Raw genomic sequence first — 142,401 nt, 5'->3', positions numbered from 1 at the left:
TCATATCTCATTTCTACGTCAATCATGTCACGTCCAGCCCCCACTATCCCCGTGGCAATGGCATGGCAGAGCGTGCCGTTCAAGAGGCAAAAAAAAAATGCTCGTTTGGCAAGTTTGAGTTTTGCAGCGCACTGCTAGAATGGAGAAATTCACCGAGAGACGACCTTCTGCAGTCCCCAGCCGAAAGACTGATGGGCCGCCGCACCAGAACGAGGCTGCCAGTGCTGGACTGTCATCTGGAGTCAAAGACTATTCCCACCGAAACAGTCCGAAGCCGTCCAGAAGACATTAGGAACCGACAACAGAAGTGCTACAACAAGTCGACCAGACACATCCCGGATCTAGACACAGGGTCTACAGTGTCCGTATATGATACTGTACAGAGAACCTGGGCCCCAGCAGTGGTTGTAGCTACTGCAAACACGCCGCGATCAAACATAATGGATGCTGGCAGCGGACATTTGCGTCGCACAAGAGAACATCTAAGAACTACGAAAGTAGAAATACAGGACCCTCCTTCAGAAACGGAACCGCCAGGCGATACTTCGATTCAGCCGGTAATGCCTGAAGACGTCCTTCGTAGAAGCACTCGACAACGTAGGGAGTCACAACGGTTTCCTTTGCCGGAACGCCGAACATAACCTTCTTTTTTTTTTCGGTTAAGAGAAGATGTAGCAGTGTGCACCGTCAGTTACACGCGCGCACAAGACGGCCACTGCGCATGTCTCAGCTCAAGAGCTGGTGGTATAAATACCGGCGCACTTCGTAATAAAATTAATTCCTCGTTCCCACATGCTTGCCTGCTACAGGCATGAAAACCCAGCGTCGCTGAAAACCTGGCGGCGTTACAAAACTTACGATTGGTCGAAACGGTGTGATGTCATCAAAATCGGGGAATATACGAAATATTAGCTAATAATAGTGCAGGTTCTTACAACAACAGCAACTACAAGAGAATAAATAGAATTATAATAGAACTGGAATAGACTGAAATATAACTGGAATAGAGTTAGAAGGAAAGTAGAACAGAATTTAAATAAAACAGCAATGCTTTCGCATTGCTCGCACTTAAGTCCCTTAAGTACTCCCGGTAATTTTTATCGGGTCAAACCTCAGTAGTTTCCTCGAGACTCCCCGTTAACAGGAATAATCCTAAAACATGCCTTGAAAAAGCACTGACATACAAGCGGGAATAGGTTCCATGGAACATGTTAACAAGGATCCAGACGCGTTACTTTTCTCCACCGCTGCAACAGAAGACGAGAGAACGCTTGCGCACTTTCGCACTGCTTTTGCAGCACTTGAGGCGACACACTCTTGCGCAGCGCATTGCCATCGACAAGGAAGCGCTCACACAAAGCTATTGAGTTCAGTGCCATATTTCTCATTCATCACTTTCCTTCGTGCGTGCAGCTCCAAGAAACTCGGAAACTCCACATATTGGAAGCGGCTGAAATGCGTTTGGAAGATACCAAATAGACAGCCAGTTTTTTTAAGCTGCAATTTTCAGGGCGGTATTTGACCTTTGTATGAATACAGGAACTGCAACGGCTAGTTGGTTCTCTTTTAAATGTTTTCTTCAAAGGTGCTGCGAAACAAACGGAAAGCTGACTACGTTTCATGCGCGGCGTCAGTCGGAACGGTTTTCACTTCGCTTGCTATCTGACCGCAAGGTGCGCTTCTTTCTATAGCAAAGGCATGTTCGGATGTTTACATTGCGAGCTCTGTACTGTTTGCGTGGAAGAACAGTGTCTTTGGAGGTGGTGTCCGGGCTGAGAGGGCCAGCTGCACTTCATAGCGGTTCTGGTAAAAGGATGATGATGAGCAAGGAAGGAGCGATCTTTGGCCGTTGAGTCTCGTTATTACGCGGAGTGTCATGATGCTCCTGCTAGGCGGCGGCTCCACTTTTTTCTCAACCGTGCACTTGAAAAATTGCCCAAGCCCAGCTCACCATTGCGTTCTGGCAGCGGAGCGCTGCTTCTGTATCTTTTTCACTCCAGCGGCTCCATGCCCTGCAGTGAAGAGTGATTATGCTTTTTCGTCCGAGTACGACGCTGGAGCTCAAATGAAAAAATTATTTTCTGACTTGAAACTAAAAAGGCTCCGATTAAAATTCCTGACATGAATGTTGTTTAATGTTGTGTGCAACCAACTACGTTTAATATTCCTACTTGGACAAACTCGTCATGCAGTCGACGGCTGGATGTTCCGCAAAAAGCGACTTTTTTTTCTTATTCGGCTGACGTTCCTTGCGCTTCGAAGCGATTTTATATGTCTCTTTGAGTCGTTCAGATTTTGCGAAAATAGTTCTAATAACTTTCGTGAGAACATAACAATTCATTTAAAAAAAAGAATTAACATTGTTTTCTACTTTCTCTAGCGTTTCGTTTTGGAAAAAATGAGACTTTCATTTCAAGTCGTAGTATACAATCAAAGAATGACTTAATCCCGCGAAAAAAAAAAGTTTATAGTCCTGCACGAGAAAGATAATTATTTCTATTTTTTTTTTGTTAGGCTGTGTTTTACTATCTGTCAGCGTAAGATGGCGGCAACGGCACAAAAAATCTTTTTCCGCAAAAACCCAGCTAGGATAATATTTACGATGGTAAAAACATGTGTCATGATTTTTTTCTTTTAGAAATCGAAGATGGCGTAGCGCTAAGGGCTCATTTGGCATTGAAGGAACCAATAGCGATCAGTTTATCTCATTTTCTTGCTTGTGTGGAAACATCATGGAGTGTGGGGAAAGGGGTGATGTGTAGCTATCGCTGTCACTCCTCCACTCAAGATAAAGACGGAAGATTTGGCAGCTTGCTTTCTTCGACATGTGCATATTTTTATGTCCGTCCTAATTTCTAGACATTAGCTGCATGGCACATACTTCTCTTTGCTTGAACAATGAGAGCATAATAGAATTCAGGGATCTCTGTCCTGGTCTTAGTTTTTCCTCGTTACTTTAGAAGCGATCTCTCGCTTCATTTCCTAGATCGCAAGATACGTGCTCCGGAGGAGGCGGTATCCCTCAACGCCTGGTTCACATTGCTTGAAAACTGTAAAGGTTGCTTTCTCGCAGCACTGCTTTGCCTTGCAAAAAATGCCAGCACAATGAAAGTGCACTCTTCCCACATAGATGTGGCTCAAGCCGTTGCCTAAGCTCTAGCTTATTTACTAATTACTTGTTTGTTCGTCTCCTCTGTACGCCAGAAAGCAAACCCAGACCAAAACGCATGTATTCTTGTCGAAGAGACGCAATAGCTATGGGAATTGTACTACATGACCGACAGCACATTAGTTCAAAATACGTTACGAAGCAAACTCCAGCAAGTGAAACAACTACTATACTGATGCGTGCATAGCAGCGTTTGATGCATAAAGATTATTGGAAGGCGAAAATTTATTTGTGATATCATGAGCGCTTTAGTTCAATTGGTTCGCTTTTAGTCTCGAACCAGGCACTTCTTCAATGCGTTAGTAGTTCGAAAATTTGTGAGCGATCAAACACAGTCGATAAAAGTATGGTTAATATGTTGTGCTTAAATATCCAGGCGCATTTAGTTTTGCTAGCCAAGAACTACTAAAGGATGTAACGGTACTGATCATAGAACGCTGTGGTCGAACAAGCATCAGCTCATATGCTGATTCCAGTTTTAGGGGGTCGCAGACGTTAAGTTGCAGATATAACACGAATAGTAAAGAGCTCCTTTCTTGACCGGCGTGCCGAAACAACCTCAAGAAGTATATCTGATTGTGATATTTAAAATTCTGTTACTTCAGGCTGCCCACGAGTTAATCTTTTCTGTTCAGACCACTCCAGATCATAGAGCATAGTCCAAAAGCATTTTTTGGCAATTTCTCATCATAAAAATGTCAAGCAGAATTTTTTGGTAGCGGTATGATCATGTCTAGTGCTCCCAGAATTATGTCCACCTTTGTGTTATCCTTAGCAGGGATGAAACTTCGCGACACATCCGTTCCATTGACGGCAAAGGCGGAAGTAACAGACATCTCTTCCTCGTTTCACCCGCCGCGGTGGCTCAGTGGTCAGGGCGCTCGACTACTGATCCGGAGTTCCCGGGTTCGAACCCGACCACGGCGGCTGCGTTTTTATGGAGGAAAAACGCTAAGGCGCCCGTGTGCTGTGCGATGTCAGTGCACGTTAAAGATCCCCAGATGGTCGAAATTATTCCGGAGCCCTCCACTACGGCACCTAATTCTTCCTTTCTTCTTTCACTCCCTCTCTTATCCCTTCCCTTACGGCGCGGTTCAGATGTCCAACGATATATGAGACAGATACTGCGCCATTTCCTATCCCCCCCCAAAAAAAACAATTATTATTATTATTATTCCTCGTTGCTTATAATGGTTTCACCCACTTGCACTTGTATACTGCGGGAAGGGCACTGCTCAGGAGAACTATCCCAAGGTCCTTACTCTTCATGCTACGTTCACCACACCCGGCCCGCTCATATGCAAGCGCATCGTTGTACTTCTCAGATGCTTTGGCCCTTTCCCTTGGGCAGTGCGAAGAAGGCGATCGATTTCTCCTCTTCATTTCGCGTTCCTGCTTGAACGTCCAACTTGTAGGTTAGACCACTGTTTTTTTTTTCTAATGCTCCTTTCTTTAACACCCCATGACTGCAAAGAGGCGACCAACTTGCGCAACTGCTGCAGCATTTCAGCTGTTGAGCCTCCCGCTAGGAAACGCACCCTTTATATCAACGGGGAGGCAACACTGCTGCTTATAAATTGCAAAATGTCTTGGATGTTTCTTTCTTCATGGTCATGGCTTAGTATCCTGCTTTGCATGCTGGATGTTAAAGCCGACCAATTAACCCCGTGATACAAGGCGAATCAATTCAGACACTTAAGCGGAAAAAATGTGATCACAACGAACGACTAAAACACTTTGCACGTATGACCGACATAAGAAGCCATGGCTACGTTTTTAGAGCCCAGTTTACGCTGGTTGTGCGCATGAAAAGTGATGGCTCTGAAAGGTATAAAGCAGGTTACGTTCCTAGTTTGTTTGTTTTCTTTTTTTTTTTTTGGGGGGGGGGGGGGGTCCATGCCACGTTTTGTACATATATCTTCGAACGTACGCAAGGCACTGCCCAACTGCGTCTCACCGACCCTGCCTCATCCAAATAATTCCATTTTAAACATCCCTGTATTAGAGGTACTCTTTGTAAAAGTTTTTCAGAGCCACTCCTACACACGCCTCAGAACTAGCGTAAACTGGTCTCTCAAGACGCGGGTGTAAGCTGTAGCCTCTGATGTTGGTCATGCGTGTGAAGTGTTCTAGTCGTTCGTTATGGTCATATTGTTACCGACACAATTGCAGGGCGGTGGACATCCGGGACAATAGCAAACACAGCACACCCCACTTCGTCTCCTGAATGTATCGACCATCATACAACTTACTTCCTCTAAGCAGTTACAGTTGCGGTAAGTTAACTTGAGAAGCTGGCATCTTTTTACGCCATTTTACGATCACAAAAGATTGCGCCAGCATAATAGCAGCAGTATTGAAGTGGAATCAGGCCGTGGTATTTGCTACGCAGACTTGAGTAGTCGCTATGAAATTATGGACACGAAAATAAAAAAACATATCCATAGCTGATGGGGAGGCTACCTTGCCCTCTTTATCGTGATCGCATGAGAAAGAAAACCAACCTGTGCCTGCTGCGTTCACTGAGAGAAACGAGCGCGACCACTGCAGTGGTAACTTTACTGCTCTAAAATTAGTATAAACGGCTCAGAAGTGGCAAGAAGTGCTTCTCAAAAGCTACGCTAGTGAATTCATGGAGCCACCGACTGGCATAAAGCCCGAGTTCACTTACGCCAGAGCAAGCATGACGCTCCAAGGCTGGACGGGACACAACCGCGTGAGGCGTTCTCCCGCACGTTGCGCGCCGCTGGCGCCGAGCGGAGTAAGGCCAGCTGTTAGCGCGGGCGGGATTTCTCAAGCCCAAGCCAAGCAAATCAGTGTTCCGCCCACTGGCACCACCCAGGTCGGTCGCAGCACCGACCCATTGTGGATAAGTTTGCCCTTTATTCAATATCACCTCTCCTCTGCCGGCGCCGGTGGACCTCTCACTTGTATAGCGACGTGTGCCCCACGGAAAACATTCCATTCGGCACGCAGTCGTAGCCAAGGAGCGGCAGAGTTAATACAGACTTTCAGCTGAGCGAATTTACATTCCGCTCCGCAGGAAGCCCCTCGGCGGAGCACCAGTGAAACGTAGCACGTGTAAAGAGTTTTTGGCGCATCTCAAACACCCGAATCAGCGTAGAAGTAGAGATATGAATCACGTTTTCTTTTATTATATTAAAGTTGCTAAATAAGGACATTATTTGGGTTTCTGTTACATGTTTTAATATTACTGATCCTTATAAGCTAATGGTATGTCATGTTAGAAGGGAAAAAAAAACGTCTGGCTCTGTGATGGTCAAGCCGAAGCCCCGTTCGCTCACTCGCTCGTTCGCAAGGCGCTCTTCATTGGGATGACCAGACAAGTGTTCCTGTATATGCTCCCGCAGGGAGCAGAGTTGCGCGAAGGTCCGCCATCATGTTCCAAGCTGTGCGGGAAAGCCACTGCTTGTGCGTGCAGGGGCTACGTTCATGGGCTCGCTGTGTAGAGCGCTTGGGCTTTTTCTTTTTTTCATTTGCGCACAAGTTGCACTCGATCGCAAGTTTTTCAATGTAACGCCGAAAACTACTATGTGATTTGCCGAGGGTGTGCATATAGCATGAAAAAAAATCGCCAGAGGTTAACAGCAAACCGTAGTCATGACAAGCTGACGGAAAAGTACTTGTAACGGCCTGTGAGTTTTTTTTTTCTGTCCTGAACACGTAACTTCAGATGACCAAGCAGTCCCGCTCTGGATGGGACAGCGTCTGTCCCGTCCTGTCTTCCTCCGTGAGCGTCTTAAGAAAAAAAAGTATAGCGATGAATTACTTTTCCCAACTAGCACCGCCGCGTGTTCTATGCGAGTTATGCGCTGAAAATGCCGAAACGCATCTCCCTACAAATACATTAAAATGATTCTGCAGCTTGTTGCAGGCAAGCAGACTAAAGCAACACCATTGCATTGAGCAGGCGAGTCTGACGTAACGAAAGAATTTTGAAACTCAATCGCTTGCCTAACAACATTTCACAAAATGTACCCCGTTGCTAAATGCAGTGAAATAACGAATCTTTAAAGGACCTTGAAATTACACTTTCTCGTTATTAATATTATTATCTTTCATAGTTTTTATTAACAAGCATTATCTTTTCATCTGAGCTATTAATTTATAATATTTTGGCGCGATTATCGCGGCCTATTCTCAAAAGCCACATCAGCCGCCGGCGCACTTCAGTCGCCGACCTTCCAAATGGCACTTCGGAAAGCTTTGCCGTTTGCAGTGCGGTTGTTGCAATTTGGCGCACTGCACGCTGTCATAGCCGATGACTGCGTGGCTCACTGCCACAGCAGAACACCAAACCTGACGCCACAGGTGTGCACGAAAAATGTGTGAAATGTGGCCGACAGCGTCGGCGCACGTGAGGCGTCGAGCTGACGAGCGGTCGCTCGGCACTGCGCCTGTGAAGTCAGCTTCCCCGTCGAGAGTTGGACACGACGTCACGAAAATCATGTGATCGCCTCTCGGCGAATGGCGTTCGGAGCGGCGAGGGAAAACAGACGCGCAACTAGCGGAACACTAGACCAGACGAGCGCGCAGCGCCGTAAACCCGCTGGCCACCTGAGCGTTCTGCGCATGCGTACCGGCGTCCCCTCTCGTCCGCTTCGGTGGCCGCTGGCCCGGTCTGCTAAAAGTCTTTCATGTGACTTGCGGGGCGTTATAGCTAGCGTAATGGAACACCTGAACTCAATCCGCTTCTAGCCATTCACAACTCCAGATCATTTCTCGCAACCCAGCGGCCAGTGCGCGGAACCGCCGATACAGATTTGTGCGCTGTAAAACGACAGCTCTGTTCTCGACCAGGCGTGGTGCCGTCGAGTGAAGGGCAAAAGAAACGAGAAAGTGAACATCGAAAGTCTTACTGCGTACTGCCTTATCGCTGGAAACTCCACAGTGCCATTTATTTAGTCGCTTTCCAAGGCAATAAAACCCGCGCTTCGGAGAGCGTCATGGATCAGAAACCTGATCACTGGAAAAATAAGTAACTGCGACAAGGTTGTTAAGTGAAATCACTTCACTCAAAATGACTTCTTCCTTCCCGATACCTTTCCCGACACCGGCGTACCTTTAATCAGTGATTTATTGTATCGTCGTGCTGTGATCGCGATTTCGTTTTGTAGGCTTACTATCATTGGCAGCTTAATTTGTCTTGGAGCTTTCGCTATAATGTCCTGTTCTTTTTACTTTTTCTCCAACTGATGTTTTCCCTCGACGAGTTAGCCCATTTCCCGCTTTTGCGGCGTCGTCGTCGATGTCGACCTAACACAAAGGAGCGCGAATTGGAAATAGAAAAAGGAGAGAGTTATAAAGCAAGTGTAACGCGCGAGGGGAATTGTTCTGAATTCAGTGACGTCAAACACGGCATCAAGAAAAGCTTCACCGAGCCTGTCACGCCTGTGCCTGTCATGCCAGACGCCCGCTTTATATCAGTGAATGGGCGACAGTGCATGGTACAGTGCGACGCACGGTCCCACTTAAACGCATGGCAATGTGCGAGACACGCCTACACTGCACCCACACGCTCCTACCACTTAACCTGACACCTCTACTCTACAGAACTCCATTCTTACACCGTGAGCCCTTCTCAGGATTTGTTAACACTCCGTCTGGCCCCTCCACCTGTCACTGAAATTCGCATTACCAGTACAGGGAGCTTTCTTTTAACTTTCGCATACTTTTTTTTTGAGCACTACTGATGACTAAATGAATTCTTTGTCTAGTTAGTAAACACAGACCATGATTCTAGTGCTCTCTAATATCTCTACAACCTTGCTGGCGTACCTGTACTTTTCCAACCGTGTGATGATGCTGAAGTACTTACCCATAGTTCGAAACATGACAAACAGCGAGAGTGAGTAGCTGCTTGGTGTCAGATTGGAGCCAGTTTGCATATGATAGATATTACATATTTTATCCCATATTTTCAACTTGTCTAACATAAGGTTCTTCAGGTATCAAAGAAGCTTAGGTGGTCCTCATAAATTAGGTTGGGGCCAAAATTTTCTCAGGAATTACCGACCCATATCCGCACCACCAATTTTCCATGAAGGTCGGGAAAAGTCGATATTTACGAGGTTTTCAAACTTTTTCGTTATGAAATTTAATGATACAACGAACAGTCAGCGCGGCTTTAAATAAAAATCGTCCACCGAAATGGTGTTATTAAAACAAAAAGAAATAATTATTGACTACATAGAGCACAAGAAGCTCGCGCTGAGAGTTTTTACGGAATTTTCTAAGGCCTTCGGCAGGAATAATCATGTTACCCTTAATGCTTACAGCATGCAGAATTCGCGGAAAGGCACTTGCATTATAAGAAGCTAATTACAAAACCGTGTTCAGTACGTTTCTAGTGATAAACATACTCGTAAATCAAAATAAAAGTCTGCCTGTCATGGAGTGCCTTACGGGAGCATATCGGAATCTTTTATTTACCATTTATATTAATGACCTGCTTGAATGGCCTGGCTGAATATATCGTAAGTGCAGACGACACCAGTATGTTTAAATCACAAACCGATACTTATGATCTAATGACTAAGGCTAACAAAATTTCAGCCATACTGCACTAATTATCAAAGAGGATCACATTGCTGTAAAATATGAATAAAATAAAGCCGATCAAACACTAGGCACTTACATCGACGAACATATACTCTGGTGCAATCACATAGATCGATTACAAATCAAGCTTGCCAGTGTACACAGTCGGTATACCTTGCGGAGGAGATGGAGGAGGAGGAAAGGCAGGGAGGTTAACCATGAAGAAGTGCGCTGCCGACTAAAACTAAGCCTTCAGTTTGTCATGCCTTTTCAACCCAATATTCGCTACTACCATCTAATATTGGGAATCCCTGCTCTAACGTCCACAAACTATTAGTGATACAGCAGAATGCATCACGAGGGAAAGCAATTTTTTTCATATTTATCGTTTTCCTTGATTCCGTGCTCAAAATTTTAGAAGGTTGTTTGGGTTATTGACAGTTAACAGGGCTCAAATCCGTCACAACGTTAGCTTTCTTACTGTCACATCTCACTTCAGAGAAAACCCAGCCCCTCACACAAGGCGCCATCGTGGGCATTAATGCTTATATACCACGACAACGGACGAAATATGGCATTTGGTTTTACTAAGGAATTCACTTCGTTATCCTCAAAAAGATCGCTCGACAAGCATCGGTATTGTGTTGTTAACTTGTGTTTTTAAGCTGTTTCATGTCCTTTCTTTATAACGTCAATGTTTCATTGACAATATTTCAGTGTCAATGTTCAATGGCCTCACCGTCGAAGCGGTGGAATCGCCATCTTTGTAAGTGATAAATTTGATGTTTCATCAATGAACGTGAACTTCGCGCAAGCGGAATGTTTAGCGTTCAAGATAACTTGCGGCGCCCGGTGTCTAAGTTTCTTGGCTTTATATCGGCCGCCGTGCTCTAGTATCACCCGATTTCTGTTAGAAAACTCGAGGAAATATTACACCTCTGGAATTCCGCCGAAGAAGTATGTTTGCTGGGCGACTTAAAAATAAACACGTCGTGCCCTATTATGGGCACCGTTTCCGATTACTTGTCTTTCCTGTTCTTATGTGGTTTAATAAATACGACAACAGTTCCCACTCGTGAAGAAACGGTTAACGACCATCTAGCCAGTTCATGCATAGACCCGATTGTCTTGCGTGTTCCTAACTACTCTTTTTGCCTCCTGTGTTATTTTACAGCGCTTCGCGGATGACTAACCCGTTGCTTGTCGTTCACCTTCATCTTTTCTTTTATAAAATGCTTCACGAAACGCTGTTCGAAATAACCTCATCTATATCACAACAGTACAACACAACAAGTCTTAGATAACTTAATTAGCAGTTTTAAGTGGTTAGCGATAACTGAGTGTAATTCAACGGACAAGGTCTATAGTATCTTCTGCGACCGAATAAAAAAGTTTGAGGGCAATTCTAAACGTGTCGTAAAAAAAGCACCGAAAAGAACATAACTAGTTGACCGCTGACGTAATGCGTGATATTTCATACAGAGACATACTTTGCAGACGGTGCAAATGTGTACCAAAAAATTAGGCCTCACGTCTGGAGTATAACACCGCAAGAAATAGAATGGTTGCTCTGCTAATGTCCACGAAGCGCCAGGAATTTTTTCAGGAATTTCGCCAGTTGTCAAGGGATGCTGCTAAAACGTGGTCACTGATAAACCATCTTCGTGGCAATTATTCTGCAAGTTCCTCCCCGCTTTCTTTCTTTCTTTCCGGGAGATTGCATCGAAGTCGCAGATAGTTTTAATTTTTTTTTTTTTTTGCACAGGCTTCAGAGAAAGCATCTTCCAGTCAGACATATACCAATGCACGTTCAAAGAATCAAACTCTGCGTCCACTTTTCTAGCCAGCATTACAAAACAAGAACTGCATGATATAATTTTAAGTTTCAAACAAAATAAACCTCCTTGTATTTGCTCCAAACGAAACTTCGAGGCAATGTGTGATGTTCTGACTTTCATGCTGAATGGTTTTCTGCAAAGTGCGTTTTTCCAGGATGAATTTAAAACTGCTATAGTTAAACCGCTATTTAAAGGAGGACAAAAAGACGACATGAAAAACTATCGACCCATCTCGATCTTGCCTATACTTTCCCACAAAACTGTAAAATTTGTTTTGAGATCCATGTCATCCTTTGTTGAAAAATTTTCCATTTTGTCAACCCGTCAGTTTGGTTTCGTTCCCGGTCTTGGTACTGTAGCTCTTCTGGAAGAGTTCTCCGATGAACTTTTTTCAGCTTTCGATAAACTTTGTTTAATGTTGCCTTATTTTTAGACATTTCTAAATCTTTTGAAACAGTTCATTGCGGTATTTTATTAGAAAAACTATACTCCGTAGGTTTCAGAGGTCCCTTTTAGGATGTGTTCAAGAATTATCTTTCCGGTCGATCACGAGTTGTTGTTTTAGACGGGATGACAAATGTAGGTAGTCAACTTCCATTGAAAGCCGGAGTTCCACAGGGCTCCACAGTATCGCCTCTTCTGTTAAATTTGTTTGTTAATGATTTATCTCGAGTAATTTCTAAAGGTCTGATATATCAGTACGACGACGGCACTGTTTTGCTTTCCAAGCACTTTTCTTACAACATGGCCGTTACTAATCTCCAGAATAATATACACAAAACAATGACTTGGTTCACCAGTAACTTTTTGGAGGTTAACCCGATTATAACAAAACTCGTTTGCTTCAGATCCCTATTATAACTAACAGCTATGGATGCACCCGTTTTTCTACATGTTCACAGCCGTTTTTCCTGTCGGCGCGTGCCGGTAACCTACGTCAATACGGTAAAATACTTGAGAGTCTTCTTCGACAGTGACATGTCTTGGAAAAGCCAGCTATCACACGCCTGAGATAAGCTTCGGAGCGCAGCCTGATTGTTTTTCCATGTAAAATAAATTGTTCCTTTTCAGATATAAGAAAACTATTGGGCATGCTTTCGTGTATAGCGTTCTCCGAAATGGGATTACTGTCTTTGCTTTTTGCTCAGCCAGATCGCAAAACAGAGTTGACAGTTTATTAAGAAACATACTAATAAATGTAGCATATAGCGCCCCCTTTTCTGTATCCGATAATATTTTCATTGCCCTTGGTCTTCCATGCTTTCGACCACTTTTTGTACAGACTGTAGTGGTACGACATCTCTGGGACAGTAATTTCAAAATACGTCATACAGCTTCCCGAAGCCTGCGTAGTACTATTCGTTTTGAGGTGCCGCGCTCCTCAACAAGCTATGGGGAAGCCAGGCGCTGTGGTTATGGTCCGCAAATTTTTAATGGTTTGCCAGAGGAAGTGTTTTCTGCAACATAAAAAAAGCGTTAAAAATCATGGTTCACTCATTGTAACACGGTTCTTATATGTCTGTAAATTTTCATGACCAGGCATGAAGTGTTAAATTACAGTTGTATTAACGTAGGTTCCTTGCTGTTTATTTCCATTTCTTGTTGATGTTTTCTTTTCCTAACCTGTTACACTTTGGTCACTATTCATTTCGTGTTAGTATTGTTTCGATATGTTGTGTTGATATTATGTTCATATTTTATGTTTATATTTTATGTTTATATTGCACGTCGGTCTGCCGACTTTGCCAGGCCAAGTCCCTCAAGCCACTAGAGGCTTCGATAGGCCCGTTTCATTGTACTGTACTTATTAGAGACCTTTAGAATAGCGTATGAGCGCTTACGTACGTTATACGCAAGCATTTAGTGGGGAGTTACTGTGGAAATCGCATAAGCACTTATAGTTTTTCGTGTGCCAACCTGAACGCAGCGATAGAGCAGGCCGCAGTGACGCCATCTGGTGTTAAAATGGGAAAACATTTTGTAACATTTTCCGCATTTAGCCAAGGTTATCCAAGTCGTATCGCGTAGATAGCCAGTTCCATGGCCACTTAAGTCGAGCCAGGGCCCAATTTCTTTTAGGTAACCGAACCGAGCAAGGTTTTTCATAACGTCATGTTGAGTTCTTTCGGGTCCTTCTGCATACCGCCGAAACGACTACATTTGGCAAGGTTACCTTGGCGTAAAAATCTAAATCAAGGCAATCCGCAGTCGACGGCGTCTTGTAAGGGTTAAGAACTGCGGAATCGTTACACAGAATCGAAAATGGGGCAAGTTATCCCTCATTCGTTATGCTGTTGGTGAGGGGAGGCAAAGCGAATATTACGCGAACCATTTAACGGCAATGAATATGCCTAAAAACCCAATAGCATTGACGAATTCTCTCCGAAACCTGTACACACTCCCCTCTGCGCCAGCGCCCCTATCATGTATCAGCTTCTGAGCGCAGAGTCATTTCTGCTCACGTGGAGGACATGCTTAGTCGGGGCATCATACACCCCTCCCATAGTCCCTGGGCGTCTCCGGTTGTGTTGGTCAAAGAGAAATATGGTTCCATCAGGTTCTGTGTTGATTACCGAAGGCTCAACGCCATCACGCGCAAGGACGTCTACCATCTGCCACGCATCGTTGACGCTTGGGATTGCTTGCAAGGGTCCGGGTATTTCTGCCTTCAAACGTCTGACGGCTTATACGAGTTCAACGTCATGCCGCTTGGCCATTGCAACGCCCCGGCAACTTTCGAACGCCCGATGGACACTATCCTCAGTGGACTAAAGTAGGAGACTTGTATTTGCTTCGTAGTCTTTTCTGCGGACTTTTTTTCTCATGTCCTCCAACTGAAGCACGTTCTCACTAGTCACACTGACGCTGAGCTTCAGATGAATTTGAAAAAGTGCCGTTCTGCTGCTCGACAACTCACCATTTTAGGACACGTCTTTTCTAAGGATGGTATTCTTTCGGAGCCCGCCAAACTTTGAGGAGTTGCCGAATTTCCTAAGCCAACCTCACTGAAGCAGCTCCGTAGCTTCGCTGGCCTCTGCTCGTACTTTCGCCGCTTCGTCTTGAATTTCGCCTCGATCATCGGCCAACTTACCAAGCTCCTCGCCAGCAGCTCCAACCTTTCCACTTGGACGCCTGCTTGCGATGATGCCGTCGACATTCTGCGCCACTTTGACCCTACTGCGCCAACTGAAATTCACACTGACGCCAGCGGTATTCAACTAGGTGCCGTTCTCACCCAACGCAAGCCCAGTTTCCCTGAGTATGTGGTTGTCTATGCCAGTCGGACCTTGAGCAAAACGGAGGCCAACTATTCTGTTACAGAATGTTTGGCTATTATTTGGCCCACTGGCAAAGTTTGTAACTATATCTACGGGCCGTCCGTTTTGTATCTTCACCGACCACCATGCACCATGTTGGCTGGCCTCTCTGAAAGACCCGTCAGGCCGCCTCAATCGCTGAGCACTGCAATTGCAGGAGTATGATATTCACCTCACTTATCCCTCTGTCCTCAAGCATAGTGACGCTGGCGCTCTTTCCCGCTCACCGCTACACAGTGCTTCATCGTCTGACCCGGTGTCTGCTTGCGACTTGTCCTCGCTTGCTAGTGCAGACATGTCCACAGAGCACCGGAAAGACTCTTGGATCGCCGCTCTTCTAGGCTTTCTTTCGAGTCCCGCTGCACATAATTCGTCCCGTGCACTCCTCCGTCAAACTCGTCACTTTTCTATTCGGGACGGCCTGCTCTATCGTTGCAATTGCCTGTTCTACGTACGCAAAGGGCTCCTAGTCACCCCCGCTAGCTACGCACCGAGATTTGCGCTGCTTTTCATGCGGGCCCCCGGTGTGAACACGGCGGCGTATTGAAAACTTACATGCGTCTGCGTCTGCGGTTCTACTAGCGTGGCATGTACCACTTTGTTCGCCACTTTGTGCGGTCTTGTTCGTCTTGTCAACGGTGTAAAACTCCTCTTCACCACCCGTCTGCTTCATTGCAGCCGTTACCCTGTTTTGCCCGCCCGTTTGATCGTGTTGCTATAGACCTCTATGGCCCCCTTCCTCCCACTCCTGCTGGTCACCATTGGATTATCGTGGCCGTCGATCATCTCACCCGTTATACGGAAACGTCAACATAGCCGTCTGCGTCCGCCCGTGACGTCACTTCCTTTCTTCTCAGAACCTGATTCTTCGCCATGGTGCTCCTGAAGAACTGCTCAGCGACCATGGACGTGTGTTCCTGTCTGACGCTCTTAAGGCCCTGCTCAAGGAATGCCGCATTATCCACCGAACCGCTTCATCTTACCGCCCTCAGACGAACTGCCTGACAGAGCGTTTTAACCAAACCCTCAGAAACATGCTGGCCATGAACGTCACCGTCAACCAATCCAACTGGGATCAGGTTCTTCCCTTAGTCACCTATGCGTATAACGCTGCAACGCAGACCGCCAATAGGTTATCTCCTTTCTGCTGTACGGAAGCGAGCCTCCTGCACAATGGATACTCTCCTTCGTTAGCTTCCCGACATTTCCCAGTCCACGCCCATCTCCGCCGCCGCCACGTACACCGAAAAATGCAGTAAGCTCACTGGCTCATTCACCACGCAGAGCCATGCAGCAAAAACATGGCCGCGACACTTCTGAGGCTTCTACATCCTATCCTGCCGACTCCCTTGTGTGGCTCTGGGTGCCTCCCACAACTCCCGGCCTTTCTTGGAAACTGCTTGCTCGATATCATGGTCCCTGCCGGGTTCTCGAGCAAACCTCGCCTGTCAACTACATCGCTGAGCCCGTTGCGCCCTCTGCGGACTCGCGTCGCCGTGGCCGTGAAACCGCCCACGTCAATCGACTGAAGCCGTATTACGACCCGTCTGTTCTTTCTTCCCCATAAGTCGCCAGGATGGCTCCTTTTTCACCGGGGCAAAGCGTAGTGTACCAACTGTCACCGGTTCCGTTACCGGCATGCGCCGACAGTATACGCTGCGTCTGAAGACAAAGTTGCCCCGCTCTCTTGGTGCTGGCTACGCCTGAAAATGCCACAGGATCCGACAGATCGTCTGCGAGGATACAAAATAAACGCACCGCTGCATGTGCAATAAAATATTTATTAATATTATTATTAATAATGTTATTACTATGATTAACACGCTGTAGGTGAAAGTGAACAAATATGCACATCTGTATGTTGTTTTCAATAAATGCGATTGCGACTGTTATTGCTGATATGGCTCGCTTCAAAAGGCTTCCTGCTAAGAAAGGGTCGTCTCTCTGTGTATCTGCCAGGCAACAATTTAAAGCACCCTCCGTCTGAGTGATGTTGGTCGTTTCTATATATATTTCGGCTTTGTTCTTCCCTGGGTGGTATCTGTGATCATCTGCCGGCTGCTGGACGGCTATCTTCGTGATGCGAAGCGATATAGTCTTATGGGGATTAATGAAGAAAACTTTTACTGTGCACTTTATTTAAGCATTCACTTTCCAACGTTACACTGACATATCTGAATGGTTTCTTCGCGAAAGAGAAAAACATCAAACGAACGAAAGCAGCGCAGTATACACTTCGAAAGGTCATTGTGAAGTAGAGATGCGTGGTTCGGTGGCTTACCCTGTGAGGTTAGCTGCAGTAATTGATAACAAGACATGCAACTTTCCCTGCATGCTGTTTACATCTCTTATGCTTATTTTACACTAACCTACTACTTCACGCTAAGCAATCTTTGAGACCACACGTTAAATATTATGTTTGTCGTCAAGTGTCAGCTCAAGTCAGGTGCTCGGTTCGAGGCGCCTATTCTCCCCTTTGTTCTCTCGTTTCTTGATATTTTTTATTACATGCTGTAGCGACCGATGACCCCATACCTACCTCTGTTTCAAGAGTTCCGTGCGAAAGAGCCAGTAGAGAAAGGCTGTTCTCTTTATAGAAGGCTGAAAAGTTCATTGTAAAGAATGCTCTTCCAATTAAGTCAGGGATGCTGTTGTTAAGTAAGTAGCCGCTAATGGTTTTTGACATTTAGTGCTCTTTCACGAGCAGAAAGAAAAATTTTCATCTCATTAACTTCATGGATTTCGAGAACAAATAATTTTTTTTATTATGGCGTGTAAGGTCTTCAAAAGTCATTGGACACTGCTGAAATGTCATCTCGCCAGCTTTCTGGGATATTCTAGTTCTTCGTAGTCGATGACATATGACGCCAAACAAAGGAAACAAAATGTCACCTGTCTTTCTGCGAAAAATTTTTGTTAGATCTCGCTTTTTTTCTTTTTGCGTTAGCTTTAGCTCTAAATTATGAAGTATTGCAGAGAGTTAAGCTTGCCAGTCGGCCTTACGTTTTAAGGGGTTGTACGGGTGTCGTATGTCTAGCTACCAGCACTTTGGAGGATCGATCGTGCTTTTTGTTCGTGCTTGCCGATAAGATGTGTCTAAAGTCTTTCACAAAAACAAAAGCTGTCAAAGGGCTCTTCGTGCCCTTTAGCGCACAGCTTCTGTTTTCACGAGAAAAATTTCTTCGCATTTGCGTCTCATTAGAGAAGCAAGCGTACCACTTAAAGTTTTTTCTTCTTTTTAAAAAGAAGTATATAAGCACGGCGCCCATAACAATACGCGTCACTATCATCGCGTAGAAGCACAAGTCGACACTGGACTGTATTGGCCACCGCATCCACCACATTCGGAGCACGGTGCAACATGATTCGCTCTTCGTGCTACGAACTCGCAATGAGGATACTGCTTTTATCAATACTTCTTATTGTTATAGCAGGTAAGCAGGTTCTTGTCTTTATTTCCTGTTTCAGAGCTCTGGTGCTGCTGCTGTCGTTACTTCCCATCTCCTTAGTTCGCAGCCCCGCACAACCCTTACATGTGCATAGCGCCAGTGCCCTTACAAAAGCAGACCTGTTTCTTGTAGCATGCGTCAAATAATATTGAGAATTTGTGTGAGCCGGCATCTCCTCCTGGTGTCGTGATACATGTGCTGTGAATGCTACACTGAAGAAAAATATTTTTGACTTATAACCATGCACCCGTCTCGGTGGCTTACCGGCTATGGCGTTCGGCTGCTCAGTCCAAGGTCCGGGATCGAGCCCTTGATGCGGCGGATGCAGTTCAATGCAGGCGACATGCAAAAACGTCCACATGCTGTGCGATGTCAGGGCTCGTAAACAAATTCCAGGTGATCCAAATTAATCCGAAGCATGCTGCTACAAGGCTGTCATGACCGGCATGGATATTTGGCACGTTAAACCCCACATACCAAGTATAGAGTTTTAATCGAGGCATGGCAACTAAACGGAGTTAAATGTAGTATGAGCAGTATTTCTTTGCGGTTAAAAACAAAGTGGTGAAACGATGCTTTCCAGAGATTTGTAAGCTCTAGGTTCGGATTTTATTCATCTACTTGGAGAAGGGACAGTATTGGTACATATAAATTTAGAAAATTTTGTAAGTGTATTTATAGGGTAATCGAGACAGGCGGAGGACTACTGCTTGAGAGTTCATGAGGGACGGGAGAGAGAGAAAGTAATTTAACTAAAGGGAAGGTGAAATGCTCGGCGTGTGGTAAGGTGACGCTGGCCTCCTACTCCACACTGGAGAAGGGGGAAAGGGAAAGTAAAAGAAGATTGAGGGTACGAATGGAGGGTGATGATGTCATAATACAATGAATTGTTTGGGGTAGCCTGGGTTAGAGGAGACTACGCACACACTGGGTGGCACTCATCTCGCGAGACGACATGTATCACATAGAGCGTATGTCTTCCTCGTGCAGCATATGTCTTGCACACACGCACACACATAGCGCGCACGGTTGCAGGTAAGGGCTCTGCGCACTCTCACATCCCGGCAGAAACGGGTGTGCACTCACAGCGCGCACTGTACACCGTGTAGACGCGCAAAGCACAGCACATGCAGGTGTCAGAGACGGGAATCTAGGCCTATATGAGAGAAAAACCTAGAGCAGCCTTAAGTGCACACCTGCCATCAGTTAGGTTCCCCCTGGCGCATTAGGATTGTTTCCTTAGAAAGAGGGCGTCCGTCCAACTGTCTGAGAGTATTTTCCAATTCCCTCCTCGCATCAGTGTAGTGAGGCCCCTCGCAGATAATGTGACAGATTGTCTCTGGGTAGCTGCAGTTGAACAGTTCAGGCTAGCTTCAACTCCAATCTTGTGTAGGTAGCTTTTAGTGTACGATACACAAAGCCGCAACCGATGGAACACAGTTCCTTGACGTCGCATAACATTTCATGGTAGGCGAAGTCGCGAACCATCACCAAGCCGAGAGATGCAGTCCTGGTGGCGGCTCAAATCGTTCCAGTGCATTTGCATGGCAGCCTGCGCTTAATGAGCCAGTAAGGCTTCTGCGTCAGTTCTTGAGAACGAGACTTGGAAGCCCGATCAGCACGAACCAGCTTAGCTTCCGCATCAGCGCTCTCATTTCCCGCTATACCGTAAATAGCTGGCATTCACTGAAGCCTGATGGTGTGCCCACGCTGGATCGCCTCAACTAGCAAAAGTACAATTTGTCGGATTAGCTGCTCGCATGTACGTGGTTTCACGTATGTTTTTATGATCTGCAATGCGGATCTTCAGTCGCATATAGTCCAGCGGTTTGCGGTCTGCTGAAAAATGTAGCGGATGGCCTCTCGTATGCTTGCCAATTCGGTGGCCGTGGATGCTGTTCTATGCATGAGCCTGAAGCGGTGGCTGAAGGCGCTCCGAGGCACAATAACCGCTGCTTCTGAAGAGCAAAGAGATGTGCTTCGTTCAGGACCAGTCACGGTCTACAGCGACACCTCAGAATCTATAATGTGTAACATATGGAATGGCTTGACCATCAATTGTGACAGGGTACCACGCCATAAACTTTCGTTTAAAAGCTAACATGACGCTTTTAGTTGGCGGTAGCTCAAGCCCCTGACGACGCGAGTACGCAGACCCAATGGACACTGAACGCTGCTATCTCGCTCGCACTTGGAGACGCGAGACAGTTGATGCGCATATGCAGATATCTGCGTACGCGGATACAAAAATTGTGTTTGGTAGTTCTTTGCTCCTTCACTGTGCCGCGTTCGCCGATGCTCGTCGCGATATGCTTGCGGCCTATAGGGCGCTGGGCATACTACCGGACTCCCTCAAGACGCTATTGGGGCCGCAGGGCAGTGCGCTCACTCGTGAGCGAACCTTGATGAGCCTCTGTGCATTCCTCGAACACACGGGCTTGACGTCCCGTCTGTTCTCCGCCAGGTAGTTACACGCAGTGACCGAACGCTCCGCGAGTTCTATCTTGAACGATTAATAACTGGACGCCCCACTCCAGTTATAGCCAACACAGTGCTGTGCGCGTGTGTTTTAATTCCTCTAAAGTGAATTAATCACGCGCACAACCTGGACACATTTCTTATTGTGTAAATAGTTTGTATATATTACTTCTCCCCTATCCTCTCTTCCTGTCTCCTCACCTCTTTCATTTAATTTCTCCATTCTGCCTGCTATCCTTTATTTCCGCTGCCCCAGCTCAGGTGCTTCAATATCGATGGCAGATGCCGGGGCTAGCAAAAATCTTTTCCTTCCTTTTTAATATTATTTTAATTAAAAACCACTACCACCACCACCAACAGTTCTTTGAATAGGTCGATTTGTACGAGATCAAATAATGTAAGACTAAGCACTCCCCCCGGAGGGACACCGCACGTGACAAGATGATCTGTCCTGTCACCTTCATCAGTGACCATGTAGACTGCGCGGTTCCTCATTTCACTTGCAAGCCATTTGTGTAGTTGCCCGCCAATTCCGCATTTCTCTAGAATGTCTAAGATTACATCGTACTGAACATTGTCGAACGCACCCTTGATATCAAGGGAGAGCAGCGGTCACCCTGTGGCAACTTTTCTCGTGTTCTACCGACGACACCAGGTCAATTGCACTGTCAATAGCTGAGCGACCTTTGCGGAATCCTGTCATTGCGTCTGGGGGCACTTTTCCAGAAACCGTTCGAGATGTGTTAATATTATGCGTTCTATTGTTTTTGTTTTGCCAATGCAACTTGCGAGAGCTACAGGTATGCAGGATGCCATGTCACGTGGCGGTTTCCCTGGTTTGAGTAGAGCTACACTGCGGCTTCCATTCTCTCCATTCTTCCATTCTCTCACATTCTGTAGTTAACACTTTTTTCTCGCGACCAATTTATTTCAGTTCTAAAATAAGTGGGAGAGAGTAGGTGTGTAAGATTTATGTTTTGGCCGATTTGTTTTGCATTCTTTACGCTTTTGTGTTTTTTTTTCCTGTCTTCAAAACTCTGAGTAATATGTATTTCATGCTTGCATGTTTTAATTCAGGCTGATTGTATTTCTTATTGTTGACTGCTTGAACCTTCGTCATGATGTGTTCCTGCGTGGTCTTTAAGTCTCGTTATATTACTACTGTATTTTGTTCTTTGTATTTCTTGCGTGATGTTCTTCCCTTATGTAATGCCCACATGGGTCTTTAGGGTAAACAAATAAAAAAATTGACAAGCTGAACGCTGCGTCGCAAAGCTGAAAAGATCACTCCAACATAACACAACTGGCGCTGTACAACTTCGAATCGATTTATTCCTGTTTCAGCCACACGTAGCAAATATAGTTCCACGGGGACACCACCCGCGAAGGTCATGTTTCAAGGGGTCAACAACCGCGAAGGATACTTTTGGACGGCAGTTACATTCTCCGTTAAATCTTCTGAAGATCGAGGCCGATACTCGAGGAGAGGAGTCTTGCAAGCTTAAATAAGGTGTCCTGTGAAGGGGAAGAGTGTAGTGACACTCCAGTTTACAGGAAAGCTTGAATGGACTGAAGGGGTTATTCAGCGCCGTCTCGGAACCCGTTCCTAGCTGGCTCGTTAAGCGCGAAAGGGCACTAGTCCCTCATCACAACGGCCACTTTCGCAGGACGACACAAAAAAAAAGGATAGCTAGACAAGCGCCAGATGGTTGTTGCCGGTTGGGATTTCCGTGCCAACCTCGAGTTTGGCAACTGCAAATAGGAACACGAGCCACGGCTTCCACTTTCTACTGCCACAACCAGACACATCCCAGAATTAGCGACAATTCTGCCTTTCTTAAGCAAGGCGTCCGCCAAACCGGCATGGAGCTTTCTCAGAGGCTGGAAGAACTATGGAATTCATAAGTAGGTGACGAAGCCCGCGGTGCACCCAAGCTCGTGTTGGCACGAGCGCCTGCCCTATTCAGCCCGTTCCAGAAGGATGGCTACTGTTGATGCTTGATCCTACATTAAAATCATGCGGTTAGACTACTACGGCTCAACCACACAGTAAGCAGAAAATAACATGCGGAATAAGCGATAATAGAATTTCTCCAAAGCGTCCCGTTGGCAAATAAAAGATAGAAACCGAATACATTGGCATAGCCAGATGCTATGGCCCGTTGTTACAAACGCAACCTGCATCTCTGCCAATGTAAGAACAACTCTTTGTGTGACACTGATTAGCAATAAGCGCCTTTGTTTTTGTTTTTTTTCCAAGCAGCTCGGGCAAGATGCACGAAACATAATAATTTTTCTGAGGCGCTTTGAGCCGCAACGAAGACGAAGCGTACATGGGCGAATGATGAGCATTCTGGTCGCTCTGCTGGCCATGGGCTACGATGAGTCACCGCCGGGTTCGCCTCCCGTATAGCAGCTTTTGCTGTAGAACATCATCGTCGCGCCAATGTGTCAGTATTAACGCGATCCGGTGTCGGCGTTTTCCGCGAAAAAGCACAAGCATGGCTCTGGCAGGTGGCCCCCAGAGGAGCAACCTATGAGGCAGGTGGGCCACCTAGGTAACGTGACCTTGCGGCGTCATCACAGCCTGATAGTGAGCAAACTGCCCGCCGCGGCAGGTGGCAGTTAAATTAATGACTGGTCGCTCGGGAAGAGAAACCTGGGCCGCACAGGGCCCATCGCAGGGCAGTGGCACATCACTTAACTGCTGCACCACTACGCCAGGAGAGGTATAAGGACTGCCAGAGATCTATTAATGTAAAGAGGAGAATGACCTTCTGCATATATGGGAATTTACCCATTACGCTATCGCGTCATACCCTTAAGGCGTGTCCCCTTCTTTATTTAAAAGCTGTTTCAGGTCTCTCAGAACATAAGATCGCAAAGTATCGCGGTATTTTTTCAAGACCACACTTAACCCTTTCAGGCCCCGTGATTCCACTTGGAATCACCAAATTTAGAGGCCACCAGCCTTGAGCTGTGAAAGAAAGTCCAGCTGTTTTTGCAGTAGTTCCGACATTTAGCAGTTCATCAACATATGTTAGCGGCCTTTTTCCTGACTAACGTATGTTAGTATGTATGAGAGGGACATATAAGTTGCATGCGCTCCGCTGTCGTCATCGCCTGGTGCAACGTCCTCCCTTGCACCGTGTAGAAGAAACAAAACCATTTTTGTTTTTCTCAAATCACATGGGAAGGTACAATTAAGTAAGCCTCACGTTATTCCTTCAAAATAAATTCTTTCGGCTAAACACATTTACAAGCGCTTAAACATTTCGCAAATAATATTGATTCCAAATAGAATGACTGCAACATGGAGGAGCTATTGTAGAATAAGCAGCGCAGTCGTATTTGAGATGCCTGTGAATGCTTGCGTAGTGTAAATGTTGCCTCTTTCGCAGTGTATGTGTTGCAATAAACTTTTTTTAAGTAGATGCATACATGTAAAGGAAGTAGTAGGACGTAGATCAGCAACAACAACTCAAAGGCAAAGCATAAGACAAAAGAATTGAACCTATATAGATCTCCATGCCAGCAAACTGAAAACTGCCGGACAATGTAGAACCGAGTGGTAGCGCAACCACGCCCAAGATTGAGAGCCATACAGCTTTCAACCTCCGAAAAGCTAACCAACTCGCCCAATAGTTCGCGTTGTGCGACCAAAAAAGTCATCACGGAAAAATCCTTATTGTAGATGCAGCACGATACTGCTGAACTAGGCTGAAATCATGAAGATGAAGACCTAAAGATGCTTAAAAATAAATGGAGTGATAAAGAAGCATGGCGCCCACACCAGCCGCTTTTTTTAAACGAAGGAATCACTGAAAACATGGCGGCTTTTGACTTCAAAAACTGTCAACGTTCCTCATTAAGCCAACCGCGCATAGAGTAAAGAAAAAAAATCACCACCCTTTCTGTTTTCTTCAAGGGAGTACAGGTGGCCCCAACAAGTGTGCAACCTGCTCGCCTCTGTCTTCCCACACAAAACGATGAGCCTTTTTCCCATGATCACAGATTAAGAAAAGCAAACTGATGAAAACATGGACGAACATATGAACGAACCAACACTATTTTCTCTAACGCGTTTCATTGCGCTTCTTCAAAAAAGTACAGCACAGTTTAGGCCCAGCGTCCTTCACAACGGAGACTGGCTAGTTATGTGCATTACTACGGTAAACAGTTTACAGATGTCAACTCTTCTGAGTGATCACAATCAGACTACGTGACGGCTTCATAGAGTGATTGAGGGAACAGAGGAGATAAGTGACAAAGTGAGAAGGCAACAAAGGGAGCGCGGTGTTAAATACTGGGAAGCATTTAACGCGAGAAAAGATGTTTAGAGAGGAAAGCGCGAGAGCGCGGAAGCTAGCGAAGGTGGCAAGATTGACCAGCGAGAATAGTGCTGCCGAGCCCGCCCGCGCATGACGTCTCCACACGTGTTATAAAGTCAAAATCGATAGTACATCGTTGAGCTGGTGACTGTGCTTGGCATGCTTGGCACACAATATTTTGTGATATGTGGACACGCAGCCAAAAAAAAAAGCATTTTTGCGCGGTTTGGCTAAACCAAACCACTTGACTGAAAAACCTGGAAATAAGAAAGGCATGCTCCTTTCCTGAACGCTGGAAATATGCTCGCTAGAACGAACACTAGATGACTGCAAAGCGAGGTAAGCACAGCAGAATTAATTTCTCGAGCGCCCGCATTCCAAATAATTTTATTCCAGACTGTGCACGCCGTCAGTTGAGCAGCTCTGATTACGTGCTAGCTATCAGTCGCTACCCTGTCCATGTTTCTAGAAAATAGCTGAAAGCGTGGCCACAGCTTATCTGGTATAGCGAATGTTAAAGACAACGTACAAGAAAAAAATGAGCATCAGAAATCTCTACGAAGTAACGAGAGCAACCCTCCTACACCTGCTCGAACAAAACAGCGGGACATACAGCTACGTTTTCACGCATTTTTAAAGCAGCTTTCAGTGAATATTCAAAACGAGGAGAAGTCATAGGCGCACATAACTACTAACGTTTAGAATATTATTGCGTCTACAGAGCTATTGTCATTCCATTCCGCAGGTTCTTTTCTTAGCTTTTCAATTCATCGCTTAAACTGCCACGAATATTTCTTCTTATCGCAGAATGCGTTTAAAAGGAACTCTTGGACTTCCCTGTGGTTCAGGTATTCTAGCAAAACTTTTACCAGAAATTTTCTCTTCCATCTTCATCTTTTTAGCCAGACTTGGCTGTCGTGCAGCAACTTCATCTCCTCGAAAATTAGTTTTGATGTCGACCATTTTCGTTATCTCAGTTCAGGTTATTTCCACTGGCAACACCGCTTTTATAGCTCACGAACATTGCCCACCCGTAGATACTTACTCCCGTTTCCTGAACGCAATATTATGGGTTTGAATTAGTTCATTTCAGCACTAACAGACATGTTAACCCTTTAAACTTTGATGCTGAAGATTTTTTAATTGGTGTTTGTGACGACACCACTGCTTCAATCTAAGCAGCCCTCTCTGCCAAGCTGCCAATTTTCGTTTCGGTTTACTTTTTCTGTCGTTTCAAAATTCGTTTCCTCGATGTTTTTGCAGACGGTTTGCTTTAACGAACAGAGGACTCTGTTAGGAATATAATGTCATCATCAACTCAAAATATTCAAAAAGAACACCGCAGTTCTCTTTAAAGGCTGCTGCCAAGGTTTGTTATCCTCAGGTGCAGATCAGAAAATTTTCAAAAATTATTTTTCAAAAATTATTATAATCCTCCTGAGGAATGGAAAGAATGCGCCCAGGAAGACGTAACCGGTACCACCTTAAAAGGGCCGACAATTGATTGTTGAGGGCCGCATACGATGACAACGTCGATAACGCAGCGCACCGCTCGTGCCCCCAAAAGCTGTCCTCGTTATTCAACGGTGGCTTGCAAATGCAATACTATATCTAAATCGTGCCAGAACAGCATCACCGCTGGTGGTGCAGGCTGTACCGAATAGTAATCGACTCCTGTGAAAGAGGAGATTCGGGATTTTCATTTCAATGTAACACTTCATACGTCCATTATGTATACAAAATATTACAGCCTTAAAAGCAAAACTTGAACTGCGCTCGCATAGCTAAAAAGCAGCTGAAAAGATAACAGTTCCGGTTCCTCTATGCTCCTTGTGCTTTTCAGAGCTCACAAATGGATGCGGAAACAATCACCAACAGGAAGATAGATGCATTCGTGTCCCACCAGAATGTCTGCAAGATCGCGAAGGACCTCATGAGAGCCGCTGGTTTCTGGAAGGAGACAATGCGTGCACACAATATACAATAACCAACTGCAGCGGCCGTGGATTTGCTTCACTGACAGAATGCTATACGCACTGCTTTGATTCCTGAAAGGCAGGTCAAAAGCCTTCCCTTGGTGAGCCATAATAAATGCCTGTGCAAATACTGCTCTCAGTTGATTTGCTACAGTGGACTGTAATACTCCGGACAGAGGACTGCGCATTTAGTTTCATCGGTTACGCACTCCAAACTAGCATCCGCAGCAATGCTTCTGTGTTAATTACGACTTGTTTGAGCGACGAAAGTTACATATCAGCGTCTCAAGCTTCACGTAAGCCGCATCACCTTTCGTATCGCAAACATAAATAGTACCATATTCTTCGCTCGTACAAGACACAACTGCATTAAACCTGGAATATTGCTGCCGTTAGTTTACATCAAAAATATCCTCGCAGCACACAGAATATAATATGCACCTCCAGGAGCACCAGCCAGAACACATTAGTATGAACAGAACGCCATACCTTCCCCGTTAATTACTTCCACGGTGTGCTCACTCATTACGGAAAAAGTACTTCCTGTCCGGCAGCCACCAGCGCTTGAAACGGGTTGCGAACATTACAGACGCATCAACAGCGCTTAAGATTGAGGTGAATTTTCTCTTTACTCTGGCATGTGAGCCAAGCGACCGGTTCAAAATTTAATTTTTGACTACTCGCTAATCTTTATGAGTAATTTAGCAACGAAAATGTCTGCAAAACATGGTAAAACATCGTGGTGTGCATTAAATGAACAAAATAAGCAGTTTGGAAGACTCAATTAAACAAAACGAATGCCTTCGTGTGAAAGTAGTATAGCTAAGACACAGCCAGACGCTAAAAGAAGTAGAAGTAGGGGCACTTTGTGGCCCCTTGTCGAATAAAAGAAAAGCACCACGCGAGGTCATCATGCAATTGCTCATAATTATCGGTAACCGGCGATCAGAAATAAAAATAGTTATGCTTTTCTCTAACTTGAGCAAACTCAGTCTGCGGATTTTCAAAATGTCCGGATGGGCAAAAAGTAGCAAAGGTATTTAGTATAACAATGTCTTCAAGTGAGAGCATCAAAACCTCCTCAATTTTATAAATCTTACAAAAAGCACGCCACTAAATCTGATGTTTCCCTACATGCAAAAAAAAATTCTATAAAGTTTTTCCAGCCTTCTCACTACTTTCGTGCACATTTGTAGCCGTCGACTAGCATCTTGTTTCAGAAAGTCAGCTTAAATTTATTTTTGACTGCGGATAAAGGTACGTCGGCGAGGCCCTCTACACTTTCTCCCAAGTACGGCAGACCGATCCGACTTCTGTGGCTAAAGGCACGTCGGATGGACCTGATGAAATTCTTTCCCGAGTACGCCGGGCGTATTTGATTAACGTGTTTTTCAAAGTCCGACCATTTGATGTTCGCTCAGCGGTTTGCTCAATTTTGTTCACGTTCCACTTCTTGGTTTATCATCTACTAGGACAGTTACATATTAAGTTAGTTCATGAATACGATCACTGCCCTGGATGGGTCGATTTGAGTACAATGCGCGTACTTCAAAAGCGCAACAATTTCTGAGCTACACGCATGACAAATAGCCTGGACTAATCCGGCGGCACCATTTGCCGCACTTCGTTTAGTTGCGATTTGCGAATAGGGAAGTTCTCCTACTATTTCTATGCCAACATATGGGGGCACATATAAGTGCTGTCCTGCCGTGTGTCAAAATCCGATTCAACTTGGAAGCTTGTTTCCTTGCGGCAAGCCGCTCTCCTTCAGTGGAAGTTGAATGCCACGCTGCATCGGTGCTTCAAATACACATTCGTGGATATAGGGCTAGATAAAGGGGCACTACAGCTCGCGCTAAGCATGAATCCGTAGGGGTTCAAACTCCATGTGCGGCGGCAAGCTGCGAGCAGGGCGCTTTTATCGCATTCGCCGCAAAAACTTCGGTGTTTGCCATGATGTGGTTCATACGTGCTTTCGGCCTTCCGGTTGCTCCTCCTGCGTGCATTGCGGCGAAGCACGCTTTCGCTTCGATGGGAACGTCGGCTTAGCCGTTGCCGTTGTGACAGTAATCTTTGGCCTCTAAAATCTGAAATACCATTGATTTTGCCATGACTGTGATGCAGATATTACTGATGCAGATACTTCAATTTTAAAAGATGAACACTCTGGCCAGGAATCGGGAGTCCACCACTGTGGCTACTCCGAGTATAATTTTCAGCTTCGGGAAAAGCAAGCTGCATCCGTTTGTTTTTGAGATAACCAGCGCTTGCGAGAATCCCTTGATCTACATCTCGGCTTCAGTTTTCCTTCTCTGCTTTAGAACTGGTCACTTCCCTGGTTCTCTTTATCGTAGTTTGCATGCTCTCGCGAATACGTAGTACATCCCAATGCCTAACGCGTCCGCAGTACTGCTCTGCGTTGGAAAAAAAAAAGAACATTCCACATGCGAAGTAAGCAGACATGGATGCGGATCACGCCGTTACCACTACTCCTTTGTTTGTTTGTTTGTTTGTTTGTTTGTTTGTTTGTTTGTTTGTTTGTTTGTTTGTTTGTCTGTCTGTCTGTCTGTCTGTCTGCTTCTTTGCTTCACTGATTCTTTATTAGTTTGCTTCTTCCTCTCTTTGCTTGTGCTTCTTTGCTTGCTTGTTTCTTTCTTCGCTTGTTCGTAAACCTGAAAGTAAACCAAGACCTCTGAGGCGCACACTTGTGACACTGCATGGCTCAGTGGCGTTCGCCAACCGATCTATAAGGCCTTAGAAGATCAGAAAGATTGGCAAGTCGTTTACCATCCATAATCAAGAGCGCTGAAGGCTGAAGACAACACAACGCTCAAGTTGTCTGGTTTTTCTGTTCGTCTTCGTCTTCCTCGTTGTTGTATTTTGAATCTCTAAGGTCGCTGATACGACCGCGGCCGCGGCGGCCGTATTTCGATGGAAGCGAAATGCAAATATCTGTGTGTTGTGCGGTGTAAGCACACGTTCAAGAAACCCAGGTTGTCTTAAATATCCTGGAGCCGTACACTACGGCGTCTCTTGTAGCAAAGGGTTAGACTTCTCTGTTGAAACGAAAAGAAAACAAACATATGCGAATTCAATTTTTACAATCCGATTTTAACTGAAAAAGGTCAGTGCCCTTGAAATGCACGCCGCCTTAGCTGGCTATCGTGTAGGAGTTACCGTCAGTCCAAGGAGGACATTAAGTGCGTTTTGTGCGTTTTGGGAATTGCTCTACCACCTCATACGTTTCTGTCTGCTAGGAGGCTCCACCTCGTCGCCAAACGCTGTATGCTAGCTCAGCGCTCTTTACTGTCATCCTCCCTTCAGGCAGTTAAAGGGGCTTTGTAACAACTTCTAAAGAGAGTACATAAACTCGCTCACTTACTACAGTGTGTTGTCATGAACACTTGAGCCCACTAATTTACTGGTCTACTAATATTATTGCAGACGTCGCGCAGCTAGCATGGCCGCGGCCAGTCAGCCGCGTCGCTCCGGAGGGTCAAAAACCCCCCACCCACCCCCCACCCCCCAACCAGAGAATTCCAGCACGCGCCAGTATCCGTTGGTGGGGCCAAGTGGATGCAGCCGGCGGAAAAGCGCCGACCTTAGTAAAAAAAGTGACAAGAGCAGAGGGAAAGGGGCGAAGACGCTGAAATTAAAATTCCGTCTCCAGATAAGTCAGATTCTAACAAACGCATAAAAAATTCTTGCTGTAGGATATTCGTGAAGCGGAGTCCTTCAGCATCCCAGGCATACCGAAAATTTATTGAAAGCCTTTTTCAGAGGCTCTTGAATTGCTTAAGATGGTTTCCCCATTGCAAGGATAACTTCCGCTATCTTTTCTATTCAGAGTAGAATTTCCTTCCGATAGCAGATATATATTGTTTACGATAAATTTTTATGGTGCAAGGGCATCAGAGGCCGAAGAGCGCCATTGCACAGAGTGTTTCGTCTACTCAAGGTGGCGTGAAATACATATTTTCCAAGCATTTCGCCCTAAGAAGCCGAGCACCAGGCCAGGTGAAAGCTTGTACCCATTGTACCACCGATGGGTGCCAGGCTGCCCTAGGGATCGAAGCCCGCACCTGTCGCATACGCAAGCACAGGTATAAATGTTTTACCTTTATTTAACGACTATTTGTTTTAATGACCGATTAATCAAATACTAAGGCTGACATAAAAGTAAAGACAAAAACTACGTGACTTGACAGCACAGGAGTACCTCATAATACCTCACCGAAAAAAACCTGTAAATCATCCTTAAGAAATATTATTCGCCCTAAAATCCGAAAAATCCGATAACCCCGCTCTGACATGAACACCGCAAAAATTCCGCCGAATTTTTATATACATGAAAGCCGAAAACAGCAGGTCGCCCTATCCCATGAAAGCAAGCGCATCAGGGATCAAGCAAGCCGCTTCGGAACATGTTCTTTAGAGAGTAAGGAGTACATCACGTGCAGAGACAAATGACATTTACTGCTAAAAAATAAGAGAGCCGACTAAGAACTTTTGCGAAGTACTTAGGCAAAACTCCGCTAAGGAATCCAAGGAATTATCGACAGGTATGAGACCGGTTGTTATATCGCGCACGCTCCGGTGCCTTACGGGGAGCACGCAGTCTAGTTAAAGCTTATAAAAGTGCTAGTTCCGTTTACGCAGAAACAATAATTATAGCAACGCAAGTAAGCATGCCACTAAGGTCTGCACGCTATGTCCCGCTGGCGTAGAACAAAGCCAAGGCGCGTGTTCGGGAGTACCACGTTTTTTAAGTGCTCATTATAGTACTCTGGAAACTGTAGAGTGCAGTACCTAAGCAAATGAACCAATGTCTAACCAACGCTAGCGCTCACATCAGTCGGCAGCGCTAGCGTTCACTCGTGCGGGTTAGAGTAACCAGCACTAAGTTTGCCAAAATGACTGCGCATTTGAAGGGCAACTGCACCACATTTTGAGAATTTCGCGATATTCAAGGTGTCAAATCTATATAGGCTGTAGGTACAGCATGTCACGTTCTTTTGTGCTAGCGTCTAAAGTAATCGACTACTGAATTTTGCGCTTTTTCTCAAAGCACCAAAGGAGTGCGGGGAAGTTTGGTGTGCCGTCAACAAAGGTAATAATAATAATTGGTTTTGGGGGGAAAGGAAATGGCGCAGTATCTGTCTCATATATCGTTGGACACCTGAACCGCGCCGTAAGGGAAGGGAGAAAGGAGGGAATGAAAGAAGAAAGGAAGTAATAGGCGCCGTAGTGGAGGGCTCCGGAATAATTTCGACCACCTGGGGATCTTTAACGTGCACTGACATCGCACAGCACACGGGCGCCTTAGCGTTTTTCCTCCATAAAAACGCAGCCGCCGCGGTCGGGTTCGAACCCGAGAACTCCGGATCAGTAGTCGAGCGCCCTAACCACTGAGCCACCGCGGCGGGTGACTAGACGTAAAGCCACCCGCGTTTTGTGAGTGTGCAAACCAGAGAGGAAATCGGGGACTACCTTTCCGATTTATTTGGCAACGCACTCGCCTTTTTGCGAAAATGAATATTGGTTTTTGAGGAAAGGAAATGGCGCAGTGACTGTCTTACAGATCTCTGTACACACCCGAACTGCGCCGTAAGGGAAGGGATAAAGGAGGGAGTGAAAGCAGAAAGGAATAAAGAGATGCCATAGTGGAGGACTCCGGAATAATTTCGACCACCTGGGTATCTTTAACGTGCACTGACATTAGCACAACACACGGGAGCCTTTTGCGTTTCGCCTCCATCGAAACGCGGCCGCCGCGGTCGGGTTCAAACCCGGACACTCCGGCTCAGTAGACGAGCGCCTTAACCACTGAGCCACCGTGGCGGGTCCGCCTTTATGTGCAGAAAAACGCCCTTGAAGGGTGATCCTGTTTTAGTTTGTACTTCCACTTATAGTCCTTTGAAATGTTATATTCGTCCCTCTTTTAATACAAGCTGCTGGATTCGTTGCATAGATCTTAAGTAGCACCCATTACAGGAGCAGGGAGAACGCTTCAAATATAAAGTTTCTTTGGAAGCTGTATAGCTTTCCTTTGTAGCCATATTGCTGCGCTTGGGAGGATAGTAATCTGTAATTACTCCCTTATTACAAACCTACTCAACCTTGGGGAATTCTCATAAAACACTGTACAAACTCCGCAGGAGCACGTGACGCTGCTACGCCATATTCCTAAGAGGTTTCTGCCAGCATACTGCGCCCCCTCCAACATCGCTTCCATAACAGATATGGTAGTAATTACAGAGGAAATAAAATAATTTTCTCGTTAACTTGTACATCAATCCGTTACCTTCTTGGGCTGCTAATACAAAAATGTAATGAATTGATTTGAAGAAGTAACCACACCACTGCCAAAGGTGATCAGTTAACTTCACTGAACAGTCCGCTTTAAATGTTTGTTGGTTTCCGTTCGTGTCCAAATACTCCCCGTACATGAGGATGAATTAAAAATATCTGCTATATTTGATTGTAAAACATTTTATTCGCCGGGAAGAGCTTGGCAAGAGGTCGCGTTAAGTGGTCGAGAGTGCATATACTACATATACGAGCCAAGAATTCAAAACAACGCGCCTTTAACAAATGTAACACTGGTGCAAGTCGTAAACAACAGAGGGCGGTAGCAGTTTTGAATGGTTCCTGAGGTCGGATTTTCAGCGCATATGCACCTCCGCGACACCACCGAGACAAGCACGCGGTGGCTACGGAATGCCTACGGTGCAGAAAGATACACAGGACATATTGCTGGTTCAACTACTGAACGTGGGCGGTGCAGAAACACAAGAAATACAAGCCGGTCCGAACACCTTTATCGAAATGAACTTGCGCAGACCTAAACCATTATTCAGGACAACCGTGCCTGTAATGGATCACCCTGGGTTTCGCATAACTGCCTCGCGAATGAAAATATCTCTTAATTTCTAAATTCTGCATCACACGTGTCAGTTCCTTGATTTACGAAAATAGCGGCGCCATTTCTTCTACATATGAGATCAACCACACTTTTCGTTATGAACACTTTTGTTGCGAAACTCCTGAATCGGATTGCGGCGCTAAACATGGCCACCACTTTGTCTCCTTCAGCTGCTCTTCTCACAAGTGCCCGTCCAAGCCTAGTCGAGTGTTCCTTCACAGGCCGTTTAGTATTGTGTTTTCATCCGAAGTTACCAAGCTCACAGCAAGCTACTTCTGTTCAGTCCTACGGTGCATCAGGACTTAAAGAAATATGACGCATGCCGCACCTAATAGCATCATTTTTCACATCGAATCACACTACTTCCAGTAATTTCTGTGTTAAAAAAGCGAAAGAAAGACTGCAAGTTATACACTCAAGTTATAAGTGCAACGATTCGTATTTAATTTGTACGCCATAGCCCTTTGAAGACTCGTTGAAGCCCAATCGGTCCACATTTTTCACATGTTGGATTTTCTACGGTGGGTTCTGTTAAGGCTTGCAGCACGCAGAGGCATACAGGGTACGATCTTGGAGCAAGAAAGCGGGAAGTGAGGCGCTTGCATGTCTCTTGTATAAGATCGCGCATAGGCGTCTTCAAATGTCCCACATACGTACAGGAAAGTTCTTTTTCCCTTCGTGCTAAAGGCCGCGCACGTACGTCGCACTAGTTCATCGCAGCACAATAAATAAAAGGTAAGGCTGTGAAGTTTATGGATACTGATGAAGAAAAGCTGGTCTTTTCTCGTGGAAAAACATTAACGGTTAATTTCGGAATGTACTTATAAGTTTTTTTGAGGAACATGAATCTACACCTAGCTGAATTCTGCACGCATTTTTCCCAAGGCAAGGTTCTTGCAGCTGGAAACAAGGAAGCCTCTCAAAAGCTCTCGCAGGCTCTTACATATGTCATACACAATCTCGCCAGAAAACGCTCTGTAATTTGTCATTAGGCGAAAATCAATTTATACATGCGGCACTTAGAATTTCAAGTAAGCCTCCGACCTTTCTATTCAAAGAGCAGGGCAGTTATTAGCTGAGTAGTTATTCTTCGACGCCACTGCTGAGAATCAAAGTACAGAAACGTCAAAACGAGAACATATATGCTGAATTGAGAGCAGGTGAACCTTCTGGCAGAGTGAACGATACAATTCCGAGGGGAAGGATGTTCTTGTACTTGCCAGTCAGACAGCTGACGGACTTATAACGAACTCTTCAGGGATAACAAAGTAGGTACCCATGTTGTCACAGGTAACCTTAGAGCTCATGTTCAATGTTGGCTAAGGAACAGGTTTTATAAAATTCTTGGGACACTGGGTTGCAGCAGCACCGCTAATAAAGTGGAAAAAGAATACTCCTCTTAGATCCTTCATGCGGAGTTCTTAAAGGGACCCCGAAACACATTTTCAGTGCATTGTTTTGCTTGTTGCTTGTATAGAATGAGTTATAGTGATGCTATTAGCATCGGTCGTACCGCGTGTACTGTGGTTAATATTTTAATTAGCTCGCAAAAACAAATTCGTGGCGCTGATGATGTCACCATACAGTGGCGGTTTTTAGCAGCGGATATGACATCACTTTGCGTGAGCTTGATGATTGGACAAAGCGTAAATATACTGCGAATTGGGTTAATAACTAAAGATACGTTTTGTCAAGTTTTTGTGTTTTATATTACATTAACAAAACCAGCTTGTTTGCCCTAGATAAAAGCACTGTAAATCAAGTAAAACAAAAACACGCCAACATAGGCACTGGCTACTTTTTGCATGGAAGGACTTTGCGCCTCTCTGTAAACATCCTACGACCTAGCACTAAACACTTATGGCTACTCTCTATATATCTGAGAGCGGCTTTGCGGAATCGATCCGATCGAGCCATTGCAATCTACAAGCGTTCGTTTCGGTCCCAAGGAATGATGCGTTCGTTTCACATTTAGCAGGCAGTGCGCATCGTCAGTTTGTGGAGAATCACCGGGCGGTGGCGCCAGATAACGCCACGTTCCCGTCAACAGCGCGCGCTCCTTGCTCGCCGTGGCCAGCCAGCGCGCTAGGAGCTACGGGCGATGGTTGGCGGCAAGCAGTAGCGGTACGCGCTATGCTAAATGTGTCTGATATCTTGCGCAGGCTGTCACACCGTCGCAGTACCTCGCGCTCGAGTTCGGATCCATAAGTAAGGGAACGCCACTGATCAGTGTTCCCTTCTGCGCCGTCGACGTGACGGTGAAGCATCGCTGGGTCAGCTGGGCGTTCACATGGTTGTTGTAACCACGCAAATGGCGCTGCCAGCCTTGGCATGAACGAGTTACAGAGAACAGGCAAACATGGAGTGCAAACTTCCGCCACGCGCTAAGATAGGCTGTTTTGATTGGTCGCACGCTGTGTAGTTATTGGGAGAGTGGAATGGGAATGGGAAGCTGCGCGAAAATCGAGTTGAGGACAGCATTTTGTTTGCTTGTATTTTGAATTTCTTCATTGAATAACTCCCGTTCCTATGCATCGATTCTCGTAATTCTTTTTGAGTCACCATCTGTGTGACATAAAGAATCCACCTGAAGCGTAACCGGCATCCGTTCAAGCGGTGTTTCGCAGCTCCTTTAACTCCGGTCTTTTTCAAAAAAAAAATTATGCCGAATATCAGCCAGCAGTGTCCGCAAGCTACACTGAATAATCCTGCACATAACATTTAACCTCACGTCCTTATAACCTTTCTAACCATAATTTTAGTGCGCAGTGAAATTCATTACGTGCTGGGCAAAGACAATATAGTGTTACGGGCCGGATAGCATTACCGGCTGTTCTGATGCAAGGTAGCGTTGTTTGGCCGGAGCAGGGATGAGGAAGGATAGAAGCTGACCTTTGGGACAACAAAAACACAAACAGGTTTTCTGACACTTGAGAAGAAACTGATTTACATATTTTAAGAAAGAAAGAGCAAAGAGTCAAGAATTAAGAGTTCATAGCGTCGAGCGATTGGATGAGCCTTGTAGCCAAGACCCAAAGCGATCATTCGTACTCAGGACGCCCGTTAAATACACTAAGGCTCCACCCCTTTCACCACACGAGACACAGATCGGAAGAGTCGCCGCACATAGCACGCGGAGCCCCTTGAGAATGGGCGAGGAGGATTCGGAGGTCTGCTGCTACCACGGTGTAAGGTCCACGCTGGGCGGCTCGGTCTGGCGTGGCGCGGCACTGCACACGTGTTTTTGGCACATTTCGGAGTGTGCGCGGCTGCGCTGCTGTGCTGTTTTTAACAAGTTCTTTTATTTTGCACCAAGACCTTGTGTTTGGCTATCGTCGGCAGAGTAGCCCACAGCAGGTGAGTGCTGCGCAATGGGAAGAAAGTGCTTCGTGCCGATCTGCAATTCGGGCTACCGGACATGTTCGGAGTGTGTGCCATTATTCAAAGCTCCGTCCGACAGTGTTTGTCTGGAGAAGTGGCGCCATGCGATTCCTAGGGCAGACCAGACGTTAATGCCCACTGACCATGTCTGCGCCAAGCATTTTGCAGAGAACGCGATATCCCGGGCATATTACGCGGAGCTCGACGGAAGAGTGCTACTTTACGCGGAAAAGAGGCCCGTGCATTCCAGAGATGCAGTTCCTACATTATTTCCGAACTGTCCCAGGTATCTCACGCGGCCAGAGAGACATAGAAAACCACCCCGGAAGAGGAAACCTCCTGCTCAAGCATCCAAGCTACGTAGGCAGAAAGTCGACGACAACGGTGCGATGCAGCTTCTCCAAGCTTCCTTGCCTGCTGTGATGCCTGCAGATCTGGAAACAGCCTTGGAGCCAGCGGTTAAGCGACAGCATCTTGACTCTGACTCTGCCACTCTGATGCCAGGCATGGCACTTGATGGTGCTTCAACAAATAAACTGCGTCGCCATTTGGCCTCCAGTGGAAAGGAGCTTATTGAAAATTATCATCATCATCATCATCAGCCTTACTACATCCACTGGAGGGCAAAGGCCTCTCCCATGTCTCTCCAATTAACCCTATCCTTTGCCAGCTGCATCCACCCTTTGCCTGTAAACTTTTTAATCTCATCCGCCCACCTAACCTTCTGCCACCCCCTGCTACGCTTACTTTCTCTTGGAATCCACTCCGTTACCCTTAAGGACCAGCGGTTATCTTGCCTTCGCATTACATGCCCTGCCCAAGCCCATTTCTTTCTCTTGATTTCGACTAATATGTCATTAACCCGTGTTTGTTCCCTCACCCACTCTGCCCGCTTCCGGTCTCTTAACGTTACACCTATCATTTTTCTTTCCATAGCTCGCTGCGTTGTCCTTAATTTAAGCTGAACTCTTTTCGTTAGCCTCCACCTTTCTGACCCGTAGGTGAGTACCTGTAAGATTAAGCTGTTGTACTTTCCTCTTGAGGGAAATTGGTAAACTGCCACTCATGATCTGCGAGAATTTGCCACATGCGCTCCACCCCATTCTTATCCTTCTAGTTATCTCCCTCTCATGGTCCGGATCAGCTGTCACTACCTGCCCTAAGTAGACGTATTCCGTCACAACTTCTAGGCTCTCGCTACCAATTGTGAACTGTTGTTCCCTTGCTAGGCTGTTGAACATTACCTTGGTTTTCTGCATGTTAATTTTTAGACCCATCGATCTGCTCTGCCTGTCTAACTCATTGATCATGATTTGCAGTTCACCTCCTGAGTGACTCAGCAAGGCAATGTCATCAGCAAATCGCAGATTATTTAGGTATTCTCCATTTATTCTTATTCCCAACTGTTCCCAATTCAAGCCTCGAAATACCTCCTGTAAACATGCGGTGAACAGCATTGGCGAGATCGTGTCTCCTTGCCTGACGCCCTTCCTTATTGGAATTTTATTGCTGACTTTATGGAGGAGTATAGTAGCTGTGCAGTTGCTATATATATCTTCCAGTATTTTGACATAAGGCTCTTCTACCCCCTGATTACGCAATGTTTGTATGACTGCTGAGGTTTCCACTGAGTCGAATGCTTTCTTGTAATCAATGAAAGCTTTATATAGAGGTTGGTTATATTCTGCGCATTTCTCTATCACCTGATTGATAGTGTGAATATGATCTATTGTGGAATATCCTTTACGAAAGCCTGTGTGATCATTTGGTTGATTAAAGTCTAACGTTGCCCTGACTCTATTAGCGATTACCTTAGTAAATACTTTGTAGGCAACGGATAGTAAGCTGATCGGCCTGTAATTTTTCAAGTCCTTGGAGTCTCCCTTTATATGAATTAAGATAATGTTTGCATTCTTCCAAGCTTCTGGTACAGTCAAGGTCATAAGGCATTGCGTATACAGGGTGGCTAGTTTTTCTAGCACGATGTCCCCTCCATCCTTCAACAGATCTGCTGTTACCTGATCTTCCCCAGCTGCTTTTCCCCTTTTCATTGCTACTAAGGCTTTCTTTACTTCATCTTTCGTTACTGTTGGATGTGAGTGCGAGTGGAAGGTTGAGTGAGCTGCCGAGGTATGCGTGCAGCTGAGTGGATGTGCCAAATACAGGCATTGCTACCTAACGCTTGATGCTCGTTTTATAATCAAAAAGCAAACTGTTTTTGTACCGAGCTAAATGTATAATGCACTCTGTATTGTTGTACAGTAGAACCGTGCTGTTGTGTTCTTGGGTGGTAGGTTTCCCCGGCTTCTACATTTTCCCGAGCCAGTCTTGCTCTAGCTTCCATAGAAACCATGCAGTACAAACTTACTGTGGCAACATCACCACATGGTACATTGTGAATGCCACCTTGCAATAATGCTTTACCCTGTGCTCACATTTTGACTGCTGACGTTTAGCGTGCACGAAATGCCGAAAGAATCCCAGCTAAAGGGAGACTTTACACTCGATTGGCACTTCTTTCCTATTGTACTATTTGGCGGCTTCCAGTGCACTGCACCCGCTGTGACGCCACACACACTTATGGCCAGCCTGAATATTGTTGCAGCTGTTGATGCAGTTGCTGCCGTGGTGTGAGCGTAAATGACTAAATCAGGAAAATGAAATTGTGCTGCAGCAGAGGGCCCATTGGCAGTGCTTGAATGGGCTGGGGTTGCATGGCTTCGTTCTTAGGCTCCTGTTTTTGTCATGCACTTCTTTTCTTGTCAACTGCAGCTTAAAAGATGAAATTTCTGGATGCTGATAGACGAGGATTGTGTAGGACTAAAGCGGCTGCAGTGAAAACAGTACAGAACTGCATGCATGCCCCAACTTCCCCCGCTTTGTGCGTGTGCTTCCTCGCTTCCTGTGACAGCTGCTGTGGCAGTCTGAGAGGCAGCACAGGGCATTGCAGATGTTCTGTGCATGCATAACGACTGCGAGAGCCACAGAGAACTTGCACTTGCACGGAAATTATGCCCGTTCTATGTTAATTTGCATCGGAATAAAAATGCCGTATTTTCAAGCTTTCGTGTTGGGTTATGATCCATGATCCGACGCGCCCTTTCATCCCGTCTGATACATTTCCGGTGCGAGAAAGTTTTTACCTAAAACTTTTGTTGTAAATAGCCGCGCTGTACTAGTGCTCTGCATCTTGAAAGTTAGCCCACTCAACGAAACAATGCTTGAACGGTCTTCATATAGAGTGAAAAGGCAACGATAAGCGTGGAGAAAAAACTTTCCGCTGCCATAATTTTCTGCCCTTGTGAGCGGAAAAGGGCACGAGGACCCCCAATTATGTTTACTATGCTTATATCTATGATTAGATCTAATGAAACATGAATTGGGCGAAGAAGCGAAACGTCAATGAGCGAGTGCTGCTCGACCGAGTCCATATCATTAACTGCTTTGCACAAGATAATTTCATGCAAACAAAATTTTAAGACTGCCACACTACTGATTTTAATTTCAAGCAACGAATTTCTTTTGCGTTTTGAATTCAATTTACGCCACCAAAGCGAAAATCGAGCATGGGCAGCTGAATCTCAAGGCGCCAGAACCGCTCAACTGGGCCCGCTGACATCGGCGCCATCTGTCGGCTTGCAGCCGAACTGCAAGGCGCGCTCCGCCGCGGCCGAACATAATCGGGACGCTCCAGCGGGCGCAGTGTCAACACCTCAATATTCTTGCACCGTGGCTGCCACTTCGCCCGGAGCTGTCAGTCACGACTAATTTCGGGAAGCGCCGCTGCCCTCTTCCCCTGTCGTCTGACCACCGTCGGTCGCGTCTAGCCAGGAAACAGACAAAGGGAAGGGCATCTTCCCCTTTCCTAAGAGCCTGGGAAAGATTCCGCAGGCGGGTCCCCAGCAAATCTTTTTTTTCGGGGGGTCTTCGTGGGGTCACCGATCTGACGAAATTGCCGCTACCACGTGGTCATCCGGGTCGATGAATCTTCGCTTTATTCGCCGGTGTGGATCCCGTTCATAACAGCATTCCCGCCACCAGACAATAGACAGTTTTAGCTGTGCGTACGCAACGTCTTAGCGTACGCAAGGAGTTTGCGGGGACGGTAGTGCGCATGCGCAGAATGCAAGCGCAAGCCTTGCGTCTTGCGTGCGTACGCTAGCCAGCGGACTTTGCGTTGCGGCGCTTGCGTACGCAAACGTTGACAAGATGGCGGCGCCCTGCTCGCCCGCTTCGGAATAAATACATGTCGCCGCTGGATTCTCCGACGCAATAGCTCGCTCAAATAGTAGCGGTTCGCTTTTATTTCGCCTACTCTTGCCTACACGTAGCAGTATAAGCGATAACTAGCCCCTGTTTTTCAGATAATTTGGCGATTTTCAAGCTCCTAGGCCTAACTAAATTCAGTGTGTTTTCCTCGTAGCAACGACACCTGGCGAAGCAGTTTTCTAGCTTTTAGCCAGTTCTTACATTTTCTTTGGTTTGCATAGTTTCTCTTCTTGGATCAAAAAAGGCTCCCAATGCACTCACCCTAGTTATCAGCAATCACGGATGAAATTTTCTTCAACCGAGCGTTGATGTGCTTTGACGTCTTGTCACTAGATGGCGCTACGTGCACCTGAGGGACGCTACGGCACGGCCAGCTAAAACTATACTTCGGAGCGGACAGCGTAACGCACGCAGCGCAGTAGCGCTTTGCGTACGCAAGCACTTGCGTACGCACAGCTAAAACTGTCTAATACGTACGTCCGGAAGATGAGGTGCTCCTACGCAGCTCTGCTGACTGGACGTGCGGGAATGAGCTCTCGTTCCGCAGTCCTCCAGGCCTCTTCTCATTCTGGTGTCTGAAGTCCCTCCTCATCGGGGTGTCCGGCTCTGGGAATTTCTCTGCGAGACGAGGCAAACGGAACCACAAACGCCAAGCCAAACACAACAAGAGCAAGCGCCGTCTGTAGCCCACTCGTCCCGCCAGACCTTCACCAAATCAAAACTGATTGCGCTGCAGATATCCCGCTAAAGCCCTTATGAAATTAAACCAAATTTTCCCCGAACGAACACGAAGTGTGAACCGGATGCAAGGTTCAGGGGTCCGGACCTCTCCAAAGGGGTATCATCATGCGTCACACTTCAAGACAAACGGGAAATTCAAAATTGGTTTGAAATTGGTCGGCAAGAAACCGAGAAGTCATATCGAGACTTCCAATTTTGCCCCAACCTTTTCTCTATTTGTAACCAGCACAATTGCGGTCTTCCTTTCAGTTCTTAATGACAGCAAACACTACGACACCTGCCGTAAGTGTGCAAAACATACGCAACGACACCTACCGTATATGCGCAAAACTTATATATACTTGACATATCTTAAAACTTATTACAGCTTAAAACATTCTGCAAAACTTAAATACTGCAGGTCACCTTAACTGCAGAACCACTTAATAAAGCAGTCAAAATTACAGCTCAGAAGGCACTGTAGCTTCAGAGCTCGTTTCCCTTACACAAAACACACAACAATTAGCTCAAACAATCCTCAAAAAACTTTCTACAGGAGTATAAATACCAAAAGAATTTATTCCACAAATCTGTCGGAAAACCATGTTGACTAAAGGAAGGTACTTTCTATTCTTCAGCCGCGCCTTGCGCGGTTGCAGTCCGACAATGGCTTTAGCAGCCGCGACACGACAAATACCGAAGGTCTCGGCCGCGCGTCTCCAACACCTGAGCAGCACATCCCCAGGTGGTCGAAATTACTCCGGAGCCCTCCACTACGGCACCTATTCCTTTCTTCTTTCACTCCCTCCTTTATTCCTTCCCTTACGGCGCGATTCAGGTGTCCAACAATATATGAGACAGATACTGCGCCATTTCCTTTCCCCAAAACACCAATTATTATTATTCATCCAAAGTTGAATACGATGGGGGAGGAGGGGGGGGGGGGGGGGCGAACGGGTATGAAAGCTGCGTGCCTTCCTCCCTCGGTTCGGGAATGCCCTTTGTTTCCCTTTTTTCAGGCGCGCGTTCTGCTGCATTATTTCATGCCGCAGCAGAGCGTGCTTCTTTGTGGCCCACTGTGAGTTTCCCTCCTCATGCACAAACTTCTGCAGTGTCAACACAATGGGGCAGGTGGCTTTCGCTTTGTCCGAACCCGTCTAGTCACTCTGGCCTTCGTGCGGTGCCGATCGCATCTGGAGTGCCGCGGTGGCAGTCTCGGACGATTACATTGTTAACCGGTCTTCACCATGTTTTCGGCCCGTACTTCTTTTCTCTGGAGACTACCCTTTGGCTTGGCCAGCTTGGCTCTCTTTGCGCGCTGCCGCTTTCCAGAAACTGCCTTTGTTCTACCTTGCGCACCTCCCTTTCTGGCGGTGCCCTCACCCTTCACGTCTGTTCTTTGACTCAGCGCTGAGCCGCATTTCACACTTGATTTCGAACTATCCGCTCGCGCTTTCGATCAGTCACCGCACTTCGTAGCCCCAAGTTGACTCGACTGCACTTTACTTTCCGCTGAGCCCAGCACCTTGCTCTACTGAGGCCCGCTATCCGAGCCTTCAACCCTGTCTGGCCCGCAACTCTACCTGAACCACAGTTTGGTTAACGTTGCGTTATGGCCTGGGGTTTCATCGGCGCACTGAGGTGACTCGCGGTCACTCTCTCTAGAGTAAAGCATCTCCAATACTGGGCTACTATTACTCGCCAGCCGCGTCGAAGTATTGTCTCCCTTGATTCCTTCACTGCGCTGGCCTACGAGCTCAAAAGGTAAATTTTCAAAATCTGAAAAATAGGTTTTTTAGGTAAAAATATGGCTTTTCAGCGCAGTATTACCAGTGTTGGAGGACATCAGAAAACTGGTGAATCGTGTTAAGTAGTAAGCTAGTTATCTAATTTTATTATTTAACTTTTTAATCATTAGGGTTAAGCGTCTAGTTGCAATTAAAGATTTGTAGCCGGTCGTTAGCAATCGCCTTATCCGTTTTTAGAATTTAGAAAACGCGATTACTCTTGGCGCTGTGGCGTAACAAAATTTGGCGTTTTTGACTAGTTACGTTCACTGGAAAGGTTGTTTTGCTTGCATGCTTTTCGAGAGCGCTCGCATTTAGGCACCATGCAGCCAAATTTTGTCGAGCCACAGCGGCGAGGATAAGAATAATCAGGTTTTAGAAATTCTACAAAATGATATGGCTATTACTAACGATCGGCTACAAATCTCTAATTGCAACTACGCGCCTTACTCTAATACTTCAAAAGTTAATTATTAAAAATGAGTTAACCAGCTTACTACCTAAGACGATTAACCGGTTTTCTGGTGTCCATCAACACTGGCAATACTATGCCGCTAAAGCCCTATATTTACCAACCACACCAAGCAGCAGGCGCCCTAATGGGGATCTCGTGGCCGCCCCTGAACCGGGCGTTGGGCTGCGAGGTCAAGGGGTTCGGTTGCCTGTCGCCGCTTTCCAGGAACTCTCGCTGTACGAGGTGGGGAGAAGGCGGGAACCGCGGCGGAAAGGAAAGGAGGACTCGGCCCGGCATCGAAGGACAGTGGTTGTGCGAGACGCTCAACGGAAAGGCCGTGCTTCCAATCTCTCTGCAGTTTTCTTCTTTTACCATTCGGCCAATTAAACAAGTTAACCCGAGTGTCTTCTTTGTGACCGAAAGTAACGAACGCGTACGTTAAACACGTACTCTATCACATAAAAAAAATATACATGTGCTTTCACGCGGCATTTTCCAGCACGCTCCCATTGGTGCCGCCAGTTCCACTCGAGGTATTCGAGCGATGGCATGTGTTTATTCCGCAATTTTCACGTTCGGGTGGAGTGATAGCGTGATGCAGATGTGAGATAAGGTAAGGTAAGCAAACTTTTTGGATCTTTTAAGAAATTCGCGGCTGCAGGACCCGCGTCATCCTCGTCTCAGGCGGTCCCGGGTCCTGTCCTCGCAAGGTCGGGCCCCTATTCCAGGACTCCGCTGAGCCGCGCTGCCTCACAAGCGTGCTGCGCCAGGGTCCTTTGGACTGTGAGCTCGCTGCTGACGAGCCGGCTCTCCCATTGCTCCGCACTCGGGTGTTAGTGTTGGTGGAATGTTCTGTTTCGCTCACACTCCCACGTGATGTGGTAGAGTGTCGGCACCGCCCCGCACCAAGGGCATGTGGCTCTGTACAGTGTTGGAAACATCTTATTCAGTAGGTGTAGGTTGGAAAAAACACCCGTCTGCAGCCTGCGCCACCCGATCGCCTCCTCCTTTGTTAGCGCCCTGTGTGGTGGTGGGTACCTATATCTCATGCCCCTGTATAGGCACCCTGCGCATCTAACTCCCGCGCGACGCGCGCGCCACTGGCGGCGGCGCGCGCGTCCCTGTCAGGAAGGCAGGGGCAGTCTGACAGCTCGCGCTGTGTTGCGCGCGCCGTCGCGAAGCAGTTGTGCGCCTCCTTTCCGAGCACAAAATGGCTAATAACAACAGCAGGACACATTGCTGTGTAGTAGGATGCAGTAATACGTATCTGAATTCGCCTGGGACAAGGTTTTATGGATTCCCGACGCGACACTGGGAGACGGAACGGCGTGAGCGCTGGATTCGGCTTATTCGTCGCCAAAAGTAAGTTTGAGCTCCTTTTCTTGTTCTCATACCATGCTGTAGACATAGGGACTCGTTGCAGTTTTACAGTGCAGGAAAAATCTAGTTTTTTGGCACTGTCTTGATGCACTTTCGTGAACTTATATGACGATAGATAAAAAGCGCCGCAGCATCGTTCCTTGCAAACGTGTAGCGGAGTATCATGTATATTTGTTGTTATTTTTGAACTATGCAGCGAAGATGGTACGGATTGGATGCCTTCGAGGAAATCAAAAATATGCAGCAGGCATTTTGTAAGCAATGCTAAATCGAATGAAGAAGGGCACCCATCCTACTACCCAAGCATCTTTCCATCAGCGTACAAAAAAGCAAGCACAAGTGGTTCGTCCGGGCGTCATGACAGGTATGCTGACAAATGTATCAACTTCGGGTTCATTAATGTGTACTTGTTGTGTTTTCGGGGCTAGATATTTTCTCCAAGAACGCGTAATTGGCCTGAAAAACGACAGCAGGCACATGGGTGCATGCAGGTGCGCTTGTAAAACTATCATACGTGTTCGCCACAATCTCGAACGTCTCCATTCCTGTCGTCTTGCTGCACATCTCTTAGACCATTTTAAATGTACTACGCTGCTGTATTTATTCCCCGTTCAGAGCGGCTTGTCACAATACTTTTTTTTTTTGCTCCGCCTGGTCGAGAGCTTAGTTGTTTTAATACATTGTGCTGGCGGCGGTGAGCGAAACGTCTGTTCGTTTGACGACTGACCTTGATTTCTTTTCTTTTTGCACTTCCGCTTAGTTTTGTTGCATAATATTTGCAGGCGAAAGGAAAGAGAGAGCAGAAAGCATGATCAGCAGATCGACGATGATCCTCGCCCACTGAATGCAGTTTCACCTGACGCCAACTCTCCACTGAGTGGCGGTGACGAAACTACGTCACAAAAGAAGTTTGCCGATGTACGTAGGTTTTCCTTCAAAGCAGCATTGAGCGTTTGCAAAACTGTGAGAGGTAGCTTATTTGCGCAGCGAAAACCACTTCACCATGGCAGCCAAGCCGGTTCCGGGGACAGAAAATAGGGTGCAGTGCTGTAGACACACATAATTCCTGCACATTTCTGCAATTTGTTGCTTTCGCGATAAAGGTAGTTAAGTGCAGCTCTACCAAGCCATTCCTTAGCAGGTACAACTCACTCTCCCCGCGCTGCAATCGCGAAGGAAGGGTGCGCCAAGGCAATTCATGTCAATGCATACACAGCGTACGGCTTAGACAGATGTCTTAGCGCTGCACCCAACTTCTCTTTCTAGGATAGGCAGCGTCTTCATGGTAGAGTTTTTGCTACGCAGGGAAGTTGACTCACGGAATCTTGAAAAGGATCAGTATGCAAGCAATCCGGAAAATGTTAACAGCAGCCGCTGACCTGCTACTTTTTTTTTTGTATTTCGTGCATTGCAGGCATGCACGATGACCGACATGGAGCCCGAATGCCTTTCCGGGGAATTTACGTTCATCTCGACAACATCAAATTGCAACGCAAGTTGCTATGTGCACCACAGGACTTCCACCACCGCTGAACGCGGAACCTCATGTGATTCAGCTCAATTGTGCGACAAAAACGTGGGCCCTGTGCGGAAACAGCCGTACTTTGGAGGTTTTAGGGCACTCCATGGTAATGAGGCTGCGCTGCAATCCTTCACTGCGGTGTCATTTCAGCTTTTTTCGTTGCTCCTAAGTGTTCTTCCGCCAGGAACGCAAAGGTTAAGGGAGCTTTCCGTTGAGGACAAGCTTCTTTTGCTTTTGATGAAGCTGAAACATAGCTTGCCGTTTTCGTTTCTCGCTTCACTGTTTTGCGTGCACAGCACAACGGCGTCCAGGGTATTCAAGTCTGTTCTTGTGAACATAAAAGTAGCAACGAAAGACTGGATCTATTGGCCGTCACGACTAGCAGTGCAGCGCACAATGCCGCCGAGCTTCAAAAGGCACTACGATACGTGCAGGGCTATTATAGATTGCACTGAAATAGAAACCGAAATGCCGCCAGATGTGGAGACACGCAACCTGTGGTTTTCCCACTACAAGGGCAGGTACACCCTGAAGTATTTAATCTGCATCGCGCCGAATGGTGCAATAACTTTCGTATCAGAAGGGTACGGCGGAAGGACTTCGGACGCGACCATCACAGTGGACGGCAAGCTGTTATCCCTTCTAGAGCCTGGCGATGTCATTCTAGCGGACAAAGGCTTTCCGGGAATTCGCACTGACGTTGGGGTGCAACAGGCGACACTTGTGATGCCACCATTTGCGACGAATGCCCAGTTTACGGAGTCAGAAGTCGATGCGACGTATGAGACAGCGTCTGTCCGCATTCATGTGGAAAGAGTTATCCAAAGGCTGAAAACGTTCAATATACTTTCCCAAAGAATTCCTCATGAACTGACTGGGTATGTCGATGATATTGTTCATGTGGTCGCTGTGATAACAAACCTAAAGCCAGGAATTTTTGCAAGGAACGAATGCAATGTCTCATAAGACACTCTGTTTATTACACTTTTCGGTATGTACATATTGCACAGCTCTGTTTTTGACTCTTTGGTAAATAAACAAATCATGAAAAAACTGAGTATATTTCATGAAAGGATTACTGCACCATTACGTGTTGTAGTATTCTTTCAAGCATGTCAGGTACTTTGCGAAGTAAAACTCCCGGAGCACCGGAATTGCTTCGGCGAGGTATTCTTCATCCCGGGAAATTTTAATCGTCAGGGAATCAGCTTCCGTGTAGACGTAAAACCAGCACTGTTGAAGCTCCAGGGCGTACAGGGAGATCTGTATTTGAGCGTAGTAAGTGTGCTTTTTTCGCAGCTCCAGAGCATCGTTCTTTTGCAAATATGGCAAAAGTGGATCTGTTGTCAGCGTCTGACCTCTGCGACTGAAGGGGCACTTTATCTCCAAAAGCACAGCCTCGTTCTCGTGCGTCCTGCATTTCAGAACAGAATAATCAAGTGCAGCAATGGAAGTTATTGATGTTCTGGCAAAATAGCAAAAAGGTGATATATTGTACAAAAATTATTATATACTTACAGAAAGATTCCGTCCGGAGAGCACGCTAACCACGACTCCTTGCGTGAAACAACCAGGCCGAACAATGAAACTTCAACGCCGTGTTCATTCTCAAATGCTCGGCGGGCTTTGGGCTCCATCGCGATGCCGTATCGCACGGTTGGCCCTCCGAAGTCTTGCTCGAAAATGAGGGACCTCGCTCTTCTGTCAATATTTTCTGGCCGACAGCAAAGTACTCTGTAGGCCTGAAAGGAAAGCAAATAGCGCACTTCATAAATTTTGCAGGGTTCATTAAATGTAGACGTTTTTACACGGAGTTGTATGATACGCTCGGTAAAGAGGAATAATTCATCCCAATTGTCTGGCTTGAAACAGCAAAAGAAAATTAGAGCTTAGAATAAATATTTTGCAGCCAAAACGATATTTCTGCGCCAAGGGCAAGTTTACTCACATTATCACAATTTTGTTTGCTCACAGCGAACTGCTATTTCCAACCTTTTACTCTGGTATGCGAAAGTTCTTTTATTTCGTAGTGAGTCCTCCGAATCCCCTTTTTTTTGGTGTTTTTTTTTCCACCATTGGTGGCCGGCGGGTTTTACTTGGAATTTAAGGCCCTCGGCGGAGCTGGTTCGGCTCCGCAGCTGCCATTCCAAGGACTGTGCCACTGCGGGGCCCACCCTTCACGACGGCCAACACGTGCGCGTGGTTTCTGGTCTAACAATGGTCAAACCCGTGCGGAAGGCGTTTGCTTGACTCTTGCATTACCTCCTAGACAGGTTTTTAACTCATGGCACATTCAACAGACGCCGAGGAATGCTAATGGATCTCTGGGAACCCTTCCCTCTTCTTGCACCTGCGATTTCCGGTCATTGACTTCGCAACTCGTCCGAGCTCACACCTGAGGAAGCCCAAATTTTGCGCAGCAAAGAATCGCTTACCTTTGTTCCAGTTATGCGCGGAATCCTAGCTCGCTTCCACTGCGCCTTGTCGTCCAGCGTCTTTTTGGACAGTGAAGGCACGTTTTCAGGGGCAACAGCAACATGTTCCTCATAAATCTTTGCCTCCACATCTGAAAGACTGGGTGATAATTTAGTACAGTAATCACATATCCTAATGTCGAAGAATCAGGGCACTTGTCCTAACTGTGTAAAAATTAAACAAACCTTGCAGTGAAATTCCGCTTTTTTAGCACAAGCTTTCCGCAAGAATCGTGCATGAAGAAGCTGGGGTACTCCTTTTCTGAACAATCCCAGTCAAAAAGTTTTACGTTGCCGACAGGAGTTTCAGTGCGCACAGGCGCTTCACCACAGCTTTCATCCTCTTCTGCTTGTAAAAGCTCGTTTATTGGACATTTGATATCCCCAAAATATTGACGCACGTGTTGCAGCGATAACGACCTAGCAGTTGCTGAAAAAATGAAAAAAATATGAGCGGCAGATTACACAGCGGGTACATCATTTCAAGGGATAGTTTCAACAGGGAATTTCATATCGAAAACCGAAGGTGCTGCAAACGAGAATGTTATCAAGTCAGGTTAGCGCCGTTCGCTCAAAAACTGGAGTTTTCTAGTTACCTTCAATGTTATGCCGCTTGGCCGTCTTCGAAAGTTTAGGGTAAACCTTCTTAAATGTAGGAACACCCCAGGCTTGCGGTTGGCTCGTTTTAGAGAGCGTTTCACACTGCTCCAAATACACGGCAACGGCAGCAGCGTGTTTGCATTTGCCTGCGACGCCTGCCTTGCAACTGCAGCTCGCGGCAACAAGCTGTCTACTGGAAGATAGCTGCATAAAAAAAAATAAAGTAAGATCGCAGTGCTAACAGACATTAGACAGAAATATTTCTTACCGTTAATTTGATGGTTTTCGGTGGCGCAGTGATGCTCGTCTGCGCAATGCACCGGGCTGATACTTCGCTCCCGTCGCACGACACCACCTCTTTCACGTTGTGTACGTGTCCTGCTTCAAAAAGCTTCGTGCCTTTCTTGATGTTTGCTCCTCTAAAGAATTTTTCCGCATCGTGAATAGCGCGAAATCCCGCCTCTACAATAAGCGGCACGCCGCTGGCAGACGCCATCCCTTCGAAGTCGCGAGGCGAGCCTTCCTGACAGGGACGAGGAACTGGCTGCGAGGGGCGCTGAACGCAGCGTCGACGGTGGCGGTGCCTGGCGGGTGCAGGGTGCAAACAGGCCCAGGTGCTCCGCGTACCCCCCGTCGCAGGCCTGGGTGTAGAAGTCGTCCGGTTGCCCCGCTCGGAAACTCAACTCGCGAGCGAGGCCGTCTGCCTTCTCATTCCCCTCAATGCCTGCGTGCCCGGGTATCCATATCAGGTTGTGTGTGTGTGTTTTCTATCCAAGCATTTTACCTTTCTGAGTATGTTTAGGGCCACGCTACCTATTCTCCCTCTAATGTAGTTTCTGCATGCCTCCTTCGAGTCAGTAAGTATATTTAGGGATTTGTTTTCCCTGGAACCATTAGCTACCGCCAAGGCTATGGCGATCTCCTCAGCCTCTGTTGCGTCCGCAACCTCGGCTGCTGCGCATGTAACCAGGTCTCCCTTGTGATTGACCACCACCGCTGCGGCCGTGCGTTTCCTCCCGGTTAGGTACAGTGACGCATCCGTATAGAGTGTGCTTTCCAGTTGGGCCAGTCCCCGTTCCACATACTCGGCTCTCGCTTTCCGTCTGCCCTCGTGCAGGTTCGGATCCATATTCCTAGGCAGGGGGGCTACCCTAAGTATTCCCCTGATTCCGTCTGGAACGTCCTGGTACCTGTCCATGTGACCTTGTGTATCCACCCTTATCCTTTTCAGTAGTGCCCGGCCTGTTGGCGTGCCTCGGAGTCTCATAGTTTGCGCTCTGAGCAGGGCTTCTCCCAGTTCGTAAAAGGTGTTGCTGATTCCTAGTTGGAGCAATTTTTCGTTTGATGTATTCCTGGGTAGATGGAGAGCGATCTTGTATGCCTTCCTCAGGATTACATCTATCTGCTCCCTGTCTGTCTTCGTTGTCACTTGGTAGGGCAAGGAGTATGTGACACGGCTGACTATCAGGCTGTTAACGAGTCTGAGTGCGTCCTCTTCTTTCATGTCATATCTCCTGCGTGAGACCCTGCTGATCATTCGACCTACCTGCTCTGCTGCTTTACTTATTAGGCTAATGGTGTGGCTGCACTTCCCACTCCTTTGCAGCCACATACCCAGCACCCTTATCATGTCCTTTTCTGGGATTTTCTGCCCCTTTAGACGGACTTCTAGGTCTGCCTTGGTGGGGTGCCTTCCGACCCTCAGAAGCTCTGACTTCTCGGTCGAGCATTTGAGACCCCTTTCCCTGGTGTAGTCCTCCACACAGGAGGCCACTTCCTGTAGCCTGTCCTGTTTCTCCTCGAGCGAGCCTTGGGTAACCCATACCGTGACGTCGTCCACGTACATCGCGTGTTGAATTCCCGGTATTCTTTCCAGTTGCCTTGCTAGCCCGATCATCGCCACGTTAAATAGGATTGGTGAGATAACTGATCGTTGGGGTGTGCCTTTGCATGGTGTGGAGAAAGGATCGCTTCTTAGCTCTCCCAGACCGACCGTTGCAGTTCTGTCGCTTATGAAGGCCCTGATGTAGTTATGAACCCTTCTTCCGCAATTGGTATTGATGCCTTTCATAATGGCCGCGTTGCTGACGTTGTCAAAGGCTCCTTGATGTCTAGGGCCATGACCACGTTTTCTTCAGCCCTGGGCATTGTGGTAAGGACCTCCTCTCTGAGTTGTAGCAGTATGTCCTGAGTGGATAGATTAGCTCTAAAGCCGAACATGCTGTCTGGGTATAGCCTTTCTCTCTCTATACTCCGTTTCATACATAGCTGTCTACACAGCCAAAGGTACGGAAGTAGTCCGTCAAAAAAAACTAACAAAATGTGTCACTCCGCCTCGCGTCGTGGCTGAGTGGTACGAAGCGCGGGCATGTTTGTTCATTTTGTGAGGGGGCCCAGGTTCGATCCTCAGCGTAGGTTTGTTATTTTTTTTTATCTTTTTTCGGCGAATCTCTAGATAGAAAGTCTAAATGCGAGCCATATATAAGTGGCCTTTTTTGTTATCAAAATGAAATGACTTCTTTAATAAGAAGCGTGCTGTTAACTTTTTCCGCAGGGAAACGAAAGTGAAGTGAGATTTTTGTGAGGGGGCCCAGGTTCGATCCTCAGCGTAGGTTTGTTATTTTTTTTATCTTTTTTCGGCGAATCTCTAGATAGAAAGTCTAAATGCGAGCCATATATAAGTGGCCTTTTTTGTTATCAATATGAAATGACTTCTTTAATAAGAAGCGTGCTGTTAACTTTTTCCGCAGGGAAACGAAAGTGAAGTGAGAGTTGGCAACGGACGTGCTGAGAGGCGCTGTTTTTCGGTGTTCACGGATTTTTTCGCATGCTGCACACAATGAATCATTAATTGTGGGGTGATAGAATTCAGTGTGGCTTCAATTATTTTACTCCGCCAGAAAGACCTTCTTTCTTAAACCTCACAACTGTCCGAGGGCTCACACCGGTCATCTCGCCCACAATTGCGAGAACGTCACGCACAGTCTTCTCGGGGTGGAGCTTCCTTATGCTTGCGTAGACATTAACTATCACCGCCTTGCAGTGTTTAGAAAACTTTGGAGACTTCGCCTTGGAAAAGAGGCGAACAGGAGATGTTTTCGAAGTCGAAGCGGGGGAAGAAAACAAGCGAGCAGGTGACAGCGACGCCATTTTCACAAACAGACCTGCCGGCTCAGCTGCGAAAACCTGATACAGCCGGCGCCTGAGAAAAAACGAAAAATCTGCGTCACTCGGTTCTGGAAAACATAAAAGAAAAATCAATCTATTTGCAAAATAAAACACTTCCATCGGTCTACTATAATATCAACTACTGTTCACTTTGCTTGTCAATTCATTTCTATTTTTATTTTTGACGCACTATATTATGATGCGGACGAGGATTGCAAACAGGCACCGTAGCCTTGGCTGCGTAGACAGCTAAGTATGAAACGGAGTATAGGTGTGTTTGGATTCTTTTGGTGTTTATCCTTTCGTAAAGCTTGCCTAGACACGGTGTTAGGGAGATCGGCCTTAGGTTCTCGATCGACAGCTTTTTGCCTGGTTTCGTTATCATGACCACCACTGCGTGCTTCCACTCTGCTGGTACAACGCCCTCCTGCCAAAGCTTGTTGAGGTACACGACTAGTTGGTCTATGGCTTTGTCGCTGAGGTTTCTGATTAGCGGGTTGCTGATCTTATTTGCCCCTGCTGCCGTGTTCTTGGTGGCGGACCTCATCGCCTCAATCACTTCCTCCCTGGTGATAGGCCTATCCATTTTCGCATTCTCTTCGCCTCTGTATTCCTCCTTGTAGCTTTCTACCTGTTCTAGCTGTGCGCAGTGCGCCCTAAAGGCATCCCAGTCCGTTATTCGTGCCGTGCCGATTTTCCTTTTGACGCCCTTGGCTACCATGCTTGTCCTGATTATGAAGTGGTCGCTTTCTAGATTTTTGTGTAGATTTTCCCACTCCACTTGACTGTTTCCTCTCACGAAGGTTAGATCCGGGCTCGTATCTGGACTCACGCTGTTGCCTTGCCTGGTTGGCTGACTTTCGTCAGTCAGAAGCTCGCATCTCGTGTTCTCTGCCGCCGTGCATATGCCGCGTCCCTTCTTGTCATCTCTAGGGTATCCCCATCTTGGACTTTTTGCGCTGAAGTCGCCTGCTATGACCAGGTTGTTATGGCCTGCGATCTTCACTTCCGCAAAGAGCCTAACGAAATCGCAATTTGTTTGCCTTGGCAGGCTATACAGGTTAACTACGAAGGTGCTTTTGGCTTTCGTTTTCTTCTTGGGAATTATCTCGGTTATTACATGATCTATTTATGTGTATTATATCTGTTTGTGTTCTATTGCCACCACCCTCTTGCTGATTAGCGTGGCGGTGCGACTGCCCTCCTGACTTGTGTAACCCCTGAGTGTCGGGGTGTTGTTTGTTTCCTGTAGTAAGACTAAATATGGTGGGGTTCCTCTAGAATATATGTATTGCTGCAGGAGACCTTGCTTGCGTGCATATCCTCTGCAGTTCCATTGCCATATCTCCAGTTGCTGGCGTCGTTCTGCCATATTTGGTTAGCATTGCTCGTACTGGGGGTTTCGGTGCTGAACCTGCGCTCGTTGAAGAGCCTGTCCCTGGCATCATTAACTGTTCTTTGTGTAGTTTGACACTTTATGTAATTTCTAAAGCTTTGCTCTTGCATAGCCACTTTCTGCTGTGTTTGTTGCATTTCGTTGCGCATTCCCTACATAAGTTTCATTATCGGGTTATCTGTTTCTGTGTTTTGCTGTGTTTTCTTCCACCTGGGTTGCTGGTGTGGGGGTTCTTATTGGCACGAAACCTGCCCTGTTCTCTTGTTTTTCCCTAATTATTTCGTTTAGTTGCTTTCTTAGCTGCCTCATCTCGCGACACTGTTCCAGCTCGCGTTTAAGGCTGGCGTTCTCATCCAATAATCTTTGGTTTTGTGTGTTTTGTGTATTGTTTATGTTGGAGTGCGGAGCAAAGAGCGATTTGGGAGGACCGTCTCGCCAGCTCACCTGTGTGCTCACCCTGGTTTTGGTTCCAGTTTCTGCCGCGGCTGCGGCTCCGTGACTTGCTTCGGTCCGGATCTCTGCTCTCGTCTCCGAACCATCTTGGTCTTCTTCCCCGGCTGCGGCTTCGACTACGTCGATTCTGTTGTTGGGGTCCCCATCGCAGCTCACTCGCTGGTTTCAGGCGCTGCTTATACAGTCCTTTGTGCCCGCCGCGTGGTCGCCTCCACACAACATCCATTTAGGCGTGCACTGGTGTGCTTCCGCTGGGTTTTGGCACCCGCACTGTCTGCAGGTCCTGGCTTCTGGGTTCGGGCAAACGTCCATCCGGTGTCCTTGTTGGCCACAGGTGTAACACACTTGCCTCGTTGGCCGGTATGGGTAGCACTTGTTTCGGGAGGGTAGTGCCGTCGAAGGTGATGATGGCTGTGCTTGAGCCGCCTAGCATTCTGGCCGCCAGGATCTTCACCCCTTGCTTGCGTAGTCTAAGGTTGGCTTTAAGTTCTTGTGGAGTTGTTCCAGGGTCCACTCCGTGGATGACACCGCGTATTGTGTCCTCTGGTGCTGCTACGTGGGCATTGACCGCGTAGCTCCTGTCTCCGAACTTTAGCTGCGTGATGTTGCTGATCTTCCGGGCCACCTCTTCGTTATCAGTGCTGACGATTATAATATTGGATCCATTGCGTAGCCGCACGATGAAGTCCCCGGTCTTGCAACCGTGCCCGGTGGCTTCCGCCGCGGCTCGTGCTACTTGGTGTGGCTGCAGATCTTTAACTGCGAGTCCCCTCGGTCGGAGAACTACCTTTAGGTCGTCATTGGGGAGTGGCGGTAGCCTCCTCCTCGGCGCTCCTCCTTTCTTATTCTTCCACGGCGCAGCTGGCGTCCCATCTGTTGTTGCCGCCTTGTCTAGGGAAGTTTCGTTCCCTAGGTTCGTGTTCCCTAGAGCCTGTTGTTTATCCTTTCTGTGTTGCTGTCTTCTCTGCATCTTTGGTCCAACGACCACCCAATCTAGTTCGGTTTCGCCGTTGCCGACTACCTGTGCGCCTTGCATCGTTGGGTTGCTGCTGCCTTGAGTTAGACCGACCGCCTTTACGGGTCCGCCTCGGGTTTGCCGCCCGGGGTTCGCTTCGGTTATGTCATGGATATCCTCTTCCATATTTTCTGGTGTTTCAGCCGAAAATCTGTTCGGGCCGACCGTTATGGGTTGGTTGTAGCAGGGGATGTTCGCTCGGGACATTGTTCCGTTTTCTCTACCTCGGGCCGAGGCCGGGGTGGCCGCGGTGCCCCGTGCTCTTGCTAAGCCTAACTAGGCTTATGGTAGGGTCGGCCACGTGGGAAGTTCGAGGACCGATAAAAGCCAAAACATTGGACCCACCAGCTTGAAATTTGGGTCCTCGTGGTCCTTTTCTCATTCGGCGTCGATTCCAACCAAAAATGAGGTGGTCCGAGTGGGTTAGAAGGGTCAAAAAGTCCCAAAACTGCGGAGCGCATGTGACGTGCGTCCGCCCGTCTCGAGTGCTTTTGGGGGCTGCAGATGTGAGAAAAAAAAATTGAAAATTGCCCTTTGGGGAAAGGAAATGGCGCAGTGATTGCTTCACATCTTGGTGGACCGCCGAACCGTGCCGTAAGGGAAGGGATTAGGGAGCAAGTGAAAGTAGAAAGGAAGAAAAAGGTGCTGTAGCGGATGGCTCCGGAATAACTTCGACCACCTGCGGGGATCTTTAGCGTGCGCTGACGTCGCACAGCACACGGGCGCCTTTCGCATTTCACCTCCGATAGGGGGGAGGAGAAAACTTTATTCTACTTTGTGGTTTGGGGGCATCTTCAGAGGTGTTCCCTCCTTGGTTGCATCCCCAGGAGTCTTCTCTGTCGAGCTCGTCCACTTTCAATCAACGGTCGGTTGCCCTCAGCACAGGGCTCCGCTGGCCACCGCCGTCCGTTTAGCTCGCTGCACCAGACCTTGTTGGTCTTCACAGCGGTCGCTGGACAATAGAGTCTGCCATTGCTTCCCACTCGGGTTCTGTATTTTGGGGACCACGTATACTGATCACGCACGCAACCTGTACACATTTTTTTATAGCGTTGTTTATTGCCTCTGGGCATAAGGGGGTTAGGAAGAAAAGAGAAAAGAAAGTAAAGAAAAAAGTGGGTGGGTGTTAAATAAAGCAGGAAAGATGTGCCGATCTAATGAAGGCGAGGAGGGAGCGATGATGTGGCCCCTGCGTCCAATCAATGTATGAGGACGGGTTGTCTGGGTGGACACCCGCTGCTGCCAGGTGGCGAATTCTAGTTGGCTTCAGTGCCGGGCAATCCCACAACAAGTGGTGAATGTCAGCCTCAGTGTCTTGTGAGTTGCAGACTGGACATCCTGGGCGAACACATTTCTTATTGTGTAAATAGTTTGTGTATATTACCTCTCTTCCTATCCTGTCCCCTCACCTCTTTCATTTCATTTCTCCCTTCTGCCTGCTATCCTTTATTTCCGCTGCCCCAGCTCAGGTGCTTCAGTATCGATGACAGATGCCGGGGCTAGCAAAAAATTTTTCCTTCGTTTTTATTATTATTCAAATAAACTACCAATACTATTACCGCGTATATGTTCTGACACGTCCATGTGATGTGATATAGTGAGGCGACACGCAAAGGACGCCGTGTGCTGTGATGTCAGTGCACGTTAAAGAACCCAGGTGATCGAAATTATTCCGGAGCAATCCATTACGCCACCTTTCTTCTCTCAGACCCTCTTTTTTTCCTTGCCGAAGCGCCATTTTAAGGCCCGCCGCGGTGGCTCAGTGGTTAGGGCGCTCGGCTACTGATCCGGAGTTCCCGGGTTCGAACCCGACCGCGGCGGCTGCGTTTCGATGGAGGCGAAACGCTAAGGCGCCCGTTTGCTGTGCGATGTCAGTGCACGTTAAAGATCCCCAGGAGGTCGAAATTATTCCGGAGCCCTCCACTACGGCGTTTCTCGCTTCTTTCTTTCACTCCCTCCTTTATCTCTTTCCTTACGGCGCGGTTCAGGTGTCCGCCGATATATGAGGAAGATGCTGCGCCGTTTCCTTTCCACAAAAACCAATTAATTATTTTTAGGAAGGGAAATGGCACAGTAATTGGCTCACATATCTCGGTGGACACCCAAAACCGAGCCGTAAGAAAAGGGAGGAAGGTGGAAGTGAAAGATGTGCCATAGTGGGGGACTCCGGAATCATTTCGACCCCCTGGGGATCTTTAACGTGCACTGACATCGCACAGCACACAGGCGCCTTTGCGTTTCGCCTCCATCGAAACACTTCCGTCACGTCCGGGATCGAACCCGGGTACTCCGGCTCAGTAGCCGAGCGCCCTAGCCACTGAGCCACCCGGCGGGTCAGTCAAAGTACCACAGGACTTTTCACATCTTCGCTTATTACTCAAGCACTTGTGGAGGCCTTCCTCGCGTAAAGCCATAATGAATGCGGCGGTCTGCAGGTACCATAGACATAAAGGCTACAATTTTTATTTCAAGCGAATTGAACAAGTCTCTTTTAAGAGTCGAACAGCTCTAATGTAATTCGAGAGCCATAATATAATAACCGGCTGCTATATGTTGGAAGTCAGGGTCAGACGCTGTCTTTGCAGTCGTACCTGTGGAGGTACAAATCAGCACGTAGGGCAGTGCCTAAACGCAGCAATCCATGGCAAGTATGTACTCCTGCCGGGCCCCCCATATTCCAGTGAGTTTTTCAGGCAATTATAGCCCTCACACTAAAAATTTCTGGTCGTGCTGAACATGTAGTTCCAAGGCCAAGTTAGGTCAAAAGCAATGATATTCCGTCATTTCATTGCTCCTGCACACCACAAGAGGCAGAAGTTTTAATAGAAGGCTGAATGTAGACAACGTGACTCCACGTGCCGTCCACACTTTCAGTTCCTTGCGGATAGTCAGATCCTTGGAATCCGTAGATGCTTTCCCAGTTTTCATTCGTCATAGTGTCCTTGTGAAGAGACGTATAAATAATAACACATTGAATTGAATACAGCAGCCTATCAATAATCAAATGCCACAAAACTTCAGTTGAATTACCGAGACAGCACGTCTATCGTAGAAATGTTCTTTTTTGCGACACGCATGTTTGAGCAAGTAAGTGACAACCACAAATTTTTAAACATGCTCTGAATGAAAATAGTTGATCAAAAACACAAACGCTACAGCTGGCGCACCTGATTGCTTTGGTCTGCGTGAGAAACCTGAGTGGTCGCTTCCGCCCAGTTTGTTGCTGAGAAAAACACAGCAAGATCCCCTGAAGGCAAAGACTCTGTCTGGCATGCCTGAAATTGTATAAACACGCGTATAAGTTAGCATGTGCGCAGTAACTACTAATAAGCAACGCAAAACCGCTGCATATGAGGGTACTCGCAATGCCCGGAATAGTAATATTTGTGTGCAAGACAAAAATAGCAAAAAATAAGCCTGGAGAAATCACTAGTGGATCCAAAGATGTGTTATACTAAGCTGATATCCAACGCTCAATTTCATTGCGCAACGAGTTAACATTCCCATGTCGCTGCCAATAAGGCTATCATTACTACGAACAGCCCCAACGCGTGCTTCGGTAACTATTTTTGTCCATAGTTAAGCGCTGATTGAATCAAGTACACCTGCAAACCTATGTCGCTTCCCATAACGGCACAAGTGCATTCAAATAAGCCTTCTCGAACACATATCCATCCATTCTGCATTAACTGCGCTCACATCCTTACCCATTTATTCCACTCCTCTCTCTCTAATGCCATGCGCCTTAAGAGCGGAAAAGAATTTGATGGAAATAGATACTTTTCTGCTAAAGCGGGCTTGACATCAATATGTCCCCTTATCTAAACATTTCCTCGCGTTTTAGCTCAGCCTCCAGGTATGAAAAAAAAAAATTCACAGTTGCCTCATATGGAAGATATGGAAATGTGCTATTTCTGTGGACCAGATGAAATACCTCATCTAAGTGGCTAGCAGCAGTCGGTGGCACTTGAAGTTTCCTTTGTTTTTTGGGTAGCTCTGCAGCAGCAGCAGCAGCAGCAGCATATCTCAGCAGCTGCATTGCATCGCCTATTTGGAACGCTTCATTTGCGCAATCTGCAGCCTGTATAGCTTTCCCAGTCAAGCCTGTTGTCCTCCTGAATTAAAAAAAGCAAAGCAGCAGCTGATTTACACTGGACAAGTGTGTTCAAAAGTTCGAACGCGATTTCGCATGTGCATGTAAGAGCAACAAAGAACATCGTGCGGACAGTAGGGAGAGTCTTTCGGATATATGCTATCCCATATCCACCCGGGAGCCTATAGCCCCACCTGTTCCTTCTGCACCCACCAACTCGCCACCCTCACCCACCCCCTCGACCAGTGCCCGGCTGATCCTCCCCCGCGGTGCCTAGAACACCTAACCTGCTTGGAGGAATGGGAGACCTTGTCACGCTTCGCTGACCCGGACACGCAGAAGATCGCGAAAGACCGGGCCGCCGACGTCTTGGACCATCATGCACTCATGAACGTCTGAGTGCAGTGGGGTCGTGCAGGGGTCCAAGGGCTTACGTGCCCTAAGCACATTCGGTGTAATAAAGTTTTTCCTCCCTCCCTTCGCCAAAAGGTGCGCTTGCATGCAGTTTAGGAGTGTACACATGTATGCTGCTGCTATCATTTGGTATGCCTCGCTAGCAGTTTTCTCCACTAGTACTATGTTCGCGCCAAGTGATGTGAACAGCAATGCTTACCTTCCTTCCCTGTTTTGATTAGCTGCCTTTTTCCTGTACACAGGCGGAAAAATGGTTGGAATGTACGATGGATGAGAGCTTATTTCGCTTCGGCAGTTTCCTACAAAATGATCGCTGCAGATTCGAGTTGCTGTCGTAGGTAACCATTCAGAACCGTCAGGACTGCAAAAAAAAAGGTAAAATGGATGTTATCAGCACGTCAACCACACGAATTACGCGGGAGGCCTACAAGAACCTGCACTTTCATAATGCAAGCATGAAGTTTCGCAAAATAACACTTCACTGACGCTCCAAGTCCACCTGAAAAAGACATGTCGGTGCCACCTAAACTAACCAATGAATGCTGCAATGCCAACGCTTACTAAAATGCGCAAGGCTCGGCAAAATTAAATCGGTAACAGGTTATTCACACGGAGGAGACTTCGTTTGCCGGTAACGGCCAGCGTATCCCTTACAAAAATGGTCTGTAGACTTCTTATAGACTCTATTGTCTTCCTATAGATATTTATTTTTGTCTATTCATATTCGATAGACTGTCTATTGATATCAGTCTAGTAAAATTGTATGGCGAGAAATCTATAGATTATCTATAGACTGTCTATAGGATTTGTATTGTCTATAGACAGTTATCTAGAGTTTGTATATAAAGTCTTTAGACTTTATAGACATAAGTCTACTGACAGTCTATAGACTCAAAAAAATTTCATAAGGGATATCACGTGACGAAAACGCTACGCCAGGGGCCGGCAAAACGGTGACGTCAGTCTCCCCAGTGGAGTAGAAAGGTTTCCCTGGCGGATTTGCCAGCGTTGTTTGGGGGGGTAACTTCGACTTAGCGGCCATTCCTTCGTGCACCTGACAACTTCGTATGCTGTGTCCTGCGGCATGATTCATGTGTCTAGTTGGTGTTGGCCGTGTGCGCCGTCGAGGTGGCACTGATAGCTAATAATGATGAAGCAGCCACCTTTCAAAGCGAAAGCTTTACTACTCTCCTCGTTCGCCGAATGCGCGAGTATGACCTTGAACCGAGGAGAAACCACGTGAAAGCTATGACGTCCCTCAGCCGCCGCCGAAACCGAGCGCTTGCCTCTGTTTCCATAAGCAGTCGGCGTTCATTGTGTTCATTGACGCTCACAAACGTTCTAGACGGCATGATTTTGTGGAAAGGAAGTGCGCATAACTGGCTCCCTGGGAGAGTGGACGCCTCAATCGCGCTTTGAGGTACGTGACGGTGGTGAGAGAGAGAGATGTGGGCTGCATGCATTATAGCGCTGACAACGTTGTGACAGACACGCGGCACCGCAGCAATAGACCGCAGCGTTCATAGGGTGACAACCTCCCGCGATCAACCATTAACTGCCACCTGCCAGGGTGGGCGCGCTGCCTATCCAGTGTGGGGAACGCACTCAACGTTACAGACGCCGAGCCGCGTCCACTTGCCCGATACACCACAGCTTTCGCTGCCTAACCAGGTTCAGCAGTAGTCAACCGCAGCCATTTTTTCCCTTACACTACCAGAGCAGTATCTGCTACTGGGAAAAGCCAAATTCGCACCCTGTCCATTAGCAAAAAACGTTGACTGCGGCGCGTCGCCTTTGCGAGCGCCCAAGATAAACTACCCTCGGATACAACTCAAGAACGCAGCGGTAAATGCCCCCCCCCCCCCCCCACAAAAAGCCATGATGTCACGATTACTCCTCCTGCACCTGCTAGCGTGACACCGCAGGAGGTATAGCTAGTGCAAAGCGATTAACCGCGGACTAAGCTGATTTACTGCGACGTCGTGAGAGTCGCTAGATGCTAATGCCTGGAGCGCCTCTTCTGAGTGAGATTTGCCACTGCATTCTAGAGTTGTCCTAGTGCCCTAGTGGCTAGAACAAGGGAGAGAGCCTGCTGATCGGCGACGACACCCACATCCCTCCGCGACGGGCAGCCCCGAGTTATTACCGCTTAAACAGCGTGCCGCAGTCAATTATCACTTGGTCAAACACAATTGCGCTTCTATACTGACGTGGGAAAGCCCAGGGACGACACAAACACTGGTGCGCAAACTATCAACTGGGGTTTATTGCGGTGTGCACACATATATAAGCTTAACATGTCGAAACATAAATAACACATTTGAACCAGCAACTTTGCTATCATATCGTCAAGCATCAGAAAGACTTTGTCCCAGCAGATCGCTTTATGCTTGGTATCTCTTGTCCGAGAATTGCTTTTCCTGTTCGGTAAGCAAAACTGAAGGGTCACTAACACGTCCCTTCTTTTCCTGATTCCAAGCAGTAGGCTTCCCACAGCTCCCTGGTTGTCTTATCTCTGGATTTCAGCAGAACCGTAGTCTGCTGGAAGTGGGGTTTGCAGCTATCGCATCTGGCGCATTGTGCCGCCAGATTTCCAGGTGAGTTAATCTGCCGGCAGTTGCGGTTATGCTCTCTGAGTCTTTCATTTAAACATATGCCCGTCTGGCCCACATATGCTCGGCCGCAAGATAGCGGTATCTTGTAAACCACTCCTTCACAGCACTCGACGAACCTGTTTGTGTGCCTGACGCCACAAGACTCCTCTTCTCCAGGACTGGTTTCTTCATTAACCTTCGCGCACATTCCTTTTAGTTTTCTTGGTGCGGAAAAAACTTCTTGCACTTCATGCCTTTCGGCAACTTTTTTCAAATTGTGAGAAAGTGCATGAATGTACGGTAGAACCACAGGCCTTTTGATTTCTTGCTTTTTGCCTCGGTCCGTTGCTTTCAGAAATCTTTTACGCACTTTTTCTGCTACTGATGCAAGCAGAGCTAGTGCTTTCGGGTAACCGGCTTTTTCCAGTCTTGCTGCCTGGTTGTTCAGACTACTTCGCATCTTGTGGCTGCAGGACATTTTTATGGCCTGCTCGAAACAAGACATGGTCATGTTTCGCTTGATCACCTTTTGAGTGGGCCGAGTCATATGGCAGTAGGCATTTTTCGCTGCCTGATGCGTACTTTTGTGATCGGAGGCCCCGACAGCGGGAACAGACGAGCCCGGCAGGCGCCATCGATTTATGTTTGACCAAAGGTGCTGTCGTCCTGAGAAGAGGATTAGGAACGGCTCCTGACGACGGTGAGCTGTGACGAAAGGCCTCTCATCCCTTCGTCCGGAGTATGGGATGCGGCATTTCTCCCGAACTGCACCCTCACGTGGACCGGCAGAAAGACCCGAACAAAGGCGCCGGACCCGACTCGCTCGCTTGCACCTGCGCGGCCAGACAAAGCGGGGGCGGACAAGGCTGATTCATCTTACCCTCTGGAATCACGGGGCCGTCAGGACGCATCTTTCCCACGGAGGGGATCACCGCCTGCAAAGCCAACGACCTTATGCACCTGGTCAACCCGTCGGAAACAGCATTCCAGGACCTCAAGGCGCCAGGATTCCTTATCGCCTGTGCACGTGTTTGTGAGGGCGGAGCGGTCACGGGGTTAGGGAAGAGACTATGAAGAGTGTGTCTGCCCATTGGACGCTTGATCCGCCACCGGTTTCCCTAGCTAGGTGCCTAGGGAATATCCACTGTATTTAAGCCGCGATTTGGCTGGTTTCACGGCACTTCATCTCTCACTTTTGGTGTCCCTGCTTCTCTTGTAAATATGTAAATAAACCTTCAAGTTTACCAACCCTCCTGAAGGCTTCCCTCCGTCGTCTGCAGAGTTCATCGTCATGCGGTGAAGACCTCGGTCCCGATACCCAAGCATATCAACTGGTTGGCAGCGGTGGGATGGTCTGCGCCTGGTCCTGACTCTGGTATGGTAAGTGCGCGGTCTTTCTCTTGGAGCATTGCCAGGTTTTACAACTTTGGAAAATTGTTAGCCTAGGTAATCGAAGGTTGGTATAAGAGGCAGCCGGGGCTCCTCTGACCACGTGAGTAGAGACTTGCCGTTGCTTAAATTGTCATGGACTGGAAGAAGCTGCGCAAACCAGACCTAGTTCTCGTATGCGGAGAATTGGGCATTGATTGTGGGTCGATCCGTAGAAAACCTGGATTGATTAGGGCAATTGAGGATTTCGGTGCGGACGAGGAGGAGATAGTAGAATAATGGGAGCTAATTAAGGAGAAGTTGGAGAAGGAAAGGGAACAAAAGAAGCGACAGGATGAACAAAGGAAGCGAGAGGATGAACAAAAGAAGCGAGAGGATGAAGAAAAAAGGAAGCGCGAAGAGCAGGAAAGGGAGCACGAAAGGAAGCGCGAAGATCAGGAAAGGGAGCACGAAAGAAAGCGCGAAGAGCAGGAAAGAGAGCACGAAAGGAAGCGCGAAGAGCATGAAAGAGAGATCGAGAAAAAACGGCTCGATCTACAGATAGCTCAGGCTGCACTGGCAGAACGCACTAGGCTAGAGGTGCCGAACACAGTGGCAAGCCAGGCAGCATCAAAAATAAAAATAAAGGACCTCTTGCAACCGTACAAACTTGGAGAGGACATAGGGCTCTTTCTCGTGAACTTTGAGCGGGCATGTGAAAGTTGCGAGTTCCCGACAGAGTTTTGGCCGCAGAAACTTCTGACCATTCTTCCATGTGAGGCGGCCCAAGTATTCGCTCGTCTGGCAAAAGAAGAGGCAGCAGACTATACTAAAGTAAAGGCAGCACTCCTTAAAAAGTATCGCCTGTCCGCAGAGGCCTTTCGGCGCCGCTTCAGGGAAGCCAGAAAACAGCCTAACCAGTCATTTCCGGATTTTGCGTATAACCTTAAGGCAGACCTGAAGGAATGGCTAAAGGGAGAACAGGCTTACGGAACTCACGATAAAGTAATAGAGGTGATCTGCCTGGACCAGTTTTTCGGCTCTTTGAGGGAAGAAATGCGCGTGTGGGTGCAGGACAGGCCGGGAAATAAAACCCTAGAAAGTGCAGCAGAGCTGGCCGAAGAGTTCCATGCCAAGCGCGTAGCAGAGGGTGCGCGTGCCCCCGTGAGCCCCAAAGTAGAAAAAAAAAATTCCCACGGATCCAGACAGGAGGGGCAGCAAGCCGCAACTGGGAGTGGAACGAGGGCCACAAAGCAGAATCAAGCAACCACACAAAGGGGGCGACCGAAAAAGAGAGGGATAAGGCTTTTGAAGCCAGAAAGAAACCAGTGTGTTTCCGTTGTCACGAGCCCGGTCACTTCGCCCACGCTTGCAGGAAGCAGGAAATCGTTCTCTCCTTGGTGGATGCGGGCGATGAGAACATGCGCCTGCTAGAGCCATACCTGAAAGACATGCAGGTTAATGGAAAACCGTGCCGGGTTCTGTGGGACTCCGCGGCCACCATGGACGTAATCCGCCCCACGTACGTGAACGCAGCTGATTTTACTGGGGAATGTGCAGGGATTAGGCAGGTGGCCGAAGAGAATAGCGCATGCTTGCCGATCGCACGAGTTAGAATTGAGGGCCCGTTTGGCGTTCTGGAAACGGAGGCAGCGGTATCACGGAATCTGCCGGAAAAATTTCCGTACCTCTTTTCAAATCCGTCGGAGCAGATGCTCCAGGAAGAGGGTCGTAGTTTCGGCGATCGAACCGTCCAGGCGCTCACTCGTGCAAAGGCTCGCGAGATTGCAGCGGAAGTAAATCGTAGAAAGAACGAAGGCTTTCCCACGACGGGTCGGGCAGGGGCAAACCCATGAGGCGATGGTTCTGAGACGGGCGGAGAGGCTCGCGACAGGAACAGATGCGACGCCGAGTGCAAGGAACCAGTCTCTGAGCCACAGGGCGACTCAGTGGGGGTCGGGTCAAATGTTGTGCAGCCACGCCTGGAACCCTTTTTGGATCTGGCCAAAGTCGATAGAGACATGATTGCAGCCGAGCAGGCGGCGGACGTTACACTTCGAGATTTATCCAGTCGGACAAGCGAAGAAAGTGTAGCAACGAAAAACATTACGATCCGTAACCGTTTCGGAGTGTTGTATCGATATTACAAGGACTCAAAGGGGGTGCAGTTTGATCAGCTCGTGGTGCCGCAGAAATACCGCGCAGGCATCCTTAAATTGTGTCATGGGGGGGGTTGGTCTTGCCACCTTGGAGTGAAGAAAACTAAAGCTAGGCTTCTACAGGAGTTTTATTGGCCTGGCTGCTTCAGGGATGTCGAGCAGTTTGTAAAGTCCTGCGACACCTGTCAGCGTGTCGGAAAGCCAGGGGATTTCAGGAAGGCTCCGATGAAGCTAGTGCCCGTGATTAGCGAACCCTTCCGTCGTTTGGTGGTGGACGTAGTCGGTCCTCTACCAGTGACTCAGTCGGGCTACCGCTACACACTAACTATGATCTGTCCGGCGACCAAGTTCCCCGAGGCAGTTCCGCTCAAGGAGGTGAACTCGGTGGGCATTGTTGACAGGTTGTTGTCGACATTTTCCCGCGTTGGCTTTCCGGCTGAGTTACAAAGCGATCAGGGAAGCGTCTTCACGAGCGCACTGACTACTACCTTCCTGGAAAAATGTGGAATACGCATAGTTCATAGCTCGGTCAGACACCCTCAGAGTAGCAGCGTCGAAGCGTGGCATTCGGTTTTGAAGCGCGTGCTAAGAGCTATGTGCTATGAGCATCATAAGGACTGGGAAGCTTGCCTGCCAGCAACGATGTTCGCGCTCCGCTCGGTGCCGCATGAGGCCACGGGCTTCAGTCCGGCGGAGCTGGTGTACGGGCGATCGCTGAGATCCCCCCTTCGGATGTTAAGAGAGGCCTGGGAGGGAACCAGCGACGACCCTACCGTGGTGGAGATGTGCTGAGCTTACTTGATCGGCTTCACTCGTGTCAAGAGATTGTAGCGAATAACATAAAGTCCGCTCAGCAAATAGCAAAGCGGCACTATGACGGAAATGCGCGCCAGCGTACGTTTGCGATAGGTGACAAAGTGTTGATTTTAGCTACTTCACGGGCAAACAAACTCGCTGTTCATTGGGAAGGGCCTGCCGAAGTAGTTGAAAAGCTATCCGACGTTAACTATGTGGTTAGGATGGCAGGCCGGAGGAAGGAAACGAGGGTTTATCACTCGAATCTCATGAAACCTTACAGGGAAAGCGAAGCCCTTGTCCACCTTGCACTAAATGTACCAGAGGAAGTGGAAACAGAATTTGTGTTTCCAGGGGGCGAGACCGAATCACAACCCTTCAAAAACGTGCTCGAGAGGATTCGGGCGGAGGAGAGCGTGAGTGCAGAGAAACGTGGGGGACCTGCAGCGACTGCTGGGCGAGTTCCAGGCTGTTTTTTCGGACCAGCCAGGGAGAACGGATCTCATAGAACACGACATTGAGCTGACATCGGACGAAGCGATTCGCTCTAGGCCCTACCGAGTCTCTCCGCGGCAGAAGGAAATTTTAGCTTCTGAAATAGAACGGATGCTAGAGATAGGGATTATAGTTCCGTCAGACAGTGAATATACCTCTCCCCTCATGCTGGTGCAGGTGCCTGGCAAGGACCCGGGACCTTGCATTGATTACCGCCGGCTAAATGCTATAGCACGCGACCACCTGTACCCAATTCCTAATTTGGAGGAAAGAGTCGAGACGGTTGGCCGGGCTACCTATGTGTCAACCCTTGACTTAACGCGGGGATACTGGCAAGTGCCCCTGACAGAAAGAGCGAGCCGTTACGCGGCGTTTATCTCACCTATGGGTACCTTCCGACCGCTCGTGATGAGCTTTGGGCTAAAAAACGCCCCCTTTTGCTTTTCCCGCTTAATGGATCGTGTTCTCAGGGGGACGGGAGACTTTGCGCTTCCTTACCTCGACGACATAGCGGTTTTCTCGCACAGCTGGGAGGAACATTTGCGTCATTTGCGGGAAGTATTGACCCGGGTGCAGAACTCCGGCCTCACGATCAGGGCTGAGAAGTGCCAGATTGGAAAAGCTGAGGTAGAATACTTAGGGCATGCTATCGGAGGGGGAGCCCGAAGGCCGCTGGACGCAAAGGTGCAAGCCATTCAGGAGTAATCCCCAGCTACTCGGAAATCGCTAGTCCGCTGACGGACAGTCTAAGAAAGGCAGAGCCAGTTCGGGTGAGGAGAGGTCGTTTAGGGCCTTAAAGGCGGCATTAATGGGGCAGCCTGTGCTAAGAGCCCCCGCGTATGACCGCCCCTTCATCCTTCAGTGCGATGCTAGCGACAGGGGCATGGGAGCAGAGTTAAGCTTGCACGACGATCTCGGAGCAGAGCATCCGGTTTTGTTTGTGAGCCGAAAATTGACCGCAAGGGAGCAGGCTTACAGCGCGTCTGAGAAAGAATGTGCTTGTTTGGTCTGGGCCACCCAGAGACTGAGGTGCTACCTGGCAGGTTCGAGATTCACCATAGAAACTGATCACTGCCCCTTATCCTGGCTTAGAAATATGTCGCCAAAGAATGGGAGACTTTTGCGCTGGAGTCTAGCGCTTCAAGAGCACAATTTTGAGATCAGCTACCGAAAAGGGCGGGGAAAACGGGAATGCCGACGGTCTCAGTCGTAGCTTTCCTGCATAATCTGGCATAAAATGCCCTAATGCTCGAGAAAGGCTACCGTCTATCATTTTTTTGTTTTTGTTTTGTATTTTTTCTCTTGCTTCTCCGTACCTACCTCATTGCCGAAAAAAAAAAGTTTCTTACCAAATTTCAGACGCATGTCTATTGCGAAAAAAGGAAAAACAAAGAGGAACTAGTTTTGGTTCAGCAGACTTCCGGGCGTGAGCTGTTGGCGAGGGTTAAGTCATCCAAAATTTGCAGCCATATTGCTCTGTATTAAAGACCTGGCAATGTTCTGAGCCTGGCCGCGTGCTGCCTAGCCGGAGGTAGGGGCTGAGCTCAGATCTGATCGCTAATGCTCCGTTGAGGACCCTTGCCAGCTGTGCAGGTCAAGTGGACTGACTACCACGAGGCCGACTGGGACTCTGACGCCCATTCGTGGTGCACCGACCAGCTGCAACCACTTCGTGGCGTCTTCTTGGCGGCGGACGGATTGTTGTGATCGGAGGCCCCGACAGCGGGAACAGACGAGCCCGGCAGGCGCCATCGAACTATGTTTGACCAAAGGTGATGTCGTCCTGAGAAGAGGATTAGGAACGGCTCCTGACGACGGTGAGCTGTGACGAAAGGCCTCTCATCCCTTCGTCCGGAGTATGGAATGCGGCATTTCTCCCGAACTGCGCCCTCACGTGGACCGGCAGAAAGACCCGAACAAAGGCGCCGGACCCGTCTCGCTCGCTTGCACCTGCGCGGCTAGACAAAGCGGGGGCGGACACGGCTGATTCATCTTACCCTCTGGAATCCCGGGGCCGTCAGGACGCATCTTTCCCACGGAGGGGATCACCGCCTGCAAAGCCAACGACCTTATGCACCTGGTCAACCCATCGGAAACAGCATTCCAAGACCACAAGGCGCCAGGATTCCTTATCGCCTGTGCACGTGTTTGTGAGGGCGGAGCGGTCACGGGGTTAGGGAAGAGACTATGAAGAGTGTGTCTGCCCATTGGACGCTTAATCCGCCACCGGTTTCCCTAGCTAGGTGCCTAGGGAATATCCACTGTATTTAAGCCGCGATTTGGCTGGTTTCACGGCACTTCATCTCTGACTTTTGGTGTCCCTGCTTCTCTTGTAAATATGTAAATAAACCTTCAAGTTTACCAACCCTCCTGAAGGCTTCCCTCCGTCTTCTGCAGAGTTCATCGTCATGCGGTGAAGACCTCGGTCCCGATACCCAAGCATATCAACTGGTTGGCAGCGGTGGGATGGTCTGCGCCTGGTCCTGACTCTGGTATGGTAAGTGCGCGGTCTTTCTCTTGGAGCGTTGCCAGGTTTTACAACTTTGGAAAATTGTTAGCCTAGGTAATCGAAGGTTGGTATAAGACGCAGCCGGGGCTCCTCTGACCACGTGAGTAGAGACTTGCCGTTGCTTAAATTGTCATGGACTGGAAGAAGCTGCGCAAACCAGACCTAGTTCTCGTATGCGGAGAATTGGGCATTGATTGTGGGTCGATCCGTAGAAAACCTGAATTGATTAGGGCAATTGAGGATTTCGGTGCGGACGAGGAGGAGATAGTAGAATAATGGGAGCTAATTAAGGAGGAGTTGGAGAAGGAAAGGGAACAAAAGAAGCGACAGGATGAACAAAGGAAGCGAGAGGATGAACAAAAGAAGCGAGAGGATGAAGAAAAAAGGAAGCGCGAAGAGCAGGAAAGGGAGCACGAAAGGAAGCGCGAAGATCAAGAAAGGGAGCACGAAAGAAAGCGCGAAAAGCAGGAAAGGGAGCACGAAAGGAAGCGCGAAGAGCATGAAAGAGAGATCGAGAAAAAACGGCTCGATCTACAGATAGCTCAGGCTGCACAGGCAGAACGCACTAGGCTAGAGGTGCCGAACACAGTGGCAAGCCAGGCAGCATCAAAAATAAAAATAAAGGACCTCCTGCAACCGTACAAACTTGGAGAGGACATAGGGCTCTTTCTCGTGAGCTTTGAGCGGGCATGTGAAAGTTGCGAGTTCCCGACCGAGTTTTGGCCGCTGATACTTCTGACCATTCTTCCATGTGAGCCGGCCCACGTACTCGCTCGTCTGGCGAAAGAAGAGGCGGCAGACTATACTAAAGTAAAGGCAGCACTCCTAAAAAAGTATCGCCTGTCCGCGGAGGCCTTTCGGCGCCGCTTCAGGGAAGCCACAAAACAGCCTAACCAGTCATTTCCGGATTTTGCGTATAACCTTAAGGCAGACCTGAAGGAATGGCTAAAGGGAGAACAGGCTTACGGAACTCACGATAAAGTAATAGAGGTGATCTGCCTGGACCAGTTTTTTGGCTCTTTGAGGGAAGAAATGCGCGTGTGGGTGCAGGACAGGCCGGGAAATAAAACCCTAGAAAGTGCAGCAGAGCCGGCCGAAGAGTTCCATGCCAAGCGCGTAGCAGAGGGTGCGCCTGCCCCCGTGAGCCCCAAAGTAGAAAAAAAAATTTCCACGGATCCAGACAGGAGGGGCAGCAAGCCGCAACTGGCAGTGGAGCGAGGGCCACAAAGCAGAATCAAGCAACCTCACAAAGGGGGCGACCGAAAAAGAGAGGGATAAGGCTTTTGAAGCCAGAAAGAAACCAGTGTGTTTCCGTTGTCACGAGCCCGGTCACTTCGCCCACGCTTGCAGGAAGCAGGAAATCGTTCTCTCCTTGGTGGAGGCGGGCGATGAGAACATGCGCCTGCTAGAGCCATACCTGAAAGACATGCAGGTTAATAGAAAACCGTGCCGGGTTCTGTGGGACTCCGCGGCCACCATGGACGTAATCCACCCCACGTACGTGAACGCAGCTGATTTTACTGGGGAATGTGCAGGGATTAGGCAGGTGGCCGAAGAGAATAGCGCATGCTTGCCGATCGCACGAGTTAGAATTGAGGGCCCGTTTGGCGTTCTGGAAACGGAGGCAGCGGTATCACGGAATCTGCCGGAAAAATTTCCGTACCTCTTTTCAAATCGGTCGGAGCAGATGCTCCAGGAAGAGGGTCGTAGTTTCGGCGATCGAACCGTCCAGGCGCTCACTCGTGCAAAGGCTCGCGAGATTGCAGCGGAAGTAAATCGTAGGAAGAACGAAGGCTTTCCCACGACGGGTCAGGCAGGGGCAAACCCAAGAGGCGATGCTTCTGAGACGAGCGGAGAGGCTCGCGACAGGAACAGATGCGACGCCGAGTGCAAGGAACCAGTCTCTGAGCCACAGGGCGACTCAGTGGGGGTCGGGTCAAATGTTGTGCAGCCACGCCTGGAACCCTTTTTGGATCTGGCCAAAGTCGATAGAGACATGATTGCAGCCGAGCAGGCGGCGGACGTTACACTTCGAGATTTATCCAGCCGGACAAGCGAAGAAAGTGTAGCAACGAAAAACATTACGATCCGTAACCGTTTCGGAGTGTTGTATCGATATTACAAGGACTCAAAGGGGGTGCAGTTTGATCAGCTCGTGGTGCCGCAGAAATACCGCGCAGGCATCCTTAAATTGTGCCATGGTGGGGGTTGGTCTTGCCACCTTGGAGTGAAGAAAACTAAAGCTAGGCTTCTACAGGAGTTTTATTGGCCTGGCTGCTTCAGGGATGTCGAGCAGTTTGTAAAGTCCTGCGACACCTGTCAGCGTGTCGGAAAGCCAGGGGATTTGAGGAAGGCTCCGATGAAGCTAGTGCCCGTGATTAGCGAACCCTTCCGTCGTTTGGTGGTGGACGTAGTCGGTCCTCTACCAGTGACTCAGTCGGGCTACCGCTACATACTAACTATGATCTGTCCGGCGACCAAGTTCCCCGAGGCAGTTCCGCTCAAGGAGGTGAACTCGGTGGGCATTGTTGACGGGTTGTTGTCGACATTTTCCCGCGTTGGCTTTACGGCTGAGTTACAAAGCGATCAGGGAAGCGTCTTCACGAGCGCACTGACTACTACCTTCCTGGAAAAATGTGGAATACGCATAGTTCATAGCTCGGTCAGACACCCTCAGAGTAGCAGCGTCGAAGCGTGGCATTCGGTTTTGAAGCGCGTGCTAAGAGCTATGTGCTATGAGCATCATAAGGACTGGGAAGCTTGCCTGCCAGCAACGATGTTCGCGCTCCGCTCGGTACCGCATGAGGCCACGGGCTTCAGTCCGGCGGAGCTGGTGTACGCGCGATCGCTGAGATCCCCCCTTCGGATGTTAAGAGAGGCCTGGGAGGGAACCAGCGACGACCCTACCGTGGTGGAGATGTGCTGAGCTTACTTGATCGGCTTCACTCGTGTCAGGAGATGGTAGCGAATAACATAAAGTCCGCTCAGCAAATAGCAAAGCGGTACTATGACCGAAATGCGCGCCAGCGTACGTTTGCTGTAGGTGACAAAGTGTTGATTTTAGCTACTTCACGGGCAAACAAACTCGCTGTTCATTGGGAAGGGCCTGCCGAAGTAGTTGAAAAGCTATCCGACGTTAACTATGTGGTTAGGATGGCAGGCCGGAGGAAGGAAACGAGGGTTTATCACTCGAATCTCATGAAACCTTACAGGGAACGCGAAGCCCTTGTCCACCTTGCACTAAATGTACCAGAGGAAGTGGAAACAGAATTTGTGTTTCCAGGGGGCGAGACCGAATCACAACCCTTCAATAACCTGCTCGAGAGGATTGGGGCGGAGGAGAGCGTGAGTGCAGAGAAACGGGGGGACCTGCAGCGACTGCTGGGCGAGTTCCAGGCTGTTTTTTCGGACCAGCCAGGGAGAACGGATCTCATAGAACACGACATTGAGCTGACATCGGACGAAGCGATTCGCTCTAGGCCCTACCGAGTCTCTCCGCGGCAGAAGGAAATTTTAGCTTCTGAAATAGAACGGATGCTAGAGATGGGGATTATAGTTCCGTCAGACAGTGAATATACCTCTCCCCTCTTGCTGGTGCAGGTGCCTGGCAAGGACCCGAGACCTTGCATTGATTACCGCCGGCTAAATGCTATAGCACGCGACCAGCTGTACCCAATTCCTAATTTGGAGGAAAGAGTCGAGACGGTTGGCCGGGCTACCTATGTGTCAACCCTTGACTTAACGCGGGGATACTGGCAAGTGCCCCTGACAGAAAGAGCGAGCCGTTACGCGGCGTTTATCTCACCTATGGGTACCTTCCGACCGCTCGTGATGAGCTTTGGGCTAAAAAACGCCCCCTTTTTGCTTTTCCCGCTTAATGGATCGTTTTCTCAGGGGGACGGGAGACTTTGCGCTTCCTTACCTCGACGACATAGCGGTTTTCTCGCACAGCTGGAAGGAACATTTGCGTCATTTGCGGGAAGTATTGACCCGGGTGCAGAACTCCGGCCTCACGATCAGGGCTGAGAAGTGCCAGATAGGAAAACCTGAGGTAGAATACTTAGGGCATGCTATCGGAGGGGGAGCCCGAAGGCCGCTGGACGCAAAAGTGCAAGCCATTCAGGAGCACCGCCGACCTGTGACTAAGACCGATATACGAGCATTCCTAGGTCTAACCGGATATTATCAGAACTATATCGCCAGCTACTCGGAAATCGCTAGTCCGCTGACGGACAGTCTAAGAAAGGCAGAGCCAGTTCGGGTGAGGAGAGGTCGTTTAGGGCCTTAAAGGCGGCATTAATGGGGCAGCCTGTGCTAAGAGCCCCCGCGTATGACCGCCCCTTCATCCTTCAGTGCGATGCTAGCGACAGGGGCATGGGAGCAGTGTTAAGCTTGCACGACGATCTCGGAGCAGAGCATCTGGTTTTGTTTGTGAGCCGAAAATTGACCGCAAGGGAGCAGGCTTACAGCGCGTCTGAGAAAGAATGTGCTTGTTTGGTCTGGGCCACCCAGAGACTGAGGTGCTACCTGGCAGGTTCGAGATTCACCATAGAAACTGATCACTGCCCCTTATCCTGGCTTAGAAATATGTCGCCAAAGAATGGGAGACTTTTGCGCTGGAGTCTAGCGCTTCAAGAGCACAATTTTGAGACCAGCGACCGAAAAGGGCGGGAAAACGGGAATGCCGACGGTCTCAGTCGTAGCTTTCCTGCATAATCTGGCGTAAAATGCCCCAATGCTCGAGAAAGGCTACCGTCTATCATTTTTGGTTTTTGTTTTGTATTTTTTTCTCTTGCTTCTCCGTACCTACCTCATTGCCGAAAAAAAAAGTTTCTTACCAAATTTCAGACGCGTCTTTTGCGAGAAAAGGAAAAACAAAGAGGAACTAGTTTTGGTTCAGCAGACTTCCGGGCGTGAGCTGTTGGCGAGGGTTAAGTCATCCAAAATTTGCAGCCATATTGCTCTGTATTAAAGACCTGGCAATGTTCTGAGGCTGGCCGCGTGCTGCCTAGCCGGAGGTAGGGGCTGAGCTCAGATCTGATCGCTAATGCTCCGTTGAGGACCCTTGCCAGCTGTGCACGTCAAGTGGACTGACTACTACGAGGCCGACTGGGACTCTGACGGTTGCACCGACCAGCTGCAACCACTTCGTGGCGTCTTCTTGGCGGCGGACGGATTGTTGTGATCGGAGGCCCCGACAGCGGGAACAGACGAGCCTGGCAGGCGCCATCGAACTATGTTTGACCAAAGGTGCTGTCGTCCTGAGAAGAGGATTAGGAACGGCTCCTGGCGACGGTGAGCTGTGACGAAAGGCCTCTCATCCCTTCGTCCGGAGTATGGAATGCGGCATTGCTCCCGAACTGCGCCCTCACGTGGACCGGCAGAAAGACCCGAACAAAGGCGCCGGACCCACCTCGCTCGCTTGCACCTGCGCGGCTAGACAAAGCGGGGGCGGACACGGCTGATTCATCTTACCCTCTGGAATCCCGGGGCCGTCAGGACGCATCTTTCCCATGGAGGGGATCACCGCCTGCAAAGCCAACGACCTTATGCACCTGGTCAACCCATCGGAAACAGCATTCCAGGACCTAAAGGCGCCAGGATTCCTTATCGCCTGTGCACGTGTTTGTGAGGGCGGAGCGGTCACGGGGTTAGGGAAGAGACTATGAAGAGTGTGTCTGCCCATTGGACGCTTAATCCGCCACCGGTTTCCCTAGCTAGGCTCCTAGGGAATATCCACTGTATTTAAGCCGCGATTTGGCTGGTTTCACGGCACTTCATCTCTTGACTTTTGGTGTCCCTGCTTCTCTTGTAGATATGTAAATAAACATTCAAGTTTACCAACCCTCCTGAAGGCTTCCCTCCGTCGTCTGCAGAGTTCATCGTCATGCGGTGAAGACCTCGGTCCCGATACCCAAGCATATCAGTACTCCCAGCACAGGTGGGTTTCCAGAGACAAAGCCAGATCAAGGAACTGCACATTGCCGTTTGTGGGGACTTCATGAGTGAAGGTTAGCCCTGAGTGGGCTAACTAGAATTGTTCCAGAGTTTTTCTTACAAGGTTCGGTATGGCCAGAGTGTTGTCAGCGCAGATAAAGAGTCATTGACGTAGCGAAAGCACTTTGTAACACCAAGCGGAGCCAAGGCTTCTTCAAGTGTCTTGTCCCCTCTGGCAAGGAAGAGGTCGCATAGAACGGGGGCTATGGTGGATCCAATACATATCCCGTCATTTTGCGAGAAGACCTCTCCTCTCAGCTCTGCACACAATGACGTGAGATATGGGTTCAAAAGGGCGAGGAAATCTGTAGTCCTAATGCCACACTCGTTCATAAACTTGACAGAATCAAATTCTTCTACACATTTCAACGCATTCTAGCGCCTGGTCTTGGGGAACGCAGTAGAATAGGTCTGTGACGTCAGTGGAGAAGCATGTCACACTAGGCTCTGTCTTGAGGTATTCGATGACCTCATTCGAGTTTCTGATTAGGAAGGGATCTCTCACAAGAAGCTTGTTCAGATGGATCTGCAGGTATCCAGCTATTTTCCTTTGCCAGGTTCCCTTATCTTCTACTATCGTTCGAAACGGGGGCGCCTGGTTTGTTTTTATCGTGAAGAATGGTCTAAGAGTTAGCTTCTTGCTTTTCTTCGCTTCCTTTGCAAGTTTTTCTAGCCCAGATTTTTCGCAAAGCTTTGCGGCATGGTTCCGGTACTCCTTAAGTCTTCTTTCAGCGAGGTTTGCTTGTCTCGTGAAATTTTTAGAGACCGCTTCTTGTGCTTTTGCCTCATAGTCGCCTGCTTCTATTATGGCGAACAAGCCTATGTTTTCAGAGACCAGAAGCTTCAATCCATTCTTACGCAAGAAATCAACTGTTTTCTTCGGAACCAATCTACGTCGATGACTTTTAGTCTGCGCTGACAACACTCTGGCCATACCAAACCTTGTAGGAAAAACTATGGAACAATTCTAGTTAGCCCACTCAGGGCTAACCTTCACTCATGAAGTCCCCACAAACGGCAACGTGCAGTTCCTTGATGTGACTTTGTCTCTGGAAACCCCACTTGTGCTGGTAGTACGCAACACGCAGCGAAAAAGGCCTACTGCCATAGGATTCGGCCCACTCAAAGCTGATCAAGCGAAACATGACCATGTCTTGTTTCGAGCAGGCCATGAAAAAGTCCTGCAGCCACAAGATGCGAAGTAGTCTGAACAACCAGGCAGCAAGACTGGAAAAAGCCGGTTACCCGAAACCACTGCTTGCATCAGTAGCAGAAAAAGTGCTTGAAAGATTTCTGAAAGCAACGGACCGAGGCAAAAAGCAAGAAAACAAAAGGCCTTTGGTTCTACCGTACATTCATGCACTTTCTCACAATTTGAACAAAGTTGCCGAAAGGCATGAAGTGCAAGTAGTTTTTTCCGCACCAAGAAAACTAAAAGGAATGTGCGCGAAGGTAAATGAAGAAACCGGTCCTGGAGAAGAGGAGTCTTGTGGCGCCAGGCACACAAGCAGGTTTGTCGAGTGCTGTGAAGGAGTGGTTTACAAGATACCGCTACCTTGCGGCCGAGCATATGTGGGCCAGACGGACAGATGTTTAAATGAAAGACTCAGAGAGCATAACTGCAACGACCGACAGATTAACTCACCTGGAAATCTGGCGGCACAATGCGCTAGATGCGATAGCTCGATAGGTGCAAACCCCCCTTCCAAAAGACTACAGTTCTGCTGATATCCAGAGATAAGACAACCGGGGAGCTGTGGGAAGCCTACTGCCTGGAATCAGGAAAAGAAGGGACGTGTTTGTGACCCTTCAGTTTTGCTTACCGAACAGGAAAAGCAATTATTGGACAAGAGATACCAAACATAAACCTATCTGCTGGGACAATGTCTTTCTGGTGCTTGACGATATGATAGGAAAGTTGCTGGTTCAAATGCGTTTTTTATGTTTTCACATGTTAAGCTGATATATGTGAGCGCACCGCAATAAACCTCAGATGATAGTTTGCGCACCAGTATTTGTGTCGTCCCTGTGTTCTGCCACGTCAGTCTAAAAGCGCAATTATGTTTGACCATGCTAACTATCAACTAGCCCAATTTGAAGCACTCTTAATGTTCAATTATCACTGCACATACTGCTGCCAGGGTCTACCTCTTTTACCAGAAAACTTTCGGCGTTTCTGTACAAGCAAAATCGTATTAAATGGGGAAACCCAATAGACTTTTGCACTTACTTTACACGGCGAACCGCAGCAGTCCAGGCCTGTCGCCGCTCCTTCTCATACCACCTACCCGGGAACCGGTAGAACTTCACAGGCGGTTCTCGGTCCTTGGTGTTTGCTTTGCTGTTGTGGCAGTCCACAACGCAGCAGTACCGATCTCCGCGGCGTTTCAAAGCTCGCGGTTGCGCTTCAGACATCGCAAAACAAAATGGAAGGCCCAGCGTTCGTCCTGCGCTTGATACCACAGCCCCACGTGCGCGTCCCTAGAAGTGCGCATTGTCTCCGCGCTGCCCGTAGCTTCCGCATCTGCCCACTAGGAGCAGGGAGCGGCGCTTGTGTCGCACGGAAAATTTTTCCTCGCGCTTCCTATTCGCCCCGGGATCGACTAATGAAACGCGAACTGAGGCCTGCCGCGCGATGCAAGCGCCGCTCCCTGCTCCTAGTGGGCAGATGCGGAAGCTGCGGGCAGCGCGGGCGCCGTCGCCGCTACCGCGCGCGTGCTTTCCAGGAAAGCGTTGCGCTTGTGGTGTTCGGAGACGGCACCGACGGCACCTGATGATGCCGCCAGTGTCAGTCACGGAGGCGTGGTGCGCTTTGCTGTGGTGGTCCATTGATTTTTAGGGGCCATAGGTTCGCTGTCAGCTGCTTCAGCAGGGAAACACGCCACACCAGACTTCGAAAGCCATATGTACCGGGTCGGTCAAAAGTTTCCAGGCCACACGGTCTGCTTTGAGCAGTATAGTCAGGCAGTTACGACACGCCCCAGCTCAAAATGTCTGTAGAGGGTAGAAGAAGTATCGTTCTAACGTCTGAGAACGTTGATAGCCTTATCGGCATTTTTAATTGCCAGGATATAGCGATGAAAAGCAGACCCTGTGCCTGGGAACTTTTGACCGACCCTGTACATGGAGACATTTATTTAGCTCGGCGGGTTTACGTCTCGCTGCACTCGCAGTCCCCAGCGGAATGCCGCGGGAGGAAAGGGTTTTATCACTTCGTCTCCTTCACCCTCTCGAGTGGAGATAGAGCCTGGTGGTGTTTCTGTATGTGCCAGAGCTGAGTAAAGCCCCAGCATGTTGCTTATTGCCGACTGTAGCTTGAGCGCGTGAGACCATCATTCGCGAGCGGCGACAGCCAGCTGCTAATGCCGCCGCTTATTGCTATATGCCACCATGATGCCGAAACGCATACTGGTGAGAAAAGGCTTATGTGACGTGATCCACTTTCCGTACGTGGACGTGATGACAGGTACTGCATGCGTTCAGGACGTACTTTCGATTTGAAAAGGTAGACGTGCTCAGGCTAATCCCTCCTATAAAGGGCCTTGCTCAAGCGTGATGCGGTGATGGAGGTCATCTTGAACGGCAAACCACTTGCGCCGCTGTTTCGCGGTGATTGTAGCCGAAGATCCGGACACGCCAGAAGATCCGGACACGTTCGGCCCCGCAAAAATGGTGGCGCGCTACGCTGGCGCACTTGCTGGTGTGAGCAGGCGAGAGAGAGTGTGCACCGCCTCAAGCTTCAGTGTTTTGCGCATGCGCACTGCAGTCCCCACTCGTCCGCTCAGCGGAGCGGGAAGTACAGTGGTGAGCAGCCTTGTCTAGAGCGCGCCGACGGCGCATGCTCTGCGGAGTAAGTCAGCGCCATGTAACGTTACGCTCTGGGTTTGAGTTATGCGTCCCGTGCGCATGCGCGGCCAAAATAAAGCAGCGCCTGCTCGTGGGTTCTCGGCCTCATTTCACGCCGCCAGGGCCGCGCTGAATATTATGTAACAGCGGCCGGAAAACCAACGGGTTTCGCGCGAATCACGAGTCGGCTAGGCAAGCAAGTGCAAGTGATATCGGGTGGTCGCGGGTTTCAAAAGCTTGTGGAAATGATAACGTTTGATAGCGCGTTTCAAACAAACACCAGGCTAAGAGTGTGGGAATTTGGCCTCATTGGTTGATTGGTGTATTTTATTCTTGTCCGTATAAGGTTAGCGCGTTGTCTCCATGCGCTGCAGGCGTATTGTTTAATGGCGTGTCTTTGCGCAGTGTTATCAGCTTCAAGGGACACGGCATTTGGCATGCGTACAGGTCTAGGAACTCGGATGCAGAAACGCGCGATCATCCGCTATCACTCGCGCCTGCTTGCCTGGCCGTCTCATTACACTCGTGAGACACGGCGGCATGACGACGCCCTGGCCACCGTCACAGCGTCACAACTGCAGGCAGCGCGACCCTGGCGGCACGAAACGAACTTGCAAGGTAGGGGCTGGACAAGGAAGCGGTGAGCAGGCATCCCTCTGTTTTTGCCGCGCATGCGCACGGGACGCATAACTCAAACCCAGAGCCTAACGTTAGATGGCGCTGACTTGCTCCGCAGAGCACCGTCGGCGCGCTCTAGATAGGGCTGCTCACCACTGTACACGCGCCAGCTAAATGTGTCTAATTTGTCCCTGTCTCGTGGGAGAACGAGCGAATGGGAGCGCAGGTTGGGAAGGCGCCAACCCTCTTCACCCTTTCTTTGACCATCTTGGCTGTTTTCAAGGGAATATTTTTATTTACTAGCCTTCGTGAAGACAGCCAAGTTAATCTCTTCTGTTTCGGACATCAGCAGGCATAGACACCAACAATGATTCAGCGATATAGAGATGGAAGGCGACAGACAAGATGCATGACGTTTTTCTGCTCGGGTGGGGGGAGGGGGTGAACTGTGGTGGAGCTTCAGTGCACCTCTGGTATGAGAAGCACGAAGCAGGCGAGGCTGTGGGTTTAACAGAACTAACCCATGTGGTAATAACAAGGAACATTTGATAATGCTTTTACACAGCCAGCCACTTCTTTCATGAAAACAAAAAAGCATCCGGTGCAGCCACTGCTCAGAACTTTTAAACAGCACAGAATGCATACGGTACGCAATGGTAACGTGTGTGGATACATGGGCATCAGCCAATAGTAGAGACTTTAGAGCGGGGGACCCTAACGGTTAGAGAAATTGGGAATAGCGGGGCGCCAGTGAGCACGCGCAGGATAATAACCCGAGATCACCAGTGAGCAGGACAGTTACCCGAGAGATATTATTGTCCTGCGCAATGGCGTCAAGCTATTCCGCTCTCCCTCTAACCGATACGTTCCCCTATTCTAAAGAGTATGATGTAATGGCCGCAAGAAAGACGAGGGCGCACTTTACCGCTGCATAGTTACCACAGCAAGCATACGCAATATATGTTTCAACGCCTTTGAAGCTGCAAAGGCGACGAACAGGGCACCTGTCAGGGTTAAGACAAGTGGCCAAGTTAGGTTGCTATACAAGCTTCAGAACACCGAAGCTACCATTCAGTTTACCCGCAACAAAGTAACTCCAATGAGTGCACGCGAGAAAGGTGTGCGCTGCTGCTGCCACCGTGGTTGGAAAATGAGAATCTCCGGCTTGAGCTTAAGCTCGCGGGCGCTTCGTTTCCAATCATCCCAGTAAAGTACGCCGCGCCTTTTTACTCAATTTGCGCCTGTCGAGAATGCAGTTCGAATATCTTCCGATTTGTGTCGAAGAAGTATCGCGCAGACTGAGCTTCATGGACTGCCGCGATGAAGCACAAGAACCGTCATGCCACACTGCGGAAACAGAGCCCTCACTTGACCAATGAGGTGCCACGCAGCGCACGAACGACACGTTCTTTGGCTGCGCGTAGTTGAGCGATTAGCCAGAGAGGACAGCACATGCACAAGCATGGACAAAAGTTAACGGGACGCGGAATCGCAGGAAATATTTCTTCATGACATCGCTTCCCAGTCATCGATATCACAGATAGATAAAGCATTCACTGTCATGCTTCTGTGGTTTTAATTGACGTGGTTTGCCTGGCCAAGAAGAAATAATTATTTTTCGTTGAACTCGCATCGCACAAATTTTTGTCCATGGCTGCACGTAGGTTGTATTCAACAAAGAGTTTGTCGGTAAATTTCACCGCTTTTACAATAAACAGCCTGCACAGTCATATACAGGGTGTTTCACCTACGACTTTACACAATTTATAAAAATAGAATTTTTGGGTTAGAAGAGCGCTTTTTTCGGCAAAGCATTGTTAGAGGTGAAGTACATTAGAATGCAGCTAAAACATGCTAACTATCAGGTTACCTAATATTGTGTAGATAATTTTTTAACCATTGCCGTTAGGCCCCTTGTTTATTGAGAGGCGTGCAGTCCAACGTGAGTAATATCATTATCAGTTTTAGAATTTCGAAAACGCGATTACCGTCAGCGCTGTGTCGCAACAAATTTTGGCTACTTCGACTGGAGAGGTTACTTTGCCTGAGAGTTTCTCGAAAGCGCAGAAAATTTGTTGGGTTACAAAGCTGAGGGTAACCCAGATTTCAAAATTCTAAAAACTGATATGGATATTAGTTGCGGTGGGTGTCACGCCTCTCAGTAATTAAGGAGCCTAAGAGTAGTAGCTAAAACGCTAACGATTCAACATATGTTAACCAGCCTGCTAGTTAGCACGTCAGAGCTATATGCTGATGTACTTCACCCCTGACAATGCTATGCCGAAAAAAGTGCTCTTCTAACTCAGAGACCTATTTGTAAAGATTGTGTAAAGTATTAGGTGAAACACCGTGCATGTGCTCGGAACCCGGCAGCACCATCATAGCATGCACTTCTTGAAGACCGGCGAAATGCTTACTTGTGCGTCATTGAGAACGCGCATCCTATTCACGTGAATTTTAACGCCGACATTGATAATCAAGCTGACTCTTCGCATGCGCTCGCTCAAGGAACAAGGTTTCAGACATCACGTTTGCCCGCGGCGAATTTGCACATCGCGAACGTTGAAAACCAAAAATCTCACAACAATCCATCCACATTGTGCCGTCATTAACTATACACCGAGATGACGTACGCGCCGGCCTTTTTTTTTTTATCGACCGATTAAGGAAGGCCTCTCTGAAAATGCGGACCTCTTGGTCGTGAGTACTGAAGTTGAGTATCATTCTTGATGCAACCTTCTTAAAAATCCCCCCTCCCCCTCCTCGCGATCGGCTTGACGGATGGTCGAAGCGTTGGCGTGCTGTCCACGCCACGCAATATGTATATTATTATTTATGCTGTGCTCAGATATGACCGTTGACCATTCCGGTTCAGAACAATGCGTACGAAAGTCGTCGTCCCTAATTACTGCCTTTACCAGGAGGTTAAGTCATCATTAAAGGAGCGAAAAGGCTTCACAAGTACTGCGCAAAGCTGCACAATGCGCACCCAAGCGGGCAGCGGCTCTGTTCTCCAACCAGGCCACGGGTTCTTGATACACCCGATAGATAGCGCCAGTTATTTTGCAAGCTGTTTGGAACATATATTATACACAGGCTGGCAATGCAGGCGCTGAAATAAAAAGGCAGACATATGTAGAAAGTAATAAGGTACTTCGGAGACCTTCAAACCGATTTTATAAAATGTAGGCGCTTAGATGATAGCCTGTTCGTGATTATAGCCAATACATGAAAGTAGCTAAAGGCGGAAAGCAGACCTCTGTATTTAGCCTTTCTGGGCATAAGCTGTGCATACAATAACGTGAAAAGAGAACTCCTGCAGAACATACTAAATGTTGAAAGTATCGGTCATGAGATAATTAATCTCCAACAAGGATTATACCGAGATAATAAAGTTTAAATTACATGGGAAGGAATAAGAAGTACGACAACTGTCGTGGTACGTAATGGATTACGGCAAGGTTGCCCTTTATCACCGCTGCTGTTCATGCTTTATATGATAAGCGCCGGAATAAGGCTACAAGAAAGTATTCTAGGTTATAATCTGTCGTACAGATTAGGCGGAAAGGTCACTGAGCAACGGATTGTGCTGCTAGCAGATAGCCAGGAAGATTTGCAAGCTCTGGTTAATTGTTGTGGAGACGAAGGAGACGCTACGGGTTTAAGTTTTAGCGCAGTTAAGTCAAGTGTGATGATTTTCAACGATACAGTTGAACAAGTACTTAATAATACAAGACCATGAAATACACAGAGTAGCTGTATACAAATATCTCGGGGTATGGGTAAACAAAGGACATATCTACCCGGAAAAGCATGAACAGTCTGTTAGGGCAAAAGGACGAAGAGACGCCGGCCTAATAGAACACAGGGCATTATGTGGGCACAACAAATATGAGGTACTGAGAGGTATTTGTAAAGAAAGACTGGTGCCAGGGCTTACTTTCATGAATGCGATTGCGCGCCTAAAGGCAGGCGTTCAGTCAATATCAGAAATAAATCAGAGAGGTGTTGGAAGATTCGCACTAGGTGCCCACGGGAAAACCACAAACGTGGCAGTACAGGGGGATATGGGCTGGGCATCGTTCGAAGCATCGGAAGCTCAGAAAAAAATATATGAAGAACGCTCGAAGAAATTGGGCGCTAACAGGTGGGCAGCTAAGGTATTTAAATACCTATACAGAGAGAGTGTTGAATCACAGTGGCGGAAAAGGACTAGGAAACTAACCAATAAGTATATAGGACACAAGGAAGGAGAACTAAATAACCTTAAAATCAAGCAAAAAACGCCGAAGGTAAAAATTGGATAAATTCAATGGAAAAGAAGCAGAGTATATAAATATACCGAAATTGGGAAAGGCAGATCAGGAAGGAAGCGTTTTATGATAACTGAAGAGACAGTGACCTACACTTGGAAGTTAGATCAGGCTGTCTTAGAACGTGCAGCTACAAAACGAAATGATGACAAACATGCGGTGTGTGGTAAATCTATACAAACAAATAAACACCTTTTTCTCAAATGTGGTGGTACCCACTTGGATGTGGATGCAGGCACAGTCTTTCCCTGAGGCCCTAGCTGTTTTAGAGATAACAAATGGTCATGTGAATGTATCTGCGGTGGAAGTTAGCAAAAAGCGATTAGAATTTTTTGTGACTCAAAAGCAGAGAGGTGAAATAATGTTAGAAGTGTTGGAGTAAGAATGTATTGAAAGAAAATTGCGCCTCTATAGACCGATTTATTACACGGTTAAAGAAACATAAATAAATAAAAATGAAAGGGGAAAAAAGACGAGCATGGTGGCAACTGCCACCACCCCGTTTCAAAGGGGACGCACTTATCTTCCATCAATCTATCCGTTGTCACTTTGACACTTCGTTCTGAGATATGTGCGGTAAAACCCGCGGGACGCTGGAAGTTAGACAGACACCTTCAACGTCCCCACCGTTACCGATGTAGCACAGTAGTAACCCTCCACGGGTGAAAGCTTGGCGCTCTCAATGCTTTTCCCAATTTCTGGGCCACATGCAAGCAGTCTTTGACGCCTTCTCAGGCGAGACGACGACATGCTTAAATGCTGCCCAGAATGGTTACCGATACTGGAGACGGATGGATGCAGGTTTAGCCGTGCGCAAGTAAATGCTGTAGCTACGTTTAAAGTGAATTTCGTGGATCACTTGAATCACCTCTCTGATAGGCCTAGTCCCGGGGCCCCCGGCTCAGAGGCCTGCTGCTGTGAGAGGAGGACCAGATAGGGTTTAGTGTAGAGGACTGCTCAGAAAGGGCTTATCTTGCACATATGCAGCAACAAAACAGAAGGACGGCAACACACATCGTCCGGTCTCCTTAAGCAAACCACAATCTGTGGTTGTCGTAGTGATGATCCTTGGTGTTTCTTACTTGCGTTTTTGCAGACGAACGACAGACAGGAACCGAAGGCGGAAGGGATACCTTTCATTTTCGGTTCCTTTCTGCATTCCTTTCTTGCATTTTTGTGCCAGCAATTTAGGAACAGCTTGTAGCATGGCACAGACTTCAGCTGAAAAAAAAAAAGTTGTGGTGGAGACTACACTGCGCCTGGAACCGTTGGAATCAAGAAGTTATTTGGGTATATAGTATTTTATTTTAGGGAGTTATTTAATGGATTGTACGCAAGGACGGAAAAAATCTCTCGGCTACGGTGAGGCAGAAATGAAAACGCTAAATGCATTCCTGCATTAAAAATACTTTGTGGAAGACTTAGGTTAATTCAAAGGCTTTCATGCTGAATTTTTCGTTTGCAATTTCATAACCGACGCTGAGCTTGTCATTTATGTTAAAAAAATAACGAATACACTCTCGACTACGGTTGCTCTGTGACAGCAGTACTAGAATTCACAGTGTTTCGCCCGCAGTCGCTCTTTCAGCAATTTTTAATGCAACGTTTAAGTGCTTTCAAAGTTTCACGTATCAAGCTAAAACATCATTATTAGGCTGATATTAACATTTTTTTCCACGTGTTTTTTCTTTCATGCACATCCCTCAATAATCTGCCAGTTAACACATGCTTTTACGCGAAGATACTACCTCCTTGCGGCTCTTCTTTGTCAGTAATAATTAGAGGCTGAATTTTCGGGACACGTCTCGATTTTGAGACGTTTCGCGATCGTAATTCTAGGTTCCATCGCACACCTACCAAACTTTATGCGCTTAATTCTGCTTAACTTTCGTGTCCCGAATTTCCTCGGCTCTACACTGCGCGGGTCCCAAAAATTTACAGATTGTCCCGGTTGTACAGATTTTATCTGAAATGAGTCGTTATTTCACAGGCACTCTTCTACCAAACCACTTTTAAGCCATGGGTAATATATCTGTATCAGAAGAAAGTAAGAGGCTCATGCATTTGACCAATGCTGGACATTATTGAAAACGCGCGAGCCATGCGTAATTTCTGACGCGAAAACCCGGGTCATGAGGCAACCTGCCTCAGGAAAGCAGTGGAAGGAGAAAATGATTATATTTTCCTCGTCACCCATTTGTCGTCGCTGAGCGCCTCCAACGGCTTCAATCTAGAAGATGGCGTTGAACTGGTCGAAGTGACCTAGAAGACGGTTTACAGCATCGGGCAGAGTTTTTACGGCGGGCTGATGAAGTTTTACAATTTCACCTGTTCGCCTGCTCTCAGAAGTCTTGTTTTTCCTTCGTGTTCCCTTTAGTGGCAACGATGACTTGCGGCGAGCGGTGCACTATACACAGACGCAGTCACTGCCATAATCAGTGCGAAATATGCTCTGGAAGCTCTGAAAGTGAAGCATGTTGATGCCTTCGCCTTCGCCTTCTGCTGTCTTTTTGTTTGAACGAGGGCTTTATTTTGAAAGTATTTGCATTCGTACTTGCATGTGTACCGTTGAAAGACAGCGGTTAACATGGAAACTCTGCAAGCACGATTGAAATACCGGGAAAACGAAGGTGTTGAAACAAGAGACAGACGCACGGTGAGATGTGGATTTCGCATGAAGTATTTAAATCACCTCTACGATGGACGGTATCATGATCGAGAAAAGGCAGAATTAACATGTGGGAACCCTACACCACTAGAAGAAGAGACAAGAAGCCAGTGTTTTGTGGCAAAAAAGAGAACACATTCAATTTTTTTTCTCCGTTAGGAGCAAAGCCTCTGCGATCGCCAGCGTTCAATCAACGACCACCTCGCGACAACATTAGTGAATAAGATTTCCTTTCAAAAGCTGGATCACCCAGCGGTAAAGAAATTCATTTCTAAGTGGACTGGACAGAACTGCCCTGACAGAACAACTCTGATGGTGTTGCGCCTGTTAGTAGACACTCATTGTATATTAGAAAACTGATTTATTGAGGTCGCTTTAAGAAAATTTAGAAAGATCTTAGTCTTTCGATGAAGATCGCTCCTGTGCGAACTGAGCTGCTGCCGGTACGGCCACTCGGTGTCCACTCGTCCCTCTGTTTCCCTTCCTTCTTTCCCTTTTTTTTCCGGTCGCGTGAGTTTCCCCCTCTTCCCTTCGAGGTGGGCAGGCGTCCGTGGGGTCTCCTCCTTTTTTGTGAACAATCGGTGTCTCTGGCATGTCCGGGTGCCTCAACTGGTTTCTCTTTTTTTTTGCAAGCCCTGTGCGTTCTCGTCGGAGACTGCGTTCCTCCGGCCACAAATTCGGAGAAAGTGCGTTTTGTCCGAGGGTCAAAGTGATCAGCGCAACGAATCGAAGAAATGTTTTTCCTTCGGCTGGGCGAGGAATATGTTCGTCGGCAGCATGCTGACACGCTTCAAGACAAGTTAGAGGGGGAAATGTTGAAAGCGTTCCAGCGAATGTGGCTGTCTCAGCCGATCACTTTCAATTTGACGAAACAATTGATCCTTGCACCATTTCGTTGTTAATGCAATTGAGCCTCCACCGAACGGATAGTTTTGTCGGCCTGTGGTGAGACGACTCAGTGTCAATTCGTGAATGCTTGCCACAGATTTTGGCCCGACTGCACTCAATATGAAAGAATGCTTGTGATACCTGACCAAGCTTATATATGAAAGCCGCGTTCCAGAATCCCAAGTCTATGCTTCCACACCTACAACATGTCAGCTGCGTTGCACACGCTCTGCACCGATTTATATAAGAGATTCGAGTCATACACCCTAGGGTAAATACGTTCTTGTGTGAAATGTAGGCAGTGCTGTGTAGGCCTAAATCTTCGAAGTGAGGTTCCATTTTCGTATCAACTACAAATCTTCCCTTGCCCCCTGAACCAGTCGTGACTCGATGAGGCACATTCCTAAGAGCAACGATGTGTTAAGCAGAAAACTGTGTCTGGGTATAAGACTATGTAAAAAATTTAAAGGTATCTGCTGCAAAAAAGTTGCTGCAAGAAAGCACGACTCGCGATGCACTTCTTAGTGAGTTGTATGCAGCATGTAGCAGCACGGATTTATTCCGAGCGCCATTTCAAAAACTGAAAACGGCGGCACTGGAGCTTGAGGCCCAGTTTGAGAAGCTGGACGGCATGCCAAAAGAGAAGCTTGGCAGCTCGCTTGCCAAAAATCAAGGCTGGGGGTGCATTCACTAAGAAACCGAAACGTATAGCTTATGACAACAAGCACTGTAATATATGTACCTTTAGCCACCGTAGAGTCAAGCGATCGTTCCCTGACTTCAAGAATATCTAAACCGAGAAAAGAGACAGCTTAAGCAAGGATACCCTGGGAATGTTTCTGACTATTTCATTCTACTCACGAAACTAAAATATGCGTTTCGTGCTAAAACATCACTGAGACACTGTGTTGTTGGAGCTACTTTAAAGCACTCACGTTGTCCTGAAAAATGTCCTCATGTCATGGCGTTTTCTCTCCCTATTATGTTCGGCTTCCAATAAAATATTTGTCCCTGCAATCCAAGCACTGGTCAAAAGTGCTAAACAGTGAGGTACTGTTCCTTGAGGATGATTGCTTCCCACGACGTGCTAGCCACGCCTTTGAAGAGTGTATTTTAATTCAATACACATTTAAAATTTAAGGACACGGATTATTGCGAGTTTATATTAACCTTAAAAAAACTGCCCTGCTTGGTCATGGGTAATTCTAGATTACAAGATTTATATTTCATGGCAATAACCAAGTAGAACTAGTGGGCAATATAAGGTGAAGGTGTGGAAGCAGCTGCCGTTATCAGTCAAAGCGAGAGAAGTCTCATCAAGAACGAATGTTGGTGCTGTTACGATTATCGCTTTTTTATTACCAAATGATAAAGGCCTCCATCATTCCTTTGAAAGGGGAACGAAAAACAATAGAAGTTGAAACGGATGAGTGATACATGGAACCAAACATACAAAATTTACTTCTTATTATCGTCGATAAGTACTTGATTGGATTCCATCAATGTCAATTCACAGTATCTGGGCTCCAATTATGTTCGTGACAACCAATGATTGCTGATAAGTACGTCGCGCACAAGATTATGATGGCAGTCGCAGGAACCGTGTTAGAGAAAGGTATGGTGGTTGCGTGCCGAGTTCAACGTTCCAAAGTGCAGTTGGTTTATGTAAGCTACAATGTCAGAGGGCTCTGGGTTGATTTCATCCGCTCAAGATAAGTGTGCTGGGGAGGAGGGTAGAGGTTGGCGGCAACGCCACTAGTGAGCAAGACGTTCGCTATTGGTCAACTTCTTTTTCCCGCGCATTGTGCATGCGGGGCATTTTGCCTCCTGCTCAAGAGCCAGAAGGGCAGAGGTGTACTCGACAGTTCAGACGTCGCCAGACAGTTCTAGTCTTCATGGGCCTTCTAATGTTATCGCATTGAGACATCAAACTAATCATCGAGGAAATAAAAATGGGTGCGATCAATAGTATTGATGCGGAGGAAATGCGATAGCATTCTTCTTTCAGTGCCCAATCTATTCCAGTTCTGATTGAAATTGAAAATTGGTTTTGGGGGTAAGGAAATGGCGCAGTATCTCTGTCACATCGGCGGACACCTGAACCGCGCCGTAAGGGAAGGGGTAAAGGAGGGAGTGAGAGAAGAAAGGAAGAAAGAGGTGCCGTAGTGGAGGGCTCCGGAATAATTTCGACCACCTGGGGATCATTAACGTGCGCTGACATCGCACAGCACACGGGCGCCTTCTACTCAATTCTGAGTCGATTGTCTCTCATTCTCCAATATATTCAATTGGGATCCTGTTCCAATTCCGACTACGCAACTACGCAAAATGAGTCATATTGACAAATCGCGATGAGTCCAGGTGGCTACTTTAAATACAGCCACTGGTGTTTCTTGTAAGATCCAGGTTGCTCTAACCCGAGCAATGTGAGAAAGAATACCTTCCGCAAGTCTCATATTGCACAAATTGCTTTTCGGGAGGCTGTATATTTTGCACCGTCCTAAAGGTGTTGTGACTGATTGTGGTAGCTGTGCAAGCGTGTTCCTTAGCTTCTATTTACGTCCAACGCTAGCTTTTAGCATTCTTCGTATGGTGGTTGGTAAGTTGTTCTTGACGTCATTGAATGCAAAATCAGCGATAGAGGCTATCAAACCGATGGAGGTCTTGACTGGCGGTGCCTGACATAGAGCCAGGAAAAAAAATGTAACGAGCTGACACATGTAATGCAGCGAAAAGCTCTCCAACTTTTCGCCCATCCTCGAAAACATGCACCCTGCTCTCAACCACATTAGTGCACACAGCTCATTGTCCAAAGCGAGCACTTCCGAGCACACATATCCGTTATACTCCATGAAGGCTTAGCAAGGCACGTTTACAGCGATAGCTGTTAAACACCCGTCCCCTGGGTCGAGCATCAGCGTTGCCAGCAGTCGGCGTAACCGAAGGATGGCAACCACGATAAAAACCCTTCAAACGGTTACCCTGAAAGGAGGCGGGTTGCAATGATATAACTCATTAAGTCGCTGGAACGCGCAACGGCAACGCACCATGCTTAGTGGTTCGAACTGTTACGTTTCGCCTACGACGCGCGGTATAGCCGGCGCGGATGCAACGGACGCCGGGGCTTCGTTCAAAGTGGCGGTCATTTTGGGCCCGTTCAGTGCTGCCGTAATGCCTCCCGCCAAGCGCGTCCAGGCAGGCTTCAATGCCACGTGTCGTCGTGTGTGTGTGCATGTTGGTGCCCACGCTTGTCAAAGCGCGGCAGCCGGGGACAGGAGCTCCCCAACTGCGAGGCGAGGAGGTCTGACCGGCGCCGGCCCGGCGGACGCGCACGTCACGTCTGAACATGTCTGAGCGTCGCCGTATCGGGCGCCTCATCCCAAGCCGTTCCTTCTTGCCCTCGACTCCGAGGGTATAAAAAAAACCGCTGCCCCGGACGCCGGAGGGACTTCGATTTCTTCCGTCGAGTAACGTGGTCGCCCTGACCGGCTGCTCTTTTGCGATGCCAGAATAAACAAGTTGTTCTGTTGCCAGTCGACTCATCCTTTGCCGGGACCTTCGGATGTTTCCAGTTTTGCCCCAGGCCGCCAGGCCAACGCTACCCTTGGGGCTTGCAACCCATTTGCAACAACTGGTTGCGAGCGGTGAGATCCCGACAACGGAGGCCAGCAGCGAAGATATGCGGTCAACTGTATGCTGAGCAGCACAACGACCATCCGGGAGCAGTGCAACGAGCCCTGTGTGATGACTGGTTGCCTGCAGCGGAACGACTGCGCTGAATTCTTGGCTGCGAGGTTTGGTGAGTGCGGGACTTACTTCTTCTGAGTTTTGCCAGGCTTTTGTTAGTGTCAGAAACAGAGCTGGTAATTGTGTTGTCGTTGCTGCCGGGTTAGTTTGCGGCAAGACAATAGTAGGCAGTAGAGAAAGCAGCATTCGGAGCAGCCATGGATTTGAAGTCGTTGCGCAAACCGAAATTGCTGGAGCTTGCAAGAGAGTTGGGTCTGAATGTCTCAGACAAACTCAGAAAACCAGAACTGCTAAGGGCTATTCTTGAGTTGGAGGCTGAGGATGACGAGCTGTCGGAATGCCTTGAGACCATTGAGGAGAGGGAGCAAAAAGAGAAAGAGGAGCGCGAACGTAAAGAGCAAAAAGAGAAAGACGAGCGCGAACGTAAAGAGCAAAAAGAGAAAGACGAGCGCGAACGTAAAGAGCAAAAAGAGAAAGACGAGCGCGAACGTAAAGAACAAAAAGAGAAAGACGAGCGCGAACGTAAAGAACAAAAAGAGAAAGAGGAGCGCGAACGTAAAGAGCAAAAAGAGAAAGAAGAGCGCGACCGTCAACACGCTTTGGAAATGAAGCGTCTCGAGGTAGAGATGGAACGCGCTCGTAATGGAAGTCAGGCACACGGTGCAGGAGAACGGGTATCGTTCAAAATGACTGACCTGATGCGGCCGTTTAAGCTTGGAGAGGACATTGGTTTGTTCCTGGTTAACTTTGAGCGAACGTGCGAGAAGCAGGGGTTCTCTCGGGAAACGTGGCCACAGCGCTTGCTCACTTTGTTACCCGGCGAGGCGGCCGACGTAATCGCTCGCTTGAAGAGAGAGGAGGCAGAGGATTTCGACCAAGTGAAATCGAGTCTGCTAAAAAAGTACAGGCTGTCAGCGGAGGCGTTCCGTCGGAAGTTTCGGGAAAATGAAAAAGGCAGAAGTGAGTCATATACAGAGTTTGTCTACAGGCTTATGTCAAACATGCGGGAGTGGCTCAAAGAAGAGAAAGCGTTTGGTGACCACGAGAAAATTCTGCAGTGTTTCGGGCTGGAACAGTTTTACAGTCGGTTACCTGAGAACGTGCGGTACTGGGTCTTGGATAGGCCAGACGTTAGTACAGTGGCTAAAGCCGCCGAGCTAGCCGAGGAGTTTGTGACGCGTCGGGCTCGCGGAGCTAAGGACGGTCAAAAGGGTGAATTTGGCTCCAAGTCTGAGAGGCCGAAGTTCACACCCATGAGAGCAAGGGGGGACACACGTAGTGCGGATGCGAGTGAAAGCAGTCCGACCGAACGTAAGGAGACGGCGGCAGCCGAAGCCGAACGCAGAAAGCGGTTCGAGAGGAGGCAAGCGCGCGTGTGTTATACGTGCCAGAAGCCGGGTCACTTTTCGGCGCAGTGTCCAGAAACAAAAAGAAAAGTCGTGTGTTTGTCATTATGTAGCACTGACGAGAACATGAAGCTTCTCGAGCCTTACATGCGAGACTTCCTCGTGAACGGGAAAGAGTGCCGAGTGCTTCGTGATTCTGCAGCTACAATAGATGTAGTTCACCCCTCTTACGTAGAACCCGATATGTTCACGGGCGAGTGCGCATGGATCAAGCAAGCCGTGGAAGCTCACAGCGTGTGTCTGCCCGTAGCAAAAGTGCTTATTGAAGGACCTTTCGGAGCAATTGAGACGGAGGCCGTAGTGTCATCTATGCTGCCCCCCCAGTACCCGTACCTATTTTCGAACAGGTCCGATCACCTCCTGCGCGAGAAGGGGCTTTTGTTTGGTGAGGCTAGCGTTCAGGCCTTAACCAGAATGAGAGTTCGGGAGCTCGCTGCAAAGGCGGTAGTTGCGGGGCCGACGTTGTCGAACAATGAAAAAGGGTCGGAGGCGCAGCAAGCTGATATTCCGAGCACGTCAGAACTGGATAAAATTGAGCCTGTAGCGTTGAAGGCACCAGGTACTGGAGAGGAAATGCCCGACAAGGGAAAGTTAGAAGAGCTTCCGGTCGAGCTTCCGGGACTAGGCTCAGTGACGAACAGGGAAGACACTGATCAGGTCATTAGTGACTTAATCATTAATGCACCGCTGTCGGCTGAGCAGAAAACCGAACTACACCAACTCTTACAAGAGTTTCAAGGTCAGTTCTCTGAGAGGCCTGGTAGGACTTCTGTCCTTACTCATGATATAGAACTTACCTCCCCAGAGCCAATACGATCCAAGGCGTACCGGGTGTCACCCCGCCAGCGCGATATTATGGAGGCTGAGGTAAAGAAAATGCTACAGCTCGGTGTTATTGAGGCGGGTGAGAGTGATTATACCTCCCCTTTGATTTTAGTTGAGGTACCGGGCAAGGAACCTCGTCCTTGCGTCGACTACCGCAGGCTTAATTCCATCACTAAGGATCAAATTTATCCGATCCCTAACATCGAGGAGCGCCTTGAGAAAGTTAGTAGCGCTCAGTTTATTTCCACCCTAGACCTTGTCAGGGGTTATTGGCAGGTTCCACTTACAGAAGAGGCTAGTAGGTATGCGTCGTTCATTTCACCAATGGGAACATTCCGTCCTAAAGTTTTGAGTTTTGGTTTGAAGAACGCGCCATACTGCTTTTCAAGCCTCATGGACAAAGTGTTGCGGGGACAGGAAGAATTCGCTTTACCGTATTTAGACGACGTAGCGATATTCTCCGCATCCTGGTCTGAGCATATGGCACACTTGCGGGCAGTGCTAACCCGCCTGCGCGAAGCGGGCTTGACAGTCAAGGCTCCCAAGTGCCAATTAGCACAGGCCGAGGTTGTCTACCTCGGTCACGTGATTGGACAGGGTCGTCGCCGCCCCTCTGAAATAAAGGTGGCCGCTGTGCGAGACTTCCCGCAACCGCGCACGAAGACCGATATTCGGTCGTTCTTAAGTGTCGCCGGCTACTATCAGAGGTACATCCCCAGGTACTCCGATATCGCGGCTCCCCTGACGGATGCTCTAAGAAAAACAGAGCCCCAAACAGTCGTCTGGAGCGAGACAAAGGAAAGAGCTTTTAGCGCCCTAAAGAGCGCCCTAAAGAGCGCCCTAACAAGCCAGCCTGTGCTACGATCGCCAGACTACACAAAAGGGTTCGTTGTTCAGTGCGATGCTAGTGAGCGAGGCATGGGCGTTGTACTGTGCCAAAGGGACAATGGAGAAGTGGAACACCCCGTCCTGTATGCTAGTCGTAAGCTGACCTGTCGTGAGCAGGCGTACAGCGCCACCGAGAAAGAGTGTGCGTGTCTCGTGTGGGCCGTTCAGAAATTGTCATGCTACCTAGCCGGCTCGAGGTTTATCATTGAGACGGATCACTGCCCTCTCCAATGGCTGCAGACCATCTCTCCCAAAAATGGCCGCCTCCTGCGCTGGAGCCTCGCTTTGCAACAATATTCCTTTGAGGTGCGTTACAAAAAGGGGAGTCTCAACGGTAACGCCGATGGCTTAAGTCGAAGCCCCTAACGTAGGAATCCGCCTCAAAGTTGTTTGTTACTGATGTTTTCTTCCTGAGGCAGGATTTTTAACATATTGCTTTTGTTTAGTGTTTCAAAGTGATTATGTGCTTTCTAGTGCAATTTTCCAATTTGTGGACGCGTTCTGAGTGCTGCTTGACTACTGTAAGGAACTAGGCAGTAGTATAAAAGGGGAAAGAGCCTGGCATAGCTTAGTGAGGGTTGTCTCGTGCTTGCTGACTGAGCGGTTGCGTTTCGGCGTAGTTCTAACGCTTGCTGGGAACGAGCACAAATATGGCAACTCTCCCGAAGTCACTTTGCAGTGCCCTGTGTGAACCTGAACCTGAGAACGAGGCCTTCTCTGTGCGCTGCGCTCATGCAACGCCGAGGGACGACCGATTTCGATTACGAGCATCATCGAGCGACATCCCTCTGGACAGCGGATGCAGTCCCCTGACCATCGGGATCTCCTTCTCCCGGCGGGGCGGTCTGTTACGTTTCGCCTACGACGCGCGGTATAGCCGGCGCGGATGCAACGGACGCCGGGGCTTCGTTCAAAGTGGCGGTCATTTTGGGCCCGTTCAGTGCTGCCGTAACGCCTCCCGCCAAGCGCGTCCAGGCAGGCTTCAATGCCACGTGTCGTCGTGTGTGTGTGCATGTTGGTGCCCACGCTTGTCAAAGCGCGGCAGCCGGGGAGAGGAGCTCCCCAACTGGGAGGCGAGGAGGTCTGACCGGCGCCGGCCCGGCGGACGCGCACGTCACGTCTGAACATGTCTGAGCGTCGCCGTATCGGGCGCCTCATCCCAAGCCGTTCCTTCTTGCCCTCGACTCCGAGGGTCTTCCTTCGAGTAACGTGGTCGCCCTGACCGGCTGCTCTTTTGCGATGCCAGAATAAACAAGTTGTTCTGTTGCCAGTCGACTCATTCTTTGCCGGGACCTTCGGATGTTTCCAGCTTTGCCCCAGGCCGCCAGGCCAACGCTACCCTTGGGGCTTGCAACCCATTTGCAACAGAACGCAGTGACGTCATGAATGACAGCGTAGTTCATCTCCCTCGTAGCTCCTCCCACTCCTGTGACGACCTCCCGAAACACAAGCAAGGACCGCGGCTTTGAGATTAAGGCATTGGCCCCGCAAATTGAACATATCTCTACTGTCACTGATCAAATCTGAGGCTTCCTTCATGATTGCCAAGGACAAGGGCTGTCAAATCTATGCATGCTCTATTTTTAGCGGGGCATTAGTAGAACAAAATATCCGAAAACGCTGCACGCTCCACTAGAAAGATAAAAACGCATTTATTCTGCGTTTGAAATAAGGTCTGTATCGCGCCTTCTTTATGAGGCGCATGACTACCGTTACGAAATTTGGGAGCTCAGAGAAATACGTCGCCTTCGGCTGAAAGGTGAGTAGGCGCTGGAGAACGCTGACCGTTGAAGTGGCGAGACGCCGGCTTCCTGCGACGATCGTATTCGCTCTTCCCGATGCGCTCTCTAGTCACGTGATACTGCGCTCACATACCACAGCTCGTGTAAGCACAAGACAGAATTCTGAGCAGCGCTGTGGCAGTGCACAGCGCCGCATCCCGTAAACTTCTCCTTTTGACTACATCCAGGCGCTGGCATATCGCTTGTGGAAACCTGTTTCCCCCCTCCATTTCGATGCGGCCCATCTTCATCGTCGGCCTTCAGGACAGCACCGGTTGGGCGAGGAGGGAAGTCTCCCTCATGGGGGAAAGGGAACGGAGACGGGAGCGCCACCTCGTACGCGGAATTGTGCGGGACCGGACAGAGTCTCTTCGGGATCCGGCCAGCGTCACGAGCGGTTGGAGCCGCACGCTCTCGTCACCTTCCGAGGCAGGTGCACGGGAATCCGTTGTGCCTTGCCGCTGGACTTCTGGTTCCAGGCAGCGAAGCGAGTGCAGCAAACGCGAGCTCTGGTCGCCTTTCCCAGCAAATGCTAGGGAATGGCTTTGCCCCAAGAATGAGGCGCGCACGGGAAAACCCGGCCGCCATTGTCGGCGTATATAAATGTTCGCCGCCGATACTTCCGAAGTCGCGCCCCTGCCCCAGCCGCTAAGTCGGAAGTCCTTCTTACGTAGCCTTCTACTTCCGAGGAATGCCTCGTTGATATTTTGTAGCTAGCTGGCCCGCTCTGTGTATAAATTGCAACTGTAATAAATAGCATATGAGTGTTAACGCTGTGTCGTCCCTTCCCTTTGTCTCTCGAGCTCGAACCCCTCCGCGGTTAGCGAGCGGGAACGCTGCATCCGCGGAGTGGGAGTGATGGGTGGCGGGCGGAAGGCTTTGTCTCCCCCTATTTCCACACGCTCTCATGTACACGAGCCTAAAAAACGAGACGCGCCCGATGCTGTAATTGAGGCGCGAAAGGAAGCGCATCTTCCCGCCGCCAACCTGGGGAGAAAGCACCTTCTTGAGCAAACACTCTGGGGCAACCATGTGCGGTGGTGCGACGCTGAACTTCCAGAAATTCCCCCCCCCCCCCCCCCGGAGTGAAAAAAAAGACTCAGATAAAAATCTGTCGGCAAAATAAAAATAAAGCTAGCTATCAATCAGACCACGTTTATAATTCTTACTATTAACACCTCTGTATGAAATTTATGGCCAAACCGCGTCCGGCACACATTTTTGCAAGTTCGACACTTTTTTTCCTGAAATGTGTTCTGTTGTACTCTCGTTTAAAATTTTATCGAGATAGTCCATAGGTTGCAGAGAGTCGTTGAACATTTAGATGTTTCTCGCGAATGTCACGTAAGGTTAAAAAAAGAACGACGCATTCTACAATAAAATAATGAAATAAAACAACGCAAAAACTTTGCACCGTACAAAGCCGCAATGCGTATGCATTATCTATAAAAAAATTTCGAGCGTAAAAGTGAAATATTTGACTTCTTGTAATTTTTTAATGAGACGTTCATCTACACTCATCTGAAAAATTCAAACGGCTGTCACATGACCTGGAACTTTTTTCCCCAATTTTGTTAAGAGTAATAACTTTTGACGGCTCAATAAAGAGCCACAAATTTTATGGAAGAATTCGGAGAGGGTCGAACTCAAATCCTTTTTCGCTCAACATAGAATGACCGGTTACACAATGGAAACCGTCCTGTGCGCTTTTTTTTTTTTTTGCAAACAAGAGAACGGTGGAAGTTTCGCTCACGAAATAGTGCGACTCTGCGGCGATGCCTGCGCTGTCGACCTCGTAGCAAAGAGGTAGTTACATTCTTTCACTTGAATAGCGAAATTACCTACGCATCATTTTACCATACTGAGTGCCATAACGAAGCATTATATGCATCGTTCCTTACGTCTAAGAGTTTCTCCACGTCTTCAAAAATATCAGGCTGAATATTACTGAACACAAGTGTTTAAAATAGCAGTAACTATTCCTGCCATGTGCAGCGCTCGGAGTGGATCGATAATAGCACAGGTGCATGCATTGGAAAATGCTTTGTGCAGAGCCACATAATAAAAAAAAACAGTACATTTTGCCAACGAAAAGTCATTTCACCGTACACAGGTTCCACACAGGGACATATTGATATAAGGCGTGTAAAGTTGGGGTCAAGGGTATGACCCCACTACTCTCCAAGTTCCGAACCGTGCAGAGCTGCATGCGGGCACCACCTGATGATGCACTCTTGGTGCCGAGACTAGTGGTTGGAGACGACTCCGACTGTTCAACAACCTGCTGGCCTACAAGGGCCTCTTATATGTCTAATGTTGGACGGAAACTCATGATTCAGTGTCACGGTAGTATAAATTTCGCGGAAATAACCAAAAAAAAAACTCACCTACATAAGAACAGGAGAGGCTGCATTCGCATGTAAAACACTAACAGACTACCTGCTTTTGCTACCGCACTTCTCCCGTTGTCCCCTGGTTTGCCCATAGCAGCAGACGTTACAGTAATTAACTTAGTGCAGATACAGTAATTTATCGCCCTCTTTGTAATTAGTAATGTAAGTACTACTTCTTGGTCTGACAATTTAGGACGGAATGCATTATTTTATGGCATTCATTTCGTAACACAAGTAATAAATTTATTAGCAGGGTTAATTTTGTATAAAAAATGATGCCGCCACCATCTGGAAGGCGTTGAAGTAACGAGCGTTAGGTTTTTGGTTTAATAGAATTAATTTTGAATGAAATTAAAGCGAGGTACACCAATGGAAATACGAATTGGACATTTTGGATTTATAAGTGGCGTCACCAATCAATCGTCAATTCGGTATACAATGACCCCACCAATCAATCACCAATTTGGCTGCTATATCGATTTACTATGGGGGTCGCCATCTTGAATACCTCGGACGTAGAAAATTTCACGCCGAAGGAAGGTGGTAGCAGGCCCCAAGAAATCGAGAAACAGGATGAGTAAGATCTAACGCTCTTAAAAGCACACATGCTTTTTCTTCGTGTCTCCAATCTTCCCCATTTGTTGGCTTGTGATCCTCAGCCACGGAATAAGTTAAAGCTCCCCAAGTGGGGACCTCCACTACGCCCTCCACTACGGCACCTCTTTCTTCCTTTCTTCTTTCGCTCCCTCCTTCCCTTCCCTTCCGGCGCGGTTCAGGTGTCCGCCGACATATGAGAGAGATACTGTGTCATTTCCTTTCCCCCAAAACAAATTATTATTATTATTATTATTATTATTATTATTATTATTATTATTATTATTATTATTATTATTATTATTATTATTATTATTATTATTATTATCATCATCATCATCATCAGCCAACCTGAGCTAAAGGTACCCTAGTCAGCATGGGCCAGCAGTCCAGCGGAGCAGCGGAGCAGCGCACGCGGACCAGCAGTGACAAGTGCACGCAGGTATCAGCCGCCGCTTTGGTGACGAGTCTCAAGAGAAGGAGAGCTACACGTCTTTCAGCACTGCGTATGGGCTCCGTGCGCTGGTATGGTGGCGCCAGCAGCAACCACATCGCCAGCGCCGCCTCGCGGCACTCGCCGCGTTAACCGGACGCTCAGTCACGGCCGGTCTCTCGAGGGGAGAGCCCGCGCTCTCCTCGAGACTGGCCGTGTTGGCCCTGCGCCTTCCTCCATGCCGGTGCGTTCGCGTCAGCCCGGCCGCATAGCAGACGAGCACTAACCGCGATGCCTGCTTCTCTGCGGATTTCAAGGCATTGAAAGCCTTGGCGCCACCGCTGCTACATTTAGTTTCAATTGCTTTCAGGTTGGGCTGATCACCGATGGCGAGCAGTCATGATTGTGTTGCAGTCCCAACGGCACTGCAATATTTGGCAGCGCAGCTGAGCTTATTGAGATTAATTAAGTACCTTTACAGTTTGAGAAAAAGTCTCTGACACAGATAATGAAATCAGCTATGTAATTTACACCCACTGTGACATCCGCTATGTGAATGGTCGGCTAGAATTGCGAAAAACGCACTTACTACACATATCAGATTATAATGCTCTACATCCTGCAGGATCGACAGTGCTTTACTTTGTGTATTCCCCTCAGAGAAGCATAGCTCTAAGCATACAAAAATACGATGGATTTCTTGCTAAGTATCTTCCACAGTTAGAGGACTTTCATTCCAGGGATTTCGTGAAGGCACCAATTACATGAATTATTTCGGTCGTATTTTTCTTTTGGTAAATACTTAACTCTAGAAAGGCCGCGGCGGTGGCTCAGTGGTTATGGTGCTCAGCTGCTGACCTAAATGACTCGGGTTCGATCCTGGTTGCGGCGGTCGCATTTTGATGAAGGCATAATTCTAGAGGCCCGCGTACTGCGCGATGTCAGTGGACGTTAAAAAAAGAACCAAGTGGTTCAAATTATTTGGAACCTCCCACTATTGCGCCTCTTATAGTCTGAGTTGCATTGAGACGATAAACTTCATTAAAATCAAAATATTAATTCCAGAAATTAAGGGTTTAGCGATGTTGTGAAATTCAAGAAATATATATAGGGAAATTTGAACCACTCTCTATTTTTCTTTTCCCTCGTCCAGAACAGGATTTGAATCTCAGAAATGCAACAAATAAGGATACAAAATTTTAAACCACTGTAGGAGATAAAATGATCTAAATAAATACACAAAACAGGTGAAACAATGTGAAAACAACATAAGTATACTCAGAAGTACGACGTCGCTCCCACAGCATACACACAAGCACAAAAAACAAGAAACAAAATTGACTTGCTGAACCACAGATGAGCATAACAAACGAAGACTCAAACTTCAGATACTAGCTCCAAGAACTTCACCGGAGACCATTTCCTGTGACTGACTGAGCGCATTCCTTCCCTCTACATAAAGACCTAAAGCAACTCCTACCAATGATGCCACGTTCAAAACACCCTAGTCGGTGTCAACTCTTTCCCAGTTCACACTCATCAATTTAATTCCACAGTGTACTCCTTTCCAGCAGACCCTCTGTGCGTGAGCGAGCATGCACGATGTCCAAAGAAAGTTAAAATATTGTTACGGGGAAACACTATTTACATTTATTTACAAGTGTTGTGGGGTTAGTATAGTTCTTAGCAGGGAGCACCAACACGAACAGGGAGCTGCATTAACCACCTCTTCTTCGTTCGTCCTTTCACGCGAGAGGCCACTTCGTCTTCCACTGCCACTTCATCGTAACAATATATTCGGTACCTTTTGCTGCAGTGTTTTTATAGCTGTTGTGACATTGCTAAACAGAGCAGTAGCTCGAGCACCCATAATTATCCAAGTTTGTTTTCGCCTTCGAACGAAACACCTCACCGCTCGCCTCGCTCACTGCAAACTGAACCAGAGAGCTGCGTCGGCTGCGTCCGCCTTTCGCCACCGCTGTTAACCAGGTGGCGCCACTCGCGCGCACCAAACTGCAGCGCACGGAGCCCATACGCCCAAGCGCGTCAGCGCGCAACAGGCTGGACCCCAATGAGCGTTGCGTGGAAACGGCACGCCGTACTGGACCTATACGAACAGACGCACTGCGAGCGATTGAGCGAGTCCTTCCCTCTCGATCACTCCATACTGTACACGTCGCCGCACTCTCAGTTAAATCTCGACTAGCATCTGACAAACGTAGTTACGCGCAGCAGGCGGTGAGCGGACAACCCTGGACACTGGCGGTCTTGGACGCACGGTCTTTCTCAATCCTTTCACACTTGACGGTACCTTAACTGGACCAGGCTTGCCACGCGTCGTTTCTGATTTCCAGGCGCCTTACGACAGACCAAAACCTTGCCCATGCAAGGGTTCAGCTTAAGTTAAGGACAACGCAGCCAGCCATGAAAGAAAAATGATTGATAGATGTAACGTTAAGAGCCCAGAGGCAGACAGAGTGGGTGAAAGAACAAACGCGCGTTAATTAAATCCTAGTCGAAATCAAGAGGAAGAAATGGCCTTGGTCAGGACATGTAAAGCGAAGGCAAGATAACCGCTGGTCCTCAAGGGTAACAGAGTGGATTCCTAGAGAAGGCAAGCGTGGCAGGGAGCGGCGGAAAGTTAGGTGGGCGTAAGAAGTTTGCAGGCAAAGGGTGGGCGCAGCTGGCAGAGGACAGGGTTAATTGGAGAGACATGGGAGAGGCCTTTGACCTCCAGTGGGTGGAATAAGGCTGATGATGGTGGTGATGAATTTCGGAAATAATTAATTAGTTTTGCTACGAAATTACTGCCCCAAGGTAATTCACTACTTTGCTAAATTAGTAAAGCACGAAAGTAATTTAATAAATAACAAATTACCGCGAGACATAACGCTATCACTATAAATTGATTAGAGAAATTTAATTATTGTCCCGTCTGGTATTAAGAAATGAACGAAAACGAATAATACGGACTAAAATTAAAGCCCGTTGAGCAAGACATTATACAAGGTGCTTTAATTTACACTCTAATTCTTGACCATAAATGACGAAAGATGTCTTTAATTGTATGCCCATTTGTGAATCCAGTTGTATACATAGAAGTAAGGACCCCAAAAGCTTTTTTTTTTTTTAATTCGGAAAGCAAGAAGCGTTTCTGTCCTTCTTTTTCAATGGGAAAGGGCTAAAAAACAAAGTTTTCCAGGAGAAATTTTCTTTTTAGTGTCACATAAGAAGGCATTGTAAATATTGATTTCGCTTTCGCCGCATCCTATGCTAGCCAGTAACGCCAGGGCAGTATAGTGGCGGCGAAGAAAGAAGACCTCATTTATTGTCAGTCGTTCTTATTACTGACAGGTTTCCACATATTTCCCTACTGCCTACGCCCGTCATGGGATGAATCGGCTCTTGAATCATCTTATACCACATAGCGTATCATATACGATACGTGTGCTGTGCGATGTCAGTGCACGTTAAAAGAACCCCACGTGGTCGAAATTTCCGGAGCCGTTCACTACGGCGTCTCCATAGCCTGAGTCGCTTTGGGACGCTAAAACCCCATAAACCATATACGATACGGCGGAGTTTTCTTAGCCTAAGTAGTCGTGAATTGAAATAAAGCAAATCTCGCTTATTAAGCATGTCAGTGGGCACTCTCTGGCTGCTGCAACTACAGTAACTCAACTTTCGGGAGGATTTCTCAAGTGGTTTTCTCCTAAACGTACGCGGAAGCAGTGTTTTGTGTTTCTTGCTGAAACCTCCGATAGGTAAAGAAAATAATTTATTCGAACTAACGGAAGCTGGCGTTATAAGAAAAAAAATTGGGGGGAATAAAGTAGGTCTTTGTGGCTGTATTACCGCGACCCTGCCGTCATAATCCTTCAGATCGCGTTGGCAGGGCTGTTATTACTTGCGCAGGTAATATAATACAGCACGCAGTTACGGGTAACTTTCCCACTCCTGATTCTCCGTAATTTCAGCGACAGAAGCGAAACTCCGCGCATTCGAATGGCTTCGCATACTTTTGCTCGCGTTCAAAAGATTAGCGTCTGTCTTAACCTTTGGAATGTTTCAAAGACAAAAATTCCTCTTGACAATTCCCGCATGCTTTCTGTAGCCACAATGTAGCCACATTTGCAGTGATTGAGCATGTTTTTTTCCGTCTCGCATTTTTGGAACATTGCCGTTTCTCATATACAGAATGCTAACGTTGTCTGAAACAGCTTTTATGGTATATGAAGACAACCTCATAGCTGCCTGCAACGTCTTCGCAAATTGTAGCGAGCAATTTACAGAGAAAACTGCTACGCTTGAATGATGTTTTATTTCACTGTGTGAGTTGTACTACATTCAGCGCTGCAGACGCCATGGTAGGCAGGAAACCATTTCTTAATCAACAGCTTTTGCAGCAAAGCTAAGATATACACGTCTGGGATGATACACGCGTGGCTCCGTTCCGTCATCACGTGACCACACTCTTGCCTCGGGCTTCCTTTGTCGTCTTCAAGTGGTGCGCCCGCTTGGAGTCCGGAGGGGGGGGGGGGGGGGTTATTGATGTTAGTAATAATTCAAACACATTAAATTAAATTTCGAAAGAAGGGTAATTTTGAAGGGAAACAAAAAAAAATGAGTTTGATATCTTCCGAATTTTTGAGCATTGGCGAGTAAACAGCCCTCTTAATCAACTAAGTGTTAGAACTCCAGCAGCTATTATGGCGGAACCGGAAGTAGGGTGGTAGTAGGAGCGGCGCTAATGTACTAAGCGTGAACGACGAAGGCGATGATACCCCCCCCCCCTTCTCAGGGGGGTAGAAGGAACAAAAAAGCGGGAAGACAAGAGACGAAGATAGGAACGACGTAAAAGCAAGTACTTTATAAGCCAAAAAGAAGTATGTAATATGAGAGAAAAGAAGTCTTCAAAGGGATCCAGCAGAAATCTATTTATTTATTTAAAGATACTGCCAAGTCCGATCGGGATCATCGCAGGAAGGGCTAAAACAGAATTGAACAAAGAAATGTTAGCGGACCTTCCGATGCGCGGCGAGCGCGCGCAGCGGAAAAAGCGCAGTTGTCCGGCAACCCTGGGCGAGCAGGCGGCCAGCAACCTTGGGGAGGAAGACGGGAGACGCAAGATAGACGCTGGACTCACTCTGAACTTAACCTTGATAATAAACAGTTTGAAAATGTTATAAGGCATCCTGCCGCTAATTCACGCCCCAACACAAAGATAGCCTACAGAAAGTACATAAAACAAAGCGGTGCAACTGTATGTGAACAGAGGCTGTTAAGTTAATAGCAATTATAATAATCGGTTAGAAATAGCATGGGAGTGGCAATTAAAAGAACAAAGAAAATAAGAACAGCATGATGCATTACATACTAGAAAAAACAATTTTCATTACATAAGATAGAGTAGTGAATTGAGTTCATATAGAACGCCGACGGTACGTTCATGGTCGTCGCATGGCAAAGACAAAGTTGATCGACATCAAAGGCAATATCCCCCGCCGTGAGTATGTGCCATTAAGCATGAGGTCATCATCATCAATGAAAAATTAATGCAATGAAAGCAGGATGCGGCAAGACATCAAATCACCTGTGTCAGCCTATTCCGAGCTCATGCTGAATAGGTATACCAGATAAAACAAAGCGAGCTAGGCGATTGAGCTCTGAAATTGAACAGAACCTCCAGGCAAACCAAGAACATAGTACCGCTGGCGCCGCTCCCTACCCCTTTGCTTAATGAACGATCGAATGCGCTGTATGGCGCCCTTCTATACTTTCGCAATTAGCGTTTCGACTTATACGAGTAATAGTACGCTGTTTGAAGGCACCCCACCATCTTCAAAGGACTGCATTGAGAGCGCATTGCAACTATTGTCGGGGTGTAGGTGCTCCACAAGTGTTACAGTCAGGCATTTTTAGGAGCCGTGGATATATAGCTGGAGCACTCAAAAAATGCTTTTTTTTTTGTTTTCAGAAAATTTCATTGTGTCATTTAGCGTGGTTAAATGTTGTTCAGTTATGGCCGTTTAAATGCAGATGTAGATGCGCACAAAGTCTGCCCTTAACAATACTTTGTATATCTATATAATATGCGAGAATTTTTTGTTCGAATTTCGCAGCCACCCAGTTTTTCCGAAAAGTAGCGCTGGTTTTGGTCATTCGTTCCAATTCGAGCTAACTAAAATATTTTTGGTAAAATAAATAAATAAAAAGTCAGGTGGTGACGACATTTCACAGACTGAAAAATTTACTACGACCACAGGACCTCCTTATGTTTAAATATGTCCATGTTCTAATTTCTTTTCTGTAGCAACAAACTGATTCTGATTCTAGATGAAGTTTATCAAACGCCTAGACAACTCCCGTATGTTACCCGCACTCATGCTCTCCCTGCTATTTTTTGCCAAAGGCAAGACTCAAAATAGGGGAAAGGCAACTTCCCGACCTTCAAGTTGTCTAGCAAGACAGTGCAGGGTTGCATCGCACCTTCGCTGTAGAGCCTGATGAAGAACAAAGAAGCACTTGAAGAAACAGTAATCCAGGGAGATGGAAAAACAAAAAAGTCACCGCGACAAGCCTTCGACAAAGATTGGTTCTCGAAAGCCTTGCAGCTTCTCGGAACTGGTGACACCAATTTATTTAGTAATTCAATCGGCTGAGTATGACAAAGCTTTACTGTCCAATATGTTCCATATCTCTCATTATGCCGTGGTGTGGCTCTGTTACTTCAGAGATCAGCTGTCACGCTGAAGTTCATGCGGTCGATTGCCGGCAGCGGCGGCCGCATTCAATTGGAGGCGAGGCGCAAAAACCCCACTGTTCAGTGCGATAACAGTGTACGCTATAAAGAACTCCAGAAACTCCAGGCTGTGGAAATGAACCGGGAACGCTCCGCTACGCCGCCTTCATTCGTAGTGTACGTGCAACTTCAGGACGCTACAATACACTTATCGCGCCATACTCCACTGTGCCGTACACCATACCATACCATGCCATGTCACGCCATACCGTACCAAATTTCACCGTCAGTCGATGTTGATATACCAAAACGTTGGCTGCCACCACTTTGACAAAAGAACGGGCTCACGTAATAAGCGTTGTAAGCAGGCGGCCGTAGTTATTTTATGGCATATTTGTCGAAGCTACCGCACTAGACGCCGCTCGGAAAATGTTAAGGTCTTTGTACAGATGCTGTTCCGGCCATTCCCCCTTGTGACGTCCAACTGGTTGTGTCTATAGCATGTGGGCGACTCCGAACTACCCCACTGTCTACATACTGTAAGCGTAACTCTTTGCAGTTCGGAAGTGTGCGTAATAAGGTGTGGAACAGCTGTATGGAAGAACGTGTGCATAAACTTGTGTATGTGCACTCCAATGTGAACGTGGGAAGCATACTTACATTCAATTAAAAAAAAAAAAGCGCCTAACGACAGCCTGCACTGTCGTTACTCGTTATTTTCCAAAGTTTCATATTTTCCGGCAAAAATTGCCAAGTGCGTTTTCTTTCCAAGCTTTCGAAATTTTCTGAAATGTTATTACTTCCACATGTCAGTGCCGCGTGGAGACGCCCACTTCTCTCAAGCCGTAGAACGATGACATCCCTACTTAAAACTTTCAATACAGAAATCTAGCGAAGAAACTGTCCATCCTTCGCTCACACCGCAATCACTTGGAAAAGCACCGCACAGACTCGCTTCCACCATGTGCTAACCTCTCGCTACTGCCGTTTTTTTACTCTCTTTTGCAAGTTTGTAATTGCTCACCCCTTCCTCCGGATATATATTTTTTTTCTGCCCGGCTCTCTCGAATGTGAACCGCCCCCGTTATTCAAAACCCGGCTCGCACGCGCGGATGCCTTCGCCAGGCGCGAGCCGGCGCTCTCGGGAGCACGCGTGATGACATATGAAACCGGAAGGGAAGAACGCAGCCCCCCACGCACAGGCGGAAGTAGAGAGAGCTCCGAGAGGCAGGAGATGGCGGGGAGGCACACACTCCTTTACCCCCATCCCCCCGTCCGAAGCCGTGATCGATCTGAGCGAGCTTCAAGCGAGAGCGGGGTGCGGGCCGCTGCACAGATTACAGTGGTCATTGCACTGGCTTTTGCTTCCCCTGCTGTCTTCCCTTCCCTCACCACGGCGTCAAAGCGCCGGCCCCAAAAGAACAATGGGAACACGAAGCACTAAAGAAAGGCTGAGTGGTTTGCCTTTGCAATGCTGGGGGGATAGCGTCAAAGAGAAAGGCGGGCGTGGAGGGGGTCAGGACTTCGGGGGGGGGGGGGGGGGGGGCGTTGAGGGCGAGGTAATACTTGCTTGGCGAGGGAGAGAGTGTTCCGGGAAGGAAGGGCAGTGCAGTTTCGAAGTGCGCGCAAAAGCAAGACAAGCGGCGGTCGGGGCTGTTGGTTAGCCGCCGCCCTCGGGTCGTTTTTTCGTTGTTTCTCGCTTTTCTCTCCAGCCTGCCTGGCACTGTTCGACGGCACGAGCAAACCCAGAAAGGGGCGTCAGCAGCGGCGACGGAGGGGAAGCGGGCGGGGCGGGCGGACAGGCTTCTTTCTCCCGGGCGCGGAAGGGTCCCAGCCTAGCGCGCTGCGCGGTGGCCGACGGAGGAGGGGGGGGGGGGGGAAACCAAGCAGGAAGGCAGGCCCGGGGAGAGCTGCGGAGAGTCCGGCGTGTCACTGCGGTTTCCGTGAAGAAGGATCATCAGCCGGTCGGGCTTGGAGGGGGGAAGAAAGCCATCATTCCGGGACGGCGAGAGCGGATTGAAAAGGCTCCCCCTCCGCCGCAGCCATGACCGCGCGTGCGAGCGGCGGCGCGGCGGGGTAGCGGCGCAGCGGCCACGCACATGGGCTGCTGCCGCCGCCTGCAGCCTCCTTCTTATCGTCTAGTCGCGTCTGGTCGATAATAATAGTAATAAATAGAGAGCGAGGAGGAAGCCGCTTTCTCTTCCTCCTCCTTCTTTGGCCTCGAGAGGAGAGGAGGTGGAGCAAAGAAGGAGAGAGGGGCGCGGCGATTCCTACTGCTGCAACGGGGAGGGAGGAAGGAGCGGGAGCGGGGAAGCGGCGTCGCCATGGCAACCATTGCCTTGAACGTCGTTAACGTGCGCGCAGGCGCACTGCATCCGCTCCTAATGATAATTAAACGGGGCTGTTGCGTGCGGCGGCACCCGTCGGCGCTGCGCTGCTAGTCGGGACGGGCGAAAGAAGAACGGCGCGCCGAGTGCGTCGCCGGCTGGGAGTGCGGACGAGCGGCGGCTGCGGCAGCAGCAGCAAAGCACGGGCGCTGTCGGCTGCGGCGGCGTTTGAGCGCGGGCTCCGCCGTCAATGGCGGCCGCTCCATCTTGCCACTGCTGCGTGTGACTATCGTCAGGGGGTGGTGGCGGCGGAGGCGAGGCCCAGTGACTGCGGCGCCGCCCTGGTGCCCACTGTGGGCGACGTCGACGAGCCGCGGCGATCCAATATGGAGCTGGTGCGGCGGTCCAAGAATTTCAGCGTCGCCGAGAGCGACGCGCTCATCACGCTGTGGAGTGACCCGGAGACGCAGAAAAAGTTCGACTCGGCCTACCGGCACTCGGTCATCTGGGAGATGATCGCCAACAAGCTCCGCATGCATGGATACGAGCGTTCGTCCATCGACTGCAAGACGAAGATTAACAACCTCAAGGCGACGTACTTCAAGTTCCGCAGAATCTACAGTGCCGGTGAGTACGACTTGGACGGGACCTTTGCACGGTTGACGCTCGAGTCTGGGCCTGGATGACGCGCGCGCGCGGGAGCCTGCCCGGCTTCTATAGTTTTTCTGCCTTGCAGGGTCCGTTTCGGATAGCGCGGTTTCCGGGTTAACCCTTCGGGTACGCTACCGCGCGCCGGGCGCGCGTCAGAGTGAAATGAGCAGAGGGGAGAGGCGACGAAAAAAAGAGTAAAGGCAGCGCTAAGCGAGAGCTGGAATGGAAGGAAAGCTGGAGAGTGAGAGGGAACACCACAACACGGAACGGCCTCGGTCGCTTCGGGGTGTCTCTGGCCCGATCGATAGCACGCTGGCCGAAGTCAGCGAGGCGGCAATGTTTTGATTTGCAAAGGCGCCAGCCGGGCTCGCTCTCGCTTTGCAGGGGGCGTCGGAGTGTTCGCGGCGCCGCCGTCGCTGCAGGAAGTCTTCCGGTTTCCACCTCCTCGCCTCTCCACCGCGCTTCCTTCCTTCCCAAACGGACTCCGGCTCGCGCGCGATGTCATCATCGGGACGACCGCGAGCGGTTCCGGCGCTCGTCGAGTTGGGCGCGCTGGGATGGATCAATCGCTGTTTAGGGCTTTGGCCATTCCCCAACTTGCACTGCCTCTTGACGCAGGATTTTGTCGATTCACTCTTGTTAGCAGCGTTCGCGCATGCTGTGCGGTGTTGTGTGTGCTACCAAGTTGCTGACGTGAGTTTGCCATGGCTGCAGCCCTCCCAAGCATAGAGGCAGTGCGAAGTTCTACATCGGGTGCATGACTGCGGCCCAGTGACTGGGCATCTCGGTGCACTCCTGTTTGAAAAAAAGAAAAAAAATAGAAGCTACACTTTTCCTCATCCTTTCGTTTTCGCTGGAGGGCTATGGCGCGGTCACAGAACTTGTTCTGAATGGCATCGTCCCGAATTTCAACACTTACATGTTGCCGATGACCGCCGTTTTTTTATTTGGAAGTTAATACGACATCGATCTGTATCCGGAGGCTATGTATGAGAGCGCCTTTGACTTTTTTTTCCTTTTATTATGTGAAAACTTCACTAGCCTGTAACACATGCCTCATCGGCTTCATACAGTCATCTCCGAATGGCGGTTTTATGAGGAAATTTGTCTTCATTTCTAGGGGTTTAGCTTGTCAGCGTGCACAGGACACCTTTGACGTCAGAGCACTTCGGACTTGGAGGTTAAAACCGAAACTCAGATCATGACAGACCTCGAAAGGATATCGATCTATCATTGTGGTATGTGTATTGGTGGGCGTCTTTTACGCTTTTCCTCTAAATGTCTGCAAAAAAGAGATAAACTTTATTTACAAGTTTATGTGTGCTCCGCTTCCGGTTTGAACTTCAACGTCTTCGGCCGCAAGGTAGCCTTCTGGAGTAGACATTCCTCTTCCGCTGCATACAGCCGTCTCCTATGTGAGCTTTTACGAGACATTTTGAACTTTAATTTGCGGTGATTTAGCTTATTACACCGTACACACTATCTCTCGAGTCCGGAACCACTAAGCTATGTGCTTCCGACGTTTTGCGTTTTTCTTCCTCATTCTCACAGTTCGGCATATGGCGTTTTTTAAAGCGCTGTATACATATTCGTATCCTTGTTTTTCCGTCTGTATAAGTTTTCATTCTGAATGAAGGCGGCGCCAAATGTTTGTTCAGGCGTGCAAGGCGCAGATAAGCAAGCCTAGCCGACTAATACTTGGTGGTTATAGTGTAATAACCCGGGTGATGACAGCGAACTTTTTTCCAGGAACGATGTTCTAAATGTTTTTTTTTTTTCTTACCGACGAGATGGCACTTGTGCACTTCTTCGACTGCCCAGCCTATGACGTATGTCTGGCCTGTTTAACGTCTAGTCATGTTGCCGTAGGGCAGCGCTCTCCAAGTCTTCTCCTTTCTCGTTTTTCTTTTGCTTTGTTTTAATCATGTGAGTAATCAGAAAGAGCCTCCGGTTGGCTTAGGGTGAACTGTTGCGACCGCTGCCGCGAGACCCACGCTTTGCGATATCATCTTCATCATCATCATCAGCCCTACTACACCCACTGCAGGGCAAAGGCCTCTCCCATGTCTCTCCAATTAACCCTATCCTTTGCCAGCTGCATCCACCCTTTGCCTGCAAACTTCCTAATCTCATCCGCCCATCTAACCTTCTGCCGCCCCCTGCTACGCTTACTTTCTCTTGGAACCCACTCCGTTACCCTTAAAGACCAGCGGTTATCTTGCCTTCGCATTACATGCCCTGCCCAAGCCCATTTCTTTCTCTTGATTTCGACTAGGATGTCATTTACCCGTGTTTGTTCCCTCACCCACTCTGCCCGCTTCCGATCTCTTAACGTTACACCTATCATTTTTCTTTCCATGGCTCGCTGCGTTGTCCTTAACTTAAGCTGAACTCGTTTCGTTAGCCTCCACGTTTCTGCCCCATAGGTGAGTACCGGTAAGATTATGCTGTTGTACACTTTCCTCTTGAGGGAAATTGGTAAACTGCCACTCATGATCTGCGAGAATTTGCCATATGCGCTCCACCCCATTCTTATCCTTCTAGTTATCTCCCTCTCATGATCCGGATCAGCTGTCACTACTTGCCCTAAGTAGACGTATTCCGGCACAATTTCTAGGCTCTCGCTGCCAATTGTGAACTGTTGTTCCCTTGCTAGGCTGTTGAACATTACCTTGGTTTTCTGCATGTTAATTTTTAGACCCATCGATCTGCTCTGCCTGTCTAACTCGTTGATCATGATTTGCAGTTCACCTCCTGAGTGACTCAGCAAGGCAATGTCATCAGCAAATCTCAGATTATTTAGGTATTCTCCATTTATTCTTATTCCCAACTGTTCCCAATTCAGGCCTCGAAATACCTCCTGCAAACATGCGGTGAACAGCATTGGCGAGATCGTGTCTCCTTGCCTGACGCCCTTCCTTATTGGAATTTTATTGCTGACTTTATGGAGGACTATAGTAGCTGTGCAGTTGCTATATATATTTTCCAGTATTTTGACATAAGGCTCTTCTACCCCCTGATTACGCAATGCCTGTATGACTGCTGAGGTTTCCACTGAGTCGAATGCTTTCTCGTAATCAATGAAAGCTATATATAGAGGTTGGTTATATTCTGCGCATTTCTCTATCACCTGATTGATGGTGTGAATATGATCTATTGTAGAATATCCTTTACGAAAGCCTGCCTGATCATTTGGTTGATTAAAGTCTAACGTTGCCCTGACTCTATTAGCGATTACCTTAGTAAATACTTTGTAGGCAACGGATAGTAAGCTGATCGGCCTGTAATTTTTCAAGTCCTTGGCGTCTCCCTTCTTATGAATTAAGATAATGTTTGCATTCTTCCAAGCTTCTGGTACAGTCGAGGTCATAAGGCATTGCGTATACAGGGTGGCTAGTTTTTCTAGCACGATGTCCCCTCCATCCTTCAACAGATCTGCTGTTACCTGATCCTCCCCAGCTGCTTTTCCCCTTTTCATTGCTTCTAAGGCTTTCTTTACTTCATCTTTCGTTACTGGCGGGATGACGCATTGCTGTGCACTGCTGTCTTTCTCATTAGCGTTCTGATTACATTGGCTACTGTACAGGTCTGTGTAGAACTCTTCGGCTACGTTAACTATCTTATCCATATTGCTAATGACATTGCCCTGCTTGTCTCTTAATGCATACATCTGGTTTTTACCTATGCCTAGTTTCCTCTTCACTGTTTTTAGGCTACCTCCATTCTTTAGAGCATGCTCGATTCTCTCCATATTAAACTTCCTTATGTCGGCTACCTTGCGCTTATTTATTAACTTTGATAGCTCCGTTAGTTCTATTCTATCGGTAGTGTTAGATGCCTTCATGTTTTGGCGCTTCTTAATCAGATCTTTCGTCACCTGAGATAGCTTCCCGGTATCTTTTCGAACTGTCCTACCGCCTACTTCTACTGCGCACTCCGTAATTATTGATGTCAGGTTATCGTGCATTGAATGAACATCAAGATCATCTTCCTCAGTTAAAGCCGAGTATCTGTTTTTCAGCGCTATCCTAAACTCCTGTGCTTTCCCTCTTACGGCTAACTCGTTAATGGTCTTCTTCTTCACTAGCTTCTTCCGTTCCCTCTTCAAGTCTAGGCTAATTCTAGACCTTACCATTCTATGGTCGCTGCAACGCACCCTTCCGAGGACGGCCACATCCTGAATGATGCCAGGTTTAGCGCATAGTATGAAGTCTATTTCATTTTTAATATCACCATTGGGGCTCTTCCAGGTCCACTTCCTGTTTTCTCGTTTGCGGAAGAAGGTATTCATGATCCGTAAATTATTTCTATCCGCGAATTCGACTAATAACTCTCCCCTGCTATTTCTAGAGCCTATCCCATAGTCACCTACCGCGTGGTCGTCAGCCTGCTTCTTGCCCACCTTCGCATTGAAGTCGCCCATCAGTACAGTGTACTGCGATTTTACTCTATTCATTGCTGATTCTACGTCCTCATAGAAGCTTTCAACGGTCTGGTCATCATGGCTGGATGTGGGTGCGTAGGCTTGCACCACTTTCAGCTTGTACCTCCTATTCAGCCTAATTACTATAGCTGCTACCCTCTCGTTAATACTGTAGAACTCCTCTACGTTGCCAGCTATATCCTTATTAATGAGGAGACCCACACCTAGTTCTCGTCTACCCTCTAACCCGCGATAGCACAGTATGTGTCCGTCCTTTAGTACTGTATACGCCTCACCTGTCCTCCTGACTTCGCTAAGCCCTATCACATCCCATTTAATTCCCGCTAGTTCCTCGAACAGCACTGCTAGGCTAGCCTCACTAGCTAAAGTTCTAGCGTTAAACGTTGCCAGGTTCAGATTCCAATGGCGGCCTGTCCGGAGCCAGAGATTCTTAGCACCCTCCGCTGCGTCACAGGTCTGACCGCCGCCGTGGTCAGTTGCTCTGCAGCCGCTGGGGACTGAGGGCCGAGGGTTAATTGGTTTGATCATAGAAGGCTGTGGCCAAGTACTACGCCAGGGTGGCCAAATCCTGCTCTGGTGAGAGAGTGCGTTGTCGGTTCTGGTCACCGAGATAAGGCCGCACTCCAGGCCTGGTTATGCAGTTCCATCGACACGCGGATTTTTTTTTTTTTTTTAACCCGGTGGAGAATTGCGCGGCACCAGGATTTGAACCCCGGTCCTCTTGCACGCGAGGCGGATGTTCTACCTCTACGCCATCGCTGCATCGGTTTTTGCGATATGGTGTGTGTGTAAGCCGATCTGCAACCTCATCTGATAGCAATCGTTGTCGATGTGTGTGTGTGGCTAGCGTATGCTTCCCTTCATCGCTTCAGAAGTGCGCCTGCACTGCACAAAATGCGTCAGCGTTTTTCTCTCCTAGAAGTTTTCAGTTGTGCCCTGCAAATGCGAGATAAAGCACGACTCCTTATGCTTTGCGTCTCGTCACTGCTGCCTTGCGGTACACCTGTATTTATCGACTGGGCGGGTGCTAACAGAAGAAATTGGTCTGATAGGAACTCATGTGCACGGGCACGAACGCCAATTGAAAATCTGCATCAAGCATTTACGTGCATTTCAACGCACTATAGATATATAAGTCCTGCAAGATCGAATACTGACCGCCAGTAATTTTCGCAACCTTTTCAACGGAGCCCTCTCCTTGAAAGCACTCACCGCACGGGACGGAAACCTTGGTGCACTACTGAGAACAGAGAAGTATTCGTCTACTTCGACTTTTTAACCGTTTTTATGCAGGGAACGGCCGCCGCGGTGGCTGAGTGGTTATGGCGCTCGGCTGCTGGCCAGAAAGACGCGGGTTCGATCCCGGCCATGGCGGTCGAATTTCGCCGTGTGCTGTGCGATGTCAGTGCACGCTAAAGAACCCCAGGTGGTCGAAATTTTCCGGAGCCCTCCACTACGGCGTCCCTCATAGCCTGAGTCGCTTTGGGACGTTAAGCCCCATAAACCAACCAATATTTTTATGCAGGGAAGCATGCGTCCATGAGTGCAAGCTATTAAACGGCTTCTTTCGGGCCATTAAGCATAGACAAACCAGAAATAAAATCACTGGCAGAAGTCTGCCGCCACCATTTGCTGCTTAACGCGATACCCGTCTGTGGTCGGGCACCTCGCTTTGGTGGTTGAATTTAGGGGCAGGAAATGAATGGAAAGCGCAGGTCGGCGCGCATTTCAGCAATCCCAGTTTCGTTGCCGATTATCCGGCTAGTTAAGTTTAGTATGCCGAAGCCGACTAAATTAAATCCGAAAAATATACTCTGCGTAGTTGGTCAGAACTGAGACGCTTTCTTGAATTAATAATAATAATAATTGGTTTTTGGGGAAAGGAAATGTCGCAGTATCTGTCTCATATCTTTGGACACCTGAACCGCGCCGTAAGGGAAGGGATAAAGGAGGGAGTGAAAGAAGAAAGGAAGAAAGAGGTGCCGTAGTGGAAGGCTCCGGAATAATTTCGACCACCAGGGGATCTTTAACGTGGACTGACATCACACATCACATGGGCGCCTTAGCGTTTCGCCTCCATCGAAACGCAGCCGCCGCGGTCGGGTTCTAGCCCGGGAACTCCGGATCAGTAGCCGAGTGCCCTAACCACTGAGCCACCGCGGCGGGTTTTCTTGAATCAGGCAACCGTTTCTTCCAGCTTGTCTGGCTTTTAGCATGCCACAGTGGATTCTTGACTGATATTCAGGTGGAGCTACTGCGTGGCATGACTTGAGCTGCCGAGTCTTTCAGCCTCTCGCGCGCACCCTGCATGCATGCGACGGAATGATGTCTGCAACGCGCTCGCTATGCCTTCTTTCCCTTTTCTGCTTTGTTTACTGCGCCTGCAGCTTCCGTCTGCTTAGCTTTTCCTGGTGCTTCAAGGCTCAACAGTTAATGTTTTGCAGTCGGAGCATGCCTGCTTGTGACGCGACGAGCGAGCGTGACCTTCGTCTAAATGAAGCTAACGCGAAGCGAAGCAAGTCTGCGTCGCTCTCGAGAGTGCTCTTGCCTGCGTGCATCGTACTTCCTGTGTGCGAAGTCGGCGGGCGTGCTTCGCTTTGCACAACCTTGGCCGGAGGCGACGGAGCAAGAGTCGCCGATCACACTGCCGTGCATCTTTCCTGTGCGCCGTGAAGAAATGTGTGAAAGAATGATTGAAGAATAAGTTCTTCTTTATTTGGTGCAGTACACGAAGAAATCGAATGCCAGCGCTCGCGATGTTTGGCGCTCATGAGTAGTCCGTGGTTCTTGAATATTCCTGCTTTGGTTCAGCGGACCCTTGAAAACTCTCAAAGCATAAAAAGGTTCACCAAACAGCTTTCCTTGAGAGAGAGAGAGAGAGAGAGAGAAACGAAGACAGAGAAAACGTTTCTGTTCGGTTCTTTTGTCTATGGCATCCTCCATTTATTGCGGGCAGTTTCTAGTGTGGTCCACCGGGTGTCCATAGCAAGTGCCGGCCAGAAGGTTCCATAGAGATCCATTCGTCCGAACTGCTAGATCATCTTTAATGACAGCTCTGTGACGAGTTAGTGTGTGTGTCCAACAATTTCCAACAGCAGCGGTGCATTTTGTTGGGAATGTTGTTGAGTGCGAATTTCAGTGTCTGTTGGGCGTGAGAGTGATGCCACAAGCTCTGTTTGCTTTTGGATCATTGGCATTTTGTTTCGTTTTGTTTCATGAGGTCCCGGCCGCGGTGGTCGCATTTCGGTGGAGGCGAAATGCTAGAGGTCCGTGCACTGTGCGATGCCAGTGCACGTTAAAGATCCCCAGGTGGTCGATATTTCCGGAGCCCTTCACTACGGCGTCCCTCATAACCTGAGTCGCTTTGGGACCTTAAACCCCCATAAACAAAACCAGGCCAAACAGTTTCATGCGGCTTAACTTCCCAGAGCAACTCAGGCTATAAGGGACGCCGTAGTCGAGGGCTCCGAAAATTTCGACCACCTGGGGTTCTTTAACTTGCGCTGACATCGCACAGTATACGGGCCTTTAGTATTTCGCCTCCATTGAAATGCGACCGCCACGGCCAGGATCGAACCCGCGTCTTTCGGGTGAGGAGCTCAGCACCATAACCGCTGAGTAATCGCGGCTGGTCATTGGCATTTTGGTTAATTGGTTTGTTTATATAAGAGGTTGTGGCCAAGTACTACCAGGGTGACCAAATCCTGTTCTGATGAGGCGTAGCAGGGTGCGGCAGAAAACTAGCTCGGCGTATGTATGTGATTAAGAATCTTGCAGGGATAGGGTGGCCGCACCTGGCACAGGATAGGGTTAACTGGAAAGATATGGTAGAGGCATTTGTCCTGCAGTGGGCGTAGTCGGGTTAATGACGATGGCAAGTGAAGCGTTACGCGTGCCCTGCGAAGGAGCATGGAATCAAGGCACTTAGCGTACCTCGTGGCTCCACAAACAGCAGCTTTGGCAATTTCACTGTCTTTGAGTTGAGCACTGGGACCGGCACGTAGTGGCGCATGTCCAACAAGAGAGCACTGCCAAGAGAACGCGGCGGACTGCGGCTTGACGCCTAAGGACGCCAGAGAGATCAGTACTGCCGCTCTCTCATATTCTCTGTGCTCTTCCGGAATAAAACTTCTGCCTCAATCTCCCCCTTTTTTTATGTCTAAAAAGCGCGGAGTATCACCAAACGCTTCAACCACTTATCCTTTGTCGACGTTTCGGCCTTTAGTCCCCTGACAACTTAGCTCCTTCGCGAATTGATCCGCCTATTGTTCATGTCAGCTTGCAGGTGCTTAACCATACTTCATCATGCGCTGCATGTGTGTAACCCTTGCAATGTTTTGTGCCATAACGTATCTACGTAAGCATGTGATCATGCGATTCGGTTTAACAATAAACGGAGCAGTTGCACTGGGGAGGACTCTTTTGTCCAGATAGATTGTGCTCGGATGTTGCCCAGACAGTTACGTTTCTCCATGAAGGACCAGATTCCATGTCAGCGTAGTGCGTGCGCGGGTCGCTTAGAAATGTGACTTTACCGCGTTGAATGTAGCAGGAAGGCAGCAGCAGTCTGCTCCTTGACTGGAGTGCATGGGATCTATTGCAGTCTGCTGGGATCCCGAAACGTGAAATGCTGGGGTACTTCAGCCTGTGATAGTGGACAGCTAACAAAGGACCTGTCCGGCAATACGTTACTGTTTTCCAAAGCTATTGTAGGTGCGGCTTGTGTGCGCGACTGTCTACGAATGGTTTGTAACGCGTGGAAAGTAATCAGAGTTAGCAGCGCGGGCATTTTCGCTAGAATTGTCTCTCGAAACACGGGTGCAACCAGAGGTAACGACACAAAAGGTATGAAGGTCGCTTGCGATAAAGATAGCAGAGGATATGGCTGCCTCCTGGCTTGTTTGAGGCTTCGCTACATGCCAGAAGAAGAAAGAAAAAGAGCATGTGAGTGTGATAAAAGATTACGCAGATAATCGCGGATGCACCTTGTAGGTACTTTGGGACATTCGTACAAAAGCCTGACATAGTCAGGTGAGACGTCATCAAGGATCCCTCACCTCGTAATTTCTGCCCGGTTCGAGAGGGTTTAGCGCGGCAACGCGAAAAAGTGACGTCATTTTTTTTTCTTCGATGAGGACATCGCATAGAGTTAGGACATCAGATATGATGATTAATTTTAATGGCGCAAGAGAAGCTTTGGGCAAAGAGCACTACGGCACAAGCTATTTTTCTTTTCATAGGGTGGAGTAAGACCGATTTTTCAAGCATTTCCTCAGAGAGAAGCGGAACACCAGGTCAAGGTATCTTGTACCCTTTGTATCACCGGTGAATACCCGCGGCGGCACTGGGGATCGAACCCCGCACCTCTCGAATGAGGAGCGATTGCTCACAACACTCCAACCAAGTTTAGGAATTTTGAATCGAGTTTCTTTTATATCTGCGCTGATCGAGAGAAGACGTTTGCCGCTAACGCATTTGGGACATAGCCGTCTCCACGACCGCAACAACTTTATTTCACCGAACATAAAGCTCAGCTTGCGTTGGCAAACACGTATCGTGTTACTAAAGTTGCGGCCACACGAAATATTTGTCGGACTTTTGGTGACATGACCCTCGCTCTCTGGGCCGAACTGAAATTAGAATTATCTACATGCAGGTCTTATCTCGCGTTTACGACGAACCAACCTGTCTCAGGGGTATACCGACATCACCGGTACTTGACACCCGGGAAGCCCCAACCCGGCTTTTCCGGAAAAACTAGCATTTTTCAAGTTTTCGCCGCACGGTGGCTCAGTGGTTATGGTGCTCGGCTGCTGATCCAAAGACGCGGATTCGCTCCCGGCCGCCGCAGTCGCATTTCTAAGGAGCCAAAACGCTAGAGGTCCGTGTACTGTGCGATGTCAGCGCGCGTTAGATAACCCCAAGTGGTCGAAATTTTCTAAACCCTCCAATACGGCGTCCCTCATAGCTGTAGTCGCTTTGGGACGTTAAACCCACTCACCACCACCATTTACTAGGTTTATTTCTTCTACACTGTAGTGCCTATAATACTGGCGGTGAATCTGGAAGGTGTGACTATCGCGTAGCCGCAGCCTTTCCTGCCGTTTTATCATTATCCGTTATCTGGCTGAAGCGGGTAGTCCACAGGAAGTGGCTGATTAATCGTTTTCCCCCTGTGTTCGCCGAAATACATGCTATCTCCGCTGACTTTTCTCTGCGATCTCCTTCAAACACGTGCTTCTTTTGAGGTTTTCTTCTTGTGGTGTTATCTTTTCATTGTGCCATTCATGCAACGCTATAGCTCTAGGGTAGTGGAATCTTTAGTGTTTGCCACCAGTTGACGACTCCGGAACAGCGCTGCCCAGCTGTGTATGAAGGCATGCAACAGAGCCCTTAGAGATTTCTAGGGCGAACCTGCATGTCTAAGGAATAGGGCATGGACTAAACACACCCCATCCCCTTTTCTCCCGCTCCCCACGTCACATCCACACTATAAAAAAAGAATTGCACCCTTAAGGTGAGTGTCCGTACCTATAACAGGCACCTTTGCACCCTTCCAAAATGGTGCTAAGTATGGTTGTCATACCTGTACAGTAAGGGTGTGGTCATTACAGTTGCACTCTTTTCCCGACTGCTTAACAGTTTCATAGTTTTTGATTACTTTGAAAGACGGTGGTCAGTTTTTTTTTTTCCGGTGTACTGTTGGAGGGAAGCTAAACATTCCCGTCGAAAAGCTGTCGATGAGGTGTCTAACATTGCACTAGAATTACTGCACTACTAGAATTACTGCACTGGAGTCGCATTTATGTCTGCTTGATGTTCACGGCGTGGTTTTTCTAAATACAATAAACAAAGAAAAAAATCTTGCTAAAGGAGGCCAGCCTTCAGCAAACCCCACGTATTTTTTCGATGGGAACATAAACAGGCATAAGCGCCCCTGAAATGAGTTATACAAAGCTACTGAGGGGACGGAGTTCAACACGGAAGACAGCCCTGCTGCGCACAATATCTACATGACGAGCATACCTTCTCTAAGTTTACATTCGCCATTTGAACCAGCCCCTATTTGGGGTCAGTGATGCTTAGCACTTTAGCTAAAATAATTAGGTTAATTATCATATTATGGTGGCGCAAATTGCAGTCGTAGCTGCACGCATCGAAGCTGCAGCTGTCGTTTAATGCGAAGCTCGAATAGCCACATAGTAAATTCAAGATGGTTCTTTGCGTTTCTTCGGAGGGGCACAGGATCTCTCCAAACGTGAATTCGACGGCGTTGAAGGAGCAGACGATGATTGATGCCAGATGATGGAGACAAAGAGAAAATATATTTACAGGATGCACAAGGGCAAACTGCTAGTTACAGGAGCTGACTCACACAGACAGTCAGTCAAACTCACAACTTTAATAGAAAATTTTCACACTGAGAAACACTCTCAACAAAACCTTACCCATCGACCCGAGGTTAAAGTCTAGGTCTGTAGAATTACGTGCCATTGCACTGAGCCTCTCTCAACTATAGCGTCTCTACCGTCGGATTAAGGCAGGAAAGCTTTCAGGTTGTCTTTCAATGCACGTCTTCTGCTTCCTTATGTTGTCATCCTTAGTCTGCGTTATAGTTCAGGGGTACAGTCAGGTGGTCGCGGTGCTCGCGGATTTTTTTTTTTTCTTGCAGCAGCTCGTTCTATAACCACCGCACGCGCACACACGCGCGTTCACTGATTTCCAGTAGGCGGAGCCAACGTTGTAAATTCTCCCGGGCGTTTTATTTATTTATTTATTTTGGGGGGGGGGGGGGGGAGTGGGGGCACCGCGAACATCGGCACATACTGTGGTGCAAAGAGAGAGCGAAAGAGAGAAGAAGTAGATGGGGCGACCGAAGCGTCGCACGTCTGGACCGCGTGAAATACGTGTACCGTTAACTTTGCCTTCCTTCCGGGTGTCTCCTGTACCTACCTACCCCGCTGGAAAAGGGGACGAACGATTGACTGAGCAAAGTAAAAAAAAATAAATGTCGAGATTCAAAGAGAACAGTGGACTCAAAGAGAGGAGGGCAAACAAAAATGAAGAAGAGAAGAAGCGGGACGTCTTTCTGCGCGGGTCACGATTCCTGCCCGCATATCTCGCAGCCAGGACTCGCCTCCCCTCTCCCTGGACGCTCTCCAGCGAAAGCTGATGACGATGGCGACGACTTAAACGTATACCGTTGCGTGCTCCTGACTATACGCAGAGGCCACGTCGTGCTTTCTAGTCGCCGGTAAGGGTAATAATGATAACGATAATGGTGTGTGTGCTGCTGCTGCTGGTGCCGTGTCGTAACGTGCGCTGCCATCGGAGAAGTACACTACGCACTGCGCGGCCCGGCGTCTTCCGCCTCTGAACGTCCCGCTTCCCGTTTGCGTTGCAGCGATGCCACCCGAGCGGCGCATTTTCCGTCATTATGCCTCCGTGGTTAACGTGCGTGCCAAGCTGCGTACGCCGCAGCGCGCACTGTCGTTAGGAGGAGCCCCCCGGAGCGCTTGATTTGCGGCCCCCGTGGCAGATACGCGTTATTCGTGGATTAGAGCCTCCCCGTATGACATTACTTTTGGCATTGAGAGTGGTTGGCCACGGCGCGCGGGATGATTGCGTAGGTGATGGGCTTAAGCTCGCGGGGGGGGGGGGGGGGGGGGGGGGTAGTCCTTGCCTGGGATTGGTTAGTCCTTGCTCGCGGTATACTGACTGTAGTGAATGGCAGGTATGGAGTCGGGACGGAATCTTCCTTCAGTTTGCAGATGGCCGGAGTGGTATCGGCAGGCCAGATGTCATTAATACGCCAGAGCAGACGCGTTGCGTGGTGTAGTTGGTGCCAGGTGGGCGTAATGATGTTGAGTTACTTGCCAGAAGAAGATCCGGCTTTGAACGCGCTCTCAAACGAACGCGTTGGAGGTTTGATCCCGGGAGCCAAATTTGCACGGCGGCGAAAGGAGGAAACGCCCGTGTACTGGAACGCCGGTGCATGTTGAATAACTCTGGGAGGTTGAAAGTAATCAGGAGTTCTCTACAGTGTCCTGCACTCTACGCTGCGAAGCACGCCACTGTAGAGAATTCCTGATTAATTTATTATATATTAATATTATAACATGTATTAATCCATTATTGCAGGCTTAGTGTTGTCGTGATTTGAACTGTGTTCTCGAAAGTATCCCAAGCGCTTTCTAAAGGGCGCCCACATCTTGATTGGTCTCCCGATACATTAATAATATGCGTACGATATTTGCGCCTTGAGTATTTTTACATTTTCATTGTCATGTGTTCACTGTTATGAAAAAGGGGCGTCTTCATCGCAGTCGTTGATGTTCGAAGCCGTAACCGCAAATTCTTTCAATTAGATCCCAAGTTCTCTATTTCAGGCTTTTTTTTCTCCCTTCAGCAGCTTAAAACTACGTGAACTTGGATAAAGTGAGACTGTTGCTGTTCTTAAAATTCTCTGAAACTTAGTAAACATTTTCTCTTCCCTCCGAATTTTACCGCTCAAATTTCCTGCTGTAGGGCAAATCCACCGAGTTGATCTTCACCGGTCACAGTGCTATGACTCGCGTATTTTGCGTTATTTCGTTACGTTTTGTTCTGTGGCGTTTTAAGCCATTATGATGGAGTCTTCGCAATTCTGCTAACTTTAAGAGCACGTTTATGCTCGAGAGAAAAAAGAAGAAAAAACGAAGCTTAAAGGGAGCACCGAGCCAGAACAAGCGTCTGCGTGTATAGGCTGCTTATTACCACTCAGGTTGTGTGTCATGCTCAACTATACGGTGGACACGACGTTAATCACGTCACGGTAACCACGTGACGTTAACGTCGTGACGGTAACCACGTGACGGTAGCCCTGAGTGCACCTCTGGCCTGGGTGATTTCGCATTTGGTGACTGTGATAGTTAAAACTTCTGAATTAAAATAAAAATACTTTGCGAACTTGAAAAAGTGTTAGTTTAAAAAGAAGAAATAAAAACTTCCAGACCTTCTCCGCTCTCCTTCCGGACGAAGATCCTCGCCAGAGTTCAGTGCATTGTACGAATAGGACCTCCCCCCCACTTCTTTTTTATCTCAACAGCCCTCTCCAATAGTGGCGCATGAATCCACCTCTGTTAGGTGAATCCGTGTAATAGGCCAGCAAAAAAAAAAAAGTTATGGCTCGCGATATACTGCGCCATTGTTTCGCCTGAGAACACCACCTTAAAACAAAGAAAACTAAACATAACAAACAGAAACCGCGGATTTTTGCGAGACCCCGCGCGGTGGCTCAGTGGTTAGGGCGCTCGACTACTGATCCGGAGTTCCCGGTTCGAACCCGACCGCGGCGGCTGTGTTTTTATGGAGGAAAAACGCTAAGGCACCCGTGTGCTGTGCGATGTCAGTGCACGTTAAAGATCCCCAGGTGGTCGAAATTATTCCGGAGCCCTCCACTACGGCACCTATTCTTCCTTTCTTCTTTCACTCCCTCCTTTATCCCCTCCCTTACGGCGCGGTTCAGGTGTCCAAAGATATACGAGACAGATACTGCGCCATTTCCTTTCCCCCAAAACCAATTATTATTATTATTATTATTATTATTATTATTATTATTATTATTATTATTATTATTATTATTATTATTATTATTATTATTTTTGCGAGCTGCAAGTGTGTCTAGTCTGGTGGCCTTTGCAGAATGTTCGACAACCAATACGCACAACTGCACCCGGCCTCAGCCGCCCCCCTCGCCTTCTTTTCCCTCTTCCCCTTCCTCCTCGTCCTCGATTTCTCTGCAAGCTTGCCGCGCGTACGGGAATTGGTGAACCTGCGCGCCCGCACCTGTGCGCACTGTTCACACGCACCGGTCGAGTCGCGGTCGTGCAGACTGCCTGACTGCTGCGGCAGGATGCGCAGCACATGCGGCCGCACGTTCGCGCCGCGGCCTTTCCATGCGTGCGCGAGGCTTCCTCCCGGCCGGACTGCAGCAGCCGAGTGGCTGATGATTAATTAGCACTCTGTCACGTCGGAAGCGAGGGGGGGAGGGGGAGACGACCGCTACCAGGAAGAAGAATAGCGCAGGAAAGTGGCAAAAAAGCGATGAGCGAAACGCAGCTGGCGCGTCTTTTGTAGTCTCGCGGGCGGTTTACGGTTTCTCTCTCTCACTTTTGTCACCCCTCCTCTCCCTCGCCACTCCGTATTCCGAGAAGTATAAGCGGCCTGACATGCGTATAGTTTACCGCCCACCGGGAAAGGGTATAAAAACGATATTTTTGTTTTTTCTCAGAACCTTCACGCATCAAACGGGCGTGCCGAAGAGCGCTGGCTGATAAAGCCTCCCCCTTTTCCCTCTCTCGCTTAACATTTTTTTTTAAAGAGAGCTCTAACAAATGTGCGCGCCTGGGGTGGGGAGGCGAGCCAATATACAAAACCAAGCAGACAGGGAAAAGAATAAACGAGAACAAGAAAATCTACGACTGTCTGGAGCAGCGATGGATGAAGAAAGGGGGGAACAAGAATGAAAACGAAGTTCGCGGGAAGCGTCGTTGTTCTTGCGCCGAGAGCGCCGGTTGTAGAATTCTCATTGCGAGTGGCGACCTCGTTGCAGCTGCCTTTTCAGTATCACGGCCGTACATCGCGGCCGGTCATATTTTCCGCGCTTTTCTTTCTAATTCTGCCGAGCCTATCAAGTGCACGGCGCGGAAGCCGTGTGGGCGGCCGGATTGTTTCGGAGAAGCCTTAGGGGCGCGCAGAATATAACGCGTGGAATCGAAAGGCCCCGGTCTTATTGAAGGACGTCGTTGATACGTGGGTGCATACAGGCGGCACGGTTTAAAAGGCTGACACGCGAGCTTTTGTGCGAGCGCCTTGGCGTTTCCATTTTTCCGTTTTCCGTGGTAAGAGGCATAAGGGAGGGTGGAAAAAGGGACAGGAGGTCTGAGGGAATCAGAATGGCTGATGTGTCGGCCGGGGAAGCTTGCTTCCCTGGAATAGGAAGGGACGTTGCCAGGGGCGTAGCCGGGGGGTTTATGGGGCTTCAGGACCCCCCGAATTTTTTTCGAACTGTCACGCCTCGCTGACCAAAACAGCCACCGGCGCCGGAGGAGGAGTGGATTTTGCCGCCTACAGTGTCTTCTTCAGACTAGAGAAGACATTTTGGCGCGAGCGTTGCTAAATCGGGTTGCATTTCGTGGCAACTCCCATGCAACTGGAGACATGTAACTCAAGGGGCCCCATCCTAGCGCAAACTTTCAAGGGCCTATCGATGGCTCGCTGTTGCGACTAAAATTTCGGTGCAATTACTCTCAATACATGACTGGTGACAGCTGCTGCTGCGCAGTACACTGGAACGAAGCACAGCGTCATTGAGATTTTGCTCTGGCCGTTGCATATGTAGAAAAATGTAAAAGTTCTTGAACGACAAACATCCATTAAAATGTTTGTCCTCTACTTGATAATTTCATGGCCTTTACGTTTTTCGTATCAGCGGCATGCACTGCTTTGCTGGTTCCGGACCGATATAGTTCTAGACTTCGTGTGATATTTTCTTTACTTATTGAATACGCAAAAAATGGACCCATTGGTATCAGTTATATGTCTGCCTCGAGTGAACGATAAGGGGATAGTTCGTATGACGTGATTACAAGACATACGAATACATTCTTTTATTTTAAACAATACATATTTCACTTGTCTAGACAGTGCGTAGCGTTATCTAATACACAATGGCATTGTCAATGGCAATGCAGTTATTATCGTCGCGTTTGATCCTTCCACAAATTTTATGAGGAGGCCGCGCTGCAGCATGAGCCCCCCCCCCCCTCCCCCCCAAATAAAATTTCTGCCTATGCCACTGGACATTGCGTAAGAGATGGAAGTCGACAGGACACGCTTTTGTCCCGTTGCCTCGTCGATTTTTGTTCACTCTGGCGATTGGGAAATGCCTTTGCTATGTTGTAGGCTTAGCTAGGCTGCTCCTGCTTCTGTTGATGATGATGATGATGATGACGATGGTTTTGACGAGGATGATGATGACGATGATGGACCAGGTTGCCCAGCTGACAACCTATTTTGTCATTCTGCGAGGAGTACTCAAGGTCTAGCAAATAAAGCAAATTAGTGTACATTTCCGGCTATGTAATATTACTGAGCACGCTTCGGCGACCAAGCACCTGTCACGCCCTGCCTAGCAAAAATTATGGAGTACTTTGTGCATATGTTAGAACACCCTGCTGCTGCGTTTGCGTATACACCCAAGAACCACCAAACTTTTTTTCAAAGGAACGTGTCTGAACAGGAGAATAAATGCTGTCCACATTGCGCGGTAAGCTGTCTAGCAGATTTCATCTAATGAAGTTGAAGGTAACTTGGTTTTCCGTTGCATTAGGCAAAACGGAAAGCCGAAGAATCCCAAGCAGGCTAAACAGGCACAGACGCTTTTTTTTTTTTACCTCAGCTGCTTCCCTTTGTGCGCGCCGCACTGGCTAAAGTAACACCCGATAAATGCTATCCCGTTCCCCTGTTTTTTCCATGGCTCCTATTTTGCATTTGTATTTCGAGCGCGGACAGGCTTCGGATATTACGTGTTTACTTAGCGTACTTATAATACTGTGGTTTTGTCCTCTAAGCTTCAGGGATTGCGGATGACTTGAACATTTTTATTTAGTGGGGTTTCGATCTCATAGCCTGTCTTACCTTGAGACTGCATTTCATTGCCAATGTTGTTCACGCGTGCATAAAGAGGTACTCAGATCAGTGACCTTGAAAGCTTTAATCGGGCACGTGGAACCTGTATGTTCTTAAAAGAAATCTCTTTGTAATCCTCGTTTCTTCCTTTTCCATTTCTCTTGGCTCCCACTGCATTAGACCACGAAAGCCATGCCCCCCCCCCCCCCCCCCCCCCCCCGACATCTCGGACTTCCAACTGATCCGAGCCCCCTGACATCTCGGACTTCCAACTGATCCGAGCTTAGAACACTTGTCCGGTCTCCTCCTTCAAACAGATGGCCGGCCGCACTGCCACACAAAAAAAAAAAAATTTCCAGCAGTGCCACGTTGTCTACAATAAACCGAGCGCGCGCACTGCAGAGGAGGCTATAGTCACTCTGCTTACGAGAGAGCGCACAGCAGGCGCCTGAAGAACGCGTTGTTATCGCGTTTTTTATCGCTAATCTTTATGGTCGGCAGGTTCAGCGCCCGGTGAAGTGGCCATAGTTTTGGATTTCCGTTGCCTGCGCCGACAGGTGTGTGAAGCGTCGGATAGCAGGGGAGCGCGCATTTGACATTCCTGTGGCAAGAAATGGATCTTTCAACGGTCCTTCCCTTTAAGGCGCCTCTAACCATGCCTTTTGACAAGGCTGAGATCATGTGGGGAGAGTTGTTTCCCCTCTTCTGACTGCACCAGTTGCAATTCCCTTCAGGTGGCGATGAGAGGAAACACCTTGTTGTTGATGAAATCGGGGTTTCTTGATGACCCGGTGGTTCTAACTCGCAAACATTCACGTTACTCATTCATTTACAACATGAATAAAACAAGAGGAAACAAGCAAGGAGAAAAGTATTTACATTTTTTTTAACCTCTGCGCTGTACTGCAAACTGTACAAGGAAGCTGAGGCCTCGTCAGGCGCTGCAGGCCTTTTGCCTCAGCTTCCTTTTTCTGCGTAAGGAAGAAATAAAGTCTCTGAAGTTTGAAGTTTGAAAAAAACATGACTAAATCGTTGATCAGACGAATTCAGCCCTGGTTCAACCCAGAGCGCTTGCTTTTAAACCCTCTGTCTCCGCCCTTAGCGGGGACAGCAACCATTAAGATTGCAAGCGACTCACCTCACCAACCAGTGGTTGGGGAAAGGAAATTAAGGTTTCCGCCAACTAATCACAGATTGGGGACAGAGTACTGATTAAACACGCAAACAGCACTACCACGACTACCATTTTCCAGGGCACCCATGGCACAGCCGTTACTACTTTACTAACATTGTCATCTGTTTTGTCTTTCCCACATGTGCATACGAGACAAACATATGCCGACGAGACAATCACTCAAGTTGTTTACAGAAACAAAAAAGAAAAAAGAGAAGACAGCCGTTAAGGGAATTATGCGCTCTCGTGGTCATTCGGCTCGTACCCAGCCGTATCTCCTGCATTCCCGAAGCCTCAGCAACCCCTTGACGCCGCACACATGTAGACAGCTGTATCTGGTTAGGCTTCTCCAATACGGGTTATGCCCGTGACGGCGCGGAGTAAACAAGGATGTCCGCTGCAAGAACGGGAGTCAGGGACGGGACCGGGTCCCATTGTGGGCGACACGCTGATCACCATGCAACCACTTCCGACACCACTGGTGCGGTCTTCCTCGAGAACTCGAGACCGACTGGTTCGCGGAAAGGTCAGCGAACTCCACAGGGAGATTGGAATAAAAGCCAGAAAACTATAAAGCAACAAAGGGAAGGATAGTTCACAAGCGCTTTTTAATCAAGTCCCTTTAGCATCTTAATAACGGGATTCGAGAAAGGAACTGAGGTGGGTTACTGTTCCAAAAGTCAGCCACCCAAACTCGGCAGTTTCAGTTTTGCTTCGTTCTAATGCGCCAGGGGTTTATTTTCTTCAAGCGGGGCTATTCAGGGGCCACATGAACACTCACACACTCTTAACTACTCTGCGGGCGTTCATTACTAAAACTACGGCGTGAATAACTCAAGAAGCGTGGGCCAAAGGTCATTATTTTTACGAAGGAAGGTTAGTAAATTTTCATAACCTTAAACTTGGCGTAAATGACTGAACGCCATACATACGAATCTCTTGGTCGTTTAGTTTTCTGTTAGTTCTATGCTGATGCGACGTTGGTAACCATGGCTAGTTTGTAGGCAGTTTTGTATGAAGTGTGGCAACGAGGGATAACATAACTGTGAAGGATAAAGAAGTAATCGCATGAAGGCCCCAGGCGACGCGACGTACGATGGATATATGGCCGTCGCGCACTGCTCTTGCAAAAATTTTTAGACAGTCTATAGGATGCTTTCTGTAAAGTCTATAGGCTCTCTATAGACAAACGTAAGCGAACAGTCTATAGGCAACACAAATCCTTTAGAATGCCTATAGACAATCTATAGATTTATGGCCATACACTTTCAGTAGATTTTTGTCTATAGACAGTCAATAGACTATGTACAGACAAAAAGAAATATCTGCAGGAAGGCAGTCGAGTCTATAAGAAGTCTATATACTGTCTATAGACCATTTTTGTAAGGGATGCTGCCGCTGATACACCCAAGCGAAGCGACTATACGTGGCGGCAGAGCGACGCGTTTCAGCAATGTTGCTCGGCTGCGGCCGCTTCAGTGTTCGCTCACATCGCGTTGTCAGACAAGTAGAGCTGCACTAGTAGCTTTTTTTTAAGACCACGAAGCACAATTAAACAGGTGTGCCTGACTGTGTTTGTCAGGGGCTGAAACTTGTAAAGGAGTGGCATTTCTCTACAACGCCCCTTTTTTTTTGTTCCACAACTTCTAGCGGTCTTTCACTGAACTTTTCCGATGAACTTCCTGAACTTTTTCCTGAACTTGCACTGAACTTCGCTATCCCCCATGGGATAGCGAAGTGAGCATCGACTGCTTCGCTGAAACCGCGCTAGAAACGAACTCCGCTCGCAGAATAGATGGGAAATCACGTACCCACAGTGACCCCTGCTATTGTCTAGTCTCGCGAGCCACTTCAGGTCGATGGGCGAAATTGTCTTCCAAACTAGAACCTGAGCGACGAGATGAACGACAGTGGCAAAGCGGCCCTCAGCTCATCGCGCGAAGCCACCACCGCATGCAGTTGGCGCCTTAGTCGTCGGCACTTCGCCACGTTGTGATGATAAAGCGAAGTAAAGAAAAAGCCAAGTTTGAGGTGTCGTTTCACCCGTTACGTGTTTAGGAGCTGAACCGAATGTTCTGCAGCCGTATCTTTCACTGAGTTTCGTTTTAGAGCCGGCCACGCATATCGACTATAGTGCTCTCTGTCGACAGTTATGTTGCATGCCGTAACTGAAAATTCCGCTCTATTTAACACCGAAATTATTATTTCAGACCTTTTTTTTTTAAACTCCGCCAATTTGGAAGAAATTATACAATTTAGCTTCTTAAAGTTCTTCGAAGCTCTAAAAATTTCTCTTTTGGCTTAATTTTACTCATCAGATTCCCTGAAAAACGAAAAATTCTTCGGTGGAACTCATCGTTGCCATATTTGAATGTTTGTAGGGTGTCACCGTTCGCTTGTATGGTGAATCGGTGAGTTGCGGGCTGCCACTGGCCACGCGATATAATAAGTTCGGAACACACTATGCAGCACGATTATCCGCAGATAAAATCTTCAAAAAGCTCGCTGAACGTGTGTGACCGCGTATTGCATCACGTCTCGACACGGCACCCAAACGAGGGATTTTCCGACGGATGGAAAAGCTGACGGCATGACGCGGTTTCAAACATGATGGCGCTCTGTGATGTCGTGGTGTTGTTTTTCTTGTTCTTTTAAATATATGTTTTGCACTAGATTTTGAGGCTCTTATTAGCACCGAGTACTGCTTGCCATTGCGCAAATCGAAAATGCAAAGGGTATGTGCGATATATCATTGTGGTTGCAGAGCAAACATATACAGTTTGTGCATGTGCACAGTGCAGAAGCCCTTAATCGAAGTCTGTTTTCGTTGCATTTCGCTCATGATGCGAATTGAGGCATAAAGAAACAGGCCTGAAATTGTCATGTATGCATGGTAGTTAGATGAAGGGTCTACTTTGTAGTAAAGCATGTGCCACCTGTTCACTTACCCTTAAGAAAATGGTCTATAGGCTGTCTATAGACTTCTTATAGACTATATTGCCTTCCCATAGATATTTTCTTTTGTCAATTCTTAGTTATAGACTGTCTGTAGAAACAGCCTACTAAAGGTGTAAGGCCATAAATCTATAAATTGTCTATAGATTGTGTCTGTCTATAGACTTCTTGGACTCATCTATTGCCTTCCTATAAATATTTCCTTTTGTCAACTAACAGTCTATAGAAAAAGTCTACAAAAAGTGTGTGGCCAGAAATCTGTAGAAGTCGCGTAACCTAGAGTTTTTATTTTTTATTTATTTATATTTATTAATCTTATTATTTTACTTTTTGTTTATCACTTTCTATGTGCTGATTTTTGAAAACGTGAGGTCTGAAACATATCGCTAGGGCATCGAACTTTTTGTCATTCATTATACAGGTCTACGACGAGCGCGTCGTCAACGACACGCTGGCGTCGTAATTTTAACTTGTCAGTGATACATTTTCTCGAGGCGTCTCACCATTCCAGCTTGGTATCTGCGTGTGCTGCGTGTGTTTGTGCGCGAACAGTAATCTCGTCTCGTGCTTCGTGCACTGCCGACGCGAAAGCGAGAGAGAGAGAGAGAGAGAGAGAGAGAGAGAGAGCTATTTAATGAAAAAACAGATTTTAGCCGGCGTGAATATTCGCTGACATGCTACACTGCGTAGGGGAGGGAACTGGGGAGTAAACATGCAAGAAGGGTGCTAGAAAAGAGTGCGGTCACTGAGAAAAGGGTTGTAACGAGATCCCGTGTTCCGTAGTTCCAAGTGAAAGCACCGCTGTCGTATCGCACCCCCAACAGCCTGCCTTGAGTAAACAGCACTGTAACAGCGCGGTCCGTTGTTTATGCAGCGTGCTTATCACTGGGGGACATTCTGTGTGGTATAAAAGGCTAGGCGAATACGCTGCGGCAAATCACCATGCTTTGCCTGTCCGGAATTCCCAGCCTGAGCGTTTAAATTCACTAAGCTCCCGAGTGACGCATGCACCCACTCCGCATTGTGTCATTCTTTCTTTTTTTGCTCATCATTAGCTCCCAACGTAGCTAACAGGAGGCAAGCTCCGCGTGTTTTCTTTTCCTCTGTTCTTCACTTTAGTACGTTTGCAGTTCCCTGCGGATGGAGTAATCCGTGCGCCTGCGAACAGTAGGTGTGCCTACTTATGATTTAGTGCTTACTCTTGCTGCTGCGAAGATACAGAGAGAATCAATTTTGAAGGGCGGCAGATTTGGCGTTCAAAAGATTCTGGGCATGCTGAACACCAGATAGCACCGATGTGGTGTTCCGATTGGTGGGGCGCCAGCGAGTTACTCCAGGCAGGAGAAGGGGAGAGGGAAAACGGGGAGATTGGAGGGCCACTGGGCATTGAAAGAGACAGTGCCTCGAGGCTGGCATATTGTTAGGGGCAGTTGGGGAAGGAGGGGTGAGATCGCACGCGAAAGAGCTTCCGGACTGCTTGCCTGAGAAGGGTGTTGATGTGAATCTTGCAGGGAATATAAGTCTGCGCGACACTGAGTTGACGCTGGGGTTTGGGCAGTGTTAAGTCGTGCTTCAGTTTGATTTGTATTGATCCACTCCGCTCGGTCATTCGCAGACCACTGGTTGTCGATACTGCGCATTGCATGTACAGCCTTTGCCAAAACTATAGAGGCCAGGTTATTTTTTATCTTAACCGTGTTCACTTGTAGGATCCGTGGAAGCGCTAACCTTCGGAGGGTGAGGACCAGTGTTCTTCTTACCGTCAAGAGGTTTGGAAAACTGGGCACGCATAATGAGCCAGACGGCGTGGCCAAGAAACAAAACCCCCTGGTCTGTAAACTTTTCGCACAGGCTGTACCGAAGTAATCCGGGACATATTAAATCTGTGCGAGTGGTTTTGTCAACTGCGAGGCGAATAACAGAAGTAATTTGTAAATGAAAGCTTTTTACATCGACACCATTCGGCTGCATAACTATAATCAGATACAACTCAAGAACGCCGCTGCAAATACCCGTTAAAGGAGACCCTGTAGCCTGTGGCGTTGGCCGGTAGTCATGATATCGCTGTTAATACTTTTCGTAGAGCATCCTGCTTGCCGCCTGCAATGTCACGGAATGTGATTCACCGCGACGTCATGCCGAACGGTGGACGCCATTGGCTGTAGGGCTCAAGGGTATTTGCCGCGGCTTCCTTGACTCATGTCCAAGTGTAGTGTGCTAGACGTCGCACTGTGTTAAGATTTTAATGTGGGGAGTGCCGCTATTAAAACAAGAAAGGTAGCACATCTAGTTGCCCCTTTTGGGTCACTGCCTGTTAAGTGGTTAGGTCCACGAAGGGGTTTGCGCTAATTAAGATGGGTGAAGACCTATACAGTGTCAGAGTGTCATGTCACAGTAATTAGCTCAAGGCGCAGTTCTTTCTCAGTAGATAGTTGCACCGGGGTCTTCATTTTGCTGCCGTGAAAACAATTTGGCTAGAGCGTCGTAATAGTCAGAAACCTTAAGCCCACTCGTTTTTGGGCACCTGGAAGTTGTCTGTATTTTCGTAATGACAGAATCAAGGCGACGAGCGATTGTCAGTCGTGTTTAATAGTGTCACTTAAAAGTCAAATCACCTATTGATTTTCAGCGGAAACAGCTTTGAATCTCGCGATTCTCCATCCATGTCACAACAGTTCAGATGCCGTACTAATGATCTAAACCAGCTAATTGTTGCTATGAATTCGTATCCGCCACGCGAAATCCTTGTCCGTGTAGTCTGCATTACGCGACTTCGTTTACACATCGTCAACTGCACCAAAATATTTCGTCGGCATTGGTTTATTGCGAGCTCTTTTCCATCGGAGAGAAGGTCACGTCGCGTGTTGCTCAGCTGTCTGTAGACAATCTCGTTACACATGGTTCGGTACGTGAAGTTGAATCTGCTGTAGGTTCCGCGAATGTAAACACCCCGCCTTACGTGGCTTTCGTTGACTGCACGAGGCCTGCAGGGAGCGCAGAACACGCCAGCGGGGGCCGGAAGCAGGAAGCGATCAACTCCGGATGTGATGGGAGGCACAGCCCAGCTCAGCGTCATCACCTGTCTCGCATCGCCTTTCGCGGCTGTTTGAAGCGTCCGCGGGCGAAGGTCGACGGTCGGGGAACGATGTCGCACGTTGCCGGTGCTATCAGTGGCGATTGATGTGGCGGAAGAGAGCTGGGCGTGGAGGAAGCAGCTGTTTTTATTGCTCGCCGCTCGATCCAAACCCGTGACGTTTGTGATGACGTGTACTGAAATGCGGGGGCAGACAAAAAAAAAAAGCTGAAATGTGGTGCGAGCTAGACTGGGAAGCCGCGTTTACATGAATGCGACAGAAGTCGACTCCAGTCCCTTCTTTGAGGGATAGTGCAAAAATGCCGCGGAAGAGAGCAGAGAAGAAGTCACGATTTTCCTTCTCAAAACCTGCTCCTTCCCTCAAAAAGGGGATTGGATTCGACTTCTATCGCATTGATGTAAACGCAGCCAGAGATCCGCATTTAAATCACTGACGTCATCGTCGTTTGCTTGAGACAACGGGCGGCGGCGGCGATACGTGTATTGCATTTTTTTTTGCCTTTTAAAATAATCCACATTTTGGCGTTAAAGCGTTGCGAATAACCAGTATGGGCCTACATGGGATTGTTGTGTACGCTCGCGCCTTCACGTGTGCAACGGGAACGCGCATGACGTATGCAGTTGTAGTGAGTCAAGCGCTTTGAAGGCCTTTTTAACAGCAGTTGAACCGACTTTACCACTGCACGGTTTTAATTCTCGTCGTTGAGCCTCGTCGACGGCACCTGAGTGGAATGCAGACCGGCGTTGCCGGATGAACGCGTCACCTGACACTTGGTCTGGTCACGTGGGGACCGACTTGACGGCCTTTACCCGCCGTCATTCCTACGCTTGCAGTATGCAGCGTAACCGACCTCGTCAATGTAGGCGCGCAGATGGGCTCAGCAGATGGGCTTAAAGGCGCCGAGCGGCGTCCGGAAAGCAGCCGGCAAGCGCTGTGAAGTGAAGTGTCCTTGGATCTTGGCAGGCGCCAAGTGCAAAACATGCGCTGCAGTTTCGCGTAAGAAAATTACGGAGGTCACTTAAGACTGCTTACGGGCTTCGAAGAAGGCGAAATCATTAATTTTCTATTCGCGTTTTTTTCCTTCCTTTTATATTATACGTGTGCTCATTAGCATACATTCGTCAGGCGACGCAGACACTACGTTCATATTTATTCGTTGAGAAGCGACGTTTTTTTCTGCTCTAAGGGTTGCGTGCTCGCCTGAAGATCCTTGGTTCAATTCCCCGCACCTTCGGAAGAAATTTTTTTTTTCTTTGCTGATGATGTCATTGGGGGTTTTCTGGACAACTTTTCCTGGACTCCGGACGTGGGCTTCCGTTTCCGATGAGCCATACGAGGCTTTCGCCTTAAAATAATCAAGAAATGAAGGGCTAGCGAGACTATAGGCACGTTTTATCCATTCACCTGACGTATGACGCTATGGAGGAGTTGAAATGAGGCTGCGCGGAATGCGCTGGGCGGCCCTCAGATCAGTGACCGTTGGGAGTGATAAACTGTCGCTGACCTCAGCGGCAGTTGACACTTCCCTTATGACCTGGGTATTTTATAGTATAGACATATTTCGAAAAGGCGAACATATACGGATATGAGCAAAAACAGACGTCGGTGGCTATAGCGATAGTTCATAGCCCTGCCACTGTATGGGTCATAAGAACTGAGGGAATGAAGACAACAAATGTCAGCCTTTCTCCGGTAAACAGAAAAGGAGGAAAAGACGGTTGGAATCTGGTTTTGCTAACAGTGCGATCGATTAAAGACAGATGCTGAGTATGCTAACTACGACGTAACGGTGCGCTGATATGAGTGCTGTATTTTCTTTCCATTTTGCAATGTCACCCTTATCACACCTACAGACTATCCCGCAGACCATTTGCAGTGCACAACACCGACTTCAACCTTTGCAGCAGGCGGCTAGGTGTCTGCCTGTTACGCCTTTCTGCGTCAGTAATAATCTGCTGGCGTTTCGACAGCTTCCTCGGCCTCCTGCGGATCGGTGCTGGAAAGGTGGCATGATTTGTAATTTCACTCAGTTATCCGCGTACTAAGTATTTCGTAAGCTCCTTTTCAGCGCGATTAGCTTTTCTTTTTGTGTGCGGGTGTGGTTTCGAAACCGCTAGCAGCTCGGGAAGCAACGTAAATGTTTTTTTTTTTTCATCTTACAACAGATGTGCCCCTTGAGATGTCCTTGGACGGTGAGCCGAACACTGAATGTAAGATTTTACTTATCATTTGGCTCCCGCTTTTGGAAAAAAAAAATCAGTCAGGCAGTGATGTTTCTGAAAATTTCTGCGAGTTTTCGAATCGGGTGTTAATTCTGCGTCGCATTGCGCTATACCTCTACAATGCTCGCAGAGTTAACTTGGAACCTGCACTCTAAACACGAATACGCCTTTATGAATCCGCCGCGGTGACTCAGTGGTTATGGCACTCGGCTGCTGACCCGAAAGACGCGGGTTAGATTCCGGCCGCGGCGACTGAATTTCGATGGAGGCGAAATTCTAGAGGCCCGTGTACTGTGCGACGTCAGTGCACGTTAAAGAACTCCAGGTGGTCGAAATTTCCGGAGCCCTTCACTACGGCGTCTCTCATAGCCTGAGTCGCTTTGGGACGTTAAACCCCAATAAACTAAACGCCCTTATGAGGGTAAAAAAGGAGTAAGATTTTTCTCTGTGCTTTCGCAAGCATCTTTTGCACCTTGGCGCTTCAGCTAATGGGACCAATTGTGACATCAATGCTTTCCGCGACTCACGAATTTTTTTCCTCTCCTCTTGATGCCGATGTTGTCCTAATGTTGGCGTGAAGTGGTAGAGGGCGAGTCTCTTAAGTGACCCTGGGGACGTACAGGTCTCCAGCTCCACGGTCCCGGGACCACCACCGGCCTCACGCGACCGATCTGCCCGGCCGCCGCACAACCATTCTCCCGCTCTCTCCTTCGCTTCGCATTCCCGCCAAAACATCATCCTCAGCCAATAGACAATCCTCCCGCCAGAACTTACTCGAACATAATTTCAAACACACGCTTCGCTGCTAGCAGCTCTGGTTAGCTAGCGGGTAGGATAACAGCGCCCGTCCTCCCGAGCCGTCGTACACCACTGTCCCCCCCCCCCCCCCCCCCCTCGTTTTCCCACGATGTACCCTAGCTGCGTCGTGACACCGCGCCCCATGGCCTCGCGCGCATTGATACTGTCAAAGAAAAAAAAAGTGGCTTCCTATGCTTATCGCAACTTCACAGAACGTATCTCTTCCCCCTTCTGGAGCGGGCGAAATCAGCAAGGACACCGTGTTTACTCTCACGACGTGGGCAAATACTTGACCGTTATCTGCGATATATGTTTAGCAGCCAGATAAGGAAGCGATGTGGCGTAGGAGTTTGGCCGTAAATAACGGAAGGGTCGAGAGCAGCGCGTGTCTGTCGCAAACAGTCGAGAATGCGTCGAAACACAATAGAGTGAACAGGGCGATATACGCTCCTTTCTTCCTTTCCCCGCCGCGTCGCCCGCACCAGCCGGCATGTGCATCTGCTTGGCAAGTCTACCCTCGCCTTAGTACTTCATTGGATAGAAATGTTGTCAAATAGCATCTGCTCAGATGAATGTGCGCCTGAGAAACACCGCAGCGGTGGCCTTGTGGCTTGAGCATCCGCCTTGCATGCCGGAGGTACGGGGTTCGATCCCCAGTGCCGCCGGGTGCCCACCGGGGTACAAGCATTCCCTTGGTCCCGTGCTCGGCTTATTTAAGGCGAAATGCTTGGGAAATGGGTCTTTGACCCCACCTTGAGTAGAAGAAAATACCTTGTGCCCTGGCGCTTTTTGGCCACAGTTGCCCTTGCATCATAAAAATCCATAATCATCAAGTAATAGAAAGGGAGAAAGACGCAATCAGAAAAGCAACTTAAGATTCTTCGCTCTACGAAGAAAGTGGAAAGCAAGTTTGGTACAAGCTTAAAGAAGCTCGCTTATTGGAGCTTGTGCCTTGTGCCCGCGTTGAGTGCTCGTCGTGATCACAGATAAAGTAAACAGAAAACGTTTTAGGCACCAACGCCTTACCGCTAGCAACTTGGGAGTGGAACCGGTGACTCGAGAAGAAAGGAAAGCATAGCAGTTGATTTCTGATCTAAAATGAAGTGCTCTATCTACTTACTACTACTGCTTCCACTTCTACTTGATTCTACTACTACTACTACTACTACTTGCTTCTACTCCTAGGCATAGTAGATAGTAGAGTGGGCCATTCAGCTGACAGTCAAAAGTGTACAACGTCCGAATTCTGGAACAGGCGCTCTTATTGGTGTGAGCTCGGGAGCGATGATTGGAGGTCTGGGGTTCGAGATGATCGTTTCGATAACGAGCGACTGCTTTGATTTTAAAACGTGAAGTCTTGGCATTAGACGGAATCTCAGGTGAATATCAGAAGCAGGATATAGCGGTAAATACATAGTGGCGTTTATAACGAAGCTTCAATGTGCACAGCTACCCATGTACACTTTGGTTACATCTGCGAGTGGAGAGCGCTACACTGCCCCCCCCCCCCCCCCCCCCGCCGCCTCTTCCCGCTCTTTAAAAAAACTATCATGAAAAGCATGTATCGAAACTTTTTCCCATTTTCTCATAGGGCACAAATGAAAATACGTTTGAGAAGGGGACCATAAATTCACATGAAGCGTACTGCGGGCGGATAAAGCCCAATGGTCTACACCCTGACAGTTATGGAAGCGATTAATCAGCGTGCACGAGAAGGTTAATATAACGGCATCATTCATAGAAGGTCCAGCAGGCGGTGATGCCGGGCGGGCCATGTATACGAGCGTGAGTCGATGGCTGTCTTGGTCAATGAAGAGCGCGTCTTCGGCCATTGGGAATGTCAATCGTAAACAACTGGGTTGTCAGGCGCCTACGGTGATGTTCACGCCGATGCGCTCACAGCCAGTGGCAGGCACCCATGCGCAGTACAGGTACACAAGTGAACACATGTGTGTTTACGTACGTAAAGTGGCGCGCGTCTCCCGAGTGACGCTTAATTCACCCCATTGCGTCGCAGAGCTGTGCGTATGCTCTGTAGTGAGAAGAACAGCTGTGTGCTTTGTGGCCCTCGCACGCCGTCCCCGCCTCCACTCCCCTTCCACTTCCCGGCTGACCTCCTCCTCCTCCTCTTCTCGCTGCTTGTCACAATCTGATGGATGCATTACACTTGGTTGGGTCGCTGACGCCCCCGAGATGACTAGTTCTCGCTTATTCATTAGCTCGTTCAATGGTTATAGGTGCGTGAAGGTTGGCTTCCACACTCGAGAATTTCTCTTTTGCGTCGTATCAACACTGTCTGTTAAAGGGGAGCCTACGGCAAGGTGGATTCTTTCATATCAGGACAAAAGAAAAAAGTAAGTTATCTGAAGCGAAGTACGAAACGACTGCACAAAACAGAGTGAAACGAGTCAGCTGGCTAACGTTGCGACAAGAGGAGACAAGCAATTAAGTCCTCTTGTCGAAAAGTTGCTTAGCGACCGGAGGCTTCCCCTCAAACCTTGCTCACTTTGCTTTGTGTTTTTTCAGGAAGCCCAACTTCGTGTGTAGACGAAAAACTTCGTGTGTAAAGGCAGAGAGGCAAGCTTTGGGCACACGTGTCAAGCCTGATACACTATTAGAGGGCGGCGGGTAGTGGGTAGAAAGAGGTCAGAATACGAGCCAACGAAGACAGAGAGAGGATGGATGGAGAGAGGATACAACGAAGACAGAGAGAGGATGACTGTAAGTCGGTAAGGCAGGCTTGTTACGCGAGGGCTTATTCAAAGTTTGTTCTCCGGCATCCTGTATGGTAAAAGAAAAGTGAGGAATGCTCGGATGACTTGCGAATGACTTGAA

General features: G+C 48.3%; 5 protein-coding genes and 1 long non-coding RNA gene across 11 annotated transcripts in view; 3 read left to right on the top strand and 3 right to left on the bottom strand.

Annotated features, from left to right (window-relative positions):
• The window catches only part of LOC144095341 (uncharacterized), a 3,762-nt gene extending 3,121 nt beyond the window's left edge, over window positions 1-641 (top strand). The window contains exon 3 of the mRNA XM_077629106.1: window positions 1-641. This exon is cut by the window's left edge and continues 133 nt beyond it. Within this exon, the coding sequence (XP_077485232.1) occupies window positions 1-641 (641 nt within the window).
• Window positions 642-45,772: 45,131 nt separating this feature from the next.
• On the top strand, window positions 45,773-48,528 carry LOC144093782 (uncharacterized). Of its 2 annotated transcripts, XM_077627486.1 has the most exons (4): window positions 45,773-46,017; window positions 46,232-46,399; window positions 46,818-46,953; window positions 47,450-48,528. In XM_077627486.1, exons 1-4 carry the CDS (start codon window positions 45,866-45,868, stop codon window positions 48,521-48,523), a joined length of 1,530 nt encoding a protein of 509 aa, XP_077483612.1. In that variant the 5' UTR covers window positions 45,773-45,865; the 3' UTR covers window positions 48,524-48,528. The 2 variants fall into 2 exon arrangements, with proteins under 2 accessions (XP_077483612.1, XP_077483613.1); XM_077627487.1 differs by lacking the exon at window positions 46,232-46,399.
• A 115-nt stretch (window positions 48,529-48,643) lies between these two features.
• Window positions 48,644-50,183, bottom strand: LOC144093783 (uncharacterized). Its single transcript, XM_077627488.1, has 3 exons — window positions 49,993-50,183; window positions 49,076-49,299; window positions 48,644-48,971 (listed from the first exon to the last, which is right to left on the bottom strand). The coding sequence occupies exons 2-3, from the start codon at window positions 49,192-49,194 to the stop codon at window positions 48,644-48,646; spliced, it is 447 nt and encodes a 148-aa protein (XP_077483614.1). The 5' UTR covers window positions 49,195-49,299; window positions 49,993-50,183.
• Window positions 50,184-50,346: 163 nt separating this feature from the next.
• Window positions 50,347-51,222, bottom strand: LOC144094801 (uncharacterized). Its single transcript, XR_013306577.1, has 3 exons — window positions 50,900-51,222; window positions 50,628-50,835; window positions 50,347-50,461 (listed from the first exon to the last, which is right to left on the bottom strand). It is a non-coding gene; the product is annotated as an uncharacterized LOC144094801 (long non-coding RNA).
• Window positions 51,223-59,220: 7,998 nt separating this feature from the next.
• LOC144094800 (THAP domain-containing protein 11-like) lies at window positions 59,221-79,654 on the bottom strand. 4 transcript variants are annotated; one of them, XR_013306575.1, is made up of 6 exons: window positions 79,318-79,654; window positions 78,733-78,859; window positions 61,370-61,531; window positions 60,598-60,778; window positions 59,831-59,938; window positions 59,221-59,604 (listed from the first exon to the last, which is right to left on the bottom strand). XR_013306575.1 is itself a non-coding variant. In XM_077628692.1 (5 exons), exons 1-5 carry the CDS (start codon window positions 79,500-79,502, stop codon window positions 59,449-59,451), a joined length of 792 nt encoding a protein of 263 aa, XP_077484818.1. In that variant the 5' UTR covers window positions 79,503-79,645; the 3' UTR covers window positions 59,429-59,448. The 4 variants fall into 4 exon arrangements, 2 of the variants coding, with proteins under 2 accessions (XP_077484819.1, XP_077484818.1); XR_013306576.1 differs by lacking the exon at window positions 78,733-78,859 and having other exon boundaries at window positions 59,229-59,604; window positions 79,376-79,646; XM_077628692.1 differs by lacking the exon at window positions 78,733-78,859 and having other exon boundaries at window positions 59,429-59,604; window positions 79,318-79,645.
• Window positions 79,655-110,273: 30,619 nt separating this feature from the next.
• The window catches only part of LOC144093785 (uncharacterized), a 121,031-nt gene continuing 88,903 nt past the window's right edge, over window positions 110,274-142,401 (top strand). The window contains exons 1-2 of one of the 2 annotated variants that reach the window (XM_077627490.1): window positions 110,505-111,183; window positions 138,712-138,756. In XM_077627490.1, the coding sequence (XP_077483616.1) occupies window positions 110,943-111,183; window positions 138,712-138,756 (286 nt within the window). In that variant the 5' untranslated portion in view covers window positions 110,505-110,942. Of the gene's footprint in view, window positions 111,184-138,711; window positions 138,757-142,401 lie in introns of both variants that reach the window. The other variant, XM_077627491.1, reaches the window with a different exon arrangement.

This window comes from Amblyomma americanum, chromosome 6 (assembly GCF_052857255.1).
Source record: "Amblyomma americanum isolate KBUSLIRL-KWMA chromosome 6, ASM5285725v1, whole genome shotgun sequence".
In the NCBI taxonomy this organism is placed as follows: domain Eukaryota; kingdom Metazoa; phylum Arthropoda; class Arachnida; order Ixodida; family Ixodidae; genus Amblyomma; species Amblyomma americanum.
Note: the sequence above shows the minus strand (reverse complement) of the source record. Positions and strands in the feature narration are given on the sequence as shown.

Excerpts from the sequence above, each read along its gene's own strand:
- LOC144093783 (XM_077627488.1), bottom strand. The coding sequence starts at position 49,194 with ATGGAGCCCAAAGCCCGCCGAGCATTTGAGAATGAACACGGCGTTGAA. Across the intron at positions 48,972-49,075 it reads TCTCCGGACGGAATCTTTCT|GACGCACGAGAACGAGGCTG; the intron begins GTAAGTATATAA and ends TCTGAAATGCAG.
- LOC144093782 (XM_077627486.1), top strand. The coding sequence starts at position 45,866 with ATGGCTAATAACAACAGCAGGACACATTGCTGTGTAGTAGGATGCAGT. Across the intron at positions 46,018-46,231 it reads CGGCTTATTCGTCGCCAAAA|CGAAGATGGTACGGATTGGA; the intron begins GTAAGTTTGAGC and ends TGAACTATGCAG. Across the intron at positions 46,400-46,817 it reads TCGTCCGGGCGTCATGACAG|GCGAAAGGAAAGAGAGAGCA; the intron begins GTATGCTGACAA and ends TAATATTTGCAG.
- LOC144094800 (XM_077628692.1), bottom strand. The coding sequence starts at position 79,502 with ATGTCTGAAGCGCAACCGCGAGCTTTGAAACGCCGCGGAGATCGGTAC. Across the intron at positions 61,532-79,317 it reads GCTGCGGTTCGCCGTGTAAA|TCCTGACGGTTCTGAATGGT; the intron begins GTAAGTGCAAAA and ends TTTTTTTTGCAG. Across the intron at positions 59,605-59,830 it reads ACGCAGACCAAAGCAATCAG|GACACTATGACGAATGAAAA; the intron begins GTGCGCCAGCTG and ends TCTCTTCACAAG.